Below are 124,405 nucleotides of genomic sequence, written 5' to 3'. Positions count from 1 at the left end.
TGGGCTTGGGCCCTGTCCCTGCGCTCTTCAGCTCAAGGCAAGTGCTCTACCACTTGAGCCATAGTGCCACTTCTAGTGGTTTATTGGAGATAATCTCATGGGCTTTCCTGCCAAGGCTGGCTTTGAACCATGATCCTCAGATCTCAGCCTCCTGAGTAGCTAGGATTACAGGTGTGAGCCACCAGCACCCAGCTTAATGATTATATTTTATATAATATAAAGTATATATTAATTTGTTCACTATATATAATTAAGATTATATATCAGTGCCCTCCTGGCTTGACAGTACCTTCCAAACCTCAGGAAAAGTTTATCATAATAACCTGGCTCTAGACTGACATTTACAATTCGTTTTAGCTATAGAGAGTGCACAACCTCTTCCATATTAAATTAAAATCTATTTAACATCCAAATACCTCACTCTGCCTGACAATCATCTTTTACTTTACAAACCAGAATATCTTTCTGGACATGCATGTCCCGACTGAAGATGGATGGAGTCTGCTGGACAGAGGGGTGTTCATTTGTTTCCTCCTCGAGTCTCATTCATATTTTTTGTATGTTTTTGTATGTGGGGCACTGGTGCTCACGTCTCAGGATTGGCACAAAAATAAAGAGAAAATGAAAAAGGAGGAACATGGAGGGGAAGTCCAACAAACTTTTTGTGTGTTTTTGTTTTTGTTTGGTTCATCATTTATGGGGCAGTGGTGCTCATTCTAGCTCCCTCAGGAAGCTGAAATCAGGAAGATCTCAGTGGGAGTCCAGCCCTAGAAGGAGGAAAGGCCATGAAAAGCACGTCTCCAAACAGCTAGCTCAAGCTAGAAGTAGAGCTGTGGCTCAACTTTTAGATTGCTACCATGGAGTGAAAAAACTGAGGGAACAGCGCAACTCAGACCCTGCGCTCAAATCCCAGGAGTAGGAAAAAAAGAAAGAAAGAAAAAAGGAAAGAAAAAAGAGAAAGAGAATGTAAGGCAGATCATTACAAAGTTTTTGTGGGTTTTTTGTTTGTTTTGTTTTGTTTTGTCCAGTCCCAGAGCTTGAACGCAGGACCTGGGAACTATCTCAGAGCTTCTTTTGCTCAAGTCCAGTGCTCTATCTACCACATCACCAACACCCCAACAAATTCAACTCAGGCCCTGAGTTCAAATCACAGGAGTTGCAACAAAAAAGATTAAAAAAAAAAAAAAGAAAGAAAAATGAAAAGGAAGAGGATAGAGGGAGATCCAATAAAATTTTTGTGCCGTTTTTGTTTTTGTTTTTGCCAGGCCTTGGGTTTGAAATTAGGGCCTGGGAAATGTGCCTGAGATTTGTTTGCCCTATGCTGGCATGCTACCATTTCAACTACAGCTGAACTGGGCAACCCAGGCCCTAGGTTCAAATCCCAGGACTGTAAAATGAGTGGTGTGGAGATCACAATAAAAGGTTTACATATTTTGCCCCCTTCAAAATACTGAAGCATTTTCTCTTTGCCAGTCTTGGGTCTTGACCTGGGAACGGTCTGAGTTTTCTTAGCACTAGGCTGGGGCACTACCACTTGTCCCACAGACAAACTGGGCAGTTGAGGCCCTTTGTTCAAGCCCCAGGACTGGCAAAAAACAATGGCCAGAAGGTCTCAACAAACATTCTATGTTTGCTTTATGTTCCCCCCCCTTTGCCAGTCATGGGTCATAAAGTGAGGGCCTCGGGACTGTGCCTGACCTTTTTTTGCTCAAGACTGATGCTCTATCACTTGACACACAACTTAAACAGGAAACCAAGACCTGAGTTCAAATCCCAGGAATGGCAAAAAAAAAAAAAAAAAAATTAGAAAGAAAATGGCAAGGAGGTCCCAACAAACATTTTAGGTGTTTTTTTTTTTTTTTTTGCCAGTCATGGGGCCTGAACTCTGGGTCTGGGTGCTGTTCCTCAGCTCTTCAGCTCAAGACTAGCGCTCTACCACTTGAGCCACAGGGCCACTTCTGGCTTTTTCTGCTTATGTGGTGCTGAGGAATCGAACCCAGGGCCTCATGCATGCAAGGCAAGCACTCTACCACTGAGCCACCTTCCCAGCCCCCATTTTAGGTGTTTTTAAAAAATTCATTATTTATTTATTTTGGTGCCAGTGCTAGGGCTTGAAGTCAGGGGCCTGGGAATGGTGTTTAAATTTACTTTGTCTTATGCTGGCACAATAGCACTTGACCCACAGCTGAATGAGACAACCCAGACCCTAAGTTCAAATTGCAGGACTGGCCAAAAAAATGGTGAGGAGAACCCAACAAACTCTCTAAGTTTTTTGTTTGTTTGTTTGTTTTCAGCCCCAGGGCTTGTTCTCTTTCCCAGTCCTGTGGCTTGAAGTCAGGGCCTGGGAAAAGTGTATGAATTCCTTTGCCATATGCTGGTGCAAGAGAACTTGACCCACAGCTGAACCTGGCAACACAGGCCCTAAGTTCAAGCCCCAGGACAGGCAAAAGAAAACAATACTGGGAAAGTGTATGAGTGATTTATTAATATTGTTGTTGTTATTATTAAAAGAATAAATGGCATTTCATTACTCAAATGAATCACACGGTCATCCTGTTGGCAGCCAGGCCATATTTATTAGCAGATTCTCTCTTTCTCAGAGAACGCTATGGTGCCATGAGCCTGAGGGCAGCTGGAGGAGTCACCCTGGGCTATGCCTGCCTTTGTACCCTAAAATAGTCAGATTGACCCCTCATGGTCATCCCTGTGGGATCTGCCTTCCACGCCTGAGTTGGGAGGGCAGTTAGAGGCCCCCTCCTCTCTTCCCTTGCTCACAGTAGGCTGTGACCACCGCCTGTGGTGGTAGGTCCCTGTGGTCTCCATGTCCACTGTGGGATCCATCATGGAGAGGCAGAGCCATCAGGTACTAGGGCTCTGAAGACAGTAGAGGTTTGTGACCACTGCAGGGAACAGAGGTCTGCCATTTTCCCACTCAGGCCAGTGATGGGCCTGTACTGTAAAGATGAGCATGGAGCATGATGTGGGCCTGCATGCAAATTCTGGGAAGCCACCACAAGTCAGCATGCTCAATGATGTCTGAGCACAACAAATCTCAAAATATGTGGCTTGGTGGATGAGATGGAGGGCAGGGAGGGGTGGAGAAAACAGAATTAAGCATTGCTCCATTTTTCCCTAATGTTTTCATTCATCCCTGCTCTGTAGACCAGACAGGAGACTCAGAGAGGTGATGAGACAAGGCGGTGGTCACACAGGAACAGAACTGGGATGCTATCAAGTCTGTTGGACTGCAGTGTCTAGCCCCTTCCTTCAGCATAAATTGGTGGTGTGGTCAGAGTCTGGAACTGGCTGTTTGTGCACAGAGCCAACTTTCAAATAACCCCTGTCCTTCCCCAACCTGAGAATATTTAGAACTTGTCACCTCTTGCTCTCTCCTCCTTTTCTACTTGAGGCTACGAGGGTCTGTGGACTCAGAGTCTGGGAGACTGGGTTCCAGTCTTCCCTCAGCATCTGTAAATTTATGAAGCCTTCATATATTCATAATGAAATTTCACCAGCTTAAACTTCTAAAGTCAAGTGTCTGATAACCCCTGCCTCAACTTGTAATTACCTTGAAGGACAGTGTGCCTAGTATTGCCCAGATCTTGCATATTTATGTGCTGGTCCTCAGGCTTGAAATCAAGTACTGGACTCTGTCCCTGAGCTTTTTTCTCAGGGACTTGAACCACAGATTTACTGCTGGCTTTTTTTGTGGTTAACTAGAGATAAGAGTCCCATAGACTGTCTTGCTCTGGCTGGCTTCAAACCTTTGTCCTCATATCTCAGCCTCCTGAGTAGCTAGGATTACAGTGTGAACCACTGGCATCCAGGAGATCTTAGACATTTTAAGAGAAGTTAGAAGTATTACTGGGCACTGGTGGCTCACACCTGTAATCCTAGCTACTCAGGAAGCTGAGAATCTGAAAATAAAAACTCAAAGCTAGCTCAGTCTTTAAAACTCTTATCTCTAATAAACTTCTCACAAAAAGCCATAAGTCATGATGTAGCTCAAGTGGTAGAGCATCAGCCTTGAGCATAAAGAGGCTCAGGGACAGTACCCAGGTCCTAAGTTCAAGGCCCAGGACGGGCAAAAAAAAAACCTTGTAGATGATGGAGGTTATAAACTTAGGGCTTCTTGTTCTTGCTTAGCTCACATGCTGATGGCTGGTACTCTGTCACTTGAGTCTTGTCTCTAGTCCAGCACTTTTGCCTCTAATTGGAGATGGGTGTCTTGTGGACTTATCTACCTGAGCTGGATTTGAACACCAACCCTCCAGGTCTCAAGCTCCTGAGATGCTATGAATATAGATATGAACCATTGGTGTTGGGTTAGGAAGTGTAAATCTTTATGTTAAATACATGTTTTAAAATGGCTCATGCCTGAAATCCTAGCTACTCAGGAGGCTGAGATGTGAGGATTGTAGTTGGAAGCCAGCTTAGTGTAGGAAAGCCTATGAAACTCTTATTTCCAATTAACTAAAAAAAAAAACCCTGGGAAGTGGTGCTGTAGCTCAAGTGGTAGAGCGCTCGCCTTGAGCTGAAGAGCTGAGGGACAGTGCCCAGGCCCAGAGTTCAAGCCCCACGACCGACAAAAAAAAAAAACAAAAACAAAAACCCTGAAAGTGGAGGTTTGGTGCAAGTGGTAGATTGTTAACCATGAGCATAAAAGCTCATGGCCCTCAGTTCAAGCCTCAAGACCAGCACAATCAAAAAGATGAAAAAGATTTACTTCCATGTTATAGAACAGAATGTAAACAAAGCTACTGATTCTGGCATAATTTTAATTAATTAATAATGATTCCAAATAACCTATCCATTATCTGAAATTCACTCACATCATGGAATATTTCACAGTTGGAAGAAAAGAATAGGAAAATCTGTATGTATATGGTGTGATCTCCAGGATCGTTTGTATAAGAAAAGCAAGGTGTAGCCCAATGCACTGAAAATTGCTATGCAAACTTGAAGCTGATGCCAGAATGCATGTACAAAGCATACTGCACTGTCTGCCTTTTGCTGAGGGGGTAGGAAAAAGAAGAGAAAGTGAGAGAAAGAATATTCAGTAACTAGGGACAAGAGGTTCATTGGCTAAACCAGTGTCTCTCTTGGTGAACAGCCCAGGTGAGTTAGCATAGTGGAACTTTTCCTGAATATTGAACTTAGATTCCAGCAAGAATTAGTTCTAATACTAGATCTGCTCGTAACAGCCATAATGACCTTTTCCCTTGCTGGTACCTAACACAATTGTTATACATGGAATGATTTATGTGAGACTGGGACCCATTTGCCTGTCCATCATTGAATCCTAGCACCTGCTAAAGAGCCTGGTGTGTGATAGATTGGTTTGTGGGAAAAGAACCTTCTTTGTTTTGTGCTAGGGCCTTATTTCTTTCACTTGGCTTTTTCTGCTCAAGACCGTCTCTCTAGCACTTGAGTTTAATGGACTATTATGCCCAGGCTGGCTTTGAACCTCAATCCTAAGATCTCAGCCTCCCAAATAGTTTAGGATTACAGGCATGAGCACCAATGCCAGGCCTGATAAGTTATTAAATATGTGTTGAATAGATGAGTAAATAAGTGTGAAAGGGGATGGCTGGTTAAGTTCTCTCATCTGAAAAATGGAAACGAGAATAGAACCTACCTAGGATTTGGTGGGAATTAGTGAGGTTATATCTGTAATTGCTTCCTTCTTTCCTGTGTGTTCCTTGATCTCAGAGTCTGAGAAAGTCTAAATGGCTCAGCTAATCCTCTACCTTCTGATGCCAGCCAGGCAGATCCTAGGTCAACATCTAGCCCATAGAGGAGGTGGAGGCCAGCCCACAAAGCAGAAAATTTAGCCATTTTAGAACAGGGTGCCAATCAGGAGTTCTTTCTGCAGACATCTGAAATATGTCTCCTAGAGCAGGCCTAAAGGGGAATTATAAATTCCCATTTAGTAGGCAATAAAAAATCAGCATTCTTAGGTAATTTTTGTGTGGGAGGTCAGTTGGAGTAAAGACACAGATGATGTCAGGGATTGAACTGTGTTACTTCTCAGCTCCATTTTCCTCTGACTTTTTCTCAGAAAAAATTAGGGGCTTGGTATTCTTACTCTGGAAAGTTTGAGAATTGCGTAGAACAATAAGATAAGGTAGGGGTGATCGCAAGGGATAATGTAGTCACATTAGGCTAGAAACAGTATGGGCTGCTCAGCCCTAGAACTGTCAGGTGCTGGGAAGGGCAGTGATGGAAACCCAGAGACAAGGTAGTTTCAAGAAGGTTGTGTGAGAGGAACTGGGGCATTGCTTGTGGACACAGCCAACCTGTGGCACAATGCTAGATAGAGATCTGGAGAAAAACAAACCACCACCAACAGAACATCACTTTACTGTGGCTCTGAGCCCATTCTGTCCAGTGACAGTAGAAAAGACTTCTGTGCATGCATTTGTCAAGAGAGAGATGAGGGGAATCTGGGATAGAACACTTGAGCTTCTGTCCTCTGCTTTTAATGGGTCAGAGAGGATGTGTTAGCTTGGAGTGGTCTCAGTTTATGATCAAAGGTCAGATTCAAGAGGTAAGTAACAGGATATCAGGAAGCAGTATGGATTAAGGATACTCAGGGACAGGTCTTCAGCCAGGTGTAAGTGGCTCATGCCTGTAATCCTAGCTACTCAGGAGGCTGAGATCTGAGGATCATGGTTCAAAGCAAGCCCGGGAAAAAGTCCCAGTAAGACTCTTCTCTCCAATTAGCCACTCAAAAACCATAAGTAGTGCTGGGGCTCAAGTGGTAAGCACCAGCCTTGAGCACAAAGGGGCTCAGGAACAGCACCCAGGCCCTGAGTTCAAGCCCCATATCAAAAAAAAGAAGAATAGGTCTTCACACTGATCACTAGGGTAATGTCATGAACTTCCTGATGTCCTGTTATCTATCAGAATCCTGTGTAAACACAACAGGGCAAACAAACAAACCAGCAGCTTTCTGCTGGCATCAGGCTTCCCCTGCACACACCATTCAATCATGCTTTCTGCAATAGTCTTAGTTCCCAAGGGGCTCCTGAGTACCACAGGAAACCTTGGCCTTGACAGGTCCCCTACCTCCTCTCCCTGAACCCAACAGGAAAACAAAACAAAGAAGCTCAGGGAGGTATTCTGTATGGTCTGGCTGAGCCTAAGCAAGATGTCCTGGATAAGCCTCACATGGAGACTTACATCCAATACTGTCTCATCTGAATGGAGAGGCTACTATTTCCTTGACTTAATCTACATAACACCTGCAGAATTGCACCTCTTGTTTCACATTTGTCTTCTGGAGTCCAGATGCTCCCCTCTGGACTGATCCCTGTAGCCAGAGAATAGAGTGTTCTGATTGTCTAAGCCAGCAGGACAGAGTGGAATCAGTTCTGATTAGATTGGAGCTGTCTCCTTTCCTGGCCTGTTTCCTAACAAGGACCAGTCTTATCTTTCTGTGGCTCCTACACTCACCAGCCAGTTGCTATTCAACAAATTCAATCTTTTCATCCATGGCAGACCCCTTATTGCCAGCAAAGACCACCATGCCCTGCTTTCTGTACATCCTTTGACATTAGAGCCAGAGCAAGATCTCTCTGGTCCCACAGAAGTTTGCTGGAAGGTGCCATCTAGTGGAATGTCAGCTGACCTACTGCTTAAATGAAAAGGCCTAGTGGTGTTTTAAAGCTCAGAAAACAATTGGTGGGACAGTGACCTCTCAAAATGACCATCAAGAGAAATCACTAGGCTATGGCTGGGTCAAGTTCCAGCCTTACTGATTTATTGGCCTGGGATAGAGGGTGAACAACTAGGATTTGTTTTTATTTGTGTGTGCTGGTACTAGGGCTTGAACTCAGGGCTTAGGCACTGTCCCTTAGCTTTTGTGCTCAAGGCTAGCACTCTCTCATCTGAGCCACACCTCCACTTCTGGTTATTCGCTGGTTAAGTGAACATAAGAGTCTCAGAGATTTCCCTGTTCTGCCGAGCTTTGATACACCATCCTCAGTTCCCTGTCCCCTGAGTAGCTAGGATTACAGGTATGAGTTAAGCCACCAGTGCCCCAGGGTTTTTGGCTCTTTTTTTTTTGCCAGTCCTGGGGCTTGAACTCAGGGACTGGGCACTGTCAAGCTTCTTTTTGCTCAAGGCTAGTGCTCTACCACTTTAACCACAGTGCCACTTTTGGCTTTATTTACATAATACTAAGGAATCAAACCCAGGACTTCATTCATGCTAGGCAAGCACTCTAAGGTGGTTCCCAGTCCTATATCCAGGGTTTTTAAAGTACATTTCTTTTTTTTTTTTTTTGCCAGTCATGGTTCCTGAACTCTGGGCCTGGACACTGTCCCTCAGCTCTTCAGCTAAAGGCTAGCGCTCTACCACTTGAGCCATAGCACCACTTCTAGCTTTTTCTGCTTATGTGGTGCTGAGGAATTGAACCCAGGGCCTCATGCATGCAAGGCAAGCACTCACACCACTGAACCACCTTCCCAGCCCCTCCAGGGTTTTTTAAGTCCTTAGCAGATTCTAACATGTAGGACTGGGTCCTGCATAGTATCCAACTCCCTCATTTATAGGGGTGCCCACAGAAGGGAGACACCCTTAAAGAAATTCAGATTGCTAGGAAGATCCTTTTGACTGGCACTCCACATCTAAATTTAATTTGTACTTTGTTCTTCCTCATACTGAAATGAAAAGTAATTTAACAGGCAGCACTCTGTTTTCTAAGTTCTGACAATTCTGTGATAGGGCCAAGAGGCTGGTTCTCTTTATGTATCTAATGTCTGCAGCTGACTCTACTGGCTGATGTACTGTCCCGACCCGCAGGACTTCAACGAGGGTGGTGAACCTAAGCGAGAAGGAATGAAGGGACAAGAGACACGAAGAAGGACAGCAAGACAAGGATTCTGATCAAGCTGCCAAATTTTATTTTTCACACTGGGGTATTTATATGCTTAGAATAAGGAAGCTTTTTCATTGGGCGTAGCAGCTGCAGGATGCTTGCTTAGGGCAGTGTGAAAAGGTGGTCAATAGCAGCTACCTGGTCTTTGTTTGGGGCAGGATGCAAAGACCAGATTCTGTAAATAGCCTCGAGAGATGTTCCAGCGAGATAGTCAAGCTTATCATGCAGAGAGACTCCATGCAGGGCTCTCAACATCTCCCCCTTTCTTATTTAGAAAATTGACATCAATTGTTGCCTGCTCTTTTTGAGGGGGTGACAGAGGCTCTGTTCCTCTAAGGGCCCAGGGTTTTTCTCTGCTCCGAGCGAGCGTCCTCACTCGGGGAGGGGAATTTTTACAGGCCCTGGCATGTTTTTTGAGGAGACGGCTTGTGGGTATGCATGCCAACCGTCATGCACCAGAGCTTGCCACTCAGGGATCTTGGGTTTTGGGATCTCGCGGATCCATCCCCCTGCAGTCTTACCTGCACCCTTGATTAGAGCATTTTTTTCTTCCTCCCATAGGTGCATCCTCCCCCAAGCGGAGGGGCCTATAGGAGGAGGGGCGAACCTATCCCTTATGGCAATAGGTCTTGCCCATTGAATGGTCAGGAGTTATGAATAAGAAGGGTTTTCTAAATAAGAAAAAGAAGGGGGGCTGTTTCCCACTGGAACAAGCTCATGGCAAAACACTAATTAAAAGCCTGGGGTAAATCCTAGATTTCAATGCCGCAGTCTGCCATATCAAGGCAATGTGTATGGTGATGAACCTGTATGGGCTTAGAAACCAAGAGATTAATCTGTTATTTAATAAATTCAAACAGGATGGTCCATGTCTGGAGTTCTAGCTGCATCTGCAAGAGAAAAGGAATCATCCTCAGGGGGAAGGTTTCCCCTGGGTTGTGGTAAGCCATTAACCTGTTTTCAAGCGTTCTGGCAGCCACCTTGGGGCTGCTTGTTCTTGACAAAGACAAAGAGTGTCAGGGAGTGGTCTACCTGTAGCTTGGGAGGGCATTGCCCCTTGTCTTTGTTTGCTGAAGGGACATTCATGTGCAAAGTGACCAGGTTGTTTACAATTAAAGCAAGTAAGCGAGCAAGCCCGGGACTGAACTTTGAAATGCCTTGGTAAAAGCAGCACCTATGATGTGAGCAGTCCCTACTCCAGCACAAAGACAAACTCAGAGAGGTCACCCTTGTTTTTACGTGGCTGGAGGACATCTTGACATGCCGGGTTAGCATTTTCAAAGGCAAGATGTTTAACAAAGGCACTTTCACTTTCACTAGGCCCAAGAAGCCTTTCTGCAGCCAAGTTAAGCCGTGAGACAAAGTCACTGTAGGGTTCCTCTGGCCCCTGTCTAACCTTTGCCAGGGAAGTAGTAGCCGATCCCTTTTGAGGGAGACACTTCCAAGCATAAAGGCCAGCGTTTTGAATTTGTGCCAAAAGTCCGGTAGGAAAGCGCGCCTGTTTAGCATTGGTATCGAAGGGCGCATTACCCAAAAGTTTAGTATAGGTCCAGGTTTCTGAAGATGTTTTAGCCAAATTTTTTTGTGCGGTCTCTCTACATTGTTCCTTAAAGTCCGCATTGCATAAAACAAAATCACCCGCACTAAGGGTGGCACGGGCCAGGAACTTCCAATCATTAGGGGTGAGCCAGCACACACTTTGGTTTTCTAATAAGGCTAAAGTATAAGGGGCAGTCGGGCCATATTGGGCACATGCATTTTTAAGCTTTTCAACAAACCGGAGGCTAAGCCTCTTATACTCTTGTTGGCCTTTTCCCTGGGTGGGTTGTTCCTCTTCATCCCCAGTATCCTGTTCCTCATCCTCTTTTTCCTCCTCTTCTGATTCGTCCTCCTCACCCTCTGAGGTCCTATCTGTCTGGCTCCGAGTTACTGGAAAGGCGAGAACTGATTGATGGCCTGATCTAACCTTAATTTTATCAGGCGGTTTTGGCGTATTGGCCAAGGCCAGTGTGCGGAGTTCATAATCAAGGAACCTCAGTTCTTTTAAAAGTTGAAGGTGTTCTCGCCTATGTTGAAGAGTCTCACGTAAAGGTGCCAGGTTAGGTAAAGGGGGGGGGGAGAAAAAACATCTGGATCTGGAGGGGCAGTGGGCCCTTGGAAGGCCAGGTCACAAAAGGGAGGGGGTGCATAGGAGGAATGCGGAATATTTGAGGTAGAGGGTTTAGTCTGAGGTAGGGGGTGACTGAGTAAGGGGGGCCAATCAGGCTGACGATATTGGGCCGCCTCCTCTTCCAGGGTGGCCTCCTCCTCGGGATTTAAATTATTCTGAGGGGAATGGGCAGCCTGGGGTACAGGATAATAATGTTCGTCTACCTTTTGAGAAGGAGTTTCAAGATCTAATACAACCGTGGGCGAGCCACGGGGGGCCGAGAGGCATGTTCGAGAACCTCCTCTCCCGTTTTTACAAGTTTTAAAATTCCACTATCAAACAGAGAGCATTTTAAAATGTCATTAATCAAATTCCAATAGGAAAAGGCCGTAGCAGGAACCTTTTCTGAACCAAAGGTTTCATAATAATCTTTTAAACAATCTCCTACTCTTTGCCAGCTTTTTGCATCTATGATTCCTTCAAAGGAGAACCAAGGACACAAGTCCTCTATGAATGAGAAAAATAATTCTAAGTCCTTTTTCTTAACCCGCGTTCCCCATGTCTTGAAGGCCTCCTTGAGGTCTGACAGAAATAGATCATGTGACGATATTGCTTGTCCCATAGTGGGTCACTTACCATGCGCCGTCCCCACTCTCCTCCTGGATCTGTCTCTCGGTGGGGTCTGTCGAGGCGATCTCGCGATCTTGGACTGTACTTGGCCAAGTTTTCCCGGAGGACGGCGTTCCTTCCTTAGTTAGAGGCTCAAGCCCCACGTTGGGCGCCAGTTGTCCCGACCCGCAGGACTTCAATGAAGGCGGTGAACCTAAGCGAGAAGGAATGAAGGGACAAGAGACACAAAGAAGGACAGCAAGACAAGGATTCTGATCAAGCTGCCAAATTTTATTTTTCACACTGGGGTATTTATATGCTTAGAATAAGGAAACTTTTTCATTGGGCGTAGCAGCTGCAGGATGCTTGCTTAGGGCAGTGTGAAAAGGTGGTCAATAGCAGCTACCTGGTCTTTGTTTGGGGCAGGATGCAAAGACCAGATTCTGTAAATAGCCTCGAGAGATGTTCCAGCGAGATAGTCAAGCTTATCATGCAGAGAGACTCCCTGCAGGGCTCTCAATAATGTACTACCAAATGACACAGTCTATTTATTTGAGATTTGTAGCCTTCTCCGTTTGCTTTTTCAGAGACTAGCCTCCTTGAGGCATCTTACAGTATCTTTTTTTCTTGGTCATTCATGGGGCCTGAACTCTGAGCCTGGGCACTGTCCCTCAGTTCTTCAGCTCAAGGCTAGTGCTCTACCACTTGAGCAGTGCCACTTCCAGCTTTTTCTGCTTATGTTGTATTGAGGAATCGAACCCAGAGCCTCATAAATGCAAGGCAAGCACTCTACTATGAGCCACCTTCCCAGCCCCTCTTGCAGTGTCTTGATTGAATAATTTCCCTTTACAGTTGGCAGGTTTGGTTGATTTAATTGGCATTGTATTTTGGAAATGACAAAGTGGACTCCAGGACACAGAGAGGCAATTCCCTAACTAACGGTCATTTCAAATACATACCCTGAAAGTCTCTTATTTTTATTCAAAGTAGGAGCTAAAATTCCACTAAATACAGACTCTAGAGTGGTGTTCTCTGTCTGACCCTTTTACTCCCATCCTGCTTTGCAAGACTGTGCCCCAGAAGTTTAAATAAAAGGATTTGAAAGAGGGCTACGAATGTGGCTCAGTGGTAGAGTGCCTGCCTGGTGTGCATGAAGCCCTGGGTTCAATTCCTCAGTACCATACATATAGGAAAGGCCAGAAGTGGTGCTATATAGCTCAAGTGGTAGAGCACTAGCCTTGAGCACAGAGAGGCTCAGGGACAGCCCAGGCCCCAATTTTAAGCCCCAGGACTGGCCAAAAAAAAAAAAAAAAAAAGAAGACTTGAAAGAGCTGGGACCTAGCAGCTCATGCCTGTAACTAGCTACTCAAAAGGCTGAGATCTAAGGATCATGGTTTGAGGCCAGCCTAAACAGGAAGTATGGGAGATGCTTATAACCAATTAACCACCAAAAACACCAGAAATGGAGCTGTGGCTCAAGTGGTATAATAGAGTGATAGCCTTGAACAAAAAACCTCAAAGACCTGAGCTTGAACCTGAGTTCAAGCTCCAGGACTGGTGGACATGCACGCGCACACCTGTATACACACACACTCACACACACTCACACACACACACACACACACACACACACACACACACACACACACACACACCCCAAAGCAGAACCCTAAATGCAATTTGTAAATAAATGATACTAATTCTTAAAAGGTTACCAATTATATGACATGCTATAAAAGGAAAATTATATAGCCAGCACAAAAGTTATATACCCCATAAAAAGATCAGTGCTTGCCACAAGTAGGGTTGGGGAAAGAGGAAGAGGAATAAAGAGGGGAGAATAGAAAGGATTTTTTGTTGTTGTTGTTGATCATGGGGCTTGAACTCAGAGCTCTGTCTGTTTTTTTGGTGGTTAATTGGAGATACCTGTCTTACAAACTTTTCTGACTGGGCTGGCTTTGGACTAGTAGCTGGGATTACAGGTGTGTAAGCCACTCCCACTGGGAATTATAAGCGAGAGCCACCACCACCTGTCTGTAAAGAATTTTTCTTTTAGGGCAGTGAAACTCTATACAATTCTGCAATGGTGAACATGTCATTACACAATTGTCCAGAGCCAATGAATGCACAACACTAAGTGTGAACCCGAATGTTCACTATAAGCTCTGGATAATAACTTGTTAAGTAGTGTAGTTAATAATGTAGTAAGATAAGAATCTCACAGACACCCAGTGTTAGTGACTCAAGCCTGTAATCTTAGCTACTCAGGAGGCCGAGATCAGAGGATCAGGGTTCAAAGCCTTCCAGAGCAGAAAAGTCAGTGAGTCTCTTCAATTGATCACAGAAAAGGCGGGAAGTGACTTTCATCAATATTAGTATGCATGCTTTCATGAGTGTGTGTGGGAGGAGGTGTAAAGGAATACAAAACATCTAAGTACCATCTGCTCCATTTGGTTGGGAACTTAAAATTGTTCTAAAAAATAAAGGCTACTAAAACCAAACAAGAAATAGCAAAATGTGCACATGGTCCTCCTCTTGAGGCTTACAGCTCAATGGGAAAGCCCAATGTCAAGTGTTTAACAGCAACCATTAATGGTGTGTCCTTGAGTAAGGAAGCCAAAGTTAAAAGTACACACAGCAGGGTGTGGTGGCTCATGCCTGTAATCCTAACTACTCAGGAGCCTCTGGTTGGTGGATCTTGGTTTGAACCTGGCCTAGACAAGAAAGTCCAAGACACTCTTATCTCCAAATAAGCATACATACACACACTCACAAACACACACCAGAAATGGAGCTGTGGCTCAAGTAATAGAGAGCTAGCTGTAAGTGTGTGCATGCACATATGCACATACACACACACACACACACACATACACACACACACACACACACACACACTCACCAGAAATGGAGCTGTGGCTCAAGTAATAAAGAGCTAGCTGTAAGTGCATGCATGCACATATGCACATACACACACACACACACACACACACACACAACATAAGAAGTGTGGGAGGGGAGATTATTTTCTTTTGTCCAAGGAGATCAGGATTCTCCAGGAATGTGTTAGTTGAGCTTGGTGAGCCCCAAGAGAGGAGAAGGACTCACTGGAGATCCAGAGACACACATTTTTTCAGGCTTGCTTTTGGCTAAGCAGATCTCTCAGTTTCCAGCCTGGAAATCACACCATTACACTCCTTCTGATTTAGTAGATAAGGAAATGGGGGCTAAAGATTTCTGATGATTAGGTGGGAAACTGGAGACACAGTCTGTGAATAAGCAGTTCGTTAAACAATATTAAAAACAAGCCATGCACTGGTGACTCATGCCTGTCATCAAAGCGACTCAGGAGGCTGAGATCTGAGGATTGTAGTTCAAAGTCAGTCTGGGCAAAAAACCTTATCTTCAATTAACCAGTTAAATAACAACTACAATGAAAAGCCAGAAATGAAGGTGTGGCTAAGTGGTTGAGCAGAAAACTAAGCAAGAGAGCAAGCCCTAGTACCAGCACACACATAAACACAATCAATCAATCAATCATTTTGACCCATATACAAGTGCCTTTAGCCTGGTGGATCCATTCTTCTTTCACAACCCTTGGCTCAAGGCTTTAGCCTCATTAGCTTGAGGTCCCATGATGAATGGCATTAGCATTGAAGATCCCTAAAAATTCCAAGGTAAGGACAGATAGTAGGAAAGGTTTTGTATCCTCACCAGGAAGGTTTTGAAGACCTGCACCTGTTACTTCTCCTCTGGGTGACATTTCCAGTTACTAATAACAAGATGGAAAACTGGAAACACAGTCCATGTATAAGCAGTTTGTTAAAATAAATAAATAAAAAGGGACCTGGACCCTGGTGGCTCATGCCTGTAATCCTAGCTACTCAGGAGACTGAGATCTGAGGACCACTATTAGAAGCCAGATTTTTTTTTTATTTTTTTTTTTATTTTTGCCAGTTTTGAACTCTGAGCCTGGGTGCTGTCCCTAAGTTCCTTTTGCTCCAGGATAGCACTCTACCACTTGAGCTACAGCACCACTTCCAGTTTTTTTTCTGTGATGAACTGGAGATAAGAGTCTCACAGACTTTTCTGCTCTGGCTGACTTTGAACTGAGTTCCTTAGATCTTAGCCTCTTAAGTAACTAGGATTACAGGTGTGAGCCACCAACAATAGGTAGCTCAAAGTGTAGCTGTGGCTCAAGTGATAGAGTGACAGTTTTGAGCAAAAAACTCAGGGACAGGACAGCACCCAGACCCTGAGTCCAAGTCCCAGAACCAAACAAAAAATAATTAAAAATGGGGTAGCAAGGAGACAGTGGGAGGAGAGAGAGATTCACCATTTATCAGGTATATGTCAGGTGTGAACAGTCCACAGTGTAGGCTAGGAGCAGACAAGGCACCCACCCACGGCAAAACCAATCATCTGTTTTGGAAAGCCCAATGACAATCAAGTAAATGCACAAATATATGAACCAACCATAGTAAGATAAAAAGTGCAGGTCAGGGTGCTTAAAAGAGGCCTTGTGAATCCAGCACTGGTGGTTCACGCCTCCAAATATAACTATTCAGGAGACTGAGATCTGAGGATCATGATTCGAAGTCAGCCTAGACAAAAACGTCTGTGAAATTCTTTTTTTTTTTTTTTTTGCCAGTCATGGTGCCTGAACTCTGGGCCTGGGCACTGTCCCTCAGCTCTTCAGCTCAAGGCTAGTGCTCTACCACTTGAGCCACAGCACCAATTCCAGCTTTTTCTGCTTATGTGGTGCTGAGGAATCGAACCCAGGGCCTCATGCGTGCAAGGCAAGCACTCTACCACTGAGCCACCTTCCCAGCCCCAACATCTGTGAACTTCTTATCTCAAATTACCTAGCAATAAGTTATAAGTGTCAGCTATGGCTCAAGTGGTAGAATGCCAGCCTTGAGGGGGAAAAAAGCTAAGCAACAGTGCCCAGGTCCTGAGTTCAAATCCCAGAAACACACACACACACACACACACACACACACACACACAGGGTCTCTGTGAAGAGGTGGCATTGAAGCCAAGACCTGTAGGATGACAGGGAGCCAGCCTTGGGGGCAGTATGGAAAAAAAAAACAAAAACAAAAAAAAAACACCAGTCAGAGGCAATAGCTAAGGTGAAAGTTTCTGGGCTGCAGTGAACTCAGGACCAGGAGGAAGAGGTGTGTGGCTGGTTCTGAGTGAGAAAGAGAATGAGGGGAGGTGACATCAGAAACTTGGGGGGCAGCCAAACCCTGGTGGTTCATGCCTATAATTCTAGCTACTCAGGAGGCTGAGATCTGAGGATCAAGGTTCAAAGCCAGCCTGGGCATGAAAGTCCATGAGACTCTTATCTCCAATAAACTCTCAAGAAAAAGCTGGAAGTGATGTTGTGGCTAAAGGTGTAGCACTAGCCTTGAGCTCAAGGACAGGGCCCAAAGCACTGAGTTCAAGCCCCAGTCCTCACACTTCAGCTTCCTGAGTAGCTAACAGTCATCAGGGCTAGATAACACTTTATTATATATTATCTCATTTAATGCCCACGACAGTCCCAATAGGAGAGCTCAGTCCTGAAAGTACCAGTTCTGGTTCAGTTTCAGTCAGTGGTTACCTCTGGTTTTTCCCCCCTGGGAGTAGTCTTGTCACTGGGAGGAAGATAAAGGCCCAGAAGGCCCTCCCTCTGCTGGTGCAACCTATATTGTAAAAGTGATGAAAGAGGTCCAAGATTAAAGCTGGATTCTTAGAGCAAAGTCTCTATGGTGGGAAGACTGGGCTGGTGTGTGCAGCTTTGATCAAGTGACTGAGGGAAAATAAAATAAATAAATAAATAAATAAAAAAATAAGACAAAACACCTCAAATCCAATTTCCTTTGGAGTCCTCTAGGGAGCTAGAGGAGGAGAGCGGAAGAGGAGACTCCAAATTGTTTCCTTCTTGTTATGACCTTCATTGCTATACTTTGCTCAAGCAGTAATTACTGAATGTAGTAGTTAAAATGTGCCTTTCCTAGGAAGGTCCTCCGTTTACCTTCCCATGGTTGAGGAGTGTATGAGCTAAAATCCTCAGGTCTCAGCTCTACTTGGGCTGCTTGGCCCAGGGAAGAGGGAGGACCCTTTTGCAAACTCCTGTGCCCAGAAGCAGAGCCAGGTTTCTGATTTTCAATAAAAGGAAGCAGGGGCTGCTAGAGATAAGGGTGTAATAGAATAGAGTGTGAGCTTGTAGTTCACACACTGTAAAGGAGGCTCAAACTGAGAGCTCCTCTGAGGAAAAATCAAGTAACTGGAGAGGAAAGAAGTTCATATTTTATTTAGATCAACCGGCTGGGGTAAAGCTTGCTGAGGCAGAACCACTGATCTACTCCCTGAGAAGATGGAGAGAGCCACACAAAGGTTTAGTTGTACATGTGTGTGTGTGTGAGTGTGTATGTGTGCACACATGTGCTAGTGCTAGTGCTGGGGCTTGAACTTAGGATCTTATGCCCTTGCTTGGCTTTTTCCTCAGGCAGATGCTCTACCACTTGGGCTAAACCTTCACTTGGAGCTTTTTTGCTAGTTGATTGCAGACAGGAGTCTGTCAGCTTTGTCTGCCCAGGCTGACTCTGAACAGGGATGTTCAGATCTCAGCCTCCTGAGTAGCTTTTGCAAATTTGCTCTTCTCTTCTCTAGAAACTTCTTCCTCTATCTAAACCTTTGGGTGAACCTGGATGCTTGATGGCTTCTGAGTGTAATTCTAGCTACTCAGGAGGCTGAGATCTGAAGATCCCTGTTCAAAGTCAGCCTGGGCAGACAAAGCTGACAGACTGGTCTAGAGCTGGGGGTGGTAAGTCACTAGGGTCAGTGGCCGAGCTGGAAAAGCAGAACATCAAGAGGGCATGTGTGGAGTGTGGCAGAGAATAGGGTATCAGGGAAGAAGCAGTTAAGGGATTAGCACTGGAGCAAGGAGTCCAGATTCTCTGTGGTCCAGGAAGTCTTTCTTCAGATCCCTCAGCATTGTGATGCACCCATTAGCAGTCTTGGGTGACTGCATGTTTGTTTAGTATTTCAGCCCAGTCATTTTAACTCCCAGGGCTTGGGGTTCCTGCACGTCCTCCTGGAGCCTGGTACAGGGTCTGGCATATGAGTGCCAGCTGATGCTTTGCCAAATAGGGCTGAATGGAGACAAACCCTGAACCGAAAGTTTGGAGAAGGGCTCCATGCACAGGCTGAGTGTCCAGAGGATGCATGGTACTGGACCTGCATGTGGAAGGGGCCGAAGTACAGGTTCGGGTCACCTCCCCACCACTTTGGTAGGGAGAGCAGGCAGGTGTCACAGGGCAGAGGGCACTGACTGAACTCAGTTCTAAACATAAGTGTACACTCACCCAACATCTGGGGTCTTTGATAGGAAGAAACCCAGAGTTCGTGGAACAGTGCACACAGATCACAGTGTGGACCACATTCCATGGCTGAGGACACTAAGATCCCAGGGTCAAAGCAGGTCTTGGTGTTTTCAGGCCTGGGCCAAGGCAAGTGGAGAGCCCCAAACCCCTGCTGTGCATCGGCAGGGCTCCAGCAATAGAAGCAAAGCAGGAGGAGCTCAAATCCCTGGACCGAACCTTGCCCAGCAGACTTGAGGCCAGGATCAGATCCTGGGGTGCACAGGAACCGCACTAAATGCACCCGGTGCACCACCACTCAGTGTGCACCAGTCAGAGCCCAACAACCCAACTCTGGCACTTTCTTACTGCTTCTCCAGGTAGGGGAGCCGGGGCGCAGCGGGCTGCACCATTGCGACTCAGGAGTGGGGAGCCCTAACATCGGATGTCAGGGTCACCCCGGGTAGACTGAAACCCTTCACGAGAAGATGGAGATCGACGTCTACAGGTGTTTGCTAGAAAGTCTGTAAGAGGGTGTTGCAGGCCTGGCTGCTCCACGGTGCCCGACATCGGTGTTGGCGGAAAAGACCCCCCCCCCCCATGGCGGTGACTTAGTGGTAGCATCCGGTTCCCTGGTTGGCGAATGTTGGGGCCAGTGCTGCAGCCGCTTGTTCTTGCAGAGCTGCTGCCGAAGCCGCCAGGCGTTCACGTGGACGGGCGCGGAGCCTGGAGTGGGTGGAACCCGTAGGGCGCAGCTGACTGTCCCGATGAGGCATAAGGAGAAGCGGCTTCTGCAGGCGGTGACTCTGGTACTGGTGGCCCTGGTCTTCCTGCCGAACATGAGGCTGTTGGCTTTGTACCACGTGCGGCAGCCAAAAGGCATGCCCGGGAGGGAGGTCGGGAGCAGCATGGTCTCCCCGGTGGGACAGGTGAGTGCCTTGGGTATGGTGGGGCTAGGTGGGGCGATCTGGTTTCACTTCAAACCTTTGGCTCCTTCTCTCTCCTCCTCCTCCTGTCGGTGTCCTCAGAGGCAGCCCCTGAAGACTCTGCACTTTTTTCCATTCCTCCCCCACCCAGATGGGGTAAATTGAGGCTCCAAGGACAGGGATTTGTCCACTAAGCAGAGTCAGAATTAGAACCCAGGGCCCTTAGTGCCCATTATGAAACTCTTATTTCTATTTTCCATACTTTACAGTTTGCTTGCCTTTCCATTGCCCTCTCCTGTCCTCTGACCTTGTTCTCTTTCTGGGTAGTACCCTGTTTGCACAAGCCTGTATCCCCAGGGTGTGATTCTTTCTGTAGGACCGGTTCCCTCATCACTTCTGCTCCCCTCCCTCACCCCCACCTGCTGATCCTGCTGTTTTTACTCAGGTCAGTCCCTTTCATGTTTTGCCATTTGCACAGGGACCCCTGGAACTCCCTGACCCTTTTCCCTATTCTTTACCTGTCCTATTTCTGTCTCAGACCCTGTGAATTCCTTGGGGAGTGAGTGCAAAGATCCTCTTGGAGCTTCTGGTCCCTTGGATGGGGTGAAAGGTCAATTTCTGGTTCTTGAGGAACTTGCCACCTTTGATCCTCTAGGAGTATAGAGGTGTCCAGGTAGAGGGATCCCCAAAATTTCCCAGAGCGCTGTCCACTGAGGGCAGAATGCCACATACATTCCTTCTCTACTTCTTTCTGATAGGACGTGCTATTTCTTGCAGCCCAAACTGTGATAATAATTGTTTTTGCCTCTTTGAAACTCACTCATGTCTCACGTATGTGTACCTGCATATGGAATAAATGATGATTTTTCTTCATGTACATGTGTGTGCATGTTCAGATCGTGGCTCTTGAACTCAGGCCCTGGGTGTTGTCCTTTAGTTGTTTTTCACTCATGGCTGGTATTCTACCACCTAATCCACAGCTCCACTTCTGGCTTTTTGGTGGTTCATTAAAGATAAGAGTCCTGCAGACTTTCTTGGGTGGGCTGGCTTAGAACTAGAATTCTTAGATCTCAGCTTCCTGAGTAGCTAGAATTACAGGTGTGAGTTACCAGCTCCTGGCTTGGATTTACATTTTCCTGCACAATCACATCACTCTACCTTTCTCACCTCCTGGCAAATCTATGCATGCTTGAATTGCTTTGTATATTGGGACATTTCAGATTTGCTTAGGGGATTTTTGTGGTCCCATGGGAAGTGGATAATGTTCATATCAGGGTCAGAATTGACTGTTGGCTGCCCTCAAGGGAAGAGGCTGACTTTTTGAGGTTGATGGGTTTTCCTTTCTCCTCAGTGTCAGGCCATTGCCTGGCCGTTCTGGTAGCTTGAGCGCAGACAGTTCTTTGCCACAGGGCGGATCAATTGGAGCTTAGCAATTATCCTAGTTAATTGTTGCAAACCATCCAAGAGGAGTTGGCTTGATCTTTCTGGTACATTTTTTTTTAATTTTTTTATTGTAAAGATACTATACAGAGGGTTACAGTTACATGAGTGAGGTAATGAGTACACTTCCTCTTGAACATTGTTACCCCCTCCATTGTTTTCTCCCTAACATCCCCTCCCTCCCTCCCTTCCCCAAGGTTCTTTTTTTTTTTTTTTTTGATTGTGATTAAGTGATTACTTAATTTCCGGAAATTCACCATATTGTGGAATAATGATGCTCATTTAAAGTCACAAGTTCATTCTAACTTTCCTGGAGCAAATTGTCTATCACAGTCTGTAATATATAACGGTGCTCACATGTTATATACCATATATGTGATCAGCAGCATGGGGATATTTGGTAGTGGTTCAACCATATGAGTGGGAGTTCTTTGTTTCTTAAGTCCTGTTAGTTTTGTCATATCACCTAACATTTTGGATTTATCATCCACTTATCAGGGAGACCATGTACTGTTTGTCTCTTCGTTCTTGGCTTACCTCGCTCAACATGATTCCTTCTAGCTCCATCCATTTTCCTGCAAATGCCATTATTTTGTCATTTCTAATGGCTGCATAATATTCCATTGTGTATAGATACCACAATTTTTGGATCCATTCATCTGTGGTGGGGCATCTAGGTTGTTTCCATATCCTAGCTATTGCGAACAGTGCTGCAATAAACATGGAGGTGCACGTGTCCTTGTATATTGGTTCCTGTTGTTCAGGGTAGATGCCTAGAAGTGGTATGACTGGGTTGTAAGGGAGGTCAATCTTTAGCTTTCTAAGGACCCTCCAGACTGCTTTCCAAAGTGGTTGTATGAGTGTACATTCCCACCAGCAGTGTAATAGCATTCCTCGTTCTCTACATCCCCTCCAGCATTTGTTGTTGGCTGATTTGTGGATGTGGGACATTCTGACTGGGGTAAGGTGGTATCACAGGGTTGTCTTTATTTGCATTTCCTTCACCACCAGGGATGATGAACATTTCCTCATGTGTTTCTTTGCCATTTTTATTTCTTCATTTGAGAAGTCCCTCTTTAGTTCCCTTGCCCATTTAGTAATTGGTTTGTTGGGTTTGGGAGGGATTAGTTTCTTGAGTTCCCTGTATATACAGGATGTTAACCCCTTGCCTGATATATTGCTGGTAAATATTTTTTCCCAATTAGTTGGTTGTCTTTATAGCTTGGTTGCAATAGCTTTATCTGTACAGAAGCTTTTTATTTTAAGGTAGTCCCATTTGTCGAGTCTCTCTCCAATTTGTTGTGACCCTGGGACTCTGTTCAGGAAGTTTCTTCCTGTGCCTATTAGTTCAAGTGTCTCTCCTACTTTGTCCTGCAGTAGTTTCAGAGATTCAGGTTTAATGTTAAGGTCTTTAATCCATTTTGAGTTGATGTTGGTGCATGGTGATAGGCTGGGGTCCACTTTTAGTTTTCTGCATGTGGCTGCCCAGTTTTCCCAGCACCAGCTGTTGAAGAGGCTGTGTTTCTTCCATTGTATGTCTTTGGCTCCTTTGTCGAATATCAGCTGGCTGTAGGCCTGTGGATTTATTTCTGGATCTTCTATTCTGTTCCATTGGTCTTCGGGTCTGTTTTTGTGCGAGTACCATGCTGTCTTTGTTATTATAGCTCTGTAGTAGAGTTTGAAGTTCGGCATGGATAGCCCTCCCATATTGTCTTTATCCCCTAGAATTGTTTTGGCTATTGTAGGTCTTTGGTGTTCCATATGAATTTTTGGACTGTTTTCTGTATTTCAGTGATGTACGTTATTGGGATTTTAATAGGTCTTTCTGGTACATTTTAACTGTTCAGAAACTAAGGAAAGTTAGCAAGGTCCTTTCCTAAACCCTGAGTTCAAACCCTGATAGCCTGCCTAGCCTTTTCCCCCTTAAATTCTGTGTCTTGTATGTTTTCCTTTCTTGAAATCTCCTTCAATTCCTATCCTGTACCAGTATCAGGGAGAAGAGGCCAGGGCTGTGTTTGGCTTTGTCATTAACTTGCTGTATGTGCTTATCATCCACCAACTCCTTCTCTTGGTTGAGTTGCCAGCATTCTGTGATGTGATCAGTGAGTGGACACAGGGCTACTGCTTTTTCCTGTAGTATTGTCCCTGACAGCGTCCCTAGGTTCAGGGGTTCTATATTGGCAAAGCCCCAGGCAAAGGGGGTGTGTCCTGCCCAAGTGCACGTCTCCTGTGGAATAGCTGTGACCAGGTCTAAAAGAGCTCTTGACAGTCTGCCTTTTCCTAAAGAAAGCTGTCATATTTCAGTTGAGGCAGGTGCCAAAGAAGTTCTGATTTTCATTTCCTATAGACTTAGATGTGTAGAGAGAAGGTCAAAGTTAACTGCCAGTTTGGCCTGAGCTTTCAAAGAAAAGTACTCACATGTACAAGAAGGTATTGATTGAATAAAGCAGCCTTTGGGGCAGAAAGAGAGGAGAGCAACAGCTGGATGGATGTTCCTTGGAACACACCTGCAGTGTGTGGAGAGCTCAGGGGGCAGGTTTAATGCCTGTTTAATTTCTTTTTCTCTGGAATAGCATAAAGAGGAGGAGGAGGAGGAAGTGGGGAATGGGATTGGTGTTTCAAGGGTTGTCAACTGGCTGTTCTTCCTTTACAGAAAATTTCTCCTTCCTGGGTGCAGCAGAAGAGCTCTTTTGCAATGATAGGCTTTTCTAGGTGCTATAAGGTTCAGCATTCAGCTGCTGCCTTTCAGGAAGATCCTGCCAAATTTCCACACAGCCCTTTTGTGTTCTACTCTCTTTGCAGAGGAAGAGCCCTGGGCTTGGCCTTCCCAGTTAGTTCCTTGTTTGAATGGCAGTTGGCCTTGAAGGAAGAGGCTGACTTTCTTCCAGTCTTCATTCCACACTATCCCTGCGCATGCATGCAGCGCATCAGGCTGCTGTCTGGGAAATCTGCTATCTGAAGCACTCTGCGCTGTTATGAAGGGTTGACCAGTTGGTTCTAAGCTCAGTCTGTCACTCTGGTAATTGTTGAGAACCTTCCCACAATACCTCCTCATTGATCTTCCTCGTAGAAGTAACCACAGAGGCTCTGGAGGGAAGTCTTGACAGGACTTTTGTCCAAAAAAAATTAGGTTCCTTGTGGATTTGAGAGAAGTTTATCTGAGGGCAATGAACCCACTATTTGAACAGTCCTCTTTAACTCTTTGATTCTTCCACTGAAGATTAAAAGAGCACTTAGCTGTCATTTGCTAGAATGTAAGTCACAGAACTGCCACCTAGTTCATCCTGAGTGTGACTCTGGAGCTAGGCAGGACATCTGATTTATAAAGGACACATAATGGTCACATCTGAATTTGTTGTGGCCACACCTTTCTCTACCCATACCCTAGATAAGGCCTACCCTAGGCCCAGATGCCCTCTCTCTGCTCTTTTTTTTTTTTGTGGGTCGTGGGGCTTGAACTCTGGGCCTGGGCGTTGTTCCTTAGCTCTTCAGCTCAAGGCAAGCACTCTACTACTTGAGCTACAGCACCACTTCCGGTTTTCTGGTGGTTTATTGGAGATAGGAGTCTCACGGTCTCTCCTGCCCGGGCTGGCTTTGAACCGCGATCCTCAGATCTCAGCCTCCTGAGTAGCTAGGATTACAGGCATGAGCCACCAGCGCCCGGCTGTTAGGACTTTCTAAGGTCCTGTGGTTCTGAGTTTAGCAGCACATATTGGAAAGCTTTGGACTTTAAGACTTGGAATGTAATCTTTGAGGAGGCCCTAACTTGAGAGTTTGTTCATATTGTAATACCATCTCTCAGGTTTTGGTCTAAAGTTTTTCAGCCTTTAATCTGTTGGCTCTGGTGAGAGATAACAGATAAGGGATTCAATAATGCAAAAGCAAAGGCTTATTGAAACGATAACCATGCAGCAATGATTAGGTAACCATTTAATTATTTCTTGTCCACAGTCAGCTGTTATATTGAGATGGCATCAAGAATGTCATCACCGTGTAAAGAAATACCTGGAGGTGAACTTGGCAGCTGGAAATATGTCCTGTACCACCTAATTTTCCCTAATGATATTTGAGTTGTGTGAGCCAGTTGTGTGTGTGTCTTATGTATTTTACGTATACCTGACCTTTGCATCTTATATTTGGGTCATAGTCAGAAAGAGAAAGACTTAAATGAGACTTTTGCTTCTCCAACAACCACAATGGCATGGGGAATGGAGGTAGCTTATCTAGCCTTTGTAGCATGTACAATTCAATGGGGAAAGGATGTAGCCTGTTGCGGTTCCTGTGGCTAAGAAGTGCATCATGGCCTCAGTAGGTGGAGATGTGTTGACACTGTGTTCTTTGAGTACATAGCACATGGTGTGGCACTTGGAAAACTGGATTTTTGCTGAGTGAGTGTTAAAGTGAGAGGGAGGTGCTTGAGAAGTCACTAGTCCATTATGGAAATAGGCAGCAAAAGGGACATCACATACTCGAGTTCTCACAGGAGGAATGCAGACATGAACACAGTGCTCTCCAAGTCCTCTGTGTTCTGCTGCAAAGACTTTCTTCCCTCCACATACTAGATCCATGTCTACTGTTATTTCCCTCATGAGTCAAATTAGCATGCCTCAGTTTTGGTAGCCAGTACCTAATTACACCATTTGGCTGCTAGAACCTCCCCACCCAACACACAACACACACACAACATACACACACACACACACACACATACACACACACACACACACACACAAACAAACACCCCAGCCAGTACGTAATTACACCATTTGGCTGCTAGAACCTCCCCACCCAACACACACACACACACACACACACACACACACACACACACACACACACCTGTCCCTGAGCTGTTTCGCTCAAGGCCAGTGGTGTACCATATGAGCCACATCTCTGTTTCCCACTGGGTTCCCTCCCCCCTTTGGTACTTAATTGGGCATCAGAGTTTCATGGTCTTCTTGCATGGGCTGGCCTTAAACCATGCATGATCATGAGATTTTTTTTTTAATGATCATGAGATCTTAGCCTCCTGAGTAGCTAGTGATACCTGACTATTTTTGCACATCCATTTTTGTAAATTTTCTTTCCAGTCTTTTACTTAATATTATTTTTGATGGTACTGAGGTTTGAATTCAGTGCCATGCATTTGCTCACTTGCTTGCTTCATCCACGCCTCCAGCTTGCAGTCTCTCTCTCTCTTTCTCTCTCTCTCTCTCTCTCTCTCTCTCTCTCTCTCTCATTTGCTCTCTCACTCGCTCGCTCAATCCTTTTCTCTTTCTCTCTGGTTACTTTTATATGTATTTTATTATTAAAATACTGTATAGGGGGATTACAGTTACATAAAGGTAATGAGTACATTTCCTATCCAGTATTGTTGTTACCTCCTCCTTTGTTTATCCCCTGCCATCCCTTCCCTCCCCACCTCCCTCAGCTACCCCCCATCTTCCTCTACTCCCCCCAACGGAGTTGTTAAGTGTCTTTTACATCTCATTGTTACAATGGGTCAACCTGTATCCTTATTTAAGCATTTTCTTATTTCCCTTACCTTCCCAAATTACAAAAATGTATATACAAAATGCAGGGCACTGGAATCAAATACAGTGAAAATGGCGGGGGGGGGGGAGAACAAAAAACAGTACATTATAAATATATTAAAAACAATAGCAAGAAAGGACAAACCACTGTGTCCCTATCTTGGGGTTCCTTTCACTTAACATCCTCTTATATGGTCATATGTACATAGCTTTTGACCTTTTCTGCTTGTTCTAGACATATACTAGTTATTGCAAATAAGGGAAACCATAGGACCTATGTATCTTTGGGCCTGGATTACCTCACTTAATGAATTACCTCACTTAATAAATTTTTTCCAAGTCTTCCATTTCCTAACAAATGGGGGCAATGTCATTCTTTCTGATGGAGACATAGAATTCCATTGTGTGTGTACACACACACACACACACACACACACACACACACACACACACACACACACACATACACATCACATTTTCTTGATCCACTCATCTACTGAGGGGCATCTGTGTTGGTTCCATATTTTAGCTATGGAAATAATGCTGTGATAAACATAGTTGTGCTGTTTGCTGGTTATTTTCTGAAATGAGGGTTCATGAGTGTTTCTACCCTTGCTAGCCTTAAACTGCGATCCTCCTACTCTTAGTCACCTGAGTTGCTAGAATTATAGGCACTTGGCCTGTAATTTTTAAAAAAATTGGTTATATTGAGGATTAAACTTGGGGCTTTGCCCTTGCTAGGTAGGAACTTAGCACTTACTCCATGCCTCTAGCCTTATTTTGTATTGGTTATTCTTAAGGTAGGATCTCATTTTATGCCTGCGCTGTGAACCTGCTGCTTCCTATGTCATTGGGAAAGATAGATATGTGCCATTGTGATTCTTCCATGGCTGAGATATCAAGCATGCCCACTGCTTCAAATCATTAGTTGAGATGAAGTCTCTCAGATTTCTTGTGTTGGTTTTTTGACTGAGGCTGGCCTCAGACTCTGATCCTTCAGTCTTTACCTCCTCAGTTGCTAGGATTACAGGCCTGAATCACCTTGCCTGGATTACTTTTAAAGTAAGGGAAAGTAAAATAACCTGAAGTTAGAATAACCTGAAGGGATTCAAGAGGAAAGTAGAGAAAGTAAATCACACGTGCCATGTGGCACTGTCGCTGCTATGCATGGAAAGTAGGGCCACTTCACTATCAGGTGCAACTAGTGAATTGAGCCAGGCAGGCTTAAATGAGTAAGAAGACACACAAGGTCTAGTTGGCTTTAGGTATGGTATGATCTGGAAGTTTGTAGTACTGTCAGGGCATGGGCTTCTTCTCTCTAAGTTCTCTTGGTTCTGCCTTTATATTAGACTGAACACTCTGTACTCCCCATGCCCCTCCATACCTTGGTGGTAAAATATGATAACACTTTTTGACCTTATATCCATACCCAGACCCTAGAGGAGAGAATCTATCTCTGTTGCCTCTATAGAAAAGACATCTTAGCATGATCTGTTTAAATCTTTTATTTTATTTTTATTGTGAAAATACTACAGAGGGGTTACAATTACATGGGCAAGGTAATGAGTACATTTATTACCAAGCTTTCTTGCCTCCTCCTTTGTTTCTCCTTCCCATCCCTTCCCATCTCCCCCCGCTCCGCCATCCCCCCACGCCAAAGTTGTAAAGTTCATTTTTTGACATAACATCTTGTACAAACTTATTGGTCCACTTTGGATCTGATGTGTTTATTATGATAGGATTCATTCATAATCACTAGTCAAGAAGATGGGCTGTGCTGGGTGACTTATCCTACTTAGAGCTAGGGATGGGATTGGGCCACCTCAGTCATATGGAAAGAGCATTTACACAGAGAAGAAGCTGGCTACTCCTGGTTGTGGTGGTGGGAAAGATAGTTGAGAAGAGGCTGACAGATGTCCATGTCAGAGCCCTGCTGACATCGTGGGGACTAAACTTGACCCTCAAAATGCCACCACTTTGCCACTCTAGCCCTGTCTTTGTGGAGCACTGAACCTGTATCTTGTAGATCAGCACTCTCTGACACCGCTGGGCTGAGGTGCTAATGGCATGGGCCTCAGTTTCTCACTGGGGAGAGCTTGGGTGTTAGGATTGCCAGCCTTGTTGCCTCAAGATGATTAGTTGAAAGCTGTCTTCATTGAGAATTTTCTTGTCAGTTCTGTGGCTGCTTTCCTCTCCCTGCTCTGAGAGCTGCTCCTCTCTCATGTGCATGCAAAGTCAGCTCACTGAAAATCTCTTGAGCTGAAAAAGAGCTTCTGTCTCTCCAACTTCCCCTGCTGTTCCTAGCATGAGGAGGTAGATTGTTCATACTTTGGAAGCTAGAGGAAGCTAAACAATTCCACTTGCTGTGTGTGTGGGGGGTGTATTTATGCATGTGTAGCTGGTTCTGCATGTGGCTCTCTTTCTCACTCTTTGATCTATCCATGCTTCCTGTTTGCTGCCCTCTGCTGAATAGAGATAGGAGAAGGAAGGGGGAAACAAAAAGCAGCCCCAGTTTTTCTTGTTCTTGGGTTTTTAAGAAGTTGAAGCTGTGAATGCTGAATTTTCCTCAGCTTCCTTAGATGATGGAAGACACAACATAAAATACTACTTGTAAGAATCTTAATGAGGAGGATATATGTAGTAATAACTGGCTGCCATTCATTTAGCCCATTACTTTTGTTTTTTGTTTTTTTTTTGGTCAGTGGTGGGGCTTGAACTCTGGGCCTGGGCACTGTCCCTCATCTCTTCAGCTCAAGGCTAGTGCTCTACCAGTTGATCCACAGCCCACTTTCTGATTTCTGGTGGTTAATTGGAGGTAAGAGTCTCACAGGCTTTCTTGCCCTGGCTGGATTTGAACCATGATCCTCAGATCTCAGCTTCCTGAGTAGCTAGGATTATAGGCATGAGCCACTGTGCCTGGCTTGTATGGTTGCCGTGTTTGACTGAGTTCAGGAGGCCAGGCATTTAACCTCCCTGGACCCTCTGTTTCCTGGCCTGTAAATAGAGCTTTACCTGTCTCCCATGCCAGCAGAATACAGCTAAAATGGGGCTTGTCAGAGCCAGAAGCCAATGACTCATGCCTGTAATCCTAGTTACTCAGGAGGCTGAGATCTGAGGATATGGTTCAAAATCTGGGAGACTATTATCTCCAATGAACCACCAAAAAGCTAGATGTGGAGCTGTGGCTTAAGTAATAGAGCACTATCCTTGAGCACAAAAACTCTGGGCCAGGGCCCAGGCAAGCCCCTGTGTTCAAGCCCCAGGATTATCATAGGAAAAAAAGAATAGGGCGGGGCTGGTTCATTTTTTGACCCATATCTCTTTCCACCTGGCCTTCCTTGGGGCAGCTGTCACGTGCTGTGGCAAGGGGTGAGTCATCCTTTATCTGCGGTGAGCTGTAGGAAGAGGGTCTTCCAGAGGTGTCGTTCCATGGGTCTGGGTACTCCTGCCTGTTTCTCCCTCCTTCATGCAGTCTCCTCCCTCTGCTCTCTGCTTTCCCCTGGCAGTGGGCAAGGCAGGTGACTGCTTCTGCCACCAAAGCACTGTCAGGGAACAATAGTCCACATTAAGAAGGGCTGCCAGGCACCATGCCAGAGGTATTAAAGGGACATTTGATGACTTTTAATGTGAATCATCAGGTTTTGTACTCTTTCTCTCTGTAGCAGATAAAGGTCAGGAAAGTCCAGGTATGGATTTCTTCCCCCAGCCTTATGGGGTTCTCCTTGTGGTGTTAATGTGCCTCTTTGACCCCAACCCTGCTTTCAATAATCTCATCTCTCTGTGTCATTCCCAATTGGTGTTGGGCTGTGTGTATGTGTGGTTGTGTGTGGTGGCTATCAGACACCATTTTGGGGTCCGGTCATGGAGCCTGAACTCTGGGCCTGGGTGCTGTCCCTCAGCTCTTCAGCTCAAGGCACTCTACCACTTAAGCCACAGCACCACTTCCAGCTTTTTTTTCCTGCTTATGTGGTGCTGAGGAATCAAACCCAGGGCCTAATGCATGCAAGGCAAGAGCTCTACCACTGAGCCACCTTCCCAGCCCCTAAGACACCATTTTAGAACCCACAATTGCTGCATTCCTTGTCCTGTCCCTCCTTCTCCCTTCCACCCTCCTCCCTCTCCTCTTTGTGCCAGTCCTGGGACTTGAACTCAGGGTCTTGGCACTGTCCCTGAGCTTCCTTTTGTTCAAGACTAGCACTCTACCACTCGAGCCACAACATCTCTTCTGACTGTTTCTGTTTCTGTGGTACTGAGGAATCAAACCTAGGGCTTCATGTATGCTAGGCAAGCACTCTACCACAAAGCCACATTCCCAGCCCTGTCAAATCTCTCTTAACCTTTTCCCTGTCAGATGGGCAGCAATCTTTGACTTGAATTCACCCCAGTGGGGGGATCTCACTCAGTTTAGCTCAGCAGGGCTTAGGTAATCTGCTGTGGCCCATAGTGACTTAGAGGATCTTCATCATTTTTGTCTCCTTCTGTATCTTTCCTGGCAGGTAGAATTCATCTATGTCTTTTGGAAATGTTTATAGAATGTAATTTGTACAGCATAGTGGCATGGATGTTATGGTGGGTTTGTCATTTTCCTAAGGCCTTCCCAGGAGTGAAGTAATGTTGAAGGAGTCCTCTCAGCAGGACAGCCCCTAGAGTGAGCCTCTGGCTAGGGAGAGAGGATTCCCAAGATTTACTCTCTGAACCTTACACTTCTTTTGTCTCTGGCAGCTCTAGTTCCAAATATAACCAGTGTGTTGTATGTGATCATGTAGTCCAGAGCCTAATATATGGTTTTGTAGATAATACAGTCTCCACTATAGCCACTCGCTTCTGCCACTGTAGTATGTATATAGCCACACACAGTATATTCATCACCTGAATATGCTGTATTTCAATAAAGCTTTATTTGCCAACCCCTATTCTGATTTCTTCCTGGTAGAAGTTCTGCATTGTGAGGTGGGGGCCATCCTGAACTATTTGACTCTGGGTAGACCCTTGACCTGACAGAGCCTCTGTGTCCTTATCTGTATGTTGTGTGACTTGGGAGAGTGAGTTCTAATGTTCCTGCTTTAGCCCTGGGATCTCAGTGAAGCTCTGAGTTCTCTACTGAATCTGGCCCAAACTTTGATTCTGACTCCGCCCATTTCCCTCCTCTTACCCTATCCTAGCTTTCCTGGATCCTTGCTCAACGCTCCTAGCTCTTCTCCCCACTTCTGCTGGAATCTCAGTCCATTTTTAACACCCAGCCAGAGAATGCATTTATGAGTAAAATCAGAGGCTCCTATCTCTTTTCTAGAATTCATTAGTGCCTTGCAGCTACTGCTCAAGTTCAAGCTCCTGCCTTGTCTGGCCCTTTTGTACCCCTCCAGCTTCATTTTGTGTGTGTTGGTTGTGTTCACCATCACACTCCAGCCTGTTGGCTGTCTTACACAGGGGGCTCACTTCCTACCTTAGGTTTTTGCTCAGAGAATGAATGAATGCTCTTCCTAACAACTTTGACTTAGTTCTCTTCACCTTTGAGGTTTCAGCTCTAGTGTCACCTCAGACAGCCATTTTTTTTTTTTTTTGGTCGTGGGGCTTGAACTCTGGGCCTGGGTGCTGTCCCTCAGCTCTTCAGCTCAAGGCTAGCGCTGTACCACTTGAGCCACAGTGCCACTTCTGGCTTTTTTTCTTTTTGCTTATGCGGTGCTGAGGAATTGAACCCAGGGCCTCAGGCATGCAAGGCAAGTGCTCTACCACTGAGCCACCTTCCCAGCCCCCTCCGACAGCCTTTGGTGTTGTTATTGTTAGCTTTTTTTGTTTTCATCCTGGGTCCTGAACATTTTTGCTCAAGGCTGGTACTCTTCTACTTGAACTACCAATCCCATGCTGGCTTTTTTGGTGGTTAATTGAAGATAAGAGCCTCATGGGCTTTTCCTGTCTGGGTGATCCCTTAGATTGCAGCCTCCTGAGTAACTAGGATTACAGAAACAAGCCACGGGCATCTGTTTTGATAGGCATCTCTTAGAGCTGACATCTAGAAATTCCCTTATCACTCTGCAACATATCTGTGAATGATCCACTGACTAGAATCTGCTTGCTTGTTGGTTTACTTGTTTGTTTTTCTGCTTCATTAGATCGTGAGCACCATAAGATTCAGGACCTCATCTGTCTTATGAACTGATTCTTCCAAAGACAAGCACATAGTAGCATCAGTATCTTGACTGACTGTTGTGTTCCTGCTGAGATTCCGTGTGTGTGTGTGTGTGTGTGTGTGTGTGTGTGTGTGTGTGTGTGTGTTATTGGTATTGGGGCTTGAACACAGGGCCTAGGCACTGTCCTTAGCATTTCTTTCTTTTTTTGTAAGTCGTGGGGCTTGAACTCTGGGCCTGGGCACTGTCCCTCAGCTCTTCAGCTCAAGGCAAGTACTCTACCACTTAAACCACACTGCTACTTCTGGTTTTCTGGTGGTTAATTGAAGATGAGAGTCTTACAAACTTTCCTTCCCAGGCTGGCTTTGAATTATGATCCTCAAATCTCAACCTCCTGAGTAGCTAGGATTACAGGCATGAGCCACTGGCTCCTGGTTGCCTTTAGCATTTCTTGCTTAAGACTGTGAATCTACCATTTGAGCCATACTCTACTTTTGGCTTTTTGGTGATTAATTGGAGGTAAAAGTCTAATGGACTTGTCTTCCCTATCTGGTTTTGAATCTCTATCCTCGGATCTCAGCATCTTGAATAGCTAGGGTTATAGGCTTGAGCAATGGATGCCGGGCATCCAGGACTCTTTATCTGCTGCTGTTCCCTTGTATGTCATTTGGAAGTCTTTCTGCTCTTGGTGCTAGGAGACACTGTACACATTCTCACTCAGGAGGCTGCATTCTTGTGCTTTCATTTCCTCAGGTAAGATCAGATACCTCAGAAGGATGAGCTTCCTGGAAGAGCAGCTGGTTCCTGGCCTGAACTGATTGACTTCCTCTTTTTTTTTTTTGACTTCCTCTTAAACTGTCCATTAGCATCAATCTGTCCATCCCCTTCGCCTACGTGGCTTTGTGGGTGGTGTCTCTGAGTGAGGATCTGTCTAGTTCTCTCCCTTCAGATGGTCTTATAAAACCATTTTTTACCACCATAATAAAGATGATGTATAGAGAGTTACAATTTCATAATTGAGATGGTCTTTTTAAGCACAAAAGAGTCTCTTTGGGGTAAGATTTTGTTCTTGGAAATGTGGGCCTCTGTTTACTGTGTTGGGGGGAAGGTGTTTGCTGCAGCTAGGGTGAGGGTCCTTTGGGACCAGAGGTAGGTCTCTTAGGGAGAAAGGCTGCATCCCAGTGACTCAGTCTTTCCTTAGGCCCCATGAAGGGGTAAACGGATTCACAGATGGAATTGTTTCCTCAAATAAGATCTGTTATACCAGTGGCCCACACATGCAATCATAGTTACTCAGGAGGCTGAGATCTGAGGATCACAGTTCAAAGCCTGGTCAGGTAGCAATGTCCAGTTAGTGTCCAGTTAACACCAAAAAGTCTGAGTGAAAACGCTAAGGGACAGCTCCCAGGCCCTGAATTAAAGCTGCAGTAGCAGCACGAGACACACACACACACACACACACACACACACACACACACACACACACACAGTAACAACCTGTTAAAATTCTAAGACTCAATCCTCAGAATATGACTTTAGTTGGAAACAGGGTGATTGTAATTAACATGGTTAAAGGGTGTTCCTGCTGGAATAGAGTGGGGCCTTAATCCTACGCTACTTTGTTGGAAAGACTACCCCTACAAAGACGAAGTCAGAGATTGGGGTTATGCTTCTTTTTTTGGGGGGGTCCGGTCATGGGGCCTGAACTCTGGACCTGGGTACTGTCCCTCAGCTCTTCAGCTCAAGGCTAGCGCTCTACCACTTGAGCCATAGTGTCACTTCCTGCTTTTTTCTTTTTTTTGCTTATGTGGTGCTGAGGAATTGAACCCAGGGCCTCATGCATGCAAGGCAAGCGCTCTGCCTCTGAGCCACCTTCCCAGCCCCGGGTTATGCTACTTTTGGCCAAAGCACACCAAGCGATCCCAGAGGTAGGGATAACTGTCTTGATCTCTTCTAGCTCCTTCTGTTCCTTTTTTAATTCTTACAAATGATCCTTCCTTCCATGGAGGATTAACAAATCCCACTGCCCATAAGTGTTCTTTAACTAAAACCACTCTCCTGATTAAGAGATTTCCATCAACATCATTGTCTGAATATGTGGTCCTTGCGTTTTGTCACTCCACTACAATGTCTCTCAGTTTGATCTGAGTTCCATCTACATTGATACCAACAGTTTTGTTCTGGATCCAAACTAAATTTGGGGGAGTTCTGTGTGGTAGTTATAAAAAACCACTCCCAGGGCTGGGAATGTGGCTTAGTGGTAGAGTGCTTGCCTAGCATGCATGAAGCCCTGGGTTCCTCAGTACACATAAAGACAAAGAGCCAGAAGTGTTGCTGAGACTCATGTGGTAGAGTGCTAGCCTTAAGCAAAAGAAGCTCAGGGACAGCACCTAGGCCAAGTTCAAGCCCCAGGACTGGCAAAAAGAAAGAAAGAAACAAACCCAAACACTCTCAGTGTAACAGGGAACACAAATGAGTTGACAAAGCTGTAGCATGCAAGGCAGGACATAGAATAATTCCCTCTGGAAGAGGAGACCAGTGGAATGTTTTACCATGAAGAGATTATGCTGTGGAGATCTGAAAAGGCTTCTGCAAGTGATAAGATGTTTTTTTGTTTGTTTGTTTTTGTTGTTTTTGATGCAAATACTGAGGTTTGAATGTAGGCTCTGAGTGCTGTCCCTTAACTTTTTTGCTCAAGGCTGGTGCTGTGCCACAGCTTCATTTCTGGTTATGTGGTGGTTCATTTGAGAAAAGAGTCTCATAGACTTTCCTGCCAAGGCTGGCTTTGAATCAAGACCCTCAGATCTCAGCCTACTAAGTAGCTAGGATTACAGGCATGAGCCACTTGTGCCTGGCTAAAGTAGTGAGTAAATTTTAAGGTGGTCCTTAAGAAGATCAAGACTGTAGTCATGTGTATGCAGTATGACTGGGCCTCTCACGTGGTAAGAGGGGGCCTATTCCAGCTATAACGGGTGAGGCCGAGTCACTGAAAGTTCTGTTAATATCTGCTAGAGAGTAATTGCAGTGGTGGGTAAGGGACCGGTCACAATGCTTTGATGACTGGGCTATAGAAGCTGGACTTCAGGAGGCAGGGAGGCAGGAGGCAGTGAGGGAAGGTTTTTTGTTTTGTTTTGTTTTTGTTTTTGTGTGTGTGTCAATGTGTGTGTTTTAATCATCCCCCATATTGGTATTTATTACATAAATAACATTTCTAGCCAAAACAAGTAACAACTTCAGTGACTGAATTCCCAATGACCCATTAGCCAACCCAGAAAACAAAAAAGCCATAATGACAAGAAGTGAAAGACCCCCGGCGTGGAGTGTCCTTCGATCTAAAGAGACCCTTCCCCAAGGAACAACGAGACCACTTGTACGGATGCAAACAGCACGAGGTTTATTCGGGCATGCCTCGGCTCCCAGGTGCACTTAACCACGAGATCCACAAGGTTCGGGTCAAGTGTCTGGGAACCGGTTACACGGGTACCCGGGGCGACAAAGTCTATCGGGAGACTTGCGCGCCGAGTGCTTGAAAGCACCCTCTTTTTATGGACAGCAGAAGCAAGGTTACAGAAGCGAGATGCTTGGTTACAGAATATTGATTGGTTAATTTCAAATTACGCTCAGGGTGGGGATTGGTCAGGTTAAGTTGGCCAGATGGGGCAGGTGGGGTTGGGGGAAAGCTGACGTGTCGGTACTTGCCCTGACAAGTCTGTGCTGGTCGTCATGCACCGAAACTGTTCGTTCCCTAATTTTGACAAGTGATTTATTACCTCCTGACCTACCCTGCCATTATAGCTAAGTTTTACAGGAAGGGACGGGAGGGTCGGCTATTTTTCAGGAATGCCTGGCTTTAGGGCATGTAATGACTTGCCTGTGTCCTGCTTCGCTCTCTTAGGTATGCAGGGGAAGGGGCAGCAGTTTTCCTTAAAGGGCTCAATGGGGGGCTCAATGGGTGAACATATACTGGAGTCTGGGGTCTTTTCATTCCCCCATTTTCTTTTTGCCTGAATGAAATCCTTCATTCAACTGGAGATCCCTCCGTTAATTTAAGTTGATGATATTGTTGGGTTAATACTAGGGCCTGTACGACCGATAGGCGGTCCTTTACAAATTGCATTAAGCGATTTATGATGCAAGGGCCTAAGGTGAGGGTTAACAAGAGTAGTATTAGCGGTCCCATTAAGGAGGATATTAAGGTAGTGAACCTTGGGGACCGGTTCCATAATCCTTCGTACCAGCCTTGTTGGGATGCTGACTCTTGCTGTCTTTTGTCTAATCTTTCTTTGAGTTTGTCTAGGGTCCTGACTCCGTGTATCAATTTTATACCAGCTGTACTTGTAAGCTCCAATTTTAAGACATACTCATACCATTTGCGACATACTTAAACTTTCTGAGGTTTGTCTTAAAGACAATCCTTACTTTTCAAATTTCCCCAATTCTCTTTCCAAGGCTTTCTTTACTTCCTTCTGTCTTTACAATTCCTTTTCCAAGGCTTTCATTACCACCCTCTTTTTTACAATCCCTTGACCATCTTTGTGGCTGTAGTTTAAAACTGCCCAATTTTTCCTTTGGCTTGCGGAACCTTTATCTTAGAACAGCCTTAAGGCACCACCGTGATGCAGAAGCTTGCTAGATTTTAAGGCTAAGAGTATTACCTCTATTGATAACACACTCAGGTTATTACCATATCAGAGTCAAACTAGGCTGTGAACATAAAGTGGATTTCCAGTTACTATGCACTGAAGTGCCTAAAACAAGCAAGCCAGTGATATCCTTGTCCCCAATATCCACTGTGGGAAGAGAGGGTTTCTGGATATCACCCAAAAGAATGTCCCACAAGATCTTAGATTTAGCAGCTTTCAACCAGGAAGCCGACTCAGGTGATGGAATCAAGCAGGAGTTCCTCCAGGTGACTGTCAGGCCGTCGTTGAACTTTACCCATTACGGTGTACAGCAGCAGCAGCAGCAACCGGAACAGCAGGGTCTCTCAGTGGCTCCAAGGGACTGTCGTCACACCTCATGCTGGGCTGTAAATTCCTACACAGACTGGTTAAAGATACATTGCCTAGGCTTGGCAGGCTTTGATCCTGCTGGTTTTTAAGATCTTTTAAACAATAGCTCAGGACAATTTACCAAAATCACAACTTTTTACTAACCAGATATTTTTGTAAATAGACACAGAAGGCTTAGTCTTGTAACCATCTCTGACAAATGCAGTCTCCACACCTTGCACACCTACAACAGTTAACACTATTTTTTTATGTCCTTATTAAAAATTATTTTATCTATTTTGCCTCATTTTTCCAAAACTGACTCTGGACTCTTGATCTTAAAATGGGGGTAGAAGGGCGAAGGTCCATCTTCTGTAACTTCTTCAAGCTGACTTTAGGGGCGTTGATCTTACCTAGCCAGGAGCCTATAACCTTACAAAGAGGCCATCAGGGTTAGAAGTCATTAAGAACAATATTTAACTTTTGACAACTGCACAGACCTTTTCTCCAGCTATAGCAGTATAGCTTGTTTAGCACTCTGGTTTGTAAAAGCATCTTTCTGGATGACTTAGGAATGTGATCTCTAGTAACCCTAACACAATGCCTGAGTTACCTTTGCAGGCCTTTAGACAGATATCAATAGAAACACACTCTCAGGTTTACAAACTTTCCTGAGAAGATGAATTTCATGTAACTGGTGTCAGCTCAATATTACCGCCAATTAGAGCTTTTGGCACATAAAGGGGTTAAGATTTAAACTACCCCCCACATTTTATAACATTAGCTTTTTACTATCACAGAGGACTGGCAAGTTCCTGTCCCTTACAAGGTAGTCATGAACATTAGGCATGCTTCCAAACTATCTTCCTATGACCTCCCGGCTCTGACCAGTTTTGAAGGGCCACACACAAATGACTCTAGGATCTGACATTTCTGCCATCCAAGCAGTGGCTTACTGCCTCTGGATGCTTCACCATTGCTTTTGTCTCAGGAGTGTCTTCTCTACATTGGGATAAATGCCTCATTGGCATTTTCCTTAGCTGGTTGCTGGACTTGAACTCAGGGCCTGAGCACTGTCCCTCAGCTCTACAGCTCAAGGCTAGCACTCTGCCACTTTGAGTCCCAGACTCGGGGCTTGAATGCTGTCCCTTAACTCTTCAGTCCAGGGCTAGTACTCTGCCACTGTGAGTCCCAAAGCATTTCTGCTTGCTCTTTCAGCACTCTGCTGGCTGAGTAGAGGTGACAGTCTCACAGGGACCTTTTTGTGCCCGGGCTGGCTTTGAACCGGTTTGCAGATCAATGAGTCTTACAAAAGGCCATTTTACTCCAATTAAAAGCAACAAGGTGGTCAACATAGAAGTAGCTTTTAAGCATGCACTTACCTGACACTTATTAAGAGTCAAAGTTACATCTGACAAACTGTAAGAATCCTCTGTGCTTTGCTTTGGGCTTGCTGGAAACTTAAAAAACCTATAAGAGCAAACTAGAATAGCAATCATTTTGATAATCCTATTTTTTTTTTTTTGCACATTGAGGCCAATGTCATAAACTTTATATCAAAAAAATCCATTCCTAATTTTTAAAGCCTCTTATTAATCATTTTTAATATTTTATACTTTAGTTTTCATTTGCATTTTGAAAAGATCCCTTGAAATCTTGAGGCCAAGTGTCACTCATTGTCTCTTGGCTGCTTGTTTTAAAACAGACACACATTAAAAATTTTAAACTCAAATGACAATTTTCCTTAATGCAAGAATTACAGTCACCTTTACTATATCACAAAGCTAGACTTAACACCGTTATAACTTTTAAAAAGCATCCTAATTGTGGAACATAATTGAAAGTAAGCCACATTATACAAATAACTTTTTTTACCCTCTTTTTAAGGCCTTCCTAATTTTAATGTTAACACATCCAAGGGAAAGTTTTAGCAATACTAATCAGATCATCACATCATTCATTTTAACCATCATGTTTTCAGTGCCTATCTGCAGGGAAAAGAGACAGAACAACGATGGGCCACTTGGCCCCTCCTATGGAATAGGCAGGCACACACCCAATCCGACTCTTTAGGGTTAGATGAACTGCGTTTGTGCCAGTTTGCCTCATCATGCTTGGACTCCTCCCAGGGCCTGTCCCACTGCATGACCAGCTGAACTGCACTTCTGTTTGTTCACCCTTCACCCCTAAAGATAGGTCTTCTGTTGGTTTCTAAGTTTTTCCCCGTCTCTTCTCTTGGTTCTCAAATGAAATACAGTTTTAGATAGAACAGGTAACATCTTTGACAGTGTTAAACTAACCTTTACATTTAAATTTCTAATATTTATCCCCAAATTTTAGCCAAGGGAATTAGACCCCAAACAGCCAATGCATTTTTGTTAAGCCAGATAACTTGATTACAGTATAAACAGACTTATGCATTTTAAAATATTAGTTTTTAAAATACCAGATTTTCTAATTTGCAAGTTAAAGAACCTTTTAAAAAGCCATTTAAAACAATGTGAAGATTTTTAAAAATTTTTGGTAATGTCCAAACTCATAACCTTTTGAAATTTAAATTTAAATCACCCAATTGTTACAGCATGCTGACAATTTTTTTTATCTTTGAACACGTTCACAGACACACACAAAACACACAGATCTTAAAGTGCGCAAAAATCAAAATCAGTTGTACGTACACTTTCTAAAGGTTTTAAACAAAAAAATTTAAGACAGTATTTCTTTTAGAACTAGGTACCTTTGTTGTGCTTCATTTTCACAGAGCTTGCTTGTTAGCAAGGCTTATGAATCTCTTCTGAGTTGGAGGAGGGCTGAGGGAGGGAGTCACCTAAGACTAAACTGGCCTGATTTTTTTTTTTAACCCAATTTTAGACAGAACTAGCTGAAAAGTCCAATCCAGGTACACAGCCTTCTACGCCCTCACCTGTCCTCCAGCAGCCTCCACTGGGAGAAGGTGCAGCCTGAGGCTTGAAGGGAACCAAACTAGCCCAGTAACCCTTCATGCCTCGCGGGGAGGGTGGGCATAGCAGGTCTGTGACTAGGCCCAGCTGGAACTTTTATTCCCTCAGAGATGTTTAAATAAATAAATAACAAAAACACAGATAAACACAAAAACCAAGGATCCACATTTAAAACTGGTACCAATTTTAAAAACAGAACTAGACAAGAACTGAAGGCTGAGTTGGGGACTAATGGGCCCCAGTTTATCCCTACCGGAACTCTGTGCTGTTCCCACTCAGCAAGCAAGCTGAATCCAGAGTCTGCTGGGTGAGCCTGCCACACTCACCCAGAACTTTCCTACCCCATAAAACAAACACACTAAAGTTAACAAGACAAACATGTGGCCACAAAGACAGAATCAAGTCTCAGTGAATAGGGCGACATCTCACCACCATTCACTTACCAGGGGACTCAACCCCCCTACTCACCTCCGGAGGATTTTTCTCTTAGAGTCCTGCAGACGTTGACCCGGGGGTCTTCCAAGGCAGAGGCAAATTCCCAGTCATCTTGGGGCAAGGGAAGGAAGTCCCTAGCGGCTGTTCCCTCAGACTGACAGGTTCTCCCCCACGCTCAGACCCCCCGAGCCAAGGCCCGAGGCTGAGATCTAACTGAGGCCACCTGCAGATGGTCAGTGGCAATTTCATAATTGACAAACAAGCAAGTTCCCAAAACCTGACAATCTCGGCTCAGGCTGTGACTTCCAGTGATCTATAGTCAGACTTAAGGGGGTTGTTAGTTGCTGCCCCATCCCTTTAAGGACAACAAAACAGACAACAGAAACAATTAACACTAAACAGAAACACAAAAACAGACAGGCGCCAAACAGAAAAAGCGACTTCAGATGGGAGTGGCCGACCATGGCTAAACTCCCCGGGAAGGAGAGAGAGCTGAGGTTGGGAAATTGGAGAGGGAAGGAGTGGGGGAGAGAGCTGAGGGGCAGATGGAAGGGTTAAGGGGGTAGGGATTGGGGGGTCCGGGGTTGGTATGAAGGGTCTTATCCACGGGGGTGGATCTGAGATAAGCACTTCCCAGGTGACAATATAGGGAACCTGGTCTGGATGCCCGTGAGGTCCTGGGTCCATTATCCTAGCTTTAACCTGTAAGGCAATGGTTAGGTTAAAGGTTCCTTCCCGTGGCCAACCACAGTTGAAAGTGGGCCATTCTGATGAACAAAAAGTTACCCATTTTCTTTTCTTTACCTCTACTGAGAGATTGTGAGCTGACATTCGCACCTCTTTCCAATGGTGTAGAGTGAGGGAGAGAGGGGTCGTGACAGTTTGTCCCATGGTAAAATTTTTAACGAACACAGACACAAAACAGTCCACAAAACAGACAACACTTAACTTCGCCGCGCTCTGTTGTTCAAACTGAAAGTGAAACCTGACGGAGGCTTACTTTAGGTTTAACTGAAGGAGTGACACAATACTATTAGCAGTCACACACTCTCCCAGATTCACCACAGCGAAGGCAAGAGCAGCAAACTAGCAGAAAAACAAACCATAAGGGTAGAAGCAATGCAAGCAGCCAAAACTCTACAGCAAACAACATCACAAATCAGTCACAGTCACACTACTTTTCCGCTGCGCTGTTTCGGCAACCAACCGAAGGCAAGAACCAGACGGACACTGTTTTGAGAGTCCAAGCCTCTCGTCTCCCAGTGAAATCCCGCGTCTAAAAGGATTGAGTTTCAGAGAAACAGGTGGGCCACTGTTTCAGGCCCCGGACGAGCCACTGTTTCAGGCTCCGGACGGGCCACTGTTTCAGGCCCCGGACGAGCCACTGTTTCAGGCTCCGGACGGGCCACTGTTTCAGGCCCCGGACGAGCCACTGTTTCAGGCTCCGGACGGGTCACTTTTAAGTCTGCTGAGTGAGCCTGCCACGCTCACCCAGAACTTTCAGACCCCGGATGAGCCACTTTTTCAGGCTCCGGACACCCCCAAGACGTCTCCTGGGGGCTGCGGTCGGGAGTACGAGCTCGTCAGCTCCTCCACGGGTCCGCCAGATACAGACGAGTACGGCCGAACTCACAGAATCGCAAGCGCACAGTAATTGGACACACAGATTGACTTTAAACAGCACACAGACAAGACACAGACAATACACAGACGCTGGCCAGCTTACCTCCCGAAAATGGGTCGGTGGTCCCTGGGTGAGGGTCTCTATCCCGGACGAGCCCCCAAGATGAAAGACCCCCGGCGTGGAGTGTCCTTCGATCTAAAGAGACCCTTCCCCAAGGAACAACGAGACCACTTGTACGGATGCAAACAGCACGAGGTTTATTCGGGCATGCCTCGGCTCCCAGGTGCACTTAACCACGAGATCCACAAGGTTCGGGTCAAGTGTCTGGGAACCGGTTACACGGGTACCCGGGGCGACAAAGTCTATCGGGAGACTTGCGCGCCGAGTGCTTGAAAGCACCCTCTTTTTATGGACAGCAGAAGCAAGGTTACAGAAGCGAGATGCTTGGTTACAGAATATTGATTGGTTAATTTCAAATTACGCTCAGGGTGGGGATTGGTCAGGTTAAGTTGGCCAGATGGGGCAGGTGGGGTTGGGGGAAAGCTGACGTGTCGGTACTTGCCCTGACAAGTCTGTGCTGGTCGTCATGCACCGAAACTGTTCGTTCCCTAATTTTGACAAGTGATTTATTACCTCCTGACCTACCCTGCCATTATAGCTAAGTTTTACAGGAAGGGACGGGAGGGTCGGCTATTTTTCAGGAATGCCTGGCTTTAGGGCATGTAATGACTTGCCTGTGTCCTGCTTCGCTCTCTTAGGTATGCAGGGGAAGGGGCAGCAGTTTTCCTTAAAGGGCTCAATGGGGGGCTCAATGGGTGAACATATACTGGAGTCTGGGGTCTTTTCAGAAGAAATAAAATTAAAATTGAAAAGCACCTTTTCCTTGTTGTATTTAGTGTTTCAACTGAAACCCAAAGCTGATATTAGATGTAAAATCCACTTGCAGGATTCTTGTGGCTGTGGGTAGTTGTAAGCCTAGGATGAGGGAAGCACAGATGTCTCAAGAAGGTAAGTGAAGGAACATGAAGGAAGCATGGAGCCAGGGAGAGCAGCAGCTGATGCTAAAAGAGAATGGATCCTTTCATTCATCTACTGTGCCCACCTGCAGGTATCCAGATGCCAAATAATCTGCAACATCTGAGCTCAGGATATTCATCATATATAATAGTTATTGCTGGTGCAGTACTAAGTACTCTCTATATTATTGTTCTTTTTCTCTAGGGGGCTGGGGGTTCTGAGGTTTGGACTCTGCTAGGCTGGTGCTCTGCCAAATGAACCATGTCTGCAGCCCTGTTTTTTACTGATTGTTTTTTTATGATAGGATTTCACTTCCTGCCTGAGTGAATACCTGAATGTGATTCATTTATTCTAGACTGCCGCTCTTCCTGACATCACAAGCACACACTGCCTTCCATGTAGATGAAATCTTGCAGACTTTTCTGCCCGGATTGATTTGGAAGTGTGACTCTCTTTATCAAGCCTCTTCATTAACTAGGATTGCAGTATCTGGTACCCTGCTCATGATCACATCAGCCTAATAATATGTGGACCATAATTGCTCCATTTTATGGATGAGGGTACTAAGCATAGGGCAAGAGATATGCTTCACTCAGGGCCACACAGCTGGCTGCTGAAATGCTGACTGGCCTGCAGAGCCTGAAGTCCTAATCCCAGAATGCAGTGTGTCTCTCTGGCTTCTGTGAGTACAGGTGTGTGCAAGTTCATGGGAGAGCCTGGCCTCCTGAAAAGGGAAGCCCTGACTATTCTTTTCAAGTTGAGTGTGATGATTCAGCCAGGCCCTAAAGGCTAGGGAAGGGGTGGGAAGCCATGTGATTCTAGGCAGAGGTGCAGCACAGACAGCAGTCCGGACTGGGAAAACTGCAAGGAGTAGTCAAAGTCCCCAGGTTTGGGAGAAGCTGGGCCATAGGCAGAGCTGGGTCTGCCTAGTCTACCTTGCAGTTCATGGAATACTGTGTTTAGTAGCTAAGTCATGCAGCCAACTAATTGTTTTGTTTACCTCTGTCAAGCATTTATAGCTGGGCCAGGTGAGTCAGGGAGAAGCCCAGGATGATCCTGGGAAGGATGTGTACACTCCAGTTCCAGGCCTTGCTGTGCAGTCTCAGCCTGATTGAGGGCTGCTGGCTGAGTCTATGGTTCTGCTTCATTTACATGTGAGTCATCCATCAGTTTCTTACCGAATACTGAATGTACCCCAGACTGGTACTCCAATATTCCTAGAGGGAGGGACCCAGTCTCTGACCTTCAGACCTGTTGTACTGCTGCCAGACAGTGAATTTCAGACATGACCTTGAGAGCCCAGTAAAGGCCATGTGGTACCTTTCAGACTGCCTTCCTTACTACCCCTTGTCTCCTTGCCTCATTCTCATTCTGCCTTAATACCAACCTTTCAAGACCTCTGTTTTGTCTGGGTTTGATCCAGACATCACTGTCTTAGTTATATGTGTTTAGATACATTATTTATTGATTTATTTATTTGGTGCTGGTCCTGGACTTGAACTCAGAACATAGGCGCTCTCCCTAAGCCTTTCTGGTCCAGGCTAGAGCTTTATCACTTGAGCCACAGTTTTGTGTCTGGGTAATTGGATGGGTAATTTGATGGGTAATTGGAGAGAAGAGTCTCATGGACAGTTAGCAAAATGAACTCCCTTCCCATAGCTTAGTACACTCCTTCCCTTCTCCACAGCTTAGTATGTTCCCTTCCTAGGCAACACCAGGCCCACTTGGTAAAGGCAGTAAATAATCAGCCTCCAACACCCTCTACCTTGGGATGGCTCTTCTCTGGAATAGCTACCACCATATAAGCCATGTAAGCAACAAGAGCCTCTTAGAGTGATCTTCAGGTCTGGGCAGTTGAGAGACCCCTTATCTACTATTTGGACAGTAGCCATAAATCCTCATCTTCCATTATGAAGCCCCTGGCCCACACTTCCACACCAGGGTCTCTGCCTCCTCGTCCTTTCTAGCCCCTCCTAAACCTCCTAGGTTATATAGGTCACCTTAGACATAGCTGGTGCTGCTTCTCACTTCTCCCCTGTGAGAAGGTTTCTTGCCGGGTCCTTTCCTGGCAATAAACTTTTCTTTATTCTCTGTACCTGGATGTCTGTGAGGTTTTCTGGGAAAGTCTAATAATCTAGCATGGTCTTTCCTGCCCAAGCTGGCTTTAAAGCATGATCCTCAGATCTCAGCCTTCTGAATAGCTAAGATAACAGGTGTGAGCCATCACTGCCCAGCCTGAATACATTTCTTAATCTCTTTCTTTTGTCATTTCTTTAATTTTTTGGGGGGAGGGAGAGTGGAGACGTTCTCCTGGGACTTGAGCTTTGTGCTTGGGTGTTGTCCCTAACCTCTTTTGCTCAAGGCTAGTGCTCTACCACTTGAGTCACAGCTCCACTTCTGGCTCTTTTGGTAGTTAATTAGAGATAAGAATCTCACAGACACTGGGGGCTGATGGCTCAAGTCTGTAATCCTAGCTATTCAGGAATCTGAGATCTGAGAATCATGGTTCCAAGTCAATCCGCGCAGAAAAGTTCTTGAGACTCTTTTTTTTTTTTTTTTTTTTTTGTCGATTATAGGACATGAACTCTGGGCCTGAGTGCTGTCCCTCAGCTCTTCAGCTCAAGGCGAGCTCTCTACCACTTGAGCTACAGTGCCACTTCTGGTTTTCTGAGTGTTTATTGGAGATAAGAGTTTCACGGACTTTCTTGGCTTTGAACTGGGATCCTCAGATCTCAGCCTCCTGAGTAGCTAGGATTACAGGCGTGAGCCACGGGGGCGCTCACCTTTCATGAGACTCTTATCTCCAATAAACCACTAGAAAACTGGAAGTGGCACCTTGGCTCAAGTGGTAGAGCACTCGCCTTGAGCTGAAGAGCACAAGGACAATGCCCAAGCCCAGAGTTCAAGCCCCGTGACAGACAAATAAAAAAAAAAAGAATCTCACAGATTTTCCTGTCCCGGCTGATTAGCACTGACCCTCCCCAATAAAATGGACATAATTATACTACTTAGTGCTTCAGGGGATAGGTTTTAGGATTAAATGAGTTTACACACACACACACACACACACACACACACACACACACACACACACACACACACACACCACTTTGAATAGTACCTGGTGCTTAATAACTGTGATAGTGATGCCATTGTTATGCCCAGTGTGGGTTCTCTTAACCTAGACCCTCTGTAGTGGACACACTTTAGAATTCAGAGTCAGGCTTCAACCAGGTTAATACAGAGGATTTTTTAACTATAAAACAAGAGAATAGACTAATGAGAGATTTGCTAATGAGCCAGTTGTTCAAGCCTGTATCCTAGCTGCTCAGGAGGCTGAGATTTGAGGATGGCAATTGGAAGACAGTCTGGGCAGCAGAAATAGAGCTATGGCTGAAGTGGTAGAGTGTTAGCCTTGAGCCAAAGAAGCTCAGGGACAGCACCCAGGTCCTCAGTTCAAACCCCCAGGACTGGCACCAAAATTAAAAAAAAAACTGTAAAGGACATAGGAATATCAGCTGTAGGAGCAGCCACTATCTGAGTTGCCATCACATGGCTGAGGAAGTGGTTCCAAACACCTTCTGCTCAGGGCCGTGGCAGAGTTCTCAAGAAAGAGTCCGAGTGGGACTTGGAGAGGGGAAAGCCATGCTATTTACCTAGTGGCGGAGAACTTACTGAAAGCTCTGCTAAGGCATAGGGAAGGAAATTGGTGGTGTGAGATGTTGGTGTTGGATGATGTTGATCTCCATCCTGTGCACAGCTAAATAGAGCAGTTGTTCTGCCAGGAGCTGGACCTGGAGAGGCCATGCCTGGCCACCATCCTCCCCCTGAAGGGTCTCACACCACTGTGGTAGTTGGAAGGTCAACATCTGGAATGGCTGTATCGCATTCTGCATAGTGGGCAATGATGGTTGTGTTGCAGCAGAGAATTAAAATATTGATAATTGGTGGTCTTTGTCAGTGTGAGCTGAGAGAACAGAACTTGAACAGAGGATTTACAGAATCTTGTATTTCTCATGTTGGGGAAACTGAAAGTCTGAGCTCAAGGCTGCCAGAGTCAAGGTCATGGTCAAGGTGCTAGTTTATAGCTAATTGCTTTTTTTGCAATTAACAATTAGGGGTGAAGACAGTGTTCAGGGGAGAGCTCCTGTTTCTTCTCATGAAGACACTAATCCCACTCTTGGGGCTCCCTCCTCATGAAATAATCACCCCAAATTCTGGCACATTGGTGAATTTGGCAGAAGGGACCCAAGCAGTCAGTCTGCAACATCCACACAAGTGTTCTTAAAATTAGGAATGTTGGCACAGTGCAATTGGTTCCCTGTGATCAGGCACCTCCCTCCCCCCATGGCCAAAATGTATTCAGACAACACATGAATTGGATAAATAAAGACTATTAATACACGTGTCTTTTTAGATCAGATTTTGTTGCTAAATGAGTTAAGAAGTTATTAATGTTTTAGATTTTGAAATTGAGGCAAAGATGTGCTTGACCTGTGGTATTTTTATGACTTTCTCTACTCATCAGTCATAGTGATCTCTGGAAATGTGAATAATGCCCCTGGCTCTCCTGTAGGAAACTACTCCTGGTCCCCTCCTCTCCTGTCTTCCCCACCTCTGTTCCCAGCCACATTGACTGCATGAAAACCACCTGCCTCTTACTACATGGAATGCTTGTTCTCCCCCTCTGTCTCTCTCTCTGTCAGTGTCTCTGTCTCTTTCATATACACTCACACACACACATATATACACAAACTTCTTATTTTTCTGTTTATGTGGTACAGGGGAATTGAACCCAGGGCTTCATGTGTGCTAGGCAAGCACTCAACCACTAAGCCATATTCCCAGCCCACGTACAAACTTCGAATTGGTCCATATGGTTCAAAACATTAAATGTAGATAGATGAGGCGGGGTGGGGGGAGGGAATGATCAAATGAATGTGGGGAATGGTCACAGCCAATATATATAAAGGCTGTGAAAAATACAAAATTTAAAATGCATTGAATAGAACAAATAAAATGGAAAAGGGATGTTAGGAAGAGCAAAAGGACCCTCCCCGTTCCTCACTCCCCCAGGAAAAAGCAAATGTAAAAGGGCAGGAAGAGCATAGTTCCAGGAGGGCTGTGTGGTTGCCAGGGGCTTTGGGGCTGGAAAAGAAAGAGCAAGAGGTGAAACTAGTTTCCAGCAGAGTTGGCTGGAGCAGAGTATGTCTGGGCTGTGTGATTTAGCCTTTGCTAGAGGCCTCCCCCACTTCCCTCCCTCTTCCCTTCTCTCCCCTTCCCTCCCTTCCCTCCCTTCTGCTCCTCTCCTCACTTTTCCTAACAAATTCTAGAATCTGGTGACTTATAGAACAAACACCTCATAGTTTCTGTGGGTCAGGGATTTGCACTTTGCTGTATGAAGTGGTCTGGTTCGTGTGAGATTGTAGTCATGATATCTAGCTCTTCACCCTTCTGGGGTCTCAACTGGAGCTGGGTGGTCTGCTCACAGTGTTGTGTTGTAGCTTGATTTCCCTAGACCAAATGATTCAGGAAGGAGGAAAAGATCAAGCTGACAGCTCTATTCCCTCTTTGACCTAAATGTAGTCTCTGAACATGTCCATGATACTTGAAGCTTGCTGGGAACCAAGTGCTGTTTGCTAGAAAACACAGCTACTACCTTTGATAAGAGCTGTTAAGCCTTGGAGCCTATTGATACCCTGTTTGAAAACATTGCTTGGCACGACCACTTTGCATAAGAACCTCCACCACTTTACATAAGAGCCACTAAGCCTTGGGCTGGGAAGGTGGCTCAGTGGTAGAGCGCTTGCCTTGCATGCCTGAGGCCCTGGGTTTGATTCCTCAGCACCACATAAGCAAAAAGAAAAAAGCCAGAAGTGGCGCTGTGGCTCAAGTGGTAGAGCACTAGCCTTGAGATGAAGAGCTAAGGGACAGCGCCCAGGCCCAGAGTTCAGGCCCCACGACTGGACCCAAAAAAAGAAGAGCCACTAAGCCTTAAAACTTACCTATGACAACATTGATTGGCACCTTCTGAAGATTCCCCACCTATGACCTTTTGCAAGATATACTTTGCAGTTTTGGTGCCTAGCAACCCTATTGACCTGCTGATGCTAATTACCCTGCTCAGCGTGCTATATATACTGCTGTGTAAAAAATAAAGTTTGAGACCTTGATCAGAACCCTGTCTTGGTCTCCTTCCTCGTGTCTGGTTTGTCTCTCATTCAGGTCAGTTCCTCTTCGAGCCCTTGTTGACCGACCCCGCGGGCCGGGGCAGAAGCTCTATTCATTAAGTTAGAAATAATATCTGAAATGCTGCCTCTGTACAGGAAGAGAACCAGACTCCAGCTCTTCAGGGGAGGAGTGTGACAGAATTGGAGGCCATTTGAGAGCCTGTTGTGTGCTTGACATCATGAATGGCACAAGGGATCCAAGGTGCAGCCCCTGATGTACACTCTAGAAGTTTACATCTGCCAGAAAAGTTATGCTCTGCTCCATGACTGATCATGAGAAGGGAGACAGACTTCTTAGAGAGGTCTGAAAAAGTGGAAAGCAGAATGGATGGTAGCAGAGGGAGGCTCTAGGGAGGAGCTGGCTCCTGCCTTCATGTATTTGCAGCTTTCTCCTCTGTTTTATTTATTTATTTATTTTTTGTCGGTGTGAGGCTTGAACTCTGGACCTGGGCGCTATCCCTGTGCTCTTCAGATAAAGGCAAGCATTCTGCAGCTAGAGCCACAGCACCACTTCCAGTTTTCTAATGGTTTATTGGAGATCAGAGTCTCATGGACTTTTCTGGCCGGGCTGGCTTTGAAACGTGATCCTCAGATCTCAGCCTTCTGAATAGCTAGGCTTACAGGTGTGAACCACTGGTGTCAGGCTTACCATTGCTTTTTGTTCATCCTTTGTCCCTCCATTTCTGTGCACTAATTTTATTTTTATGCTGAAGAAAAATAGAAAGCTATTATCTATCCTACTTCATGAGGTTATTTGACTATTGTACCTAATTTGGTTATTGCAATTGAGATATTGTGGGCTTTAGACAGTGGTCAAATGCAAATAAGATTGATTCATTGGTTGTTTGATGGATCGAGTCATTCATTCATTCATTCATTCATTCATTCATTCAGTACATTTATTGTTGTACCAACTATGTAACCAGCAAGATATGTGCCTTACATTCTTGTGGAAGAGACACCTAGGTGGTAAACAAGCAAATTAATAAATATGACAGTGGTTATTGGAACTGTGGACTTTTTGTTTTTTGTTTTTTTTTGTCGGTCGTGGGGCTTGAACTCTGGGCCTGGGCGCTGTCCCTCAGCTCTTCAGCTCAAAGCAAGCGCTCTACCACTTTAGCTACAGCACCACTTCCGGTTTTCTGGTGGTTTTATTGGAGATAGGAGTCTCACGGTCTCTCCTGCCCGGGCTGGCTTTGAACCACGATCCTCAGATCTCAGCCTCCTGAGTAGCTAGGATTACAGGCGTGAGCCACCAGCGCCCAGCTGCGGACTTTTTGTTGTTGTTGTTTTGTGCCAGTACTGGGGTGTGATCACAGAGCCAGAGTATTTTTGCTTAGTTCTGCTTAAAGGTTGATGCTCTACCATTTGAGGCCCATCTCTATTTCTGACTTTTGGTGGTTAATTGGAGGTAAGGTCTCACAGACGTCTCAGGTTGTTTTCAAACTGCCATCCTCACATCTCAGCCTCCTGAGTAGCTAGGATTCCAGGTGTGAACCACTGGCACCCAACAATTAAGAATACTGTTAAGGAACTAAACAGACTGATAGTAAGTGGTCTCTGAAAAGCACATAAGGTGAAGAGAAACCCTTTTTCTTTCCAAAGGTTTAAGTCTGCTGAGATCAACCAACTGGAGACAAAGATATATTCATCCTATTTTGTAGTTGGAAGAACCATAGGAGGTGATCAACCCACAATCCAGTGAGATTTAAAAACAGAAATCACTTCACCTATGCTCTGCACCATGGAGTTGGGGAGTATAGGTAATTTAGAGGGATGGTAAATGATTTTTAGGTAAAAAGAGCAGTATTTGCACTTTGTCAGAGAACCACGAGACAGGTAGGTACAGAGAACAAAGGTAGGTTTATTGCTGGGAGGGGGGCTGGCAAGACCCCTTCTCACAGGGTAGCAGTGAGAAGAATCATCTGGTATTTTCTGAGGTGACCTGTATAACCTAGGAGGATTAAGAGGTGATACAAGTGACTAGGAGGTAGTGACCCTGGTGAGGGCCAGGGGCTTCATCATGGCAGACTAGGCTGCTGTCCAAATAATAGATAAGAGGCCCTGCATCTGCCCAGACCTGAAGGTCACACTAAGGGGCTCTTGTTGCCTTATATGGTTGTAGCTGCTCCAGAGAAATGCCATCTTAAGTTTGTGGAGGCTGATTATTTACTGTGTTTTTAAATGGGCCTAGTGTTGCCTAAGAAGGGAGCATGCTCAGCTGTGGAGAGGAAAAGGAGTGTATTAAACTATGGGGAGGGAGCTCATTTTGCTAACATAGGGAGTCTGGGACAAGGTTCCCATAGGCTGTGGGGGAGGTAGTGACAGGCTCTGAGAACATGGGGACAGAATTTTCCTAGGAATAAAACTTTCTTACTTGGCAGATAAATCTCAAGGAGTCCCTGGAGCTGCTCTAGAAAAATAGATAAAAGGTGGACATTGGTAGCTCATGCCTATAATCTTAGCTAATGTGGAGGCTGAGATCTGAGGATCACAGTGTGAAACCAGCCCAGGCAGAAAAATCTGTGAGACTTTTCTCTCTGTTTAACTATTAAAAAGCCAGAAGTGGAGGTGTGGTTCAAGAACAGCAGAGTTGAGGAAAAATGACAAGTGAGAGCACAAGGCCTTAAGTCCAAGCCCAAGTACCAGTATCAATTTTTTTTAAAAAAAGATGTGAATAGACTCCTGTCTTGAAAAAAACAGGAAAAGGCAGTATTGGAAGTATGGTTCAAGAGGTAGTGTACCAGTCTTTGGTAGAGTACCAGCCTAGCAAACAAAGGCCCTTGACAGTTGAAACTGTAGTAGGTACTATCAAACCATTCTTTCAAACTTCTTTTTTTTTTTGGGTCCGGTTGTGGGGCCTGAACTCTGGGCCTGGGCGCTGTCCCTCAGCTCTTCAGCTCAAGGCTAGCACTCTACCACTTGAGCCACAGCACCACTTCTGGCTTTTTTCTTTTTGCTTATGTGGTGCTGAGGAATCGAACCCAGGGCCTCAGGCATGCAAGGCAAGCACTCTACCACTGAGCCATCTTCCCAGCCCCTCTTTCAAACTTCTTTAGAATGCAGAATAGAGAATATTGTAGAGTGGTTAGAGTGTGGGATCATTCATTACCCTCCTTTCATGTCAGCCCTGACCCCTTCCCTCCTTCCCTCCCCTTCCCTCCATGCCTTCCTTCCTCTGTCTCTTTTTTGGTTGTACTAGCATTTGAAGTCAGAGCCTGCTGCTTACTATTCAGTTGCTCTACTACTTGAACCCTGCACCAGCCCACTTTCTGAGCCTTTCTGAACCTCAATGCCCTTATCTGTAAAATGAGGACAATTATCTCTGAGCTCTATAATTTGGAGTATTTTCAGGAAAATTTTATAAGAATAGTTGAAGTAATAGATATGAAAACACCTAAATGCTTAAGAGCATTATTGATGAGAAGGAGCACATCTTTTTTTTAATACATTTTTTATTGTACAAATGCTGTACAGAGGGGTTGAGTTACATGAGTAAGGTAATGCGTACATTTCTTATCAAGCATTGCTGCCTCCTCTTTTGCTTTTCCCCTACCATCCCTTCCTTCCCACCTCCACAAATACGCTCCATAACCCCCACACCCCCTACCCATGCCTAAATTGTAAAGTTCATTTTTCAACATAGTGTCTTGTACATCTCATTGTTACAATGGATCAACCTGTATCCCTATTTAAATATTTTGTTTTTTCCCTTTCCCTCCCCAAATTAGAAAACTGTATATACAAGATACAGGGCATTGACATCAAATACAGTGAAAACAGGGGGTATACCTTGGGGGAAGAACATACAAAGAAACAAAAAAAAAATCACATGGTACATTATAAATATGTTAGAAACCATAGCAAGAAAGAAAAAGACAAAACTTGTGTCCCTATCTTGGGGTTCATTTCGCTTGACATCATCTTATTTGGTCATATGTACATAGCTTTTGACCTTTTCTGCTTGTCCCTGACATATACTAGTTATTGTAAGTAAGGAAACCATGGGACCTATGTTTCTTTGGGCCTGGCAAGAAGGAGCACATCTTCACTCCAGATTTATCCTTTGTGTCCTGGGCTTTTTTTTTTTTTTTTTTAACTTTTTTTGGCTTTGATAATTGGCTTTGATAATTGGATGCTCTCAGATGAGATCTCCTGGTGTCAGGTTAAATCCATGTTGCCTTACAGGTGGGTGGGCAGGTGGGTGGCCTGTTCTAGGATTTGTCCTAGTTTAGCAGCAGTGGTGTTCCAAGGAAATGAAAAAGAAATGAATTTAGGCTGCTCCTGCAAGAGTCTGTGTTACAGGAAGCTCAGCAAAAAGGACATGGTGTCTGCTATCTCTGCTGGCTTTTTAGAGACAGTGTGTGGCACCAAAGCCCTGGTGCTGGGTTATCCTGCACATCACCAATGGCACTGAGAGCACATTGTAGCTCTTTTCTCATTGATTGATTGGTGCTGGTACTGGGGCTTGAACTCAGGGCTTCCCACTTAGCTTTTTGCACATTACTAGTTCTCTCCTACTGGAGCCACACTTCTACTTCCCAGAGATTATGGCTTTTTCAGAATGCTACTCCAGTCAGTCTTTGTACCCCAGCCCTTCTTCACCTCTGGCATTGTGTAGCAGTCACTCATCAATCTGTGACTGGTCAAGTGCCTGCCATGTTTCTGAAAAGGACAATCAAGATGTCAGGGTGTTCCCCCATCTCTGCCCTCAGGGCTAGGCATCAAGGCTGGGCTGTTACAGTGGACCAGAATGGCAAGACCTGATGGAAATACTCCCCAGGATACATTGGGGAGAATACAATTGAAGCTCCTAGCTAGCAGGTGCTAAGCTGAGTTGGGTTTGATTTCTGTCTTCAGAACTAGAGAAAGCAAGTATAAGCAAATATATGGAGAAGCAATAGTGCTTGGGGCATTGGTGAGAAAAAGGTTGCAGGCAGAGTAGCTTCTCCCACCCAGGCTTGGCTGGAACTCAAACTCATGTGGTTGTACGCCTGTTGCAGGACCCCCACCAAGAAGATCACTTCAAAAGCAAGGCTTTATTCAGGTGGGCTGCAGCTCCGGCTTTGTCCCACACACTGACTCAGCAGAACTTAGGAGGAAGCCCCGAGCTGAAATTTCACAGTGTTTATAAAGGCAAAAACTACAAAGGGATAAAAGGAGAAGAAAAAAAAGAAATCACAGACTGACAAATTTAAGGCAACAAGAGGTGTCAGCAGGGCATTCCAAGGCAATAAGGGGTTGTAGGGAGTTATCAAACTGGCTGGGTCTTAAAGGGCATTCCAGAGCAGTTAAAGCTTAGCAGGGAGTTTCCTGGCTAGTTGGGTTCTGATAAGCTGTAGCTGGGATAATTGGTGGTCTGGGTTTGTTCACAGGGTCTGTTTATCTTGGGCCAGCTTGGTCATCTCCTGAAGTTTGTGGGGACCCAAGGCCAGCTATAGTACAAAGTGGGGCCTGACTTCAAAGTAGCTTTGTTCAAGTAATCTATGGTTTAGCAGTTTCAGCACAAACAAGACGGTTTCTGAAATTCAGGTGGGCCCAAGGTTAATATGAGCAGCAGAAGGGTTACTGCTTCTAAACGAAGCCACTTTTAACTCTTCAATGTCTCATATCCACACTAGCCCCTTCCATATCCCAGGATAGTTCTTGTGTCCTGGATTCCTCTTCCCTCACTCCCTCCCTTCTTCCCTTCCTCCCTTCCTCCCTTCCTCCCTTCCTCCCTTCTTCCCTTCCTCCCTTCCTCCCTTCCTCCCTTCCTCCCTTCCTCCCTTCCTCCCTTCCTCCCTTCCTCCCTTCCTTCCTTCCTTCCTTCTTTCCCTCCTCTTCCCTCATCCCCTTGCCCCCTCTCCCCTTCCCATTTCCTTCCTTCCTTTTTTTCCCCTTCAGGAGTTGAGACTAGAACTCCAGGCATCACTTTGTCAACCAAGCTTTTTTTCTCAAGGCTGATGTTCTCCCACTTGAGCCACACCTGCACTTCCAGCTTTTTTTCTGTTTCATTGGAGATAAGAGGCTCATGGACTTTTCTGAAGAAACTGCCTTTAAATCATGATTGTCAGCCTTCAGCCTCCTGACTAGCTTGGATGACAGGTGTGAGTCACCAGTACCAATCTAGCTCTACTTTCTTTACCAATTCAATCTAATCCATAACTTTTAACACACTGAGTTTGGGTGGTGGCCAGTGTCATATTCACCATAGGCCTGAGCCCCCTTCCTTCCACTCTGAGAATCTCTTAACAGTTGGCCATCTGATATATTGGTGGATCCTCCTCTTCGGTGGTGCTGGGGATCTTGCAATGGGACAGTCCAGATGGGGTGACATGTCATCACTTACTGATGTATTCTTTTTTTTTTTTTGTCGGTCGTGGGGCCTGAACTCTGGGCCTGGGCGCTGTCCCTTAGCTCTTCAGCTCAAGGCGAGCGCTCTACCACTTGAGCTACAGCGCCACTTCCGGTTTTCTGGTGGTTTTATTGGAGATAGGAGTCTCACGGTCTCTCCTGCCCGGGCTGGCTTTGAACCGCGATCCTCAGATCTCAGCCTCCTGAGTAGCTAGGATTACAGGCGTGAGCCACCAGCGCCCGGCTACTGATGTATTCTGACAGTGCCTTAATTTCATATTTTTTAAGGAGCCTCTCCCTGCCTTCCAGCAACTCAACACTGGATCCCACAAAACTGGCTCCAGCCTCAGTGATGGCTGTGATTCTTCTTGCCTGGTGCCTTCATGGTCTGCAGAGGTGTCAGGAGCCAGCAGCTGAAGAGCAGTCTGCAGCTTTGAATGAGGTGATGTACAGATTACTTACTCCTCAAACTCTTTCTGTACCTAAGTGTGTAACTTTAGCATGCATTTCAGTGCACTTTTTTTTTTTTTTTTTTGGACATGGAACCTGAATTCTGGGCCTGGGCACTATCCCTCTGCTTTTTTTTTTTTTTTTTTTAATAATTTTTTATTGTGAAAATACCGTACAGAGGGGTTAGAATTACATGAGCAAGGTAATAAGTACATTTCTTATCAAGTATTGTTGCCTCCTCCTTTGTTTTTCCCCTCCCATCCCTCCCCTCACATCTCCTTATCCCTCAGATCTTCATCTCAAGGCTAGTGCTCTGCCATTTGAGCCACAGTGCCCCTTTTGGCTTTTTCTCTTATGTGGTGCTGAGGATCAAACCCAGGGCCTTATGCATGCAAAACCAGCACTCTACCACTGAGCCACCTTCCCATCCCCTCATTGCACATCTTAAAATGCAACTTGTAGTATTTGAGGCACAAAAATGGTGTTTACTCTGAATTCTAAGATTCCTAAATAGTTAACTTATTTATGCCCCAGAAATTGATATCATTACCTCAACTAAGTAAATGACTAGTAGTATTAGCCAATAGATGAATTCAGGCCCACTGAATTTAATATCAGAAGCAATGCAGAGGCACAGAGGCTTGTAATTAGGGTGGGCGCTAGTCTCTCATGCCTGTAATCTTAGCTGTTGAGGAGACTGAGATCTGAAGATCATTGTTTTGAAGCCAGCCCAGGCAGGAAAGTCCATGAGACATTTATTTCCAGTTAGCCAAGGAAAAGCTGGAAGTGGCCAAGTGCTGGTGGCTCACACTTGTAATCCTACCTACTCAGGAGGCTGCATCTGAGGATCAAGGTTCAAAGTGAGCCTGGACAGGAGAGGCCATGAGACTCCTATCTCCAGTAAGCCACTGGAAAACCAGAAGTGGCACAGTAGCTTAAATGGTAGAGTGCTTGCCTTGAGCGGAAGAGCTGAGGGATAGTGCCCAGGCCCAGAGTTCAAGCCCCACAACCAACAACAACAAAACACTAGAAGTGGTGCTATGGTTCAATGGTAGGGTGCTAGCCTAGAGCAAAATAAGTTCCAGGGCAGTGCCAGGCCCTGAGTTCAATTTCTAGGGCTGACGCAGAAAAAGGCTTATTCTTAGTTTAACCTTCTCCTGTTGCTATCTGGAAAGTATTAATATTTGAACAAAAGGTGCTGTGTTGTCACTTTGTACTGGGCCCCTCTACCCTGTGGCTAGTCCTGAGGAAGGTTCATGTGCCTCATCCCTGCTACATTGTGTGCTTGCTCTATCATGGAATCTCGGTAAGTGTGGGGGAGTGTCAGCTGGTCCTGAAGTAGTGAGCTCCCCATCCTTGGAAGAATTCAAAGTTGAAACTGGAGGAAATTGGAATGCCAGATGGGAGGAGTTAGAGTAGGCAATCCTTAGGATCTGAGTTCCTATGAACCCTGATTGTAGGATTCTGTAACTTATCCTTCTACAATGTTACTGAATGTCAGAAAATAGAGGAGATGAGGACCGAGGAAAATGGTCTAGTGTGTAGGATTCTGCAAGTACGAGGAACTTGGAGTTATTTCCTTACTGTTGGCAGTAGTACTGGGCTGCTGACCCTCTGCTCTCCCCAATGTTATCTGTATGGGAGAAGCTCTGTTCTAGTGCTGAAAGTTCTCCTCTTGGTCAAAGGTCACAGCAGTGACACTAGAAGTGCTAGTGTCCTCCTTCTGAGGCCTAGCAATTACTTGCCCAGCACCTTTGTTTGCTAAAGAGGGGAGTGTGTGTGTGTGTGTGTATTTGCATGTGTGTGTGCATTGGTAAACAGGATGGACTGGAGGGCAGGAAGAACAAATGACACTCCAGACCTCCTGCCATGTATGTGACATTCCTTCTCAATGTTGGAACTTTAGGCAAGTTATTTTCATCTCTTTTCCCCTCACTTTCTGCCTCTGGAAAAGGGATCTGAGAGAATGAATTTTAGCAACTTGACTCAATTTTTAGAGATTTTCATTAATAACACAATTTATACAGCACTTTGTGTTTTTCAAAGAACTTTTCACATATGTGAGCTCACCAAAATTGTCTTAACAATGAGAAGGTGGTATTTGCACCATTTAAGTGATAAAGGAACAAAGGCCAAAAAGACAGTGGGTGGCAAAACTAGGCCTCTATGTCCACCATTTCATATAGGGATCTTGGCTATTTTCTAAAAGTTTATCCTTTTGTTCATTGAGCTAATAATGACAGGTTCCCATAATGTGATACTCACATAGTCCCTAGGCTGCTCCTGTGCACAAGGATTGTTTTTCTAAGACAGGATCTGTCCATGTAGCCCATGTTTACCTCATACTCTTAGTGTTCTTCTTGCCTCTGTTTCCTGAGTACCACAATACATGGCCACAGGGATGGTTTTTGCTGAGGTCCTCCATCCTTCTCTGGTCTGCTTTGACTGGGAATGTAGCAGGGTGAGAGCCAAGCCCTGAGTTCTAAAGTTAGATACCTTCTGTTCACATCTCCCAATTTGTCCTGTAGCTGAGTGGCCTGGACAAATGACCTTTTGGGACCTGATTTTTTTCATGTGTAAAAGAATGGTAAACTTAGCTTCTTTCATGCAGGGCTGGTGCTATACCACGAAAGCTTTACCTCTACTTCCTACATTTCTTTCTAGTTAATTAGAGATAAGAGTCTCATAGATTTTCCTGCCTGCATTGGCCATGAACCATAATTTAATGATCTTAGCCTCCTGAGTAGCTAGGATTACAGGTATGAGCCACTAGCATTGGGATATTAGGCATATTTTTAAAATTAGCTTTTAGGCTTGGAATTGTAGGCTTCTTTGGTTTTCTTTTTAGTATCTGTTAAGTAATTTTCAAGGTACTGCCTGAAGTCCCAGGGAGCCCCTGTGAACCTACTTGAAAGAAGATCTCATCACTTAAAAAACAAAACAAAAAAGAGAACCACCAGGAAAAAAAAAAACACCCTGCATAACACCTCTGTGAACATGGGAAAGCAAAGAAGGTAAGTTATGATATCCACTTCTTGCTGCCATTTGGTATTTTGCAAACTGCCACTGCTATTAACAGTCACTTTTGAGTATTTATGATCTTGCAGTTAGTTGGAGCACTTTGATTCTCATAAGAAAAACAGGTTCACATTTAGAAAATGTGCCCTACAAGTAGCTGAGATCCCTCAGGGAGGCTGATGGATGGGGCCCACACAGGGGAAGGAAATGCAGCCACCTCGCCAGCCTGCAGAACTTTGCCTTTTCCACACACCCTAGTTGGAAGCTGTTTTTGTTTGTTGTGGTGGTGGTTGTTTGTTTTTGTGTTTTTTTTCCAGTCTTGGTATTTGAACCCTGGACCTGGGTGCTATCCCTTAGCTCTTCAGCTCAAGGCCAGCACTCTACCACTTGCTGCTTCCAGCTTTTTCTGTTTATGTGGTGCTGAGGAATTGAACCCAAGTTCTCATGCATGTGAGGCAAGCACTCTATTACTGAGCCACCTTCCTAGCCCCTTGAAAGCTGTGTGTTTATGTCTGGATCCTTACCCTGCCAGGGATGGACTTTCTGTGTGGCTCTGGCATAGTGTCCCATGGCAAAAGGACATGTAGCTAAATACCAAACCACTTTCCACACATATGTCCTTGCACCACACCAGCCACAATGCTAGCAAAGACCAGAAGCTGGTCTTTGAATTTATCCCAGAGTCCTAAACTGGTTCTTGGTGTGTGCAGGATAGAAGGGAGAGTTTTGGATCTGGCCAGTGTTGAAGCATCAGCCCAAGTAGAGCACCAGATCCTAAACTAGAAATTGGGAAAACACTGGCTCCCACTTTGGGCCTCAGTTTTGACTCTCGCTACATGATGCTCTGAGGTCCATGAGGTGCTTCAGTGCCAAATTATACAGGACTTGTGTTCAAGAGAAGTTGGGGTTTCCAGAGAAGGAGAATTGCATTTTAGGATTATTAGTTGTTTTTTTGTTGTTTTGGTGGTGGTCGTGAGGCTTAAACTCTTTGCCTGAGCGCTGTCCCTGTGCTCTTCAACTTAAGGTCAGCGCTCTACCTCTTGAGCCACAGCACCACTTCTGAGCATTGCATTTCAGTGACAAATTTACAAAGGTCTTGTCACTGTACATGTAAAGAAAGCATCATCAGCTTGTCAGTGAGAATCTTTTCACCAAGTGGATATGAGGGAAGGTTGGGGTTCCTACTGTGTCTGTGAGACTTTAGCTGGGCTCTGGGTCTTCTCAGGCTTGTTTCTACTTCTGTAAAATCCTTCCAGGAAACCTCTTCACATTGAGTTGCTATGGCTTCTTGGGCTCCTCTTGGCTGTGACAGCTTCTGACACTGCCCTTGTTTGGGGGCAGCTTGGATGGTTTTGAGGAGCCCTAGTCAGACATGCTTTAGAATCTGTTGGGATTCATCTCATGTGTTTTTGATTTTAGATTGAAGTTCATGGATTTGGGAGGAGAAAACCAGAGAAGTAAATGCCATTCTTAGCACAAAGTTGATGTATTTTCACTGTCAATTTGACCTTGATCACCTAGTCCGTGGGCCTTCATAGTTCTCCAATGCCAAAAATCTTTTTCTTCCTTTTTTAAACTTTACTCCCCCCCCCACCTCCCAATCTATCTCTTTCTGTGTCAGTACTAGAGCTTAAACTCAATGCCTGGGTGCTGTCCTTTAGCTTTTTCATTCAAGGCTGGTACTCTACCACTTAAGCCATACCTCCAATTTAGGGTTTTGCTGATGAATTAGAGGTAAGGGTCTCTTTGATGTTTCTGTTTGTGTTGGATTTGAACTTCTATCCTTAGATCTCAGCTTCCTGCATAGTTAGGCATGCCCATCTCTTTTGAGAAGACCTGGTGATGTAACATATTATTGACTGTTTGCTGTGCACCTGGTAAAGTGTTGTGTGGCAGGGCTATGAAGACACTCAAGACATCATCTGTGCTCAAGTATCCCAAGAATGAACTGCAGCTCAGATGTGTGCAACAGCGCTCTCAGCGCACTGGGGAATGTGCATTGATAGTGTTCATAGGACTTCAAGGAAGTTAGTTACCTGACCAGGCTTTCCAATTTCCTGATTTTGTGCTTTAAATGAATTTCCATGATTCCCTTCCATTTCCTTCAAACCATAATATTTTTTTTTGGTTGGTTGTGGGGCTTGAACTCTGGGCTGGGACACTGTCCTTGTGCTCTTCAGCTCAAGGCGAGAAATCTACTGCTTGAGCCACAGTGCCACTTCTGGTTTTCTAGTGGTTTATTGGAGATAGTAGTCACACGGACTTTCCTTCCTGGGATGGCTTTGAACCTCGGTTCTCAGATCTCAGCCTCCTGAGTAGCTGGGATTACAGGCAGGAGCCACCAATGCCTGGCAAACCATAACATTTTAAATGTTACAAGAGAGAGAGAAAATTACAGAAGCTAGCATATTTCTTTTGGAGACATACCCAGAGACTCATTATTTTTAAGCATTTTCTTAGCACTTCTTGTGTTGAAAGCATTTTTAACTCATTAATTAGTAATCCACATTAATATATAGATGGAATTAATCTATTCCAGACAGAAGTTTGTCTTGAGGAAATACAAAAAACTTAAGTACTATTCCTTTCCACCTGTATCTTCTCTCTCCTCCCCTCCACCACACTTTATCTTGTTCATTATTTAGATTATTGCTCTGATCATTACACTCTGATTGAGCGCCACAAGTGTCCTTGGAGCTTCCACAAAGTTTGGGTTGGGTGTCTTCCCACTCTTCTGGACTCCAGGCTGTACATGGGTCTGCTTTGGGGACTCATTAGCACTTGAAAATGAAATTGGCCTCATAAATAGTCATCCTCAGGAAACAACGGGCTCTCCCATTTTTATTTTAGTTGCATTCAGCTGAAAACCTCTTAGCTTGTATTCTTGTTTGAGGAGAGTTTTTTTTTTTCCTCCTTTTTTCCTTCTTGCGGATCCTAGGGCTTGAATGCAGGGCTAGGTCTTAAATGCAAGGCCAGGAGATTTTGTTTGTTTGTTTTTTGTTTGTTTTTCCTCAAGGCTGGTGTTCTACCACTTGAGTCCCAGCTCCACATCTGGCTTTTTGGTGGTTATTTGGAGCTATGTGTCTCAAAGACTTACCTTTCTTTCTGAGCTGGCTGAAAACCATGATCCTCAGATCTTAGCCTCCTGAGTAGCTAGGATTTCAGGTATTAGCCACTAGTATCTGGCTAGGAGGTTAGTTTTTACCTTCAGAAAAAAAATCTCCATAACATGACTACCATTTATGTCTCTCTTTGGAACAAGGGCTCCCCTGTCCTTGTATTTGATCAAGATGATAATTTTCCACCTTGTACAGATAAGGAAATTGAGGACCATGAGGAGCAATCTCAAGATTGGTAAAAGTCAGAGCTGATATACATCTCCAAAGCTCTCCCCTTCCTATATTTCTTTGGTTCACCATTCTGGGCCTTCCCAGTGTGGTGCTCATGTTCACCCACAGTGGGCTGTCTGTCTTCCTCTGCTGCTGGCCTCTGGTGGAGAAGCTTGCAGAGGATGTGATGGTCTCCTGATTATACTCTTGTCTTCATTTTGTCACCTGGTGATCTGTTTCAGGAGCTGCCTGTCTATGGGCCCCCCTGTCCTCTTCCTTCCTTCCTGTCCTGGCACAAAGGAGCCACTCTTGGTACTAAGATTGCTGTGACATCAGATATGTAGAGAATCAGCCTATTGTCCATGTGGGGTCATAGATCTGAGGATACTATCCCTGACCTCTGGGAGCTCTTAGTGTTATCAGAGAAGAGCTGCCTTGTCCTCCTGGAGTCCCCTTCATTAGCTCCTTTTCTTTCTGCCCTTACAGGTCATGCCTGTTTCAGTAAGTAGTTATTATATGACAGGTCTCATGCTCACAGACTGCTATCTGTGACAACCTACTCATTAGGAGGTGAAATCATTGTTCCTCTTACCAGATAGGGAATCAATTGTTTAAGGGCTGGGCGCCAGTGGCTCATACCTGTAATCCTAGCTACTCAGGAGGCTGAGATCTGAGGATCATGGTTCAAAGCCAGCCCAGGAAGGAAAGTCCATGATGCTCTCATCTCCAATAAACCACTAGAAACCCAGAAGTGGCACTGTGACTCAAGCAGTAGAGCACTTGCCTTGAGCTGAAGAGCTGCGGGATAGTGCCCAAGCTCAGAGTTCAGGACCCCTGACCAAAAAATAAATAAATAAAAATAAATAAATAAATAAAAAATAAAGAATCATTTAAGGAAGGGGCTAAGAAAAAGAAAATACAGCTAAGAAAAAAAGAGAGCAGCAGAGATTCCTAATCTCCATATCTAATAGATATAAAAAACATTCAAAAAAACATTAAAAAAACAGATTGTACCCAGGTGCGGGTGGCTCACCACTGTAATCCTAGCAATTCAAGAGTCTGAGATCTGAGGGTCCTGGTTTGAAGCCAACCTGGAAAGAAAAGTCTGTGAGGCTCTTTATCTCCAATTAACCTGCAAAAAGCCAGAACTGGAGGTATGGCTCAAATGGTATAGCACTAGCCTCGAGCAGAAAAAGCTTAAGGAAGGGCTAGGAAGGTGGCTCAGTGGTAGAGCGCTTGTCTTGCATGCATGAGGCCCTAGTTCCATTCCTCAGCACCACATAAGTAATAAAAAAAAAAGCCAGAAGTGGTGCTGTGGCTCAAGTGGTAGAGTGCTAGCCTTGATCTGAAGAGCTAAGGGACAGTGCACAGGCCCAGAGTTCAGGCCCCATGACCAGACCCAAAACAAAAAACAAAAACAAAAAAGCTTAGGGATAGTTCAGTCCCCAGTTGAGTGGGGCTCAGTGTCCCAGCTCTGAGTTCACTCTCCAGTACTTGCACCAAAATAGGAATAATATTAATAATTACTTAAGAAGGAACAGGAAATACTTAGGATGTGGTAGATGTTTGAATCCTGAAGCTCCCTGTTGAGTTGCCTTGTTTCCCTTGTAGTACTGTTGCAGTGGTGTGTGTGTGTGTGTGTACACAAGTAACCCTATTAGTTATTCTATTGTGACCGTTAGGACCCATGAGCAAGAACTATTATAAGAAAACAGAAGTGTTGAACAATATGCTGTAAGCTACAACAGTAGATGGCCAAGCCAGATGGACCCCAGGTATCATTGATTCTGGACTGTGCACAGTTAACCAATCACAGACAGTATTGGCTCCTTGGTTAAACCCCAGAGAAAAAGCTGCTTTGCTAGGGATGCTGCAAGATAGACTGGCCAAGTGAATATCCTGTGTTAAAACAGGGAGAGGCAAGTCAGTAAGGTGAGGGCTATGCAATGCTCTGAAGGAAATGGGCATAAGTGAGAGCACCTGTCCTAAAGGGGCTTGTGGTATTAGTCTTTCCCCACACCACCATCCTAGAAGTTGTCCCTCAGCTTTTTGCTCAAGGTTAGCACTCTGCTACTTGAGTCATAGCTCCACTTCTGGCTTTTTTGTTGCTTTATTGGAGATAAGGAACCTCATTGACTTTTCTGCCTAGGATGGCTTCAAAGCATGGTCCTCAGATCTCAGCATCCTGATTAGGATTACAGGCATGCGCCATGGGCACCCATCTATAATGCTGTTCTTAATGGCAGTGGCAGTCAGACAGGGCCTTCATCCGTGTCTTATTATATGGTCTCATCCTAATAGGTACTGTCCTCAGGCTAGAGTGTAGGGGACTGACTGGAAATCTCAGGCCTGGCCACAGTGACAATTGAGTGAGTTACATTTCTTGAATTTGGATGCAGGCCACCTGCTTTGCTTCTTGGGTTTCTGCTTTCAAGTGCTCTGCTGGACTATACCTGGGGTCTCTGGTGAGACGCCTGGGTGAATGTGGGCACTTTTCAGAATGGCTTAGAAGCAGCTCTTGGTGGCTTTGCAGCTTGGCTTTCATTTCTGGCATGACAGTGCATTGGGAAGGTTCTGGATCGAGTCAGGCTCAGCTTTGGGCTCAGTCTCTGCCACATGCTAGCTCTTTCTTCCATTCCAGATGAGTCACTGTCCATCTTAGGCTGCCCTGTCCTGTCTCCTCCTCATATACCTGTCTCTGACTTGGGGCCAGGGATCTGATGAAGAAATTCTCTTCAGACAAATAGAGATTCCCTGGAAGGAAATTGATCATGTAAAGCTGGTTTCTCCACTGGCAGTTGTTTAATTTTATTTCCCTTTCATTTTTCTTCCTCTTCTCAGGGATCACTGCCTATAAGAACTTGATAGCAACTAGACTTAGATGGTTAAATGTAAATTGGAGCTGGCTTCTGAAACTCCAGGTGAGTTTCTTCAGGCCTGGGAGATTTTTCAGAGCCCTATGCACCTAATGCATTTTAGCCTTTATTTTTATTTTTCACCTATATTTTTTTTCTTGTATTACTTCTAGATGCCTTTTATTTTCCCTTAGGACTCAAGCATAATTTTGGTTGCTTTTAGGTGTAATTATAGAAGGCCTAACTCATTTCAGTGAGAGGAAGATTTATTATTTCACATAATAATAACCACAGTGGGGCTGGGGGGTTATCCAGGGGAAGGGCGCACGCCTGGCACGTGTGCAAGGCCCTGGGTTCAGTCCTCAGCCCTGGAAAAAAAAAGAAAAAAATAATAACCATAGCACAAGGGAGACGGTAGAATTCATTAATTCAGTGGCTCAGTACTGTCTTCTTTTTTTGTCTTTTGTTTTGTGAGCCATGGGGCTTGAACTCTGGGCCTGGGCTTTGTCCCTGAGCAACTCAGCTCAAGGCTAGCACTCTACCACTTTAGCCACAGGGCCACTTCTGATTTTCTGGTGGTTTATTGGAGATAAGAGTTTCGCAGGTTTTCCTGCCTGGGCTGGCTTTGAACCATGATCCTCAGATCTCAGCTTCCTGAGTAGATAGGATTACAGGCCTGAGCCACTGGCACCTAGTCTGTCTTCTTATATTTATATTCCTACCATCTTTTGAATTGACCATACTGGGTATATTCTCCACAGGCTAAAGCTCATCATCCCAAGTTGGCTGTTGCAGCACCAGACATCCCATGTAAACACAGAAACCAACAGAATGGATGATGAGACAAAATTGGGATTTGTTTGCAAAGAGGACTGAGAAGTGACCACTGAGGTGGTATCTATCCTTGATGAGAAACATATACCTTTTCTCTTTTGCTTGACAGGTTAAGAACAAATATCTTGTCATGGCATAATGAGATTACATACTGTGCCCTCAACTATTATTTCCTCATTTTATTTCCTTCTGCTCTCTACACTAGAAGGCCAAACAAGACCACTAGCTATTGTCAGAACTATGTACACCTCATTTTTACCTCCTTGTTCTAGGCAGGCTGAGCCTGTGCCTGAACCACACCCTGCCCATGTGGCCTGCCCTGCAGCTGTAGCATAAGACAAAAACGGCTAGAGTCAACAGTACTAGCAGAGCCTCTCCCTTGTTCCCTCCCAAGTATGTATTTTGAAAACAATCTTTTTATTTTATTTTTTTTAATTTAATTTAATTTTATTTGTGAACATACTGTACAGAGGAGTTACAATTACGTGGGCAGGATAATGCATACATTTCTTACCAAGCATTGCAGCCTCCTCCTTTGTTTACCCTTCACATCCCTTCCCAGCCTCCCCCCTCCCCCCCAATCTTTTTATTTTTATTGCAAGATAAAACAGAAAATATAGCTGGCACTTGTAATCCTAACTCATCAGCAGGCTGAGATTTTAGGATTAAGTTTCAAAGCTAGCTTGGGCAGGAAAGTCTGTGAGCCTCTTCTCTCCAACAAACCATCAAAAAGCCTGAAGTAAAGTGGTGGCTCAAGTGGTAGAGTGCCAGCCTTGAGCAAAACAGCTAAGAGACAGTGTCCAGGTCTTGAGTTCAAGCCTCAGAACTGGCACTCCCACTCAGGATCCATCCAGGATCCTGCTTTCCCTTGATCTGTCAGACCTCCTCTGCCTCCTCCAGTCTGTGACATTTCCACTGTCTTTTCTTTAGTATGAGCTTGACACTTTTGAAAAGGGCAGCTACTGATCCTGTGGGAAGCCTCCCAGTGTGACTTGGGTGGGTGTTTTTTTACTTTGGCTGGTCCTGGGGCTTGAACTCGGGGCCTGGGTGCTCTCTTTGAGCTAGTTATAGGCTATCACTCTACCACTTGGAGCTACAGCACCCACTTCCAGTTTTCTGGTGTTCACTGGAGATATGAATGTCACAGACTTTTCTCTCTGGGCTGGCTTTGGACCAACATCCTCAGATCTGAGCCTCCTTATTGGCTAGAATTCCATGGGTGAGCCACTGGAACCCAGCTAGGCATATATTGGTTTCCTTGTTTGTTTGTGCCCAATTTTATAACTGAATGAGAAAGCTCAGTTATGTCATATCAATTTCTGGTGTCTCATTGCCTGGATGTATCTTTGGTCATCTACTTAAGGTGATCCTTGCCAGTATTTTTCAGGATGAGGCCATTGTTTCTTACATGATAATTGGCAAATAACATGAGTCTATAGTTCAATTGTAAAGAGATTTTCTTCAAAGAGTATCTCTGTGCAGGTTTAGCTTAGGAAACAGATGGGAACCAGATGCTTTGCTTGAGATGGACATGGGCCAGGTTGGTATTCCAGCAAGATCTTCTGCCTCATCTCTAAATGGCCCAGCTTGTGAAGTGCCTCAAGTTCTGTTTGAGAACCTAGCCTGATGTTGGAGATTTGCCTATAAGCTTTTCTGCAAGATAGTTTCCTTCCAAACTGACATTCACAAAGTGAGTTAGGTTTAATATAAGCAACACAAAATGGAACTGGTATCAAGCAGCATTTATTTAGTGTCTCTGTGTATCTACTACTATGTTAAATCTAAGGACGGTGAAAGTCATAGTCTGTGTCCATGAATCCAGCACCTTTTCTTCAAAGTATGATCCTTTGAGCTCCTGTTCTGACACAATTGTTTAACTACATTGTTTTTACTGTTCTCTTTAAATAGATTTTCACCTGTGACACTCATCTTCAGTGAAACACCAAAAAAAATCTGGAAGTGGAGCTGTGGTTCAAGTGGCTAGGCCCTAGGTTAGAACAAAAAAGCTCAAGAGCAATGCCCAGGCCTTGGGTTCAAGCCCCAGAAATGAGGTAAGAGGAAATTAGCAGCTACTAGATAAAACAGAAGGTTAAGAGGCCAGAGCTAGAGTGGCTCAAGCCTACGATTATAACTACCTAAGGAAGTTGAGATCTGAGGATCCAGATTTGAAGCCAGCCCAGGCAGACAAATCGGAGACTTATCTGGGGAAGGTTTATTTAGAATGATGGCTCTACTGAAACCACTGAAGCAGTAGAAAACATAGATTCTCTTTTTTTCTCTCCTGTCTCCCTTATTCTTGTTCTTCTTTTCTTCTTTCTCTCTGCTTCCTTTCTCTCCTAGCACATGCTAGGCTAGACATCTAACCACTGTGTTTGATACCCAGCCACATGTTTGGATTTTTACATAATCCAATTCTCTCCAGGTGCCGGTGGCTCATGCCTGTAATCCTAGCTACTCAAGAAGCTGAGATCCAAGAATCAGGGTTCAAAGCCAGCCCTGGCAGGAAAACCTGTAAAACTCTTATCTCCAATAAACCACCAGAAAACCGCAAGTGGCGCTGTAGCTCAAATGGTAGAGTGCTAGCCTTGAGCTGAATTGCTCAGGGACAGTGCCCAGCCCCAGAGTTCAAGCCTCAAGACTGCCAAAAAAAAAAATCCAATCTCTTTACCTCTGAAAAGTTCCATTTTCCTTTTATTTATAAACTTATACCTTTCTAGCTCCACAACTCCAGACTTCACACATTTACACTACTGAAGGATAAATAATGAGATGCATCTTTTTTAATGAGGGAAGGGGGACTCATCTTAAAAACCACAAATCAAAGCATCTTACTAGTCTGCTTAGAAACCTACTGCCTTTTCCCATTAAGTTCCATATTAAGAGTTAAAACTATCCTGAGCTGGGCATAGGTGGCTAATGCCTGTAATCCTAGCTACTCAGGAGTCTAATGTTTTGGGGGCCAGAAAATCTGAGATTCATCTCCAATTAACCACGCACACACACACACACACACACACACACAGAGAGAGAGAGAGAGAGAGAGAGAGAGAGAGAGAGAGAGAGAGAGAGAGAGAGAGAGAGAGAGAGAGAGAAACAACTTTATCCCATCTCATAAGCTCGACGAGCCAGGTGTTCAAGTCCCAGACCTCCTTTTTGCAAACCTCCTCCCCCTCATTTTTTTGTGCCAGTCCTAGGGCTTAAACTCAGCATCTGGGCACTGACGTTGTGCTTCTTTTGCTCAAGATAAGTGCTCTACAATTTGAGCCACAGCATCACTTCTGGCCTTTTCTGTGGATGTGGTACTGAGGGATTGAACCCAGGGCTTCATGCATGCCAGGCAAGCCTCTATCACTAAGCCACATTACAATCCCCTTGACCCGTTTTTTTGCAGCATTTTTTTGTTTTTCTTTTCTTGGATTATTAAAATTTGTTAAGGCCTTTGCATTTGCTAGTTAGTCCTCCCTCACCTTCTCCTGCCCAATTCATATAACTAAACGTCCTTGCAAACACTTTGCTACTGGCCTGGACAGCCCTGTTCTGCCCATTTGGGCCTTGCCAATCAGTGGCTTGGGTAATCCCTGACCTCGGGATAGTTGGGAGGCTACTTAGCGCTCAGTACCTGTTGGAGGGTCAGATCTTCAAAAACACAAATGCAGATGGACACCCCCAGTCTCCTTTTCCCAGCTGACATCACTCCAGTGACTATGGTCAGCCAAACTTTAAACCACCCAGTTGGTGCCCAAACTCAATGAACCAGAGCCCAGCCACTTCAGACCAAAGAAAAACCCGGACCCAGAAGTATACCTGGCCAGACCCACCCCACAGGGGGAAGTATTTCCCAGGCATTGGGAGCACACTTTGTAGGCATCAGGAGTGGCTATGTGCTGGCTGGGTGCATGGTACTCCCCAAGTTGAGGTTGGCAGGAGCAAGTTGCTGGTAAGCCTTGATTGCTGAGAAGGGTAAAGGAGGGAAAAGGCAGCCTGATGGTAGGAGTGAGAGACACAAAGCATATGCATTTTGGTTCCTTAAAAATATGAATCCTTTTGGCTTATTTTTTCTTAATTTACTGGCATATTTCTCTTTTCCAATTCATCATAAAATACCCAGAAAACTTAGGAAACCATTAAATAATGCAATTGCACTTTCACCTACCTGTTATTTATTTATGTTTGCTGAGAGATGATGAATTTATTGAGAGTAGAGTATCTACATTCCTTCTACTAATAATATTAACAGTATAAACAATATAAACTCTTTGTCTTCCATCCTAACACATTCTAGATGATCTTTTATTTTCTTTTTTGGTTGGTCCTGGGGCCTGAACTCTGGTCTTGGGTGCTGTCCCTCAAGTCTTCAGCTTAGGGCTAGCACTCTACCACTTGAACCACAGTGCCACTTCGGGCTTTTTCTGCTTACGTGGTACTGAGGAATTGAACCCAGGGCCTCATGCATGCAAGGCAAGTACTGTACCACTGAGCCACCTGGCCAGCCCCTCTAAATGATTTTTAAACATGTAGATTCAAATTTAGATGGTGATGACCAAAGTATAGAGATTTCCATTGTTTCCTATTTCAGAGTATGTCTTAATATCATATGAAGTTAAATGAATTACATTTCTACAATGATATATTTTGTATTACATATAGTGCATGCATTACACATAGTATACAACACACACACACACACAAACACACACACACACACACACACACACACACACACACACACACACACCTACAGCTTAGCTCCAAGGTATCTTAAAGTTGCCTTCTGATTTCATGCCTCGTGATTCTTTTTCTCTCTGGTATTTTAATAGCTCCAGGCAACTGGTATCATGTATACCTTTGAGCTTTCTCATGGATTGTTTTTATACCTTTGAACACTCTCTCTGGCATTTTCACCTGTCACAGTCTGATGTATGTCTCATGGCAGGTATTTGCAGATGACTATAGGGCTAATCAGTTAACATAAATGAGTGAATTGAATTCGAGTGCCAATTTTGAGGTGCAGGAGCATTGCCTAAAAGGACCAGTAGCTATTTGGCATGAAGTAGTTATTAACCAGTCACTATATAGCCTTTGTTGCTAGATCTTTCAGTTTTCAAGGGAAATTGGACACTTGCACTTTTGTATGAAGACTGGTTTTTAAACATGGAACTCATTTAAAAGTTTAGGCACTATATAGATAAATTAAAAACATCTCTAGGCTAGATTTGACACTCCAAGCTCTAGACTTGTGTTTGGTTCTTTGTGTATGAATCATGTCTCCTGATTCAAATGGGTGTTTTCCTTTCTGTTAGCATTTTTGGTATGTATCTTAATTATAGTAGTGTGCTGGTCTTTCTGCCTTAGTTGTTAATAAGTTTTTTAAATCTGTTTGAAACATTTGTTGTCATATATTGGCTCTTTCCTACATGTAATCCATCTCTCTATAAAATAGTTTATACATACCTGTGTGTATGGGTGAAGGAGGGTGAAAGAGAAAGAGAGAGAGCACAAGAGAAGAGTGAAGGAAAGAGGAGGAAATACATTTATTCTCTCATGGTATTTGATTCTCCTTCTCTTCTTCTGGAAGGAATTAGATTGGGTAATTGAATTGTTGCTTAAAAGTTGATCTGAGGTGCAGGGAATGTGGTTTAGTAATAGTGCTTGCCTACCATGCATGAAGCCCGTTGTTCAGTTCCTCAATACTACATACACAGAAAAATCCAGAAGTGAGGCTGTCTCTCAAGGGTTAGAGTGCTAGCCTTGAGCAAACAAAGCTCCAGGACAGTGCCTAGGCCTTGAGTTCCAGTTCCAGGACTGGCAAAAAAAATGTTAAAGTAGGAATTCAATGGATATAGCCAAATGGTGGAGCTCTTCCCTGGTATGTGTGGGGTCTTAAGTTCTATCACTAGCACTGTAAAAAAAAAAGTAAGTGTAAAATATAAGTCAATCGTCATCTCTTTTGTCACATCAAATGTTCCAATACTAACAGAATTTTGGTATATTTATGATGAATATTTTTAATAATAGCAAAAGGCCCAGAATAGTGTTTTATACTTATAATCCTAGACACTCCAGAGAAGGAGATAGGAGGATTAAGGTTTAAGAGCAGACCAAACAAAAAGTTAGTGTTTCAGAGATAGCAAGCATGGTAGTGTATGCCTGTAATCTCAGGTACTTGAGAGGCAGAGGTAAGAAATTCATGGTCTGAGGCTTGCCTAGACAAATTTGGGAAACCCTATCTAAAAAACAAAAGCAAAAGGATTAGGGACATCTTTTGTTCCCTAGGGCCACCACATAAATAGGAAACAAAACCCTAAAAAACTGTTCTGACAGAAATATTTTTGGATAGATTAAATCTCTGGAAGAGTTTTAGTAGGAAGTGATTACTAAAGATTTTAAAGGATAGTCAGTAAAAGGGAAAATAGATAATGAACCTCCTCACAATGAAAAACTTGCTCAGGGAAAGACTCTAGGAAGAAAGGAAAAAGATAAACTATAAACTAGCGTGAAATATTTGCAAGCCATATAGTAGAGGAATTAAATCTCTAATAAACAGTGTTCTCAAGTCTCTGTAGTACATAATGATAAAAACCAAAACACAATGATTGGATAATGACCAAAAGATACAAATAAATGTTTCACTGAAGAATATATATTCAGCAAATAAGCACATAAAAGGATGCCTTTGTCCCAGCCATTAGAGGAATGCAATTTAAAAGGCTCAGTGAGGTACCACTACATACCTATTTGAATGGTTCAATCAAAATAGTGACAACACAAGGTTGATCAGAATTCAGGGGAACTTGATTATTCATACATTGCCACTAGGAAAATGAAGTGATAGTTTACTTGGGAAAAGAATAGAAAAATACCTTGTTTTGAGACAGTACTGTGGATTGAGCTCAGTGCCATGGCACTATCCCTGAGCATTTTGCTCAAGTCTAGTACTCTACCACTTGACCCACAGTGCCAGTTTCTGTTCATATGTTACTGAGGAATCAAACCCAGGGCTTCATGCATGCTAGGCAAGCTTTCTACTGCTAAGGCACATGCCCAGCCTAACAGTAACATTTAAAACTAAACTGAGTAGCCCAAGAGAAAGCTTTGGTTCCCATAAACACCTATACATAAGGTTTCTGAATCATCTTATTTCTGTGATAGTCCCAAAGTACATTTATAGCATGGACTATTCAGAAACAATAAAAAAAGTCTTAATACAATAGAAGTTGGTCTGGAGGGACTTAAATGCTGTGTAAAAAATTCTTAACAAGTGGCATGCTATGTAATTTCATCTATACTTCTTGAAGTGAAAGAGTTTCAGTTGAAATCTGTTGAAATCTGAAGATTGGTGGATTCTGCCACAATGAATTATGCTTCAGTTATGGAAGCTGTTATTAGGAGAACGTGGGGGAAGATCTGTGGGATCTTGTCTGTATTAATTTACTAATGTTCCTGCCTGTGACTCTGTGAAAGTGTCAAAAGATTTAGACAAATAATGTATACTAAAAAAGCTGACCTCAATCACTTTTTTCCCTTGGGCTTTCTGATAAAGATGATCCTTGAGACTCCAGTGATAACTGAAGATGGAAACTGGGAGTCAGTGGAGAATTCTGAGTCTGTGAAGACTAATGAATCTGTTGACCAACATGCCAATCAAGAAAGTTAATGGAAGCTGTAGTGCCCAGTTGAAAAGACCAGATGTTGGGTCTTCCAGGGACCCTGAGACTTCAGAAGTTCTCCCTTTTCAGGTATTACAGACAGCCACTGACTAGAATCTCTATTTTTTTGTGGGTCATGGGGCTTTGAGCTCTGCGCTTGGGCGCTGTCCCTGTGCTTTTCAACTTAAGGTGAGCACTCTACCACTTAAACCACAGCACCACTTCTGGTTTTCTAATGGTTTATTGGAGATAAGAGTCTCATGAACTTTCCTGCCTGGGCTGGCTTTGAACTGTGATCTTCAGATCTCAGATACTCAGCCTCCTGAGTAGCTAGGAAAACAGGTGTGAGCCTCTGGTGCCCAGCTAGAATCTCTATAAAATATTGGGATTTAAAAATATTGGGGTTAACCTGGTACCCCTGGCTCACACCAGTAATCCTAGCTCCTGAGGATGCTTAGGTCCAGATGAAATGCAGATTCAATTTCCAACTAAATTTCAGCAAAATGCTACACTAGAGGTATGGCTCAAGTGGTAGAGTGCCAGTCACGAGCAAGCAAACCAAACGTGTGAGGCCCTGGTACAAGGAAAAAGAAGTTGGGGTTAAGAGACTCGAGCTCAATGCTAATTTAGGATTGAACTTCTTTACTTGTTTTTACAACCATAAATAATAGTTTTTCAGTTCTATAAATGCCATCAGCAGTAATTACCTTTGCTGCATGGTGCCTACATGATGAAAACATGCAAGTGTCTGTCAGTCAAGCAGTGCATTAAGCAAATATTATTTGGTTCCCCATACTTTGGCTAATAATTAGATAACTTACGTATATTATACTATTGCTCTCTAATTTTTCATACTTTCTTTTTTTTTTTTTTTTTTTTGGGTCCGGTCGTGGGGCCTGAACTCTTGGGCCTGGGCGCTGTCCCTCAGCTCTTCAGCTCAAGGCTAGCGGTCTACCACTTGAGCCACAGCGCCACTTCCAGTTTTTTCCTTTTTGCTTATGTGGTGCTGAGGAATCGAACCCAGGGCCTCAGGCATGCAAGGCAAGCGCTCTACCACTGAGCCACCTTCCCAGCCCTTTCATACTTTCTAGTGTCTTCCCTCCCCCGATCATTTACTGGGACAGTAGGAAACTTTCCAAAGATATATCCCAGGCCAGATGGGGATATTGGGGCACCTGGAACAAGTCCTTGCTCTCCTCAGGCTCAGCTACATTAGCCACTGTGTGTAAGATCATCAGTCACTTCATGACTGTCTGTGTTCGTTTACATTGTTACAAGGGACTTTGTTAATAAATCTCCTTCTACATTTGTTCAAGGGATTTATTGTTTGAAGACAAGTGATCATGAGATAGATGATAGACATCGCATGTAGAATTGTTAGCATTTTCTTATTAGAATGAAGTCTAGGAATTGCTATAAATGTCTGTTCTTTAGTGATGTTGTATCAGAGTTTTTGTATAAAAAATGTTATACTAAGGAGATATTTCCAAGGATTAATAACCCTAATTGTTAAAAATAAACTGTCTTATAGCTATCATGATTTTAGACACATGGACTTTGATATTACATTTTTGAAATTTAGTTTGTTTAGTTTGGGTAATAAAGAGCAACACATTTTGATTTTTCTTTAGGACAAGATACTTCAAATATCATTGAAAAGGCAGAGACTTCCCTTGGGATCCCTAGTTCCAGTGAGATTTCAGCTGAAGTCAAACATGCTGGAGGTCTATATATGGAAACATTAAGTCCTAGGATACTTTGGATTCAGTAGCTAGCTTGTGCAATTTTGATACTAAGGACATGGGGACATTCTACTGGTGTGGTGTGTTGTCTTGTGAATCCAGCTGCCAGTTAGAGATCTGTGTCTTGGAACTGCTCATATCCCTCTACTCTGCCTCTGAAGTAATTTCAAGGACTTCTATGTATTAAAATTATATCGTCATATATGTTGAATATAAGAATTGCTTAGCACTTTGTTTGGCAACCAGGGCTAGGTGAATTTAAATCTGTCAGGACCAAAAAGTATTTTTGTTCATTTAGGGCTATTTTTTTGCCTTTTGTTCTTTGTTTGTTTGATTGTTTTTCTGCCTTTTGTTTTTTGATAACTGGGCATTGAACCCACGTTGTTGCACTAGCTAGACAAGGTTTTGCCATTGAGCTGAGGTACATTCTAGCCTTTTTTCTATTTTCTTTTTTGCATTTTCTTGATCTACTGAGGGGCATCTGAGTTGGTTCCATATCTTAGCTATGGTAAATAATGCTGCAGTAAACATAGTTGTGCTGATAGCTTTAGGATGGTCTTGTTTGTGATCATTTGGGTATATGTCCAAAAATAGGATTGCTGGGTAATAGGGGAGCTCTATGTAGTCTTTTGAGGAACCTCTATACTACTTTCCAAAGTGGTTGAACAAGTTTACACTCCCACTAAAATGCAGTAGGGTTCTGTACATATCCCCTCCAGCATCTGTTGTTATTAGAGTTCTTGATTCTAGCCATTCTAACTGGGGTGAGGTGGTATCTCAATGTTGTTTTGATTTGCCATTTTTTTATGGCTAGGGTGGTTGAGCATTTCTTGATGTGTCTATTGGCCATTCTTATTTCCTCTTCAGAGAAGTTTCTCTTTAAGTCTTTAACCCACTTATTTATTGGGTAGTTGTTTCTTTGAGGATTTATTTTTGGAGGATTTGATTTTTTGAGTTCCAGGTATATTTTAGATATGAGACCCTTGTCTGTTGTATGGCTAGTGAAGTACTTCTCCCCATCCATGGGCTTTCTATTGATCTTGCTAACTATGTCCTTTGCCATGCAAGAAGCTCTGCAATTTCATGCAATCCCTTTTGTCCAATCTTTCTTTGATTTGTTGTGTTTCTGGGTCTCTTTTAAGAAAAATTTGGCCTGTGCCAAGGTTTAGTCTTGAAAGTTTGTATTGATCAAAAGGAAACCTGCACTTCTAATCCATATGGAAAAGTTTTGAAAAACCAGTTTGTTTTCTTCATCTCTCATAGCCCTTATTGTTTCTCATTTAATACTCTGTGCTCATCTCTATCATTTTTCTCTGGAAGGAGATTTATTCTACCTGTCTTTCTCCATCTTCAGAGTTATATTGTGTCTTGGCATACATACCTATCAGATACTAATAGGTTCCACTATCACTACTTGTGAATACCTAAGAGAGAACTGGATTGACCTACTTTCGGGTCCATAGTGCATGGGTCAGTAGAATGGAGAGATAACTTCATGGGACATGGCAAATTACTCCATATATGAGGCACTGTTCTTAATGATGCTTGCATAAGTGAGGCTACTTTGTCTGTGACTAACACACTATGTGTTTAAAAATGAATTTATTTTTCTCCCTGAAGAACTCTACAAATAGAGTATTGCATGTTATTTTGGCGAATGTAGGGGCCTGGTATCTTCACTTTTATTTGTTGGGTTCTTTATGATTTTGTAATTGTTGTCAGATCATGCTGTGAGTGCAGGTATGGTATTCTCAAACAGATAAGCTCAAATTCAGGAGTTACAGAGACAGGAAGTTTCATTTCTCCTCATGCTCCCAGCAGCTAGAATGGTTTAATGTCTAACTCTGATGCTTTGAGATGTTGGAAGATTAAAGTGTTGGCATTTTCAGAAATTTTTATCAGGAATTGCTTTTAGTGGACAAGGAAAACAGGAGTTAGAAGTATGTTTGGATAGTAAACAGCAGTGATTTCATAAGACTTGAAGGATATTTGTCATTCAGAGCCATGTTTTAGAAGGGGAATAAAAATCATGGAGAACCCTGGGAAGAGTGGCTAGTATTAATGTCTTAAAAAGTTAGAGAGTTAATGGATCATGAATATGAAAATCTAAGGAAAGGAGATAGGGAGAATACACCTTTTTTTATACCTTTGAAGACTAGCATGGAGAACAGAATTTAGGTTGTGTTTACTTGTGTCTCATGAGTAGAGAACTCCCACTACTCAGTGGAAGTTTTATGGACTTAGATTTTAGTTGAATATTAAGTGTACCAGAATAGAATGGGTGGCTTTTTCATCCTAACGTCTTTCCCATCTAAAATTTCTAAGCATTAATTTCACTGTGAAAGAAAGTATACCGGAGATGGGTTTTTTTTAGAAGTTTGAGATAAAAGATACCAATGAAATCACTTGGTATCTTTTTTGCAATTTTGTCATGTTCCTTTAAGGATGTTGTCTTCTGCTGTGTGTGTGTGTGTGTGTGTGTGTGTGTGTGTGTGTGTGTGTGTGTGTGTGTGTGTGTGTGTGTGTGTGTGTGTGTGTGTCTGTGTCTGTGTGTGTGTGTCTGTGTGTGTGATGTTCCTGGAGCTTGAAGTCAGGGCCTGGGTGCTGTTCCTGACCTTTTTGCTCAAGGCTGAGTAGCTAGGATTATGGTTGTGAGCTAGGATTATGGTTGTGAGCTACCGGTGCCCAGCCTCTTTCTTTTTTAATGTGTATGTTCTGGCACTGGAGCTTGAATTCCGTCTTCACAGTCTACCTTGTCTCCCTCCTCCACAGCTGGCACTTGAACCCTGCCTCTCGTTTTTGCCGGATAAATAAATGGAGATGAAAGTCTCACAGACTCTTCTGCCCTGGTGGCTTTCCATTGTGATCTTTAGATCTTAGCCCAGAGTAGCTAGGACCATAGGCATGAGTCACCAGTGACCCTGTCCTGCTTTCCCAATTCAGATTCATACTTAAAAACTTTTTAACTGTTACTAAAAGATACGGGTTACAGTTATATAAGGTGGGTAAAGAGTTCATTTCTTTTTTATCAGTCATGGACATGAACTCTGGGCCTGGGCGCTGCCTCTCACCTCTAGAGCTCAAGGCTAGTTAGTGCTCTACTACTTGAGCCACAATGCCACTTGTAGTTTTCTGATGGTTTATTGGAGATAAGAGTCTCACAGACTGGCATTGAAGCACAATCCTCGGATCTCAGCTTCCTGAGTAGCTAGGATTACAGGTGTGAGCCACTGGTGCCCTGCTAAGAGTACATTTCTTTTTGGACAGTGTCACCATTTCCTTCTCTGTTAGGCTTGTTTAGAGGGAGTCTAGTGTGGACTTCAATCTTTTTTTTTAGTTTTTATTTTTTTATTGTGATTGATTACATAATTTCCCCAATTTCACAGTATTGTGGGATAGTGATGCTGTTAAAGTCACAAACACATTCTAACTTTCCTGGAACAAATCGTCTATTACGGTATAACATTTATGAGTTCTATGAGCTTTGTGATACAGTCATTTCTTCCGCATTGGGTGGTATGTACATTTCTTTTGTTTTGCATAGTATCAGCTGTTCCCTCTTTCCCATTTGTTCCCACCCTCCCATAATTGCCATTAAGTTGCTTAGTTCATTTTGGTCAATGTCCTGTGCAGCTGATGGGTCCCGCTGTTGTATGTTTTTCCCTGATTCCCTCTAGTTCTGTGTCATCTTCCTGGTTCTCCTCTGGTGTACACATATATACCATACATGTGATCAGCAGCATGGAGTTATTTAGTAGTGGTTTGACCAGATGAGTGGAAGTTCTTTGTTTCTTTTTTTTTTTTAATTTAATTTTATTTTATTTGAGAACATACTGTACAGAGGGGCTACAATTACATGGGCAGGATAATGCATACATTTCTTACCAAGCATTGCAGCCTCCTCCTTTGTTTACCCTTCACCTCCCTTCCCAGCCTCCCCCCTCCCCCCCCAATGATACCCCCCCGCCCCCCCCACACCGACATTGTAAAGTTGGTTTTGACATGACATTTTGTACTTCTCATTGTTGCAACAGGTCCACCTGAATCCTTAAACGACTTGTTTATCCCCATCTCCTCCACATGTTATATTGACATCAAATATAGTGAAAGCGGGGGTTACACTGTGGGGGAGGGACATACAAAGCAACAAAGAAATAATCTTATAAATGCATTAGAAACACATGCATGAAAGAAACGAAAACATTAAAATACATATTTAAGGGTTCATTTTCCTAATATCACATTATCTGACCTTTTCCGCTTGACTCATACCTATACTAGATATTGCAAATAAGGGAAACCATGGGACCTATGCTTCTTTGGGCCTGGCTTACTTCACTTAATATAATTTTTTCCAAACCTTTCCATTTCCTAACAAATGGGGAAATGTCATTCTTTCTGATGGAGGCATAGAATTCCTTTGTGTATATATAGCACATTTTCTCGATCCATTCATCTACTGAGGGGCATCTGGCTTGGTTCCATATCTTAGCTATGGTAAATAATGCTGCAATAAACATAGTTGTGCTGGTAGCTTTAGTGTGGTCTTGTTTGTATACATTTGGGTAAATGCCCAAAAGTGGGATTGCTGGATCATAGGGGAGATCTATGTGAAGTCTTTTGAGGAACCTCCATACTGCTTTCCAAAGTGGTTGAACAAGTTTACATTCCCACCAACAATGAAGTAAGGTTCCTTTCTGTCCACATCCCCTCCAGCATCTGTTGTTGTTATAGTTCTTGATTTTTGCTTTTCTAACTGGTGTGAGGTGATATCTCAATGTTGTTTTGATTTGCATTTCTTTGATGGCTAGGGATGTTGAACATTTCTTCATGTGTCTATTGGCCATCCTTCTTTCTTCTTCAGAGAAGCTTCTCTTTAAGTCTTTCACCCACTTATTTATTGGGCAGTTGTTTCTTTGAGGATTTGTTGTTGGGTGGTTTAATTTTTTGAGTTCCAAGTATATTTTAGATATGAGACCCTTGTCTGTTGTATGGCTAGTAAAGATCTTCTCCCAATCGGTGGGCTTTCTATTGATCTTGCTAGCTATGTCATTTGCACTGCAGAAGCTCTGCAACCTTATGCAATCCCATTTGTCCAACCTTTCTTTGATTTGTTGTGCTTCCGGGTCTCTATTCAGAAAATTTCGGCCTGAGCCAAGGAGTCCTAGGGTTTCTCCTATTCCATCCTGTAATGTTTTCAGAGTGTCTGCTTTGAGTTCAAGGTCTTTGATCCATTTGGAGTTGATTCTGGTGCAGGGTGATATATAAGGATCTAGCTTTAGTTTTCTACATGTAGTTAACCAATTTTGCCAGCACCATTTACTGAAGAGGCTGTCTTTCTTCCATTCTATTGTTTTACCTTCCTTATCGAAGATTAGATGGCTATAGGTCTGTAGGTTCATTTCTGGGTTTTCAATTCTATTCCATTGGTCCTGAGGTCTGTTCTTATGCCAATACCAAGCTGTTTTGATTACTATGGCTTTATAGTAGAGTTTGAAATTTGGTATTGATATTCCTCCAGCAGTGTTCTTTCCGTTGAGGAGCGTTTTTGCTATTCGGGGTCTTTTATTGTTCCATATGAATTTTTGGATTGCCTCTTCTATTTCCTTGAAGAATGAGGGTGGAATTTTGATAGGTATTGCGTTGAATTTGTAGATAGCCTTGGGAAGTATTGCCATTTTCACGATGTTAATCTTGCCAATCCAGGAGCATGGGAGGTTTTGCCATTTTTTAAGTTCTGTGTTGATTTCCTTTTTCAAGATTTTAAAGTTTTCATCATAGAGGTCTTTCACTTCTTTGGTTAAGTTAATTCCTAGGTATTTTATTTTTTGTGGGGCTATTACAAATGGAGTTGCTTTCCTAATTTCAGCCACACTTTTCTCATTGTTGGCATATAGAAAAGCCATTGATTTTTGGGGGTTAATTATATACTCTGCTACTTTGCCAAAGTTTTGAATCAGCTTGAGTAATTTGGGAGTGGAGTCTATGGGATTCTTTAAATACAAGATCATGTCATCTGCAAAGAGGGAGAGTTTTATTTCTTCTTTCCCTATTTGGATCCCCTTTATGTCTGCATCTTGTCTTATTGCTGTAGCTAGGCATTCTAATACTAGATTGAAGAGAAGTGGAGAGAGTGGGCATCCTTGTCTTGTTCCTGAGTTAAGAGGAAATGGCTTTAGTTTTTCACCATTGAGTATAATGCTGGCTGTAGGTTTGTCATATACAGCCTTTATTGTATTGAGGAATGATCCATGGATTCCTAATTTTTCCAGAACCTTCATCATAAAGGGGTGTTGGATCTTGTCAAATGCTTTTTCTGCATCTATTGAGATAACCATGTGGTTCTTATTCTTGCTCCTGTTGATGTGATGAATAATATTAATTGATTTGCGTATATTGTACCAGCTTTGCATCCCTGAAATGAATCCTATTTGATCATGGTGTATGATTTTTTGGATGAATTGTTGAAGTCGATTGGCCAAAATTTTGTTGAGAAGTTTTGCATCAATGTTCATCAAAGAAATGGGTCTATAGTTCTCTTTCTTTGATGAGTCCCTGCCTGGTTTTGGGATGAGGGTTATGATGGCTTCATAGAATGTGTTCGGTAGTGAGCTTTCTCTTTCAATTTCATTGAAGAGTTGGAGGAGTATTGGTGTGAGCTCTGCTTTGAAGGCCTTGTAAAATTCCGCTGTAAAACCATCTGGTCCTGGACTTTTCTTAGTTGGGAGGTCTCTTATTGCTCTTTCTATTTCAATGCTTGATATGGGCCTGTTAAGCTGGTTTAACTCATCTTGGTTCAGTTTTGGCATGTCAATATTTGCTAGCAAAAGGTCCATTTCTGTCAAGTTCTCAAACTTATTAGCATAAAGTTTTGAGAATTATTCCCTTATAATGTTCTGAATCTTGGTTGTTTCCGTGGTGATGTTTCCATTCTCATCTCTGAGTTTATTAATTTGGGTGTGTTCTCTCCTTTTTCTGATAAGGTTTGCTAAGGGTCTGTCAATTTTGTTAAGTTTTTCGAAGAACCAACTCTTTGTTTTGTTGATTCTTTCTATAGTTTTTTTGGATTCTAATTCATTTAATTCTGATTTAATTTTGATTATTTCTTTCCGTCTACTGGATTGGGGTTTATCTTGCTGCTCTTTTTCAAGGAGGTTTAGATGTGTCATTAAATTGTTAGTTTCAGATCTCTCCAATTTGTTGATGTAGGAGCTCAGAGCTATAAACTTGCCTCTGAGTACTGCCTTTGCTGTGTCCCAGAGGAGCTGGTAATTTGTGTGTTCATTTTTGTTGAATAGCATGAACATTTGATTTTCCTTTCTAATCTCTTCCATGACCCACTCATGATTCAGCAGTGTGTTGTTCAGCCTCCATGTGATACCGGACTTTCTTTGGTGGCTTTTGGTGTTGAGTTCTAATTTTATTCCCTTGTGGTCAGAGAGAATGCAAGGTATAACTTCAATGTTTCTGAATTTAGACGTTTGCTTTGTGGCCTAAAATGTGGTCTATTTTAGAAAACGTTCCATGTGCTGCTGAGAAGAACGTGTATTCTGATGCTGCTGGGTGAAATGTTCGATAAATGTCTGTTAAGTCTAGTTGATCTATGCAGCTGTTTAGATCTGCGGTTTCTCTGTTGAGTTTTTGCCGAGTTGATCTATCTAGTGGGGAGAGTGGTGTGTTAAAATCCCCAACAATTAATGTCTTTGGATCTATATGGGATTTGAGGGAAAGTAGTGTTTCTTTGATAAATTTGGGTGCTCCATTGTTTGGCGAATAGATATTTAGAATTGTAATATCCTCCTGAAGGAGAGATCCTTTAATTAGTATGTAGCGACCTTCTTTATCTCTTCTCACGAATTTTAATTTGAAGTCTATTTTATCTGATATTAGGATTGCAACTCCCGCCTGTTTATGAGGGCCGTTTGCTTGGTAGATTTTGTTCCAGCCTTTAACATTGAAAATGTGTTTGTTTTTACGGGCAAGATGTGACTCCTGCAGGCAGCAGATAGAAGGGTCTTGTTTTTTAATCCAACTAGACAGTCTATGTCGCTTAATTGGAGAGTTCAGTCCGTTAACGTTAAGAGATAGGACTGAGAGGTATTTGGGAGTTCCTGCCATGTTATCCACCTTCTTGGGGGCTGCGAAAACTGGGTTCTTCCTAAGGTTCTTGGATTCTCAGTTTGGGTGCAGTTTCTTGGCCTTTGTTGAGGTCTTGTTGGTTTTCTATGTGTAGGACATCTTTAAGAATCTTTTGTAGGGTTGGTTTGGTGGAGATGTATTGTTTCAATTTTTCTTTGCTCTGGAAGGTTTTTATTTGGCCTTCAGTTATGAAGGAGAGTTTAGCTGGGTACAGTATTCTTGGTTGATAGTTGTTTGTTTTTAGGGCATGGCATACGTCATTCCAGGCTCTTCTTGCTTTGATTGTCTCTGCTGAGAAATCTGAGGTGATTCTAATTGGTTTCCCTTTATAGGTGATTACCCTTTTCTCCTTGACAGCTTTAAGGATCTTTTCCTTGGTCTGGGTTGATCCTGTGTGGATTATAATGTGACGGTGGGATGTCCTATTCTGGTCTGGTCTATTTGGGGTTCTAAAAGCTTCTTGTATCTGAATAGGCCTATCTTTTTGTATATTTGGGAAGTTCTCTGCTAGGATCCTGATAAACAAATTTCCTAGACCATTAACTTCTGTTTCTAGGTGCTCCTCTACACCCATTATCCTTAGATTGGGCCTTCTGATGGTGTCTTCCAGGTGTTGGATAGACCTATCATATTTCTTGGACTTGTCTTGGATGGTTGTATGTTCTTTCTCTATAATATCTAGGCTGTCTTCAATCCCTGAGATTCGATCTTCTGCATGGTCTAACCTGCTGTCAAGACTCTCTACTTTGTTTTTTATCTCTTTTCCTTCTAATTGGTCAGCTATGATGGCTTCAAGTTCTTTGTTGAAGCTCTGTTTTAGGTCTTGTATGAATTTCTTTACTTCCTTAATTTGGTGTTCAGTGTTTGTTCTCAAATCACTTAGTTGATTGGTTATGGTTTCTTTGGACTCCCATTCCTTCTGTTGGGTTCCATTCAGCATTCCCTTTGTGGTCTCCGTGACTTCCTTCAGCTCTTTGTTAATGGATTCCATGAATGCCTTTAGTGATCTTTGTGTATTCTCTACCTGGTCTCTCAATTCCTGAATTACTCTTTGATTAGCTTCCTCCCGTCTGTGGGATTCCTGCAGTTCTCTTTCCTCCCATTCGTGGGATTCCTGCAGTTCTCTTTGAGTGTTCTCTGCCTGCTCATGCCATTCCTCCCTTTCTCTTTGAGTATTCTCAAGTTGTTCACGCAAATCCTGTATCAGTTTTTGAGTACCATCCTCACGCTTATGATATTCCTGTATAAACTTCTGGGATGCCTCCTCTCTCTCCCTATCACGCTCATACAGAGTCCTTTGTACATTGTCAAACTTCTCATTTATCATGTTTGCTATTAGTGTTTGTAGAGCTATTTGGGAACTCTCCTCTGGATTATTCTTTATCTGTTCTAATCCCTGATTATCAAGATTGGGAATTGAGATACCCGAATTTGCCATTTTTCTTGTGTTTTTCCGGCTTACTCGGCCCATTTGAGATGAAGATTGCACCAGTTTTGTGCTAGAACACTATCTTAAGGCAACCATCAACCAAAGTTTGCCTTTGTACAGTCAATAGTCTACAGGTACATTCTATTCAACATCAAACAACTATATGTTAGACTTCGAACCACAGAAAAGAATTTGGAAAACCAGAAATTATTAGGATTAGGGAGAGATGTGGGTAAAAAATAGGAATAGATTGGTGTGGGGAGGCACAGGGAGAGTTAACTATGTCCTAATCACAATGCAGGAAATGGGTTGGGTAGGATGCAAGTAGAGAGAGAGAGAAAAAGAAGAGATGGAAAGGGGAATGAAGAGAGACCAGAAAAAAATAGAAACATAAAAATTAATGTTATTATAGAGGTTAAAAACCGTCTATTTAGAGAGGAATGTGAATATGTTCAGAGAAGGGGAGGGACATAGAGGAGATGTGAAAAACTTTAAGGATGGGAAAGGGAGAAGAAAAGATCAGAAGTTCAGTAGAGCTAGACAAAAAACAAAAAGATAATTAAGAAAGAAAGAAAAAGAGAAAGAAGACAGAAAAGAAAGGAAAACGCTCATTCACATATTCCTAAAATAAAAATTATAAGATGAGAAAAAAAAAGTTACTGGAAAACAATTATTTTTTCAGAAGAGGCAAAAATTAAAGATTAATAAAAGTTTTAGAAGGGAAAAAAAAAATATATATATGGTAACAAAAAACAAAAAACAAGCAAAAAAAAGAAAAGAAGAAGAAGAAAAAAAAAGAAAAAAAGAAAAAAAAGTCTTTTGATTTTTTTTTTTTTGGGGGGGGAGGAGTGGGAAGAATCCTGTATCTCCCTTTTGTCTGTAACCAGTCTCTTGTTGGAGTCTCTGGTCAGCTTGAGGTCCTGTGGCTTGATTGGTTTCTTAAGTCGGTTGGTTGGAAGAGGCAGAAAAATGCTCTGCTTTACCCAAGATTTTGAGATCCCCCTCCCAGGTTAGTTTTCTGGGAGGGTGATCTGCTTTGAGAATCACAAAAGAGGGGGATGTGGTGATGAGGCTAGGTTCTGGGTAGAGTTGAGGCCTTTCAACACACAGTAGCTTTTCCCTGGGGCTATTTTGTGATAAAGCTCACAGCGCCCAGCCTGGAGCCATTCTCAGGGTTTCTGTTTTTCAATTGATTGTGGTGGCTGCTAGAGGGAGGGGCAGCCTCTGGCTCTGGTTACCCTGTGAGTCAAGGCACTCCAATGGCTGGCGCCTGAGCTGGGTGACTTTTCCCTGGATGGAGCTGAGTCTGGCAGGTCACTTCGCCGTTAAGTTCTTGTGACCTGCTAAATGACTCGTTTTATTCCAAGGCCTGAGCTGGAGCTAGCAGCTCCTCCGAGCTTTGTCGGTATCCAAGATGGAGATCACCGGTGCTGGGGGGGGGGAGGGGTGGCCTTCCCTCCTCTGCTCCCTGAGAAGGAGTGAGGACGTCGGGCTTGTACTCACGCCGAGTCTTGGATCCTGGGTCGTCTCTGGTCTGCAAACAGCAGGATGAAGATGTCCGCTCCTTGTCGGTTCTTGTTGGTGTTGAGTAGAATCCGCTCGTCCGCTGCGTCCGGCTCCTTCGTCCCGGACTCTCTGTGTCTCAGGTATGACCCCGCAGCAGTGGTCGCCGCCGCGACCCTGCCGCCGCAGCTGCAGCTGATGTGTTTCCTTGGCTTCCCCTCTGTTGTCTAACTCTCTGTCCTGTGATGGCACACTTGGTGTGATTCTCTGGCTTAGTCCTGTTCACTGGAACTCTAAAACTGCTTTCTATGCGAGAGCTTGTTCAGATTCCAGCTTTTCCTCCGCCATCTTCCCGGAACCTCTCCAGTTCTTTGTTTCTTAAGTCTTGTTAATTTTGTTGTATCACCTAACATTTTGGATTTAACATCCACTTATCAGGGACACCATACACCATTTGTCTCTTTGCTTTTGGCTTACCTCGCTCAACATGATTTCTTCTAGCTCCATCCATTTCCCTGCAAATGTCATTATTTTGTCATTTCTAATGGCTACATAATATGCCATTGTGTATAGATACCACAATTTTTGGATCCATTCATCTGTGGTGGGGCATCTGGTTTGTTTCCATATCCTAGCTATTGTGAACAGTGCTGCAGTAAAGTGGAGGTGCATGTGTCCTTGTATACTGGTTCCTGTTGTTCAGGATAGATGCCTAGAAGTGGTATGACTGGGTCATAAGGGAGGTCAATATTTAGCTTTTTGAGGACCCTCCAGACTGCTTTCCAAAGTGGTTGTATAAGTGTACATTCCCACCAGCAGTGTAATAGGGTTCCTCTTTCTCCACGTCCCCTTCAGCATTTGTCATTGGCTGATTTGTGGATGTGGGACATTCTGACTGGGGTAAGGTGGTATCTCATGGTTGTCTTTATTTGCATTTCCTTCACCACCAGGGATGGTGAACATTCCCTCATGTGTTTCTTTGCCATTTTTTATCTCTTCATCTGAGAAGTCTCTCTTTAATTCCCTTGTCCATTTAGTAATTGGTTTGTTAGGTTTGAGAGGGATTAGTTTCTTTTTTTTTTAAATTTATTTTTTATTGTGAAAATACTGTACAGAGGGGTTAAAATTACATGGGCAAGATAATGAGTACATTTCTTATCAAGCATTGTAGCCTCCTCCTTTGTTTCCCCTACCCATCCCTTCCCATCCTCCCCCCGGCCCCATCACCAAATCTCCCCGCCCCCCCCCAAGTTGTAAAGTTCTTTTTTGACATAACAATTTGTACTTCTCATTGTTGCAACGGGTCCTCCTGTATCCTCATTTAAACGACTTGTTTTTCCCCTTCCCCTGGGATTAGTTTCTTGAGTTCCCTGTATATACTGGATATTAACCCCTTGTTTGATATATTGCTGGTAAATATTTTTCCCAATTAGTTGGTTGTCTTTTTAGCTTGGTTGCGATAGCTTTAGCTGTGCAGAAGCTTTTTATTTTAAGGTAGTCCCATTTGTCGAGTCACTCTCCTAATTTGTTGTGACTCTGGGACTCTGTTCAGGAAGTTTCTTCTTGTGCCTATAAGTTCAAGTGTCTCTCCTACTCTGTCCTGCAGTAGTTTCAGAGATTCAGGTTTAATGTTAAGATCTTTAATTCATTTTGAGTTGATGTTGGTGCATGGTGATAGGCTGGGGTCCACTTTTACTTTTCTGCATGTGGCCGCCCACTTTTCCCAACACCAGTGGTTGAAGAGGCTTTGTTTCTTCCATTGTATGCCTTTTAGCCTTCAATCTTAAGGACTAGTTTATCTTTACTGCTGCGCCCTGATTCCTCTGAATTCACTCTTATTCCTCAGGTTTTCAGTGAAATCTGTTCACTTTGGTTGTTTAAAAACCAGATGTTTCAGCATAGCTTGAGCTATGGGGATTGTGTTGCTTACTACTTATGCTAGTTCTTCTCCCAACTGTGTGACGTTACCTAGTGTTTGAACAGTGTATTACTCAGATAAAGACAAATCAGCACATCTGTAGATTCTTGGAAAATTTTACTTATATAGCTGTATCCTCTGAAGTTTTTTGACTTTAAAGTGGTAGCTGCTTCAGCCTTACCTGATACCAGACTTTATCCCTGACTTACATTGCCTGTGAGTGTTCTGTTGTCTGTAGGTTCTCCTCTGTGTGTTGGGGTTTGGAACTTTTCTCTAGGCAGAAAGCCCAGCTGTGGGGTTGACTTTGTTTCTCTTTTCTCCTGGACCAAAGTGGTTTTTTTTTGTCTTTTTGTGTAGTATCTAAACATAGTTCTTTCTTCTATTTTGTCTGGTTTTCTAGTTGCTGTATAGGAAGGCAAGTGTAGAACTTGAAAGCAAAAGTTCTCTCCATAATAGAGTGTTTGATATAATATAGTAAAATTACTTGGTGTACTAGTTGATCTAGTATAAGATTTTTAAAGGTAAACAGAACTAATTATTCTTGAAACATACTCATCTTTGTAATGTATATTGATTCCCATACTAAGAATCAGCATAGTCTTTTAGGACAAAGTTGAGCTATAATTTTCATACAGTAAAACTTTTTTTCTGCAATATGCCTTTGTGTTGAGAAATAATGGTTATGTTAATACTGTATAATCACAGTATATTGTGATGCACAGATACAGAATATTTTCTGTATTTGTATGGCTCACTGAGATATAAGAATATTTTCATTATCTGAGGGAGTTCCTTCATGCCAGTTTGTAGCCACACCTTTCTGTCTGTTCACAGCATTTGCCAACCATTGATCTGTTTCTGACTATAGTTTCCCCTTGTTTAGAAAAATGTTTACTATGTGCAGATCAATATTTTTTTTTCTTTTGCCAGTCCTGGGGCTTGAACTCAGGATTTGAGTGTTGTCCCTGACACTTTCTGTACTTAAGGCTAGCACTCTACCACTTGAGCCACAGCACTATTTCCTAAATTTTTTGAGAAGTCATTTGAAAATAAGAATCTCATGGACTTTCCTGTCTGGGTGGCTTCGAATATGATCTTCAGCTCTCAGTCTTCAGAGTAGCTGAGAAGCTAAGATTGCAGGCACGAGTCAGCAGACCACCATTGCCTGGCTATTGGAACCTTTCTTTCTTTCTTTTGGCAATATGAAGTACCACTTGAGCCACATCCTTAGTCCTTTCTTCTGCATGCCTCTATCTATCTACCTATTTACCTGTCTATCTATCTGTCTGTCTGTCTATCTATCTATCTATCTATCTATCTATCTATCTATCTATCTATCTATCTATCTATCTATCTATCTGTCTGTCTGTCTGTCTGTCTGTCTGTCTGTCTGTCTGTCTGTCTGTCTGTCTGTCTATCTATCTATCTATCTATCTATCTATCTATCCATCTATCTATCTACAGGGAGTAGTTATTATTTTGCTCTATATTCTCAGAGATGTCAGTTCAAAATGGCAGGGAGGGCATGGCAAAGCAGAATCAATCATACGATGGCAACTAGAAAGCAGAAATAGCTAGTTTGTTTTTGGTTCTGATCATCGGTTTTGCTTGTGCTGGCTTTGGACTACAATTCTGCCTCTACTTTGTAAGCAGCTGTGATTATAGGCATACACTGTGTCTTTGGATTCTCTTTTTATTCTTTTCACTCTGTAGCCCGAGCATCCTTGAATGGATATGAATGTAGCTTAGGCTCGCCTCAGACTCACAATACTCATATCTTAGTCTCTAGAGTATTGGCATTATAGGCATGCACTACACTACAATATTTGGTTATACTTTAGCTTTATGCTTTATATTTTTTCTTAATTTTCATACTGAAAATTAAAACAGTGAATTTTCATAATGTGAACTTGTTCAGAATCTTTTTTTTTTTTTTTTTTTTTGTCGGTCATGGGGCTTGAACTCTAGGCCTGGGCTTTGTCCCTCAGCTCTTCAGCTCAAGGCGAGCGCTCTACCACTTGAGGTACAGCGCCACTTCCGGTTTTCTCGTGGTTTATTGGAGATAGGAGTCTATCGGTCTTTCCTGCCTGGGCTGGCTTTGAACCGCGATCCTCAGATCTCGGCCTCCTGAGTAGCTAGGATTACAGGTGTGAGCCACCAGCGCCCAGCATTGTTCAGAATCTTTAAGAGACTGTATGCCCCTTCTAGGAAGATAACTATAGTCCTGACTTTTATCTTAGATTAATTTTGTTTGCTTTTATACTTTACATACTTATAGTACATTTTGTATCTAGCTTCTTCCACAACATTTTTGTATTATTTGACCATGTTGTATTTTGGATGTGGTATTCCATTTTGTCACTATGTTATATTTTATTTATCCCACAGTTGTTAAGCATTGAAATAGTTTCCGTGTTGTAGCTATCACAAATACGGCTGCTCTGAATATTTTTGTTTATGTCTTTTTTTTGGCCAATACTGGGGCTTGAACTCAGGGCCCAGGCACTGTCCCTGAGCTTCTTTTGCTCAAGGCTATCACTCTACCACTTGAGTCACAGTGCTATTTCCTGTTGTACTGAGGAATTGTTCTCAGGGATTCATGCATGCTAGGCAAGCACTGTACAATTAAGCTGTCTTCTGATGAACCACTACACATATGTAGCATAGTAGATACTGGCCAGTTTTCCAAAGAGGAGAACCTACTATGGTTCCACATGCGGTGTGTATTTATTTCCCTTGCTGTTCCACATTCTTCCCAGTACTTAGTATTGTAAGTCACTCTTAAAGAATTGAAACATATAAATGGTTGGGCACTGGTGGTTCATGCTTGTAAACCTAGCTCTTCAGGAAGTTGAGACCTGGGGTTGTGGTTCAAAGACAGCCCAGGCAGGAAAATCTGCAAGACTCTTCTCTCTAATGAACCAGCAAACAAAGTAGGAAGTGGAGCTGTTCCCCAAGTGGTAGAGTACTATCCTTGAGGAAAACAGCTCATAGACATCACCTAGGCCCTGAGTTTTAAGTCCCTGGACTGCTACAAACCCCCCACAATATATGCAAATGTATTTTCCCAGTATAGTAGTAATGACATTGATGTTGCTATCTAGGGAAAGGACATTATTAGCGGGGGTTTAGATGCCTTAGAATTCATTGGGAAGAAGACAATGGATGTAATAGCAGAACGGGATCCTGTATTTAAAATGACTAAGGGTTTGATGAACCGGAATTCTGCACTGTCTCAGGTACTGTTACCTTTACTGGTTTGATTGCTGTTTTCTGTTGTTTGTGTGTTGTTTTTTTTTTAATTTGAATTTTTCCCTTTGTTACCTTGGGACTTTGTTAGTGTGTTTTCTTGTAAAGAATTATCAATGCATTATAAAATTAAGGCATTTTTTATGGGCTGGATTTTTTTTATGGGTTTGTCTAATGCTTAGACAAACAGCCAGCTCTTTTCTTTCTGCAGTCGCCTCTGTCAGTGCAGTACAAAATCCTGAGCACTGTCAAGATTACTTATTAGGTTACTGTTGAAACCACTTTTGGAAATGCATGTGGCTCCTTAGGTGCTGCTGTCTAGCATCAAATTTTGTTTAGCTTCTTTTTTATTTCTATGCAGCTCCTGATCCTTAGTGAATTTGACTTGCTGAATGAAGGGTAGTACTTTATACTAGAACTTATACTAGAACTTAGCTTTGCTTCTTTCCACTCTTAAAAACTTTCCCTTGAGCTCTTATTATTTGCTGCATCTATGCTTCCATCTCTTTTTAGGTTTTACAGTAAGAGGCCAAGGAAAAAGAAGAGCTAAGACCTCCAATGAGGTAGCCATGGAAATAGACAAGAAAACTCATTGTGAGCTACCCTTTGATGAACTTCAAGAACATCTAGAAGTTCTGGCGATGCTTTCCCAAGAAAGTGAAATAAAGGTAATTCCAATCCCAAACTCCCAGCTGAAAAGAGTCTTCAAAGAAAAAACGTTGCATGGTTTCTTTTCACTTTGTATATTTGGAAGATGAAATGTGTCTCTGAAGGAGATGTGGGTTGCTGGAAATATTATAATAGAAGAAAAATATCCCCTACTGTTTAATTGTTAGAAATAGTGAATAAGTCAAATATTTCTCTTAAAATTATAGAAAAAGAACAGGGCTGGGAAGGTGGCTCAGTGGTAGAGCGCTTGCCTTGCATGCCTGAGGCCCTGGGTTCGATTCCTCAGCACCACATAAGCAAAAAGAAAAAGAACAGAGGTCTTAGTATAAGATATCCTTTTCTTTCACTTTAGTCTTTCATTTTCTGTTTTTTCTCCAGTGTCATGGGTTTTTAGGTGTCAAAAAGCCTGTTATAGCTGCTAATTTGTATATAATTTCCTGTTAGTTCATCTCCTCTGATAATCTAAGACAATCTTTCTTCTTCTTCTTCTTCTTCTTCTTCTTCTTCTTCTTCTTCTTCTTCTTCTTCTTCTTCTTCTTCTTCTTCTTCTTCTTCTTCTTCTTCTTCTTCTTCTTCTTCTTCTTCTTCTTCTTCTTCTTCTTCTTCTTCTTCTTCTTCTTCTTCTTCTTCTTCTTCTTCTTCTTCTTCTTCTTCTTCTTCTTCTTCTTCTTCTTCTTCTTCTCCTTCTCCTTCTTCTCCTTCTTCTCCTTCTTCTCCTTCTTCTCCTTCTTCTCCTTCTCCTTCTTCTCCTTCTCCTTCTCCTTCTCCTTCTCCTCCTTCTCCTTCTCCTCCTTCTCCTTCTCCTTCTCCTTCTCCTTCTCCTTCTCCTTCTCCTTCTCCTTCTCCTTCTTCTTCTCCTTCTTCTTCTTCTCCTCCTTCTTCTCCTTCTCCTTCTTCTCCTTCTTCTCCTTCTTCTCCTTCTTCTCCTCCTTCTCCTTCTTCTTCTCCTTCTCCTTCTTCTCCTTCTTCTCCTTCTCCTCCTTCTCCTCCTTCTCCTCCTTCTCCTCCTTCTCCTCCTCCTCCTCCTCCTCCTCCTCCTCCTCCTCCTCCTCCTCCTCCTCCTCCTCCTCCTCCTCCTCCTCCTCCTCCTTCTTCTCCTTCTCCTTCTTCTCCTTCTTCTCCTTCTTCTCCTTCTTCTTCGTTGGTCTTGGGGCTTATACTCTGGCCCTGAGTGCTGTGCCTCAGCTCTTCAGCCCAAGGCAGGCACTTACCACTTGAGCCACAGCAACACTTTCAGTATTTATTCTGGTGGTTTATTGGAGATAAGAGTTTCATGGCTTTTCCTGCCTGGGCTTCGAAGTCATGCTTAAGCACTGATAATTTTCATTTATCTTTTGGCCTATATTACTTTTGGAAATACAAATTCTGTCTATTTTCCTATAATATCTACCCTTTAGTGTTACGGTTATTAAAAAAATTAGTTCTGGCTCTAATCCTAGCTCAGGAGGCTGAGATCTGAGGTTAATTGAAAGCCACACCAGACAGGTTATTTTTGATAAACAACTCAGAAAGCTGGAAGTAGTGCTGTAGCTCCAAGTGTATATCCGCTATCCTTGAGAACAAAGAGCCTCAGGGATAGCTCCCGGGTCAAGCTCCAGGATCTGAAAAAAAAAAAAATTACTACTGGGTACTGCAATCCTAGCTATTTAGGAGAATGAAATCTGATGATTATGGTGGGAAGCCAGCTCAGATAAGAGTGTCTGTGAGACTTTTATCTCCAATTAACCACCAAAAAGCTGGAAGTTGTGCTGTGGTTCAAATAATGCAGTGCTAGACTTGAGCACAAAAGCTACGCCCCCAGGCCTTGAGTTCAAGCCCTAGGACCAACACAAACACACACACACACACACACACACACACACACACACACACACACACACACACAGAGCTGTGCTGGCATGAGCTCTTCAGTCTTTTCTCCTTATGAGATTTTTTTCATTAATATTTACACAATATTTTATTATTTTCATTCAGGTGAAATCTTTCCTTAATTCTCTGAGTGGAGAAGAATTAGAGGCTCTAATATTTGAATTAGAACAACTCAGAAGCATTTTCCCTAGCAGAATTTTATGAGGAAGAGGAAGAAGAGAAAAAAGGTAATATGAAAATTCAGAATCGGAGTGGGAAGATGCAATGTATTTATTATTACTAGAGTATTTATTATTACTAGGGTATTTATTATTATTATTAATATTATTACTAGATTATTTATTATTACTAGAGTAATTTGTGTGTTTGTGTGTGTGCACGCACAATGCCTGTGCTGGTCCTGGGGCTTGAACTCAAGGTCTGCTTGCTGTCCCTGACCTTCTTTGCTTAAAGTTAGACCTTTAAGGACTTGAGCCACACCTCTACTTCCAGCTTATTTTTTGTGATTAGAGATAGGAGTCTCATGGAGTTTTCTTCCTAGGCTGGCTTCCAACTGTGATCCCGAGATCTCAGCTGCCTGAGTAGCAGTCTGACAAGGATAGCCACTGGCACCCTGCATCTCTCTCTTTTTTGCAGTGAGAATTTTCATGTAGAATTCTTTTTGCAACTTTCCCCCATCTAGGTGTTCAGACACGTCAGCCTCTTGCTTATGTCTTCTTTTTTTGTTCCCTGTCAGACTCCTCTTAGCATCCCTCATACTGATATTGTTCATACACCCCTGCCAGTGATTACAGTTAAAGATTGCTCTTTTCAGAGTTTGTCCTCAGTTTGGCTGATGTTTCTTTATATCTCTGGATACTTCATCTGTGCCTTGTGACTTGTGGGATCCTTAATCCCATCTTGAATTGAGGCAGAAAAGGTGGTAGTACCTAAAACATGAGTGACAATCTTCCCCCTCCCTGCCTCCACAATTTAAAGCCTGTATCTCTTAGAAAATATGAATGTTGAAGCTGCTCATTTTTTATAGTAATTAGGTAATGTGGCAGTTAGTATAAAATGTAATTTCTGGACAAATGAATCTTAAGGTTGTTTTATTTTAACATTTAATTAGATATATTTCTAAGACATATTATCTGCTAATTGGCTATTTTAAGAAAGTGGAATCCAATGAATTCAGTTTTGTCTTATTTTTTTAAGCTGGTCCTAGGACTTGAACTCAGGGCTTGGATGTTGCCCTAAGCTTTTTTGCTCATGGGTAGTGCTCTACCACTTGAACCACTGCACCACTTCTGGCTTCTTCTGAATAGTTCATTGGAGATAAGAATCTCACAGACTTTTCTGCCTGGGCTGGCTTTGAACCATGATCCTTAGATCTTAATTTCCTGAGTAGCTAGGATTACAAGCATGAGCCACCAGTGCCTAGCCCATTTGTAGTGTTTAAATGAACTATTTACTTTGCCATGGAATGACATTTTCACTCTGAAGTATACAAGTGGTCATAGAGACTAGAATTTTATTTGGTGAACATTTCTTAAAAGTGAATGAAATGAGCCTTTACCACGAGAAAAGCAACGATGTATGAGTCATGATACACATTGAAACTAAGTTTCAATTTTGTAGAATGTATTTATTGCTCTGTTGAGCTTTGTAGCTTCCCAGTGCTGTTTACAGACTATGCTGATGAAATCTGTGTTGATAATAACAGCTATATTCATTGATTTCAGGACAGTTGGTCAGCATTTGGAAGATTTGTGTGACTCAGTGTGAGTATTTTCCCATTATTTAATGTGTGATGTTAGCAAATCATGTACAGGCAAAAGAAAAGAAAAGACTAACTGATTTTAATTTAATACATCCAAGCAGAAAATCTTATGGTATAGCTTCAGGCTCATTGCTATGTATCTCATTACAACTAAATTTTAAGAGATGACCACTAGTTGAGTTTTAGTGTAATATTAAGGAGTATGCCAGCATTAGCTTTATTGATAATCTGAGAAGGCAACTAAAATACTTCTTCCTTTTCTAACTAAGTGACTTTGTAAGGTAGATTTTCTGCATATACTTGAAACAACATAACCCAACAGACAGTATAAAAGCAGATGAGAGAATACAGGTGTCTTTCATTAGGCTAAAGGATGAAGAGATTTATTAAAGATGTAAAACAATGGGACTATTCTGCTGAAATTTTACCTTTTTTGGAAAATACAGTTTTTTTTCAATAAGTGTATATTAATAAGTAGTGTTTCTTTTCTTTCTTTTTTTTTCTTTTTGGTGAGTTGTATGGAGTAAACTTTGGGCTTGGGTGCTGACCCTCAGCTCTTTAGCTCAGTGCTAGTATCCTACCACTTGAGCCACAGCACCACTTACAACTTTTTCTGCTTATGTGGTGCTCAGTAATTGAACTCAAGGCCTCATGCATACAAGACACTCTACCACTAAGCCACCTTCCCATCCCCAGTGTTTTTGTTCTTAAGTTTACAAAACTACCATAAGCACTTGAGTTCTAAATTTTCTTTTGTTTGGGTTGTGAAACTAGGACTCAATACCTGATGCTTTGCTCATTAGCTGAGTTCTACTTTTTAACATATCTGTCTGTTTCTCTCGTGTGTGTGTGTGCGTGCACATGCAAATGCATGTGTATCCCCTATTTTTTATTTAATTTATTTATTTTTGTGCCAGTCCTGGGGCTTGAATTCAGCACTTAGGCATTGATCCTGAGCTGTAGTCTACCACTTGAGTTATAGTTTTACTTCTGGGTTTTTTTTGTTTTGTTTTGTTTTGTTTTCTAAGTAGTTTATTGGAGATAAGAATCTCATTGACTTTCCTGCTCCAGCTAGCTTTTAATAGCAATCTATAGATCTCAGTCTCCTGAGTGTGTAGCTAGGATTACTGGTGACAGCCACCAGTTCCTGGCTCTACTAACATTTTTTTTTGTCGGTTGTGGGGCCTAAACTCTGGGTCTGGGCACTGTCCCTCAGCTCTTCAGCTCAAGGCTAGCGCTCTATCACTTGAGCCACAGTGCCACCTCTGGCTTTTTCTACTTATGTGGTGCCGAGGAATCGAACCCAGGACCTCATGTATGCAAGGCAAGCACTCTATCACTGAGCCACCTTACCTTTTTAATTAGCTCTTTGGGAGCTCTCAAAATTTAAGAGTATTAAGAGGTCCTGAGACTAGCATGTTTGAGAGCTGCCAGATGAAAATTTTCCAAATATTAGTGCTTTTAAAGATGGCTCTCTGTTTACTTCTTTGAACTGTCAGTGTGCTTGCCACTGATATCTCTAAACCTCATTTGATTTTTTTTTTGTTGTTGTTGTTGGTTAATATTGTAAGGTCTGCTCCTGGATGGCGAGCAGACTCCACCCTCCTCACAGCAAAGTCTCCACCCAGTAACTGCATTACCTAGGCAACTGGGACACCTGGAAGAAGTCACATTTGCATCCACTGAGGTCATATCTGAATTTGATGTGGCCACACCTTTCTCTGCCCGTACCCTAGATAAGGCCTAGCCCAGGCCCAGACACTCTCTCTCTGCTCTCTCTCTGCTCTCTCTGCTCTTTTCTAGCTCTTTCCTCTCTCTTTCCTCTCTTTCCCAGCTCTCTCTCATTCCAAGGCCTTTCCCAGCCATGTGGAGTTCCAACCTTGCCTGGTCCCAGCAGGTCTACTATCCCTTACCTGAATAGCACGTGCATGGTGCTGTTCTTACTAGGCTATCTCTTTTTTTAAAACCTAACAAGTGAGATAAGTGTCCTATGGCTGTAACTACTCAGGAGGCTGAGATCTGAGGACCTCAGTTGGAAGCCAGCCCAGACAGAAAAGTCCTTGTGAGACTCTTATGTCCAATTAACCACTCAAAACCCAGAAGTGGTGCTATGGCACAAATGGTAGAGCACAAGGCTTGAGTACAAGAGGCCCAGGGACAGCACACAAGTCCTGAGTTCAAGCCCCACAACTGTCAAAAAATACAGAAAGGAAAAAAGTACTACCGGAAGCCAAGATGACTATCCAGACAGCTTGGTATTGGCATAAGAACAGACATCAGGACCAATGGAATAGAATTGAAATCCCAGAAATGAACCTACAGACCTATAGCCATCTAATCTTCGATAAGGAAGCTAAAACAATAGAATGGAAGAACGACAGCCTCTTCAGTAAATGGTGCTGGTAAAATTGGTTAACTACTTGTAGAAAACTAAAGCTAGATCCTTATATATCACCTTGCACCAGAATCAACTCCAAATGGGTCAAAGACCTCGAAGTCAAAGCAGACACTTTGAAAACATTACAGGATGGAATAGGAGAAACCCTAGGTCTCCTTGGCTCAGGCCGAAATTTTCTGAATAGAGACCCGGAAACACAACAAATCAAAGAAAGGTGGGACAAATGGGATTGCATGAAATTGCAGAGCTTCTGCATGGCAAAGGACATAGCTAGCAAGATCAATAGAAAGCCCACGGATTGGGAGAAGATCTTCACTAGCCATTGAACAGACAAGGGTCTCATATCTAAAATATACTTGGAACTCAAAAAATTAAATCCCCCAACAACAAATCTGCAAAGAAAAAACTGCCCAATAAACAAGTGGGCTAAAGACTTAAAGAGAAACTTCTCTGAAGAAGAAAGAAGGATGGCCAACAGACACATGAAGAAATGCTCAGCCTCCCTAGCCATAAAAGAATTGCAAACCAAAATAACATTGAGATACCACCTCACTCCAGTTAGAATGGCAAAAATCAAGAACTCTAACAACAACAGATGCTGGAGGGGATGTGGACAGAAAGGAACCTTACTTCATTGTTGGTGGGAATGTAAACTTGTTCAACCACTTTGGAAAGCAGTATGGAGGTTCCTCAAAAGACTTCAGATAGAACTCCCCTATGACCCAGCAATCCCATTTTTGGGCATTTACCCAAATGTTTACAAACAAGACCACACTAAAGCTACCAGCACAACTATGTTTATTGCAGCATTATTTACCATAGCTAAGATATGGAACCAAGCCAGATGCCCCTCAGTAGATGAATGGATCAAGAAAATGTGGTATATATACACAATGGAATTCTATGCCTCCATCAGAAAGATGACATTGCCCCATTTGTTAGGAAATGGAAAAACGTGGAAAACATTATATTAAGTGAAGTAAGCCAGGCCCAAAGAAACATAGGTCCCATGGTTTCCCTTATTTGCAATATCTAGTATATATATATGAGTCAAGCGGAATAGGTCAGATAATGTGATGTTATGAAAATGAATCCTTAGATATGTATTTTAATGTTTTCGTTTCTTTCATGCATGTGTTTCTAACGCATTTATAAGATTATCTCTTTGTAGCTTTGTATGTCCCTCCCCCACAGTATAACCCTGCTTTCACTATATTTGATGTCAGTATAACTTGTGTAGGAGATGGGAAAAAACAAGTCGTTTAAGGATACAGGTAGACCTGTTGCAACAATGAGAAGTACAAGTTGTCATGTGGAAAATGAGCTTTACAATGTTGGTGGGGGGGCAAGCCGGGAGGATTGGGTGGGCGGTTGCGGGGGGAGGCTGGGAAGGGATGTGTAATGTAAACAAAGAGGAGGCTGCAATGCTTGATAAGAAATGTACGCATTAACCTGCCCATGTAATTGTAACCCCTCTGTACAGTGTGTTCACAAAAAATAAAAATAAAATAAAAGAAAGAAAGAAAGAAAAAAAAAAGAAAGTTGAGAGCCAAGGTTCAAAGCCATCCTAGGCATGAAAATCAATGAGACGTTTTTCACCAATTAACCAGCAACAGGTAGGAAGCAGTAGAGCTCTACCCTTGAGTAAAACTCAAGTTTTAGCCCAGGAGCAGCATAAATGAAAAGAATTCTCATTTACTTTCCTGCCCAGGCTGGATTCAAACCACAAATGCTCAGATTTCAGCTATTTGAGGAGGTAGGATTATAGGTGTGAACCATATTTTTAAAATCTTGAATTGGCTCTAATATTTTTGTCCTTCTTTTCACTTAATTTATTATTCTTTTTCTCTTTTTCACAAGTTTGGGTCATCCAGCTTATTATTAGGGCTGGCCACTCTTTCTGGGTTTTTGTTTTGAAGTTTTTTTGTGGATTTTTGTCCCAACCTGCAGGATGTCAACGAGGGCGATGAACCTAAACGAGAAGGAATGAAGGGACAAGAGACATGAAGAATGACAGCAAGACAGGGATTCTGATCAAGCTGCAAATTTTTATTTTTCACACAGGGGTATTTATATGCTTGGAATAAGGAAGCTTTTAAATTGGCCATTAAGGAAGCTTTTTCATTGGCCATAGCAGCTGCAGGATGTTTGCGTAGGGCAGGGTGAAAGGGTGGTCATTAGCAGCTGCAGGATATTTGCATAAGGCAGGATGAAAGGGTCGGATTTCTGAGAGTGGTTCTGTAAACTCAGCCACAAGATGTTCCAGTGAGATAGTCAAGCCTATCTTCATGTTGAGAGACTCCTTTTGGCTCCCAACAGATTCTTTTTTTTTGAGCTTTTTATAGTACTTGAACTCCAGGCCTGGTCATTATTCCTAATTTTTTCTCAAGACTAGTAGGCTTCCCACCTCAAGACAGTTCAAATTGTGGCTCTTTATGTATTTTTCTTTCTTTCTGCATTTATTTTAGGTGATGCTCTTATGGCTTGTACTCAGGACTTGGGCATTTTTGCCGAGTTTTTGTTGTTGCTGTATTTTTTTTTCTTCATTGCTGGTCCAAGGGCTTGAACATAGGGCCTGAACTTTTGCTAGTCATAAAATCAGGGCAGAGCCACTGTGTCTGAGGTTTTTCCCTTTTCTTTCTCAAGACTAGCAGTCTCTATGGCTTGAGCCACAGATAAAGTTCTGGCTTTATTTATTTATTTATTTTCATTTTTGTTGCTAGGGCTTCAACTCATGACATGGCCACTCTTCTGAGGCTTGAAGTCAGGGCAGGGCCACTGTGAATGAAGCATTTTTTGTATTGTTTGTTCTCAAGGCTAGCATACTTTAACAGCTTGAGCAACAGCTGCATGAATGGCTTTGTTTATATAATGTTCTCTACCACCCCCACCAGGCAAAAGTTGTAAAGTTCATTTTTTGAAATAATTTCTTGTACATCTCATTGTTGCAATAGGTCTAGCTGTATCCCTATTTAAACAATTCGTTTTTTCCCTTCACCTTCACAAATTACACCAACATCAAATACAGTGAAAATGGGGGAGTTATTTATTTATTTGGTTCTGGTCCTAGGGCTGGAACACAGGAAGTGGTGACTGTTCCTAAACCTGAAATCAGGGCAAGGTCACTGTGCTGGAGTCTCTCCCATGTCCTGAGCAAGGCTGGCAGGCTCTAAAACTTAAGCCACATTTTAACATCTGGCTTTGTAAAACAAATTTGGTGATTCATAAGGGATAAGTTTCTTATGGAGGAGCTGGGAAATGGCTCAGTGGTAAAGTGCTTGCCTTGAGCTGAAGAGCTAAGGGACACCATCCAGAGCTGGAGTTCAGGCCCCACAACCCATAAAACAGAAAAAAGAAAAGAAAAAAAAAGCTGAGTGCCAGTGGCTTACGCCTGTAATCCTAGCTACTCAGGAGGGTGAGATCTGAGGATTGCAGTTCAAAGCCAGACTGGGAAGGAAAGTCCATGAGACAATTATCTCCACTAAATCACCAGAAAACCAGAAGTGGCCCTGTGGCTCAAGTGGTAGAGCACTAGCCTTGAGCTGAAGAGCTTAGGGACAGTGTGCAGGCCGAGTTCAAGCCCCATGACCAACCCCAAAAAAAGAAAGATTCTCATGGGAAGACAGGGACATTAGCCAGGCTCTAAAATCAGAGGATGGTGGTTCAAAGCCAGCCAGGGCAGGAAAGTTGTTGAGACTCTCATCTCCAATTAATCACCAAGAGCTTGGAAGTAGAATAGTTCTAGTCTTGTGCAAAACAGCACAAGTTCAGGCCCCAGGACTAGCACACATAAAACCAAGTGTCATGGAGCTTCCTGCCCATGTTGACTATGAACCACAATCCTAAAATTTCAGCTTCCACAGTAGCTAGGATTATAGGCATGAGCCACTACTTAAAAATATTTCATTGACTTCTCTCTTCTTCTTCTTCTTTGTGTGTGTGTGTGTGTGTGTGTGTGTGTGTGTGTGTGTGTGTGTGTGTGTGTCCGTCCTGGTGCTGGTTCTAGACCCTTGAACTCTGGAGCCTAGCCACAGTCTCTGAATTTGTTTTTCTTTTATTTTTAATGCTGTTTCTAGGCTTTGTATTCAGGGCCTAGTCCTTGTCCCTGAGTCATTCTTTTGTTGCTGGTGGTGGTGGTCCTAGGGCTTGAACATAGGGCCTGGTCACTTCCTGGGTTTGAAACCAGGGCAGGGCCACTGTGTATGAGGGATTTTGTTGTTCATTTTCCCTCAAAGCAAGCAGTCTCTGTGGCTTGAGCCACACAGATCAACTTCTGGCTTCTTTTACTTTTTTGGCAGTTCATGGAAGATAAAAATCTCATAGAAGATAAGAGTACTGTATCAGCACCTGAAATCTGAGGATTGGGGTTGAAAGCCCAGGCAGGTAAGTCCATAAAACTTATCTCCATTTCATCCCCCAAAGAAAGGAAGTGGTAGAATGCTACCTTTAAGAAAAAAAAATTCTATTTCAACCCCTGGGTTCAACACCCACACCTGATACATACTCACAAATTCCTAAGGGACTTTTCTGCCTGGGTTGCCTTGGAACCCAGATCTTCAAGTTCTGTCTTTTGTGTAGCTTGAGCTCCAGGTATAAACCAGCAATTCTCTTGGCTTTTGTGCTCATCTTCCACTCTGATTTTTATTTGTGTATTTGTATTTAATTGATTAATTAGTAGTAGTCCTACCTGGGCCTGGTCACTGTTATTTTGCTTTTTCATTCAAGGCTGTTGCTTTACCACTTGATCCACAGCTCTACTTCTGGCATTTTTGCTGGTTAGTTGGAGATCAGAGCCTCATGGAATTTCCTGCCCAGGTGGGCTTTTAACCACCATCCTGAGATTTCATGCTCCTAACTGGCATTACATGTCAGCCACCAAAAAGTGCCTGGCTCACTCAATTTTAATATTTTTTTTTTGGTTGGTCATGGGGCTTGAACTCTGGGCCTGGGCGCTATCCCTCAGCTCTTCAGCTCAAGGCTAGTGCTGTACCACTTGAGCCACAGCGCCACTTCCGGCTTTTTTCTTTTTTGCTATATGGTGCTGAGGAATCAAACCCAGGGCCTCATGCATGCAAGGCAAGAGCTCTACCACTGAGCCACCATCCCAGCCCTCAATTTTAATATTCTTAATAGGCTCTTACAGTCTTTTTATTCACATGATGATGATGATGATGATGATGATGATGATGTGCTGGTCATAGGTTTGAAATCAGGGCATGGGTGCTGTCCATGATCTTCCAGTTGAGCCTCAGCTCAAGTCCTGGACTTTATTCCTTTTTGCTTCTTTCTTGGTGGTTAATTTGAGAGAATTGTCTCATAAAAAACCTTGGCACTACTCAGGAGGTTGAAATCTGAGGATTGTGGTTTCAAGCCAGTCCTGACAAGAAAATCCAAAACACCCTTTTCTTTTTCTTTTTGTTGTTGTTGTTGTAATGACAAAGGTGAGGTGCAGTGGAGTTGCAGTTTCATTAACAGGTAAAAAGGATGTTTGTTTTGGAGCAATAGCCTCCCAAAGTACACTGCCTCCTGACTAGGGATGGTCCACTGATGGTTAGAATGACTTGTCTTCCTTCTATGACCCTATTACCCTGGTAACCGATTGTTTACAAAGATGTGATCCTGACACCTTAGCAACATGAGAAGGGACAATATCATTCCTAGGTTGGGATGAAAACCAAGTGGATCCCCCCATTTGGTGTGCTGTCTCGCTCTGGGGGGCCAGGATGATAGTGCACCCTTCTGTGAAGAAGGAAAATGACTTGAACAATTCTGTACTCTTTGTTCATTTCTGACAGATGAGGGCTGTAGATATATTCATGGACTTATCTAGGGACAAGCAGGGAATTTTCTAGGATCTCCATTGTGTCTAGGAAGGAAGGGCCTCAGGTTTTGCTGCAGAGAGATGCATCCTACAGTGCGGTTGCAGCAGCCCTGGCTTGCTCCAATGCCAGTGATTTCCCAGATCAGCAATATACCTGGACCCAGGAAATGTCACCTTATGCAGATGAAATAACTCTCAGGACATCTGTCCTGATGACCACGGAAGCCTATGCCAGTGCAAGCGACGGTGACACAATGCTGCTCATGTGGCTAGGAGTATGGAAGTGGCACTGGTGTGGATTAGAGGTGTTGGGTAGCACACGTGGTGGATGCTTTCTGCTCTGCCCACCACATGACTAAAGGCAATGCTGGATTCTGTCTAATTTAACTGGGGTCTGGGGGACTGTGGATTTTCTGGGATGCCAAAGCTCCCAGGGGGACATAGGTTGAGCTGGACTAGGTGAAAGGGAGTGAAGGAAACCTCCAGAAAAAAGGAAGTCTTGATTCTCTTTAAAAGTTCCTTTAACGCTTAAATTTTAATCAAAATGGGAACTAAATGGAAAAAGTGATTCTAGATCTCAGTTTCCTGAATAGCTAGCATTACAGGTGTGACACTAGTACCCAGCTCACTCTTTTGTATCTATTGAGTTTATTAGGTTCTAGACACTGTAGCAAGGAAAAAAAGAAAAGCTTTGTTTTGAAGGTCTATGCCTTTGTGTGTGGGGTTGGGGGAGGGTAGGGAATGTATACACATAAATATGTTTAAATATATGATGGAAAAAATATATTGAGTGATGTGCTAGGGAGGAATGTTAGCAATTTGCAGTGATGTATGAGTTCAGAAAAGCCTCATGTGGTAAATGACTTAGAAGAGATCAAGGCAACTCATCCAGGCCCCAGAATCAGGTAGAGTCGTGAGCTCGAAGTATGAGCACCTACACCGGGTCCCCTCCCATTTCTGGAGTTCCCTCCATACAACTGGCCCCTCCCTCTCTCTGCCCAGACCCACCTGGACTCCCATCTACCTCACTTCCTTTTCCCTCAGATCCTCCTGCTACCAGGATAGTGATGGAGGTCATGTGCTCCCTCTTGGGGGAAATATGGCTTCTCTAATAAACCTTGTAATAATCTTTCTCCTTTGCCTTCCTGCTTCTGCATGGTCCCCTTGCATGGATTTTTGTCTAATCCTCTTACATTGGTCACCCCTGTGGGTATAGGCTCCCCAGTGGGTTTGATCCTCCCTCCACTTCGGAAGGAGGTTCAACCAGCTTCCCTGGGACCTTTCCTGAGATCCTATACGCCAGTCACCAGAGGACCACCAAGGTAACTTTCTCCTGACTGAGCGCTCTACCAGCCCATCCAACACTGCTAATTAAGTCCCACTCCAGGCTAAGTGACCAGTTTATCTGAGGTCTGGGTTTCTGATTCTGATATCTCAGTGTAAGGCCACCTGGGCCTCTGTGACTTACTGAGCCCCCCTTCCCCTCATCAGAGCCAAACCTTGGCCAAGTGCCAGGGGCCTACCTTGGCCCAATGACCCATCCTCCATGGCCCAAGGAATACAAATGGACAAACATGAAGACATTCTCCACTGGCAGGGCCACCACCCCCTTTAGGAGCCAACCTGTACTGTGGAGAACACTCTAATATAGGCCCATGGCATCAGGTCCCTTACCATGGGAAGGACACTAAATTTCTTTACATTAAGGCCACCTGGGCCTTGGAGGGCTGCTGAGCCCCTGCAATCAAATTTTGCCCCAAATTTAAAACTCCACTTCTGTGAGTGCTTGGGCAGATAGCTCTGGCTCTCTCTCTCTCCCTCTCTCCCTCTCTTCCTCTCTCCCTCTCCCTCTTCCTCTTTCCCTCTCCCTCTTTCCCTCTCCCTTGTAACTGAAGGTAAAAGTATGGATGAGTTTAAGTTTAAACTCCTCCTCTGTGTTCTGCCTTTGCAGTTTCCCCTCCCCTGCAGTCTCCCCTGTGAGGCGCTCCCCTCTTTTGTGGCCTCCCCCACAAGGCACCCTCACTTCTGCGGCCTCCCAGTGAGGTACACCCCTTTTTGCAGCCTTTTCTGTGAGGCCCCCTCCCCTGAAGGACTTCATCTGTGAGGTCCTCACTGCTCTGCGGGACCCCTCCTCTGCCTTTGTAGTGGGGGTGGAAGCTGAAGCTCCAGTTTTGCCAGAAACAATGCATAAAGCATAAAGTGACTCCATTTAGGGTATCATCTCTTACTCTTTTCCATGGTTTTCCATGGTCAGGACTGACTTTGTCCTGGCCATTGTCTCAACATCCATTGCTGGGATAGCTTGTCCTGGTTGGCATTTACAGTTTGGACTCAAGGCCTGGGCACTGTCCCTGAGTCCTTCTGTTCCAGGCTAATGCTCTACTACTTAGAGTCACAATGCCACTTTCAGCCTTTGGCTGGATAGTCCTGGTTCTGTGCTGATTAGTAGGGAGATGGAGTTTTAGAAGGATTTTTTTTTTTGTGCCCAGGATGGCTTTGAACTTTCTTACAAAAGCTCTTTTTATTTCCAGTTAAAGCAACAAGGAGATCAATGAGATGGAGCTTACCTATAACTTGTTCACAATTGACTAACAATTACTTGTCAGAGATTTTTAAAAGAAAGCCCAGTAGATGCTTTTAACCTGAGACTGATTGGCACTCTAAGTACGGCCCACTGCCTCTGGGTAGCCTGTTTAAAGTGGCTTATAGACAACATTTAACCTATAACAAATGTACAGGCCTTTTCTTGGGCTACAGCAGCATAGCCTGTTTAACACCCTGGTTTATAAAAGCATTTTCTGTCTGGCAGAGGAATGCCTACTTATGTAGGCCTTTAGACAGATCTCAATAGGAACATAATCTCAGCTCTACAAGCTTTTCAACAGATGAATTTAACCAGCTCAAAAGTTACTGCCAATTAGGACTTTGAGCAGATACAGGGGTTTGGAGATTTACATTCTACAATCTTAGCTTTTACTACCCACTATCACAGATCTCTGGAAAGTTTTGCCCAGTTAGACCAACATGGGTGATAGGCATGTTTACAAACTTATCTTTCCATGACCTTCTGGCTTGATCAATTTTTTGGAGGACCAAGCTCAAGTAACTCAGGACCTGATACCACTTTTGTCATCCAAACATTTGTTTGCAATTGCCTCTGGATATTTTAACAATATCAGGGTCCCTGGAGTGCCTTTCTTATGTTGGGATAAATACATCTTTGGCATTTTCCTTGGTCAGTCGCTGGACTTGAACTCAGGGTTTGAGTGCTGTCCCTCAGCTCTCCAGCTCAGGACTAGCACTTGGCCACTTTAAACTCCAAAACAACTCAGCTTTGAGCACTCTGTTGGCAGATTAGAGATGACAATCTCACAGGGACTTTAGTCTGCCTGTGCCTGGACTGGCTTCGAACTGCAGATCAGTGAGTTTTTTTGTTTTTTTTTTTTTACAAACAGTCACTTTTACTCCAACTAAAAGCAACAAAGATGGTCATTGGAAGTAGTTTTATAAGCATGGTTTTACTTATTAAATTACATTTGACAAACTTGTCCTATCTTTTACTGTGGGCCTTCCGGCAACTGTTACAAAAAATTTTAGGGGCAAACTAGAATAATCCTATTTTTTTTTTTTTTTTACTTTGAAATAAACCTTTAGGAAAATTTTATCTTTTAAACTTGTCTGGGAGGCCAGCCACTCTCCACAACTTCTCAAATTTTTACAAGGGGGATGTCATTTTAAATCCATTTTGTAAAGTTATTTTAATTTGCATTTAAATGCATCATTGAAACACTGGGCTGTATATTCTTTGCCTGTAGGCTGTCCTGTGGGCAGTGAATAGAAAGAGTGGCCATTTTTTTTTCTGCAGTCTGAGTTACCTTTAGGAATTTACCTCCAATTGTAAAATAGTATAGAAATCAATTTCTATCCTTTGCTCATACACCCCGTATGGTCTAACTTCTGGTGATGAACATTTACAGAACCAAATATCTAATGTGGCTTGTGTTTTACCCTTAATTAACAGGCTTTTGGTCATGTGAGATGCAAGGCCAGAGTCTGAGAGAGACTGTGGCATCTCCCAGCATGTATAGACTGTTGCACCTCCTGTTGGTAACCTGCAATATTTCTACATATACTGGTTAGAGACCTGGTTTACACTGGCTTTTGCAGGCTGGTGCCACTGGTTTAGGCAGCTGTGCCTGAGCATAGTTACTCTGGTCCCTTGATCTTAATTGAAGTTGATCAGCACACAGGGGAGAAAACAGAGAATGAAACCCTTAGCTTTAGTTTACTAGCCATGGTCAGTGTACAATAGTTAACTCTTAGCATAGATGGACATAGGAATGACATAATTCACAGCCAACTTAGTTACCAATTTCATTTACTTTGTAAAGGACATTGTCTTTTTTAAGTCCTTTTCCAAGGTCTTTTAAAACTGCCTGTTTTTTCTTTGGCTTAGTCAGGTCACAAAGTTTTAAAGCAATTTAGATTAATTCACAGCTTCCATTGACAAAGATTTTTAGTAGGCAGAGTAACCTTGAAACCATAATCACTTACATATAGTCGAATAAGACACAGACAGACATGTTTGTGCACAGATTATAGAGCGTGCTTAGATTTTAAAATAGACTTTTAAAGTTTTGAAATTTTAGTGGAACTACTTTTCTAATTATGATGGAACCATGTGGTCAGTTTAAAATACAAAACTTTGCCAACAAGAAACCTAGTGAACAGGAGGCAATAGGAACATACACTTGGCCTAGCATAATGGCACCACAGGACAGGGGAGGGGGAAAGGGTAGTACCAAGCTGAAGTACCAAGAGGCCAATTTGGCACATCCACCACTTGCTCAATGCTAGAGAGAAGATTAATACACTTTTGGTAATATCCAAACTTGTTGGCCTTTATTTCGGGGAGTTTAGACTTAAACTCACCCATTTTCTATCTAATGAGTAGAAACAAGCAATTACTGGTTACATTCTTCCAGGGCTTAACCAAAGCGTTTAGCATATGAAATACTTGTGAAAGAGGTTACAAGCAGGTAATTTTGGCAAGAGGCAGAGTTTAAGGGGAGGGGGAGAGAGAGAGAGAGAGCTACTTGCTCAAGCACTCTCAGAAGTGGAGTTTTAAATGTGGGGCCAAATTTAACTGATGGGGACTCAACAGCCCTCCAAGTCCAGGTGGCCTTAATGTAAAGAAATTTAGTGTCCTTCCCATGGTAAGTGATCTGAAGCCATGTGCCTAGAGTAGAGTGTCCTCTGCAGTGCAGGTTGGCTCCTAAATAGGTGGTGGCCCCACCAGTGGAGACTGTCCTTATGTTGGTCCAAGGTGGGTCCTTGGGCCATGGTAGGCCCCTAGTGGCTAATTCCAGCACTTGGCCAAGTTTTTGGTCAGATGGTGAGGGTGGGGCTCAGTTAGCCCAGAAAGGCTCAGGTGGCCTTACCACTGATATTGGAATCAGAAACCCCGACCTCGGACAAACTTGTCACTTACCCTGGAGTGGGAATTAATTAGTGGGGCTGGATGGGCTGGTAGAGCACTCAGTCAGGAGAAAGTTACCTTGATGGTCCTCTGGTGACTGGAGTGAAGGATCTCAGAATAGGTCCCAGGGCAGCTGTTTGAACTCCCTTCTGAAGTGCAGGGGGAGCAAATGCACTGGGGAACCTATCCCAGTATGGAGCCACCAGTGAAAGAGGATCAGACACATCCATCCTATGGGACCATGCAGAGGCAGGCAGGCAAAGGAGAAAGATTATTACAAGGTTTATTAGAGGAGCCATATTTCCCCCAAGAGGGAGCACATGACCTCCATCATCATCCTGGTAGCAAAAGTATCTGAGAGAAAAGGAAGTGAGGTAGATGGGAGTTCAGGTGGGTCTGGGTGGAGAGAGGGAGAGGCCAGTTGTATGGAGGGAACTCCAGAAATGAGAGGGGGCCCAGATGAGGGTGGAGCTGAGGACCAAAGGTGAGCGATCTACAAACTGCAGTTCAAAGCCAGTCCAGGCAGAGAAAGATTATCATCTCTAACTAGCCAGCAGAGTGCCAAAAAAGCGGGCAGAGTTGCTTTGGAGTCCGAAGTGGCAAAGTGCAATCCTTGCACTGGAGAGCTGAAAAACAGCACTCAGGCACTAAGTTCAAGTCCAGTGACCAAGGGAAATGTCAAGGTTGCGTTTACCCTAACATAGAAAGAGGCACTCCTGGGACTTTGGCAATAATGTTTGGCTCTTCTAAAATTGATCAGAGCTTGAGGTCATGGCAAGCTACTTTATAAGCATGCATAACTGGGCAAGAACTTGTCAACCATTTGTAATAGTTGGCTGTAAAAGGCTGAGGTTGTGAAATGTGGGGAATAGCTTAAATCCAAACTGCTCTGTATGTGCTTAAAACCCTAATTGGCAGAAAATTCTGGGCTGACACTAACCAAATAAATTTGTTTAAGAATAAAATATGAAATTGTTAGGACCAGATCAAAAGTAAACAGATAGGGTATTAATTAGAACAATGAAGGAGAAAATTCAAATTTAACTGAGACAAATAAGTCCCAGGTAAGCAGAGAAACATTGGTATAAACACCAAAATAAAACAAAATTGTGGTCTGATAATTACTGAAAAGATCATTTATATCAGGATTTAGACCAAATGTTAAATTTTCAAAGATAAGGGCTTAAGTAGAGAGTTACGCACCAGGAGCTACACTAAACATCTGTATTCCAAAGGATGGCCTGCCTGTTCCACCTAGGCTATTTGAGGAGCTAAACAATGCTTTCGCCCATTTGGGGAGGTAATGTTTTCCTAGGATTTCAAGGTAAGACTTGTCCCACCTCCAGGCCTTGAAGCTGGGTGCAATGCCCCCATCTCCAGCCTAGATACCAGGATGTCTACAGGCAGTTGTGTGGACTCAACCACCCTATTTGCCTTGATGCAATTTGTAATCACTAACTGTTAGTTCTGCTTTTATAAATTGTTTGTCAATTACAAAACTGCCACTGAACACCTACAAGTGGAACTTCTTATGGATCTTACCTTTAAACATCCTAGACTATTTAAATCTTTTACAAACCAAAGTACTAAACAGGCTATGCTGCTAAAGCCCCCCCCCAAAAGGGTCCATACAGTTATGAAAAGTTAAAAAATTATGCCTAAACTCTAGTTTGGAATAAAATGTAATTAGTAAAAAGTTGTCACCTTGACAAACTACCCCACACCATATTCTAAAAGCCAGTGTACAATCAGAAAAATATTAGGGGAGTTTACTAAAGTTAGTCCCTAGGTAAAACTTCTTTAATCAACCTGTGTAGACTAATGCCAACTGTTTACACACCCATAAAACATTTAAGCTTCAATTATTAAAAAAACAAAAAAGGGGAATCCCCAAGGGAAACTTTTGCCTTAACCTTATTTACTCTAAATGTTTAAAATTTCACTCAAAGTGATCCTTTCACTAAAGCTGAAAAGCATTTTATCCCTCTAGCACCACCTCACTATCTATTCCCATATGGTTTAAACAATTTAATCAATGAAGACTAAGACTAATGCCCCATAAGGGAAAACAGTGTTTCTATCATTCCAGATGGATCCACTGGCAACATCTGGGTCCCTTTTTGACTCATTCGACCTCCAGAGAAGCAAAAACAACACAACACAATCCTGAGGAAGATCTAGTACGCAGCTTTGCAGACCTAAGCTTGAAGTCCCGAGGAAGCCATCATCCTTATCTTAAGAAAACCAGCTTGACCCCACCAACATGGGGTCAGAATAAGTGTTGACACAAGACCGAAGCCACCCTGGTCAGTACAAAAACCCCTAGAATACCTGAATATCTGTTTTGGCCATGATTGCACTGCTTGTGAATACTTCTGCAGTGAGTAGTGAACATGCATATTGGGCCTATGTCCCTCACCGACCATTGTTAAAATTAGTGGATTAGCTAGACCAAGGTCCGGTGGTGTATACAAATGACAGCACGTATTTTCCTCCACCATGGGATCATGCAGACCCTACTCATCCAGGTGAGGAAGGAATACCTCATATTATTTCCTTAGGATTTGAGTCTTTACCACTGTGTTTAGGGACATCACCTTGCTTACCAACCAGAAGACAGGTATGGGCATACATCTTGCCTGATGATAAAATCAACAATCATATGGGGCTATTCAGCACAATTTCCTTAAATTTTATTGGTAAGGATCATTCTTATACAAATAAGACTGGGCGACCACCTAACCTAGTATGCCAGGACATTAATTATTGAATTTTGTTTATGTTTCTATTCAGTGGTCTCAGTGTCAAAACCCTAGAGGAAAGATTATACAGCATAATGATAACATCTCATTTATAGATTGAGGTCCTCATGGATGTTTCATTGCCAATTATTCTGAAAAGCATGTTGGTGATTGGTATACTAATAATTCTTCTGATGGTGACGTCTATACAATGGAGTTATAAATCATGTAGAACCCATTGGCTTGCTCACCTGACATGATGGAGGCCTTGTGCCTCGTAGGCCACATATGAATTTCAGGGGACACTTAGGGCCTGAGCAGTGGCATTTATAAAACTTGCCACCCAATTTTATACAACCCAGAATTGGATTGGTCACTTTACTAGGGCCCATGAGGCAAATTATACATTTTACAGGAACCATTCTTCTACTGTACAGGGTTGTATTAAACTTTCCTATGTACTAGCCCACAGGGACAGTGTCAATCAATGAGAACCCACGCAGCCTGGACTCTTTACATGCTTAAATCATACTATTTCTTTTAATATGCCTTCTCAGTCTCTCCTGATATTAAGATTTCGCTTAGGGGTCTGGGTGCCTGTTAACCTCACCCGACCTTGGCAGGAGAGCCCCACTGTTGGTTTGTTGACAGGAGTCTTCCAGCAACTGCTGAAGAGAACTAGGAGATTCCTGAGTCTGAGTGTAGCTGTGATCCTTGAAATGACTGCTATCATCATGACTGCTGCAACTGCCGGAGTGGCCCTGCATTCCTCCATCCAAACCAAGGACTTTGTAGAGAAGTGGCTGGACTGTCACCAGCTATGGACTCATCAGCACAATATTAAACAGGACATTGATTCCCGTCTGAACACCCTGCAACACACGGTGCAGTGGATGGGAGACCAGATAATTGATCTGCAGAAACAGCTAACCTTCAAGTGTGATTAGAGCTCAATAAACTGTGCATCACTCCTACTTGATTCAACACTTCTAACATTACTTGGCAGGGACTTCACTACCACCTGCCGGTCTTGCAAGGAAATTTGACTTGGGACATCCACTAGTTACAGCAGGAAGTCATTGAGACTTTCTTGGCACAACTCCCTGGGGTGGGATATGAAGGTCTGGCTGAGGAATTGCATCTGTGCTAAACCAATTGGACCCTCATACCTGGTGGCACAGTTTTACCCATAGTGTTTCTACAGGATTGATTGCATTATGTCTTGTCAAGATATTGCTGTCTACATTCCAAAATAGTTTCTGCAAATCCCTTCTGCAAAGGATCTCTTGCTTACGGTTGTACTTAAACAAACAAAAAAGGGGGGAGATGTCAGAGGCATCAACCGGCATAACCCCATCTGTTGCTGTTTCCACAGCGGGATCTGGGAACACGATGTGTGGTATAGGCAAGAAGGGACTACACCATGTGGGTATAGACAAAATTTATTGAAACATCACATGCTTATATACAGCACACAAGCAGGAGAAGTAAATCTTCAGTCAGGGGCAGAGAGTTAAACAGTTTTATGGGAGCACAGACAATGAGAGTTTAAACAGAAAAAGCTAATCCTTGTCAACAAATGTGGAGCAGTTCCACTAATCAAGGTTGTAAAAGTAGGTAAAGCACAGGTGATTACACATGGGGGGGGGGGTCTCCACGCATTGTTCTACGTGGTTAAGTAGATGAAGCAGGAATGGTACTTTGAGCAAACCATTACCTGAGTCTTGCACCGGGGCAGAACCTTTGCCCAGCATGGAGGAAAGGGTGTCCCTTCCTCCCTGAGAAGAATTGGAAGTGGTCCTGTGGCTCAGGTGGTAGGGCACTTGCTTTCAGCTGAAGAGCTGAGGGACAGCGTCCAGGCCCAGAGTTCAAGCCCCACAACCAACACAAATAAATAAATTGGAAGGAAGGGATGCATGCCTGTATGCACCCTCAGGGCACAAAGGTGCTCAGATGGGGTTTTGCAGGCCTATGCCTCCAACACCCATATGAACCCCTCTCCTTCTGCTCCCACTCCAACTCCCAGATCTTAGGCAGATTGGGTGGAAGGGGGCTGTGTCAGTCCTGGAGTTTTTCTCCGCCTCTGGCTGTGCCTGAGCAGCTGCAGGAGCCCTGGCCCATGCTGCACGAGGCAGCAACAACTGCTGCAGTCGCTGCTGCAAGTTTGGCCATTTGGCTCCACTCCTGCCTGGTTGCCCTGACACTGGAGGAGTCTCGCTGGCTCCTTTGCTGTTTCACACTGCACCTCCAGCCTAGGGATGAGCCCAGGAAGCTCGGCGCTGGAGCCTTTGAGGCCTGAGGTCAGCCGCTGGAGGGATTTGGAGGGGCTGCCCAGTCTGCAGGGTCTGGCCTGAGGAGCCTGTGCCCCAGCCATGGCTGCTTGCTGCTTCTCACTGCCGCTCAGAAGAAGCGGCGGCGGCGCTGGCCTGTAGCTGGCTTGCTTGCTCCCTCCGAGGCTCTTATAGTTGTGTTACTGGCAGAACAATATCCCAACTGCTCTAGTACTATTTTATTGTATTTTAAAAATAAAAGACTTCATGGGCCCCATAAGTGCTTTATAAAATATGACTGGCAGCCGCTATTTAAATAAATGTGAGAATTCAGGAGTTTTTCTTTTATCTTCCTAAGTGATTTTTTTTTGTCTGTCTTGGGACTTGAACTCTGGGCCTGGGTACTGCTGTCCCTTAGCTCTTCAGCTAAAGGCTAGCACTCTACCACTTGAGCCACAGGACCACTTAGGTTTTCTGGTGGTTTATTGGAGATAAGAGTCTCATGGTCTTTTCTGCACTGGTTGGCTTTGAATCTCGATCCTCAGATCTCAGGTTCCTGAGTGGCTAGGATTACAGGCAGGAGCCACTTGTGCCCAGCTCTAAGTGATCATTTTAAAGGCTAAGCATAATAGATCACTCCTGTAGTACCATCTACTTGGGAGGCATAGATTGAGAGGACTGCAATCCAAGACCAACCCAGGCAAAAATTGAGATCTGATCACAATCATCAAGGTGGGCTGATTCCAATAATCTCAGCTAGATGGGAGGCTGGTCCTGGGATGGGAAGAAAACAGGATGCCCTAACTTAAAAACTAAAGTACAAAAAGGCCGTGGTGTGGATTAAGAGTTAAACACCTGCCTAAGCATGAAATCCTTTGTATAAACCCTAGTACTGAGAAAAGGAGGGAGGGAGGAAAGCAGGAAGGGATATAGGGGAGGGAGAGAGATGTTATTTCATTAATTTTACATTTTTCCTAACACCATTCATTTTGAGTTTCTTTTTTTTTATTCGAAAGTTTTTTATTTGCTTTCAAGCGATTGTTTATGACACATTCATAAGCATTTTGAGTTTCTTTTGCTCAAGACTAGCACTCTGCCACTCAAGCCTCAGTACCACTTCCAGCCTTTTCTCTTTATGTGGTACTGAGGAACCAAACCCAGGACTTCAGGTATGTGTTAGGCCAGCACTCTATTACTAAGCCACATTCCCAGTCCTTCTTTTATTTTGTAAGATGAGGTTTGGTTTTGTGTTCTTCTCTTGGCATGGAACTTAGGCTAGTCTCAACCTAACTTCTGACTCAGCCTCCTAAATTCAGAGATTGCAAACATAGACCACCATACTCAGCTCAGGATTCCTTTGAGAGAATCATCTTTTCAGAGACAGAGTTATTCTGTCTTCCTTGGATTGGATGGCCTTTTGCTTTTGGCATTGTGTTAATCCCATTTCTTGTCCTGATATATTTCTCCTTCTAGATCAATAGAAAATTTTCAGCTTCCCAACTTGAAGCCTATTTGTGTCATCGAATAATATCACAAAACTTGTGAATATCATTACCTGGCATCATGGGCATGCCAGCCAGCTAAAACTCAGCTATCAGATGGGCTTGGGCTTCAACAATGCAGGCATTTCTCTGCATAATCTGAAAACTGTCATAGATAATGTTGGTTTATTCCATCCTGTTTTCAGCTGCTTGCCATTCTGAGCTTTGTATGTTTTTGCTTTCTTTTATTTATTTATTTATTTTTTGAGTCATAGGCCTTGATCTCTGGGCTTGGCTTGGGTGATGTCCCTGAGCTTTTCAACTCAAGGCTAGCACTCTATGACTTGAGCCACAGAGCCACTTCTGGTTTTCTGGTGGTTTATAGGAGATAGGCGTCTCACGGACTTTCCTCCCTGGGCTGGCTTTGAACCACGATCCTCAGATCTCAGACTTCTAAGTAGCTAGGATTACAGGTGTGAGCCACCTGTACCCGGCCCTGACTGAATCTTGAAAAGAGAAGACAGGAATAGGTCAAGAGACACACAGTATCAAAATGGGGATGGGAGGGATCGAGAGTCCTGACTGAGCAGTGGATCCATATAAAGTCTGATCAGACTTACTCCAAACATGAAGGAACATCTTCAGTCTGGATGTGGGATGCCTATAAACATTGTCAGGGACATGAAAGGAGCAGGGTTGGGATGAAGGTTTTAGGGAGCACTGTGGGATGAAGTGTCATTAAAAACTCAGCTCTGGGGCTGGGAAGTTGGCTCAGTGGTAGAGCGCTTGCCTTGCATGCCTGAGGCCCTGGGTTCGATTCTTCAGCACCACATAAGCAAAATGGAAAGCCGGAAGTGGCGCTGTGGCTCAAGTGGTAGAGCACTAGCCTTGAGCTGAAGAGCTGAGGGACAGGGCACAGGCCCAGAGTTCAGGCCCCACAACCGGACCCTCCCCCCCAAAATAAAACTCTCAGTTCTGACAGCACAGATCAAGTGTATGTTGTGGGAGTCCCCTGTTGTGCTGTGGCAATGCTCTTCCTGTGTATGTCTGCCTAGAGGGGGAGGTGTTTGCTCCTCATTTGTTATTAATTCTAGAGGACAGAGGAGCCCCATGAGTCCAGTAAACAGATGCTTTCTGGCAGCTTCTCACAGTGTTTCCTCCAGGCAGCACCAGCCTCTTTACTTGCTCTGATGAGGCAGCTGCATATGGGTCTGCAGGAATTTCTTGTCAAGAAATTAGAGAGTCATTCATTCATTACTCTAGAACAAAGAGTGGCAATGCCTAACTATAGGTTGCTTTGTTATTCCAATGTGTGTGCTACTGGCACTGGCTTGTCTCTTCAGTCTGCACAGGCTCAAGACAATACTATAGTCAGCTCGGACACACCAGCTTACACCCAGTCACTACTCAGAATGTGATGCCAAAGCTACTCCTGGTAATAGATGACAAGGCTGTTTAAATCAGAATAAGATCACAGCAGAATGCACTACGATATCTTTTTGCTCCTCTGATTTAACAGCTTCTAAGCTAGTGTTTCCTGGCTTCCTATCCTTGTGGCCTAGTATGAGAGCCATCTAGGTTGTTGCAATGCATCAGCCAGGAGAAGGGTGTCTATAGTCAGAGTATGACACAAAACATAGCATCTGTGGTGAGGTTAGACTTGGTGTTGGATTATAATTAAGCTCTTGCTGCAAAGCTGGGAACCATGGAAATGGACTGCCATTGTGAAATGGACATGGGATAATTTAGGAGACAACAAGGATCTGAGTAGCTCTCACCTGTAATCCTAGCTACTCAGGATGCTGTGATCTGAGTACTGAGGTTCAGAGACAACCTAGGCACAAATATCAGATAGTTTCTTTCTTCCAATTAACTAGCAAAAACTGGAACTAGAGCTGTGGCTGAAGTACTAGCCATAAGAAAAAGAGCTAAGGGTCAGCACTGAGCACATGCTAGCATGAAAAAAATGAGAAAGACATAAGAAGGGAAATTACAAGGGAAATTACAAGAAACTTACTGTGAACAATTAGACCTCTAATTATCTTTCTTTTTATTAGCAAGTATTGGTTGTACAAGAAGGAGGTTGTGAAGTTCCCATACATGGATACAATTTATCACAGTCATACCCCCTCCATCACCTACCCAGTCTTATTTCCAGTTAACACTAAAAAGCCAGAAGCAGTGAGGTAGCTCAAGTGGAAGAGTCCCAGCCTTGAGCAAAAAACTGAAGTGACATTACCAGGTCCTGAGTTGAAGCCCTAGTACAAGGACCACCACACCCAACAAAAATAAAACATTCCATGGGAATGAATGTAGATCTTGTAACATACAACTACAGAAAATAGTAATGTCTGGCATTGAGCTCCCTTAAATTATAAATAACATGAGGAAACAAAGGTCCAAAGTCTTTTTGAATAGCATTTTATTTTCTGAGGATAACAGAATAACAAGACATTGTTATTGTCTGTTCTGTCACATGGTGTTAGATATAAGTATGGGATACTCTGCAGGAAGAACCTCTGTGCAACTTCTGAGGAAACAGAAGTTGGCTGTTCTTTTAAGGGTGAAGGAAATACTTTGTATCTTTTGATGGCTGTGAATCTATGCGAAATCATCAACCAATTAAAAAACTAGATATAGTTATAGAATTATATCATCTTATAATAAGAAAGGTCATTAAAGGCACTTTAAAACTAAACAAAGAGGGGCTGGGAAGGTGTCTGAATGGTAGAGTGCTTGCCTCACATGCATGAGGCCCTGGGTTCAATTCCTCAGAACCACATAAGCAGAAAAACAGAAAGTGGTACTGTGGCTCAAGTGGTAGAGCACTAGCCTTGAGCTGAAAAGCTGAGGGACAGCTCCCAGGCCCTTTGTTCAGACCCCATGGCCAACAAAATACATACATACATACATACTTACATAAACTAAGAATAAGAACTTTAAGAGAGTAAACTAATAGAAATGGAATATAACTTAAATAGCAATCTACAAATTTATACTGTTAAATTCATTGAGTATTTAAACAAATGGGGAAATTCAATTCTTTCCCATAATAGATTGTTAACTGAAGAATATAATTTGAGTGAGGGAATTTTGTGTAGATGCCTATTACATATCATCTAATAGAAATGCCATGTAAGCCAGAACACATAAGCCTCCCACAGGACATAGTGCTGTCTGAAAATGAACTCATGGAAAAATGGTACAAAACCTCGTTCAGAAGTCATACTAAACTTTTTCTGTGTATATGCTGATCCTGGGGTTAGAACTGAGGGCTTGGGTGCTGTCTTTGAGCTAATTTTGCTCAGGACTAGTGCTGTGCCACTTGAGTCACAGCACCACTTCCAGGAGTGTTTTAGTAGTTTTTTGGAGATGAGTCTCATGGACTTTCTTTCATGGGCTGGCTTCAAACATTGGTCCTCAGATCTCCACCTCCTGAGCAGCTAAGGCTATAGGCATGATCCAGCAGTGCTGGGCTCCAAACTGACAATTTTCTCTCAAGAAATATCACTTCACACTGAAATAGTGAATCCAAATAGCTCATAATGGAACAAGGAATAATATTTCCAGAGCAACCTATAGTGGATCTATTCGCATATACTGTGACAGATACCAAATGTTCCCAAATCAAATCTACCCTAACCATTTTTCTCTCATAGACCCTTCTTAAAGCAATTTCAGCAGGTTTTGTTAGTTTGTTTTGTGCTTATTCTAGGTCTTGAACTCGGGGCCTGAGTACCATATCTATGCTCCTTTTGCTTAATCTTAGCATGCTACCACATGAGCTACAACCCATTTCCTTTCTTTTGGTAGTTTTTTGGAGATAAGACTCACTGATTTTTCCTGCTTACAACCTTCTGAATAGATAGGATTAAAGTTGTGAGCCACTTTCCCCCACCTTCATTGTTTACTTTTTTAGGAGCACATAAAGTACTTCCACCACATTTGTCCATTTGCCCTTCCCCTCACAATGCTACCCCCACCAAAAACCTTATAATAGCTTTCTTAATCCCTTGATTAAAGTAAACTAAGCAAAGAGACAATTAAAAATGATATGCTATGTCTTAGGTTGCCTTGATCTTAGCAGAGTATCACTTCAAGTTAAAAACTGATTAACAAAAATTAAAGAAAAATACCGAGGAGACTCAAAATTGAACAAAGTAAATCCTAATCTTCAAGTTTCAGGTCTCCAAGTAAAAGGAAAGCAGAAAATGTTGTTGCGAGTTCCAGGTAACCAGTGAGGCTTGATAGTCAAATGTGATGTGTGATCCTGAAGTCTGAGGGGAGTATGAGCAGTACTAATGTATAAGTGTTTAAAATCCCTCACTTCAATGGTTATGCTAGGGTGAAGTTGAGAATATCCTTGTTCAAGGTTTTGGGTATCATCATATTTATGACTTCATGAAATCCCATAACATCATGATGCCTCTTCCTGAAAATTCATTGAGTAATCCTAGCTACTCAGAAGGCTGAGATCTGAGCATCATGGTTCAGTTATCTCCAATTAATCACCAAAAAGATGGAAGTGGAGCTGCAGCTCAAGTGGAAAATCACTAACCTTGAGGGGGAAAAAAAGCAAACAAGAACAGATTCTAAGCCCTGAGTTCAAGCCCTAGGAGTGGGGGTGGGGGGAGTTTGATTGAGAAGGAAGACAAAAGACAGTCAAAGCCAAGAGTAAAGTAGCTCCTAAGAGTTCAGAGATTACAACCTAGAATGCCTTTAACCAAGGATGCTTGTCTTAGTTGGGTTTTTCTTATTGTGATTTTTTTTTTTGGGTCCAGTCGTGGGGCCTGAACTCTGGGCCTGAGCGCTGTCCCTCAGCTCTTCAGCTCAAGGCTAGTGCTCTACCAGTTGAGCCACAGCGCCACTTCCGGGTTTTTTTCTTTTTGCTTATGTGGTGCTGAGGAATCGAACCCAGGGCCTCATGCATGCAAGGCAAGTGCTCTACCACTGAGCCAACTTCCTAGCCCCTTATTGTGATTTTTTTAATAGGCAAACAGCATTGAACTGGAGAAAAAAATAGCTTTCTCAACCTAAACAAAATGTCAAAATGAAGAAAAAGCCTATCTTGCGCAAGCCTATAAGGCAGGAGTTACTTGAGGGGAATGAAGAAAGCCTAAAGAAGAGCTCAGCATCCCAGAGAATAGTGTGTCAGACCAGGAAGGCAAAGAGGAGGACCAGGAGCCAGAATCATCATGTGACCTCAATTCTGTGGATATGTGCAAAGTCATGTGTTCACTCACTAACTCTTAGGATTTTGTCATGGCTAGGACACTAAACTTGCTCCTTACTCAAATTTTCCCTTTCATCTGCTTGATCTCAAAACTTCTTAACTTGGGCGGCATTTTTTGTGCTTTTGAAAATTTTATTATTTCTCAAAAACAGCCTTTGAAGTGTTAAAAGGACATCTGGGTGAATAAAGTGGAAATATTCGAGTTTTGTTAAAAAAAAAAAAAAAGAAGACCATGGGAAGAGGTGTAATAAGAATAGTCTCTTCCGTGGGAAAAGTCTTAGCAGTTTTACCTTCAGCTCCATCTGTAAGAAACCATTAACATTCTCTATTAGTAGTTATTATTTGTATAATTAAATTTGCAATTGGCACTTGATGATCCAAATATTAAGTACCATGTCCCCTGAGCAAAGTTTAGGTTGTCTGATATAAAGTTGAAGAGCCTACAAGTTTAAATTTTTCTTTAATATAATAAGTAACAGACTATTTTTCAAAATCTACTTGGTTTGGCAAACTTGAATTGCTAGGCCTGGTAATACTTTTCATTGTAGGAACAACTAGTTTTTCTACATAGCTCTTACCCTATACCCTGATGCCCTACTCTGCTTTGTTAGCCTTGTCCAATACTTTGGGATGTAGTCCTTTGGTTTATTTTTATCATTCTAAAGCTAGTCTCTATCATCATAGATATGTCAGAATTGGCATGTTGGTCTAAATATCTGGGAATAAATCTATTTCTTCCACTGTTCTCCCCACAGACATCTTTAGGTAGAAAAATGTTGTTTCCTGCTCTTTGCCTTAGCACCATCTTCCTAGAAAAAACAGCACCATGAGAGCCAAGTAGAGGAAGTGAATGCGCAGGCTGAAGGGCAAAAGAAGAAAGATGAGGCAGAGGTCTAAGTAAACCAGTCTGTGCACCCATCGAGGCCAGAGGAGCAGGAGGAATAAGGAATGCCATAGGCTGGGACACTGAGATGCTGGACTGCATGCCGCTGTGATTTCCCAGTGGATCCAGAACTTTCATTGCCAAGATCATCTCTGAAAGACACACCTTGCTCATAACCAAGCATCCCCTGATGGTCCTGTGCCCCAGACCTGTGACATTCTGGACTAGTTCTGTTCATAGTTGTGGCCAAGTGTGACACATGTACAATAAACCATCTCTTTTGCTGTTGCAAGAAAAAAAAGGAAAGAAAAATGTTGTTTCCTTATTGAAAATTCACCCATTTCAAATATTTTGTGGAAGTTTCTTTTTTGTTTATTGTTTTTTGTTTTTTGGATTTTGTTTTTTGTTTTGTCAGTCATGGGACTTTAATTCTGGGCCTAAGCACCGTCCCTCGTTCTTCAGCTCAAGGCTAGCACTCTACTACTTGAGCCACAGTGCCACTTCTGGTTTTCTGAGTAGTTTATTGAGATAAGAGTCTCAGGGACTTTCCTGCCTGGGCTGGCTTTGAACCATAATCCTCAGATCTCAACCTCTTGAGTAGCTAGGATTGCAGGCTTGAGCCACCGGTATCTGACTGGAAGATTTTTATATGTGGATTTATGGAGGGGTGTATTTGTTTTCTACTCTTCAAACCATTATTTAATGACCATTATTTTGGTATTGAGCAATTTTATTATTTCAATTTGGGGCATTGCTTTATTTTGTTTTGTTTTTGCCCATAATGGTATTTGAAATCAGGGGCTCATACTCACCTTACTTGAACCACTGCTCAAGTCCAGCTCTTTGCTTGTTGAAGATGGAGTTGCAGACTTTTCTGCCTGGCCTGGCTTTGAATCACCATTCTCCAGATCTTAGCCTCCTAATTAAATTTTATGTGTTCAATAGTGTGGAATGTAAGCCAGGCATGGGAAGCTAACAACTATAATCCTAGCTACTCAGGAGACTGAGATGTGAAGTCAATCCCAAACATAAAAGTTTGTAAGTCTCTCAACTCTAACAAACTTCTCAGAAAAGGCTA

General features: G+C 43.3%; 1 protein-coding gene across 15 annotated transcripts; it reads left to right on the top strand.

Annotated features, from left to right (window-relative positions):
* The first annotated feature begins 51,808 nt into the window (after positions 1-51,808).
* On the top strand, positions 51,809-124,361 carry LOC138828700 (protein FAM114A2-like). 15 transcript variants are annotated; one of them, XM_070024779.1, is made up of 14 exons: positions 51,809-52,036; positions 56,898-60,073; positions 66,248-66,327; positions 67,023-67,204; positions 67,368-67,488; positions 69,004-69,146; positions 74,636-74,831; positions 92,577-92,711; positions 93,235-93,389; positions 95,365-95,486; positions 96,984-97,022; positions 103,718-103,802; positions 112,809-113,025; positions 114,112-116,078. In XM_070024779.1, the coding sequence occupies exons 7-9, from the start codon at positions 74,712-74,714 to the stop codon at positions 93,244-93,246; spliced, it is 267 nt and encodes an 88-aa protein (XP_069880880.1). In that variant the 5' UTR covers positions 51,809-52,036; positions 56,898-60,073; positions 66,248-66,327; positions 67,023-67,204; positions 67,368-67,488; positions 69,004-69,146; positions 74,636-74,711; the 3' UTR covers positions 93,247-93,389; positions 95,365-95,486; positions 96,984-97,022; positions 103,718-103,802; positions 112,809-113,025; positions 114,112-116,078. The 15 variants fall into 15 exon arrangements, 1 of the variants encoding a protein (XP_069880880.1); XR_011372322.1 differs by lacking the exon at positions 92,577-92,711 and adding an exon at positions 101,370-101,485 and having other exon boundaries at positions 51,813-52,036; positions 67,023-67,155; XR_011372319.1 differs by lacking the exon at positions 92,577-92,711 and adding an exon at positions 65,708-65,775 and having other exon boundaries at positions 51,813-52,036; positions 67,023-67,155.
* Positions 124,362-124,405: the final 44 nt, after the last annotated feature.

The sequence above is a fragment of the Dipodomys merriami genome, unplaced genomic scaffold (assembly GCF_024711535.1).
Source record: "Dipodomys merriami isolate MVZ:Mamm:240054 unplaced genomic scaffold, mDipMer1.0.p SCAF_1620, whole genome shotgun sequence".
NCBI lineage: Eukaryota > Metazoa > Chordata > Mammalia > Rodentia > Heteromyidae > Dipodomys > Dipodomys merriami.
The sequence above is the reverse complement of the archived record's forward strand: the minus strand, read 5'-3'. Positions and strand labels throughout refer to the sequence as shown.

What these genes read in the sequence shown, in the direction of transcription:
- LOC138828700 (XM_070024779.1), top strand. Translation starts at nt 74,712, where the DNA reads ATGAATCTGTTGACCAACATGCCAATCAAGAAAGTTAATGGAAGCTGT. An exon ending in CAGAAGTTCTCCCTTTTCAG is followed by an intron (nt 74,832 to 92,576) that starts GTATTACAGACA and finishes GTTGCTATCTAG; the next exon opens with GGAAAGGACATTATTAGCGG.